A 134,430-nucleotide genomic window follows, 5' to 3' on the forward strand; every position below is an offset into this window, starting at 1 on the left:
AATCCGGGCCCTTCCGGCGGCCCACGCGCACCCTGAGCTGCGTCAGAATACCTGTCCGGCGAGGCTCTTCCCGGGGTTAGGAACGGCAGGTGGGAACAACAAATTGGCAGGGGGCAACAACCTCGATCCCCCTCGCGAAGTTCCTATCGCCCGGATCGGAATTTGCATTGCACGCGGGTGGTTGGAATTGCCACTTGATTGCTGTCTGTCAGCTCTGTGACCCATTCCACATGTAACAAGTAACATGTGTTTATTTTTTTTATTCTCCGGCAAGAGCAGCCAAGATCGTGTCCTGAGTTCAGTCAAGATTGGATGAGCTTATGCTTTCCGCCGTCTGTTTCTGCAAAATGCGCTTTAGGATATCTGCTGTGGACTTTGGGCATGGGATGATCCTTTCGCTTAAAGTATGCTGCAATCGAACTTTTATCAGGGGCAAATCAGGGGCAGCTTTTATGCAAACTTACTTTTGTTAGTGAGTTGAAGATTCTGTGTATGTTCTCTCTGTAGAAGTGTAGATCATCCTTCTACTTATTCAGAAGTTCTGAACTCTGTTCTTTCAAAAAAAAAAAAGAGAAGAAGTTCTGAACTCTGTTGTTTTAGCTGCAGCACTGGGCAACTCTATAGTCTCTAGTAGTGGCCAGTGGACGCAGTTGCAGAGTCAAATGAAAGAGATGAGCTGGCCCACCTGCCATTGAGTGCACAGCACGAAACGGTTTCGCTTTCGCTTACGCGGACGCGCGGCGAATCACGGCGCTCACCTCCCTCCTTCCCCCGACTTGACTCCGCCGCGGATTCCCCGCCAGATCTCGTTCCTCCCCCAACCCTAACCACCTCATGGCCACCGAGCCCTTGTCCCCGGGGAAGTCCCCCGCCGCCGATGACCTCGAAACCCTACCCCTGGACTCCTCCTCCAGTGTCGCGGCCACGACCGACCCCTTGCTCCGCCCGCCTCCTTCCCCCTCGTCCCCCACCTCCTCTCCCACCGCCGGCGCGAACCACGGCCCGTTCGTGGACGACGATGAGGAGGAGGACGATGTGGATGGCGTCACTCCAGCGCCCGCTCCCCGCACCGCGGCGGCCGCGACGTCCCGCGAGGCGTCCCCGGTGTTCGCTGAGATCACGGTCTCCGAGCCTAGGAAGCACGCGGAGCCCGCCACCGGAGCCGTGGGCGTCATTCCCGGCTCGGCCAGCTACGTGTCCTACCTCGTCGCCACCCGGGCGTCCGACGGCGGCGAGTTCCGCGTGCGGCGGCGCTTCCGCGACGTCGTGGCGCTCGCCGATCGCCTCGCGGAGGCCCACCGCGGCCTCTTCGTCCCCGCGCGGCCCGACAAGAGCATAGTAGAGGGGCAGGTTATGCAGCGGCACGACTTCGTGAACCAGCGGTGCGTCACGATCCAGCGCTACCTCCGCCGCCTCGCCGCGCACCCCGTCGTCGGCCGCAGCGCCGACCTCCACGCCTTTCTCACCGAGCCTAGCGGCATCCCCACTTCAGATGGCGAGTCGCCTAGGTGGAGCCCCGCGATGAGTGCTGCCACGTCCATGGCTGCTGCTGCTCCAGCAACGCCTACGAAGAGTGGAAGGGATTTCTTTGGGGTGTTAAAGGATCTGAAGCAGACAGTGACGAACGGGTGGGTGGCTGTGAGGCCGCCTCCAGTGGAGGAGGAGACTGACACCAGGTACCTTGCGCACAAAGCCAAGCTTGAGGACTTGGAGCAGCATCTGGTGACAGCATCTCAGCAGGTAACTGAGCATTTCTGCAATATTTAGCTCGCATGCTTTGTCACTCTAGTTGTTCTGCATAGTTGATGTCGTTGTCGTTGCGATTAAATTATGATTGCTTGTTTGGAGAAGCGTACATTTTGTGCATCATAAGTTTTCAGTACTGTGTACTAGTGCAAAGTAAACCAGCTAATCTGCTAACGGTGCATCATTTGTAGGCAGAGGTGCTTGTCAAATCTTATGACGATCTTAGAGCAACAACAGGTCTCTTGGGAATGTCATTAATCAAACTGGCCAAGTTTGAAAAGGAGAAGGCTACGTGTGATTCTCAGAAAAGACGAGCTGCTGATATCAGTAATTTTGCAAATGCTGTTGTTAGAGTTAGCAGGTCGCACACAAAATTAAATGCTGAAATTGTAAACCATCTGGTAAGTGGGGTTACTTAAGTAAAGGAATATTTGTTTGGTCATATGCTGTTAGGATAATTGTTTTTTTCATTTTCATTTTGATATATTCTATGTTTTTGCAGGGCATTATCCACGAATACATGGAGACAATGGCTGCTGTTCATAATGCATTTGCTGATCGTTCCAGCGCTTTGCTTTGTGTGCAAAATTTGTCTGCGGATCTATATTTCCTGCATACCCGGGCGGAGAAACTTGAAACTGTATCATCAAGAGGAATGGATCAGGAGAGATCAAGGTATCAAAAGATAGAAGAGCTGAAAGAAACAATAAGAGCTACGGAAGATACAAAAACACGTGCACTAAAAGAGTTGGAACATATCAAGGTAATTCATCCAAACATATCAAATAAAGGAAGTGTATATTTCGTGTGTTATCCTTACGATAACTAGCTCACGAGTGTTTGGTGTTACTATTCAAAATTGTTCTTTTGTTAGTCGCATAGGAAATTCTTATACGTTCTGGAGACAAATTCAATTGCCATACGGTAATAACTTAAAACAGGCCCACATGCATTATTCTCTATTTTGGAAGGAGCAATAGTCTGGAACTCTGGATACCTAATATGATCATAGTCTATTCGGTTTGCAGTACAATAGAGATATTGTTTAGGTTCTATTGTAACACAGTACCTACACTAGCTTATTTACTATATCTGGACCATCCGTTTAATCAGTATGATTAAAGCTATTTATTATAGTTGTTTGTTCTACGGAAATTCTCAGTGGGCACTTCTTTTGACAAACTCTAGTTAACATTATTCCAAGTTAAGCTCACAAAAATCGGAATGAATTTGGAGCTGCGTTACTGAAGCATGGGGATAGCAGCTGATATTTTGCTAAATAACCAGGAGTTCAGATTGTCTGTTTCTAACTATCATCATGTTTGAGCTGTGGTTGAACATATCGAGAATTTGAGAGTACATGTTTTGTTAGCAAAGTTTCTATGTATGAATTGACCTCAATATATAAAGGCAGCTTACTGCGATAAACTGATTGCAAGGACAAGTGTGACTTAGGTATGCTAGGTTATGTATTGGAACCTGTCAACAAGATTTCTTCAAGATGAACCATGTAGTCAGTACTTCCTTTAAAGTATTAGACAGCGCTAGAGGTTTCTATTCAACCCTGAGAATAAGGTTGCATCCATTTCAGGTGAATACAAAAAATACTGGGATGCATAGCAACATCTACATTTAGATTTCACCTCACAGTCAAGAACACTGTTTTGCCCCTTTGCAGTGTTATTGAATCATAGTTGCAATTCTTGGAAGTGCTTGGGATATGGTTACACTGTTGAATTTGAAATCCCAAATCGTTTGCATTACAATTTGTCACGGAGTATTCGCGGCATTTTTAATTTTATTTTCTGATAATGCAGGAAAACAACATAACTGAAATTAAAAGATTTAACAAGAAAAGACGCCATGATTTGGTGGAGATGCTGAAAGGTTTTGTATCAGATCAGGTATAAACTCTCAACTTCATTACACTGCTTCTTCTTTTTCTTGTGCTGGGGGGTGGGGGGGGGGGTGTTGCAGTGGGCACTAAATTTTTGATTTATTTCTTAAGTAATTCAAAATTCTAAGTTATAGTCCAAGAAGCAGTATGCTGCAATTCTTACTGTAAATTGCACCTCCAAAGTTGATAACAGTAACTACTGTTATTTCACCAAAAGGGAAAGAAAAAAAACATGATGCTAAATGCTAGCTGTATGCATCCACTGTAAGTTGTGTTTTACAAGATGCAGAGGTCCTTCCATTGCTGTTGAAAAAGGGGTAATGTCATGTGAATTGCTTGTGTTTGTGTGGATGGCAGATTTAATGGTTTGCTGTGCTTATTTTATCACATTCTGTGTAATTCTCTACATGTTTCGTGATAATAATATCATGAGGCTTCTGTATGCAAAAGTACATTGGAAGAAATAATCTTTTAATCTTCATTATCATTTGAGGGGAACAGCCAGGCTGCAGAACTTGAAACCTTCCAGTGTAGTCTCTATTGGCAGATATACTGGGAAACCTTCCAGTGAAGACTTGCAAGACCATTTGAATTACCTAGATTTAGTGTCTGTCTGTGCATGGTAGATAACATCTAAGTTCTAATCGATCTCCCATAGACAATCATCACCAAATCAAATTCGTTGCCCATTTGACTCAATACGACGCACATTGTGACCATTTTAGTCCTTTTGACAATGGTATAAAATTTTTCTGTAATATATGTGCACAATTCCCCGTTTGGGGAACCTTTGAATCTCCTCTCCTTTTTTTTCCTGCAAAACACCCACATAAATAGGTGGCATCAAAGATGCATCTGAAATTGACCATGGAAAGCTATTGAAATTTGGATTGCTGATTTCCTTTTTCCTGTTGCTGTGTTCAGGCTGCATATTCAGACCATTTTGCTAGTGTATGGACAAAGGTAGCAGAAGATACAAAAGGATATGCGAACAGAACCAATTGAAGTAGGATGTACATATACAGGTGAAACCGAGCTGTTATTCTGCAGCATGAACAGGGACTACACAAATGAGAATCATGTGATGACTGTTTAGGCTTGTACGCAGACAGGATCACTCTTTCCATTCCCGAAGGGACGCATGTCGGAGGATTTTTCTAGGGATCTGTATCGCCAGTTGTGCACCTGAAAATTTAAAGGAAGCACAGCACAACCATTTTCCCTGGTCTATTTTTCTCAACCTGGGCTTCATGTATTGCTGAGTTTTTTTTCCCTGTATATTTACACGGCACCAGTTGGGTGAATTTGCTGCCTCCCGAGATAACCAGATACATGAGATTTTGTCTTCCTGAGCTGATGCTCGCTTGTACTTACATCATTTTTTTCTTATTTCTTTCTACAATACCCTCATTTGTTGTTTCTTTTTACCATTGAATCAATTTTTTTTTGCTGCGGAACAACTGACTTTTCTTTTGTTGATTTTTTAGTAGATTCAATTATGTTCTGTAAAATCCATGGCTCCGATATCGGCCTGAAAGGTATTGTTGACGTGCAAGGCTAAAACTCGATGCTATTGTGGCCTGGTGCTGGTGGGTCTATGAAGAATCACGATTAGCCAAGGCACAGAAGGCCACGCCTGTGCAAGAAAGGCGAGCCACTCGTCCTGCAACAAGCTGACTGTACATGCTCGTGAGCTGGTGGTTGGGCTGGCACCTTGGTGCCCCTTTTGGGGCCACCGGCTTCGACACCACTGCCTATCCTCTCCACGTTTGTATCTTCTTGTCCCGTGCGTCTCGAGCCTGTAACTTCTGATTTCTTCCTCGCTTCCGAGCTCTTCCCAAGCTCACAAGCTACAAATCCCACCACAAATGGAAACAACGACAGCGACCGAACGATGATGCCGTTCGAGCCCTGCCGTGCAAAGCCAACACGATCTGCGCCACAAGAAATTCCCCAAAAATCTAAGGCGCGGCTGTGCTGACTGCTGGAGGCTGGAGCTCGCTGTTGTGTCGCCTGAGCAAACGCAAACGGATCTAGAGTCCATTTGGGATAGCTTCTTTTAAGTGCAGAAAAAAGAACTTCACACGAAGTTGTGCTAAAGTTGTAGAAGCTAGAAATCGTAGGTTCGTCTAACTTCTTGCATGTCCATATTTTACCAAATAATTTTAAAAATAGTTTCTGCTTCAACAAAAAAGCTACTTCAGAAACGGTTTTAGGGGAAGCTGAAGTTATACCAAATGGAATCTTAGTCGCTGGTGAAAACTCACATTTCTGAGTATCCACCAGTGACAGCTAAATGAAATGCCCGCCGTAGGTTAGGCTCCTTCAGGCTGATGAATTTGGATTTGATAACAAATTTGATAGGAACATGCTTCATCTGCCCTGACTACTGTTGAAGGGCAAAACAACCGGGACTACGAAGAGTCTTCTATTACCAACCACCACAAGCTGCTCCGTCTCTCTGAGGCCCTCCATTTCACCCCCATCACCGGGCACCGGCGCGGGGGCGGCGCGCGCCTCCGGCAGCGGCGGGAGAATGCTGCCGCACGCGCCTTCCCGAGCCCCGGGGGCCTTCAGGTTCAAACCCCACCTCCCCGCCAGGCCGCCGCTCCTCGCCTCCACCTCCACCCCCGCCTCCGCCTCGGCCTCCTCGCGCGGCAGCCTCTGCGTCGCCGCCGCCACCACGCGCCGCAACCTCCTCGTCCTCGTCCCCTCGCTGGTCGCGGCGTCCACCATCCTCCAGTCCCTCCCGCTCGCGGCCTCCGCCGAGGCAGGCGATGAAAAGCCGGCGCCGGCGCCGGCGCCCGCTGCTCCGGCCCCGCCCCCGCCCCCGCCTCCCGCGGACGAGCCGGCGCTGTCGAGGGTCTACGACGCCACGGTCATCGGGGAGCCGCAGGCCGTGGGGAAGGACGCGCGGCGGAGGGTGTGGGAGAAGCTGATGGCGGCCCGGGTGGTGTACCTCGGCGAGGCCGAGCTCGTGCCCGACCGCGACGACAGGGTGCTCGAGCTCGAGATCGTCAGGAAGCTGGCAGCCGGCTGTGCTGAGGCCGGGAGGAGTATCTCGCTCGCGTTCGAGGCCTTCCCCTGCGACCTCCAGGAGCAGCTCAACCGGTTTATGGACGGGAGGTTGTTGCAGTACCCCTTTTTTTGCTGTTTATGACAAGTATATACTAGCTGTTAGCTGTGCTATAATTTTATGATAAGTGTATAGCAGCTCAACTTAGAGGATGAATTGCTTGCCGTGATGTGCTATAATTTTGTGTTTAGAGATACCAAGTTTTGACGTGTTAAGTTCAATTGCAAGTTGTGTTATAGATGCTCATTATTTGCCCTTGGTTTTCATAGATGTAGAGAAATAGGATAGGAGAATAGCTTCTGGCAAGAGGTAAAACCGTTTCTTTGCTAGAAGAGCTAAAAATGTCTTGCAAGTTGTATAACTGATACTCTTTATTTTGTCCTCAAGGGTTTACTAGAATTTGCTGTACCGACTAGACTACTGTTTTGACTATGCGGATTTCCAAACATGATAAGCTGAACCAAAATCCTATGTTAATTCTCTTTTGCTTATGTTTGTTTTATCTTTTCAGGCATGGAAAGCGAAATTTATAAGCCTTCGAATACTTATTGTGGATGATCTTGTAACAATTATTTGCCTTATGCAGAATCGATGGCAACACCTTAAGGCTTTATACATCTCACTGGGCACCAGAGCGATGGCAGGAGTATGAACCTCTTTTGAATTACTGCCGTGATAATGGAATAAAGCTTGTTGCCTGTGGAACTCCACTTGAGGTAATTTATAATTGATTTTCACATGGTCCCCAGCAAAATTGTATGTGATTCAGGCATTTGAATCATCATTAATCTTGTCATTTATACTTCTGAATTGTGACTGTTGACATCATAAAAATTGTGATAATTTGAAAATGATTTACATTGTTCTAATGGGCAAGCGTTTTCTCATACCATGTATTCTGATTTGCCTGCTTAAGCACCTCTGTTACATGCTTTATTGAGCCCTTCCCTAGTAAATCTCTTACCTGATGTATATTTAATATGTAAACTTGGCTTCCTCTACTCTCTACATTATTTGGTGAAATTATCTAGTGCTTTTCTTGACTAGGTGATAAGAACTGTCCAAGCGGAAGGAATTAGAGGCCTTTCAAAAGCTCAAAGAAAGCTGTATGCTCCTCCAGCTGGCTCAGGCTTCATTTCTGGCTTTACATCCATCTCAGGCCGATCATTGATAGACAAGATTTCATCATCTCGTGGTTCACCTTTTGGTCCAAGCTCATATTTATCAGCACAGGCAAGAGTAGTTGATGATTATACCATGTCCCAAACAATAATGAAAGAAATTACTAATGGCGATCCTTCAGGGATGCTCATTGTTGTAACTGGTGCCAGTCATGTTGTGTACGGGCCACGAGGAATTGGTGTTCCTGCTAGGATATCTAAAAAGATGCAGAAGAAAAATCAAGTTGTGATACTTCTTGATCCTGAGAGACAAAGTATAAGGAGAGAAGGTGAAATTCCTGTGGCTGATTTCTTATGGTACTCTGCTGCCAAGCCATGCAGCCGAAATTGCTTTGATCGTGCTGAAATTGCTAGAGTTATGAATGCTGCTGGTAGGAGGCGCGAAGCTTTACCCCAGGTAATCACAAGCTCTAGAATATGTTGAGTGGTCTTTGTCCTATATATCTCTTGATTAGTGTAATATGTTGGGAATAGTTATTAATCTAAAGGCAAATACAAACAGTACTGAAATTGTTGTGCATGCACTAAAGAAACAGAAAATGATTGTTAGTATGATAATTCTTTCTAAGGCTGCTTGCTATGATAAGTTGTTATATTTTCTTATGTTGGAGCTGACAGAACTTTCTGTATTTTTATGACAGGATCTTCAGAAAGGAATAGATCTTGGTGTAGTTTCTCCTGAGATATTGCAAAACTTTTTTGACCTTGAAAAATACCCTGTTATGGCTGAATTGATTCACCGATTCCAAGTAAGAAGCTCCTGTACTCTATCTCTCACTCTTTCCCTTTCTAGGAATGGTTAGGGATGCTGGTGTGATAATAGGCATGGTTAAATTGTTGAAACTCAAAACTGGCCATTTTCTGCAGGGTTTCCGTGAAAGGTTGCTGGCAGATCCCAAGTTTCTGCATAGATTAGCTATTGAGGAGGGCATATCAATAACTACAACTCTTCTAGCGCAATATGAAAAACGGAAGGGACGGTTTTTTGAAGAGATCGACTATGTTCTCACTGATACAATTAGAGGTTCTGTTGTTGACTTCTTTACAGTATGGCTTCCTGCCCCTACTATTTCACTCTTATCTTTTGCCGACGATGGTTCTGGTGAGAGCTTGGAGCTTCTGAAAGGACTTTTAGGGACATTGCCAGATAACGCGTTTCAAAAGGGTATTGTAGGGCAGAATTGGAGCATTAACCAGAGATTTGCATCAGTGCTTATGGGTGGTATTAAACTTGCCGGTGTTGGATTCATTTCTAGTATTGGAGCTGGAGTTGCTTCTGATGTCTTATATGGTGCTCGTCAAATTCTAAAACCTTCTGCAAGTATGGAAGTGGGGCGCAAAAGATCTCCAATTTGGAAAGCAGCAACTGTTTATAGTTGCTTCCTTGGAACGTCAGCGAACCTGCGATATCAGGTAGTTTGGCGAGAGCATCTCTCTGTATACATAAATGGTGGTTGGTTATGAAGAGCTATTTTGTCATTTTGGATGCATAGATCAGGGCGCATGCTAGCTATGGTTAAAATGTGTTGCTATTATTTACAAGTAAATGCAGCTTATCATTCTCCATTTTTCAGTGTTAACGTTTTCCAATATAAACATGTTTCAGGTCATAGCTGGTCTGATTGAGCATCGGCTAGGAGAGGATCTGATGGCCCACTATAACCAGCCACTTCTTGCTAATTTATTATCCTTTGTTTCAAGGATAATTAATTCATACTGGGGAACACAGGTTTGCCACTTCTGGACTTTACATTGAGCCGTTAATGTTTTGGTATTTAATTTGCATTCTCAAGATGGCTGGCACAAACAAGTTTTCTAGGGAGACCTCCAGTTCCAATTAATTGATGGTTGACTACTTGACTCCCTACTTAGGCCGTGTTTGTTTTCAGTTGCGGATTGTTGATTGCACCTTGTAGGCTGTTACAATCTCCAAGCTGAAACAAACAGGTCCCAGATTGTAACAATCCACAGGCCAGATTGTCACAACCCAACAATCTCCAATAATCCACAATCTGCAAAGCTAAAACTAACTGGGCCTTAATTGGCGTTCCAATTTGTAGGCATAATTAGTTGTCGAAATACTCCTAACTAAGACTGTTCGATGGGAGGCAACTCAGTCCTCAAACGTTCCTAGCCTGTTCAAACGTATTGCATGAATTTCAGCATTTCTGATCTTAGGCTGATCCTGGTGTACTTGAGGTAAAGTAAGCCATCAGTATTCATTACAGCTGAGTAATTTATTTTCTTGATAAATTCTATTGAATATCTTTAGGGAAGGAAACCAAAACCTTACAATAAAAGGATCTGATTTCTCTAGTCCCGAACTCCATTAGACATATTGCATGGTTGCACTTGCACTACGTTTTGCTTTACTGACACCATGTTTCTTGCAGCAATGGATCGATCTTGCACGGGCTACAGGTGTGCAAAGCACTAAGAAAGAGTTACCTTCTACTGAGGTTTCAAGCTCAACTGAAATGCCACTCCTAGAATGTGGCACAACAGATGTACAGAATGTGGATGACAGCAACAACCAATCAAATGACTTGACGTAGTCATCTCACGATGGCCTAATTTGGTGTGGCCATACAACACACAGAGCAGCTCCTTCTGTAACAAAACGTATACATTGCAGCCGTACAGGCATAGAGATGAGAAGTCTTCTTAGAGCAAGATTGAAGCTTAGCCATTTCATGATCTGAAGCGACAAATCTGAAATTCTGAAGAGCAAAGCTTTGAAGACTGTCACACCATTGTGATCAGAAAGCTGTTTTTACACCCTTATGGGGCGAATACTGTTTGTACATTCGCAGAGGAGACAATCGAGGAATTTTGAAACCTGTACAGCATCTTACACGTGAAATTCAACCCAAGAACAATCATGGGTATTGGCATTTGGCAAGGATCAGAATTGTCGTCTCTGATAACCTTGTATGCACTTGAATTCAGAGTGCATATAAACTTTTCCTGGCTGAACGGATTGTACCACGGTCTGATGTCTCCTGTGGTATTGCTTATGGCGTAATCAGTAACCAGTCCCGATGCACTAACAGTTTTCCACCTTTGCCTTCCCAACGCCTGCGAGCTATGGCTAATAAAGGCTCATCTCACATGACGAATTCAGAGTTGCCTTTTCTTCCTCCTAACCGCATATGTGGAGCAATGCGCTTATCAATTTATCATGCTCCCGCCCGTCTCTTCAAAATAGAAAGAACATGGGAAGAAGAGTGCGCGCTGCGTACGGATACAGATGGCTGATGGTGCGTCGAGAATCAGATCACTGTATGCTCAGAGTCTCAGACAACAAGAACGATGCTCCTACCAAATGGGGGCATCTACCCCCTCGTGCGTAGGTTCTACCTGTTCCTTCAGATACGCCGCCAGGAATCCATCAGACCGCCACGCCCGTGCAACCAAAGAAAGGCACCCGTGCAGTGGCCTGGTGGCGCTGCCGCACGAATCCAGTTCCCAAGTCTCATCAACCATCAAACGCAGCGCTGCTTCCTTCCTTTCTTCTTTATCAAGAACCTAAATATGCTGTCCCACACCCTCACTGACCCCGTCCCTGGACCACTGAAAAAAACATATCCAAAGCCAAAACAGTAGCAGCCAGAGATCCAGGGGCATTGCAAGAGGGCCGGGCCTTATCGCTTGAGAGGAAAAATTGGGAAAGATGAAAGAACTGTGCATCTCCTCTGCCTGTTACTCGTGAACAGATACTGCATCACGGTCGTTTCGCAAGATGCACCACGCACGGTGCAGGGCGGAACAATTTTATAGGCCAAGATACTCCGAATCCGTCACATGACAAGCCCCACGGCCAGCTAGGCCGCCAGAGACGGTGGCCACTGGCCACACGCCGCTGTTACGTACAGTAGAGTACAGTGGAGTGTACAGGCGCACAGCCAATCCACTGACGCCTTCACATCTCGCCAGGTTGGTCGCTGCCACATGTAGCCCATAGCCCGGCCCCGATCGAGCAGTCTTCTCCGCGAGACGCGGGGCAGAACGGATAGATAGAATAGTGCCCGCCTCCCTGGCGCAAATGGTGGATTCCCACGGTCCATGGAGTATTCTGAATTCTGATGACGGCTGGATGCGGAGGCGGAGACGAGTAGACGACGGGTGGATTTGATCTTGAACACCGTGCCTGATATTCTGGCGGGTGACGACGACGAGGACGAGGCGGTCGGTGCCGGTACGGTGGCGGTTGGATGCACCTCCGAGTCCGAGCCCGCACGAAGCTTCGTCGCGGCTTCGTCGTCCCCTCCAGCCCTCCCCCGGCATCTCCAGCGATTTGGAGCTGCCCGCGTGCACGTGCAGGCGCGCCGGCTCGCCGGCGGGTCCACCTGTCACTCACGGCCTCGCCTGCGCCGGCCTGACTGACAGACAGGTAGCGAGGCGGGCGGGTGACGAATCGGTCAGGTCACCGGGTTTAAGGTTTTCCACAGTCCACACGGCGATCGCTGATCTGGGGATTCCCCGGCTGCCAACTGCGCTGCACGTTGCTAGCACTTGGCTGCATCCAGCGGAGTAGCGGGACGGGGAATCCTTGACCGGCGGCGAGCGAGCGAGCGCCTGCGGGAGCCGCTCGTACGGATGCGCGCGGGTGCCGCACGGATGGGCATGGGCCGGACGAGCAAGTGGCAAGGCGGGCGGGGCGAGCGCGTGCGCGTCGCGGCGGTGCTCAAACTTGATGGACGCCACGGGCGTCTGCAGGGCAGGCAACATGGTGGGGCGGGGCTAGTTGTCCAGTGGCGCCGCAGCGGTGCACGGCACTGCACGCGTTCGGCGCTGAGCCGATGAGTATGTGTATTCGAGTCACGAGAAAACCATGCAATTCCGTACAATATATGAACATACACCATCTGTCCTTCAATATACTACCTCCATCTAAAAAAATACAGCTCCCATTTTCTAAGAAATCAAACAATTTTAAATTTGATCAAATTTATATTAAAAATTACTAACATTCTTTTTAGGCCCCCTTGGAAGTCCGTCTCCCCAGCCCGCTCGCGCTCCGGCAAATCCTACAGCACGTGAGCTCCCCACGGGTGGGGAACGGGTGAGAGAGCGCGCGGGCCGGAGGAGATGGACTTTCAAAGGGCCCGGCTTACTGGTTGGCAAGTGGTGTCAGGTTGGATGCCTGCCGGCTTGGAGGGTAATTTGCACGGTTCTATCTGTTGGAGATGTAGAAAATCTGGTTTCTTATACGAGGGATCAAAAATGGACGATCGTGATATTATCATGATACTTTAGAATTGGAAAACGGACTATACCCTAAACGTAAACAGCTAGACTGACTTGTGCCTTCGCGTTCCTTTCCTTGCAAGCATCTTTTCACGAACAAAACAAATCTACGTGAACATTAATTCAGCTATTATTGCACACGAACCTAACTCCATGACTACGCTAAACCAGTCGTCCCGTACCTCGGTTCCAGACACAGCCTGGTACGGTGCCACGGTGGTAGCCGCATCTCATCACCCTTATCTTGAAGCAAAATCAAGCCGATGCATCGGACCACGGCACGTCAGCACTACCCGCGCACGCATGCGCCACTCCACTGGAGCTACCAGCTCTTTCGTACGCGACACGAGTGTGCCGGGCCCCGGACGTGCCGTCCAGCGCGGCTGCGTCCAAACCCGCCGAAACCTCCGGCTCCCCGGAGATCCGGCTGCTCCCCTCCGCACCCGCCCAAAATCTCTCGCCTTCCGGCCACCACCTCCCGAGAGCGAGATCGCACGGGCGGCCGACGCGCGGATCGTTCGCGGAAAAGCCTCTCGATCGGCCTGTCACGCGGCGAGACCTGCCGGCCGGCAGGCGTGCCGCGGCAGGCGAGGCATGCCCCGCCGGCTTGTCGCGCCGGGCTGGGCTGCCGGGGCGCCGGAGCGCAGAGTCCTCGGCTTTCGAGCGGTTGCGGATTTGGGCGGCTTCGCCAATCGCCAGGGCATGTACGTGCGTAGCGTAGCCCGGGGTCGGCTGGGTCGGCGTGCCGGTGCAGCTGCCGCCCGGCAGCTTCCGCTCCGGTTCCAAGCCCCCCGGCCGAGCGTTTTCGACGTGCCTCGAATCTCGGCGCCGCGTAGATCTTCTCAGCCTGGGGGGAATGTCACGGTGATTTCTCCCTTTCTTTTCCACTCGCACCTGACCAAAAGTACACTAATAATGGCTGGAAATCACCATGCTTATCATATGGACATCGTGTTGAACTTAGTAGAGTACTTTGGAGCTCACACTATCCTCTCTCTCACGGCCCTAAAAGTGCCTTCTAATTGCCATTACCGGTCAGGAGGAATGTTCTCCTTGAGAACCGTCGCAGGGATTATTCCTAATCATTGCAACCGGCTCCTTCGCGGCAGCTTCCTCGGCAAGATTAGAGTTCCAGGACCGCGCTAATGACATCCTAGCGAGTCCAAATTATTGGCTGAATAATCTAACACTCTGCCATCTTGGATTTTGGATCGCTAGCGGAAACTAGTTCGGAGATACGCCTACGCCTGGAGGAATCCATCGGAAACCAAACAAACACGTATCCAGTGAGGCAGAGCGCAGAATACTGAAGAAAAAAGGCTCACAGCGAATCAAGCGGGCCCCCGGGAACATGATGCACGGTGCCATTCTTTGTCCTCAAGCACAAATGTAGTTTTCTTTTTTATCAAGTAGATGTATTTGAGAGGAAGATGGGCATATACTCCCATCAATAATGCTACAACCACAGGGTGTGACTGAGCAGAGGAAGATAATTCCTCTTCATGCTACTCATACAAATGGCTAAATATTTTTTTTGGAGAACTTATTATTTTGAACAAAAATTATCTAGAATTGCTAGAAAGCACTGAACCAAAAATCAATCAGTTAACTGTTTTGGTTTCATGTACATGAACGGTATAGGGAAGTCTAAGAATTTAATATTTTACTATTCAGGTTCTGTTTGGAATCTAAAAGTTCCACAAGAATTTACACAAAACGATGCAAGTGTCATGTTTCAAAAATTGGGCCTTGAGCTCTGCACACCACACAAATTTGTAAGTTTTTGTGTAGAGGACTGTGTGTACCTTACCCCAAACAGTACGTACTTATTTGTACCAGCAGCCTCACTATTCAATTCTTTTCTCTTCGTGCATTATTCAATCCCCGGAGCCAGCAAGATAGCTATGACTTTGAGATGGCAGCATGGCACAACCCCCAGCAGGTCCACTTCCACTTGGCGCGCTATATATAGGCGCAGCGAGCCTCCCCCACACCCATCACAAGGAGTTCTTCCGAGTTCCAATCAAGAAGCCCAGCTGTGCCCACGCCCAGCGGTCGAGCACCGCCGCCGCCGCCGCCGACGACGACATCGACATGGGCAACAGCTTGCGGTGCTGCCTGGCCTGCATGGTCCCCTGCGGCGCCCTCGACGTCGTCCGCATCGTGCACCTCAGCGGGCACGTCGACGAGTTCAGCTGCCCGGTGGCCGCGGCCTCCGTGCTCGCCGCGAACCCCAACCACACGCTCACCACGGCGTGGTCCCCCTCCGGCGCGCCCGGGTGCGCATCCAAGAAGCTCGTCATCGTGTCGCCCGACTCGGAGCTCAAGCGCGGCCGCATCTACTTCCTCATCCCCTCCGCCACCCTGCCGACGGACCGGAGGAGCAAGAAGCAGGGCGGCTCCAAGAAGAGCGGCGGCAGCAAGCGGCCGGGACGCCACCACCACGCCAAGAAGAGCGCCGGCGACACGGCGGAGCAGGACAACTACCTGAGCGAGCTGCTGTCCGAGAAGACCGCGTCGAGCGGCGGCCACCGGAGGCGGCGGAGCGGCGCCCGCGTCGGCGTGTGGCGGCCGCAGCTGGAGAGCATCGTGGAGGAGGCCTCTGATTAGAGAGCTCGAAGAGCTCTCTATCTTCTCTTCGGCCTCGCCTATTCTTTTGGTTTTCTTTCTGATCTGCCGATGTGAATACCACGATCGAGCGAGGACGTGTCTCCGTCCGGCCGGTTCTCACCTCTCGATCCCCTGACGACTCTGTATTGCGATGTCCAAAGGGTTGAGCGGTCTTTAGCTCGGGAGATGAGGGGGGAAACTGGGACAAAATAATTGTAAGAGCCCCAAACTGTACAGAGATTTGGTTGAGTTCATCAGAAATTTCAAACAAATTTGACACTTGTCGACTCTTCTCTGTTTTAATTTCTTCCCACGCGCTCCAGTACAAAACTAGTAACATGGTGGAGGCGACTCAACGCTTTTAAGCTAACATCAACAGGACAAATTTTGAAGCAAATTACATTGCTAGCAATCATATTTTTCTATTTTAAAATAAATTAGTTTTGATTTTTTAGATCTAATTTGAATTTTTATTTTTAAAAAAAATATAAACCCACCATAAGGGCTAAAATTATCCGGTTTTAATAGTTGGATGGTCTATTTTATCCGATTTTATAGTTGAGGTTGAAAATTGAACTTTCGCGATAGTTCAAAGGTGTAAACCAGATTTTTTTCCATATGTAAACCCTAATGACTCTTTAAAAATCTACGAGGACCTGATTCTTTTGTTGTGCCACCGAGTGGTGGTACGCCTTGCGTTGCCCTGGCGAAGCCAGCATAACATGGGGCGCCCATCGTGTCCTCACAAGTCACAAGCCATTTCGGTGTGCTCGCCTCAATGGCACATGCACTCGCATCCTACATTTACGTGGAGATTCGATGAGTTCTTCTGACGTTTGGGTGCCAGATTCCAGCAAATGCAGCAGCCAGGAAATACACGGAGCAGGACGAAAGCTTGCAAGCTGTGGGTGGCCTGCTGGGTGGGTGGCGGCACTGGGAAGGTTTTGTGTATTTGGGCCTAGAGGCATCATTGGGCCGAAGACCAAGAAGAAAGAGTTGAAGGCACGGTTTGAGCCCGTAGAAGAGACATTTGGAATTTGTCAGTGCGCCAGTTAACTTAAAAATATTTACAGTCAACCTGACCTGAAAGTTTAGCACTATTTTAGTTCAAGTAAAAAATGCTCTGGCCGTCGGGGATGGTGCTCCGGCACACGCACAGTAAGCTCGTACAGGTACGGCGCTTTTTTGGGGAACCGTACGGATACGGCACAACATGCCGCCTCTGTTGAAGTCATACAGGACGTAGTGTTAAAGAAGCATCGATCGCCGTCCTCCTCGATCAGCTGATATTTCTCCAACGCTGTCCGGCACATGACGTCCTGCATCTGGGCACTCCATCCATTCCAGAGAAAGCTCAGGGACCTGCACCACAGCACCTGCAGCTTGCTCCTCGACGCCTCCATTACCTCCCGGTCGTTTTCAGAGGTAGAAGAGACCCCAGCAGCCTCGCGCAGACGCTGCTATTTACGTCCCAACAACGTCGCGGCCAATCGGATCGGAACACGCGCGTACTCCTGCGCAGCTCGTGTGTTGCGAACCGACAGGGTGTTCTCCGATACGTCCCAGGGGCCAGGGCGCTCGACGTGGCCCCGTCAAACGCGACCGCGACGTGCCGGGCTTCGGCGACCGGGTTGCCTTGCGAGCGCTCACACCCCGCGGCGGCGAGACCCGCCGAGCTGGCTCACGTAATCCCTCGACCGCACGCTCGGCTCTGGCGGCCCGGGCGATCGGAATCCCCTGACTGCATCAACGTCGTCGGAAGGGGACGGGGACGCGAGCCGCGACCGCTGCTCTGTTTGATCCGGTCCTGCATGCCGCGCCTAAGGGCTTCCTCCGCGACGTCGCGGCTGTTGGGCCGCCGCGCGGCGCGAGCGATCCATGCCCCCTGCCCCCGCGCCGGCGCGGCGCGTTCGGTCCTTGTCCCGGGCGCGGTTTGCGGTTGGGAACGCGCGAGCCGGTCGTCGACAGCAAGGTTTCTGGCGCCGCCTCGACCCTCGACCTCGAGTGGCTCAGGGCTCGTAAAAAAGCTAGCACTGGTCTGGCGCCCGAGGAGCAAATGCTACGCGAGGGTACGCCACAGCGACACAGCGCCAGTCAGTGTGTGCAGAACGGAATTTGACCTCGCGCGCCGCGTGAAATCAAGCGCAGCGCCCGTGGCCCAAGTGCGGCTGACCTGCGCGGCCTTGCTCGGAGAGCGCGGGTCTGCCCGTTCGTGTTTCTGACGACTCTAACACAACGGTCAGCTAGAAACTTCCGCTAGTACTCCTAGTTAGGCACGGAGGAACCGCGGTCAGGATCCACGGTCAAATCCTTGTGCACGTTTAAAAAAATTCAGGTACGAGGGACCAGCATGCTGAGTTGCTGACCGGTTCGAAATTTCTAGTTTTCTACTCATTGCATTTGGGTTGCCAGGCCCAGGTTGGGCCATGCGTACGTGCACCTGAAAATGGAGGTGTAGCCGTGTAGAGACGACGAACCATATTGGGGCGGTACTGGCACGTGGAGTTTGGCAGGGAAGAGAACTTGGCTATGTGGCTGTGACCAGAAAGCGTCGAGGTATAGGAACTTTGTTAAACGTGCCTTAGTTAAACGGTTACACTTGCCTGCAATTTCTGTGGAGCAGCGCGCTACGCACGCCCAATGCATCGGGGATCGATCCATCTGTGATGTAAAATTCAGTTCAATTTTGAATGCAACATTTTCATGCTAAAAAATAATCCAAGAACAAAACTGTTGATACCCTTTTCTAGCTTGTCCTGTGTCCTACACTCCTAGTATCCTACATCCTTTCTGCCCCCCTCCACGTGTTAAGGGAGGACCCCATTTTCGGCAAGCATCTGCCAACATGGAGGCCTCCAAACAAATAAAGAAATCTGTTCAACCCTATCCTAGATACAACAACCCTATTATGGACATCACGTCATGTCTTGCCATTTCCCGCAGCGTCGTGTCCGCGCGCGGTCCTCCTCCAGTCGTCAGTTGTACATCATCGACTGCGGGAAGAACATGTCCTCCCGGGGCTCCTCCTTGGCCCTCGACGCGTGCATGGCGTCGTTCTGCCTCTGCTGCTGTTGGTGCTGGCTCATGTACGACCCCATCGGGTTGTCGAAGCCGGAGGGGAACCCGAAGCCGCCGCCCTGCTGCGCCGGCGCGCCGCCGCCGAGGCCGAACGAGCTCGACCCGCCGAACCCGTACTGCTGCCCCGTCTGGTAGGCCATGGGCGCCGGCGGCCTCACACCGGCGGCCGCGGCGAGGTAGGTGTCCGCTGGCGGCGGCGCGGGGCGGTACAGCGCGGCGCTGCCCCGCGCGGCGGGCACGTCGTGGTTGTGCTTGCCCTCGTACGTGGTGATCACGGCGCGCAGGTCGTGCGACGCGCGCTCCACGTGCTTCCGCACCGGGCACCCGGGCGTCGTGCACTTGTAGTAGCTCCTGTAGTCACAACAAAAGAGAATTCGTAAGCACAAGTTCACACTTGAAACGCAACAAGCACTTCGTTCCATGAAAGAGTAAAAAACTGAGTGTTTTTTTTGGGGGGTGGGGTTCTTACCTGGGGTTGGGGTTTCCCTTCACCACTTTCTGCCCGTACTTCCTCCAGCGGTAGCCGTCATCAAGGATGTCGATGTCGCTCATGGTCTGGACAACGACCCTCGGCTCGCGCACCGTGCGGTTGCCGGCCATGGAGATCCCCTCGCCGTCGCCGTCTTTCCTCCTGAGAAAAGCAACATGGATTCAATTCCACTTGTTCCAATTAAGAGCGCAACAGAGAGACAGCTTGGCGCGAAGACTTTTGCAACCGAGCACTCACCATCTCTTGGAATCCGGCTCGTCCTCGTCGAACTCATCGCCGCCGGGGTTCCCTGCCCGCGGCGAGCCCACGCCGGCGTCGTCGTCCCCGAAGGACGCCGAGGAGTTCTCGGGCGTCGCGACGGGCGTGCCGCCGAACGAGTGCTCGGACGCGTCGCCGCCGCTGGCCTGAAGCAGCTGCGCCGCCGCGCTGGAGTTCCTGCGCGTGTTCTGCGGCTTGGCGTGGTTGTGTGTGCCCTTGTACACGATCTCGGTGATCTGGCCGTCCAGCGACCGCTCCACCTTCTTCTTGGTGGGGCAGCCCGGGAAGGTGCACTTGTAGTAGCTGCGCGGGTTCTCGCTCCCCTTCACCTGCTTCTGCCCGTACTTGCGCCAGTTGTACCCGTCGTCCGACGACCGCCTCTGCGACTGCGCCTGGTTGTACCCGCCGCTCGCCGGCGCGTGCGGTGCCATCGCGGCGGCGTCCGACGAGCCTGCCTGGAACGGCCCGCCGTAGGCCGCCTGGCTGGAGCCCGCGTCCATGCCTGGTTGCTGCTGCTGGTAGCCCCATGGCTGCTGCTGCTGCTGACTTCTGTATGCCTCCTCACCCTGAAGTGTTGCAATGGACATTAGAGATTCCTCTAGTATAAAATTTTGTCTTTGACAATTATAGTACAAACAAAAAGATTACGAGATCATGACATGATGCTAGTGCTACCCCATATGTTGTTTTATATTTGTGTCCTTGATTAACAAAGAGTTTAGGATACTATGCTAGTAGTAGCCTCTTTTCGACAAAGTCAGAAAGGAACCCACGAGAGGGTGACAGCGGAGAGGATGGATGGATGCAGGATGCTGATCTCACCAGTGGGCCCGGTGCAACCGGTGGCTGCTGGAAGGTCGTCGTCGTCCGCACGGCCTCTTCGGTCGTCGGCGCCGTCTGGAACGAGAAGCCCGGGTACGACTGCCTCTGCTCGTCCTTGCCGCCTTGCTCCGCGCCCTGCGGCGCCAGCCAGCTGAACTGCTGCGAGGCGAATGCGTTCGTCGTCGGCGACGGGAAGAACTGAAACGAGCAGAGCGCATTAGCATTCGAGGCAACAACAAACATGTGGTTGCAGATGCACGACAAGTCAAAGCCCCGCGGCTGCGCGATTGCGCCCCGCACAGAAATGGCAAGGGCAATGGCGGCGCGGGCTTGACGGGGTTCGCCCGTGCTTACACTGGAGGTGAGGAGGGCCGGCGAGTCGAGGAAGTCGGCGGGGTTCAGGCCGCCGGGGATGTTGAAGAAGGACGACGGCGACAGCGGCGGCGGCGACAGCGGCAGGGACGGCGGGGTCATGGCCTTGTACCTCGACGCCCCGGTGGCCGCGGCCGCGGAGCTCCCCAGCATGTCCGTGAAGCTCGTGCTCGCGAACGAGAACGATCCGGGCCTCGTGTTCGCCGGCGCCTCGATGCTCCCGGACGACGAGGTGGTCATCGGGGAAGACCGAACGAAGGGAACTGAAGGAAGTCACAGCTCGCGATCGATCAAACCTGCGGCGCTGCGCTGCGAAGACCGGTCGTGTGTGTTTGTGTGGAGGGGTCGCGTCGCGTCCGGCGTGTACGTCCGGGCTGGCCGGCACGGTGGAGGAAGGCGGTGAGGTGGGAGAGGCGGAGGTGGAGGTGGAGGGAACAAGAGGTGCGTTGGATTTGTTTGGACGGAGTTGCCCGGGGTCTATATAGGCTTGGAAAGTTTGACTGTTGACCGGTCAAAGCTCGTGGTGTTTGACTGGCGGCGGGCGCTGCCCAGGCCAGCTTCGCGACGGGATGACGGGAGAATACCCACCAGTAGCAGCGAACATCGTGGCTGCACGGTGGCGACGTGGCTTCTGCCGTGTGAGGCGGGTGCGCAGGCGGGTAGGGTTTTGGGTGAACGGAGGGGTTTGGTGGTCACGAATTGTTTCTTTGACCTGCTCAAACGTCCAATGGTATTATGGGGATCAGATGGACGATTTTGATTAAACAAATCTGCTTTAAAATTTGAAGTGAAGGATCTAAGCTAGTACGTGCGAATACTTGATCATTTATTTAGCCAATTTATCTTAAATTACTTTGGGGATTGGAGCTACAAGGAATACCGGATGTTCATGTGCATGATCAATGACCATGAGTTTGTATGGTTCTTTCTTTAGTTGCTTTCGAGAGCTGAGCATTTACAATTACTCAATAAGTCTTAGAGAGAGTTCATTTTTATGGTGATGGGGTTTTGCTAAATTCGTAGCCGTTGGATTGAACCATGTAGTTTAGGTGATTGGTGATAAGATTTGTTTTCTTTTCAGGTGATTGAAAATTAGCAAACGTTTCTTTTTCCTTTTTTCCGGATGAATCACGTTTTTTCATTCGATCTATGCTGGCCTGCTTGTTCATTAAAAAGACGATTTGATCTGTGTATTCTTTGTTACAGCTTACTATTAAAAATCAAGCGTAAGTGAATTGTTTGACCCTTTCCTTCCCTGTTTGTTTCCACTACTCGGTAAACTGCTTAGCACCATGAGCAAAGTATACGCATGTTAGGTAAAGCTTTTCTGAACCTAGTAAGATTTCAATGCTGTATCATGTTGACATACGACGAGATTCAGCAGCCGTGGACGAAGTGACGAAGCAAGGATACAGCAAGGATCGGAGCAACGTAACACAACCACGTTCGGTCCAGTTCAGATGTCGTTCAGAATGCGTTCGAGACGAGCTGGGCGCCAAATAGGGGCTATTACCGCGTTGAACTTAGGCACAGGATCAGGTGCCTCCTGGGACGGGCCACATCGCTAATCTCCTTGAAGATGATTACGCATTCGTTCAACAGGCATGTGATTCCTGAGAACGGACGCTACTACTGTATTACTACATGCGAGGCATGTGATCTGAAGGCGTGTATGTAGGCAGTTGGCGTGTTCAATTTGCCGCAAAACCTTCTCCGACAGCATGGCTTTTGATTGGGAGGCATGTGTCTCCTGCCTTCCTGGGATCCGTATGGGCTCGAAATTCAGGGCTCCGGCCGTCGTGATATGATGAACTACCAGACTGGTAGAAAATCTACCCATCTGATGATGAACTTGTCATGCTTGAACCCTACTCATGAGAGAGTAATGCTAACTTTTCGCCATCTTATCTCACTATTACTGGTTGGAGGTTGTTTTAAAGCCTCTGCATGGTAGGAAAAAAGGGAGATAAAGACATGAGAAATTCTTAAAAAAAAGCAAAGCATCCTATCCTAGATTTCTTTTTGTTGACAATGACAAGAACAGTTATTGCATTGGATGTAATTTGCATCTAAATTAAATCACGCCCACCTCTGCCATTACACAAAATAAACTTAACTAGCCCTAAATGTGCATATAAGTTATTCATCTTTACCATTATGAAAAATAACCTAAAATAAATCCATCAAAGAGTCTCTAGTCTAGTGTTTAGAGCACCTGAGTAGCATCAAATAGGACTGGGTTCGACTCCCCATGAGAGCGAATTAAATAGTTTTAGAATAAAAAATAGAAAAAATAGGCAGGAAATTTCCTAATAGTATAATTAAGCCTAGATCTGCATCTAAATTATCCATCTTTGCCATGAATAATAGACAAATAAAGTGCCGCTTCATATGCAGATAAATTACCCACTTCACCATTACTAATATACAAAAAAGTCAACTCAAATTATAATTACATAATTCTTTTACCATGCAAACATATACATGCATGTTGTGAGCAATGGGCAATCATTTTTCATGTCATGAAAGATATTTCCTTAATTAATGAGCCACAAACCAGTGACAAAAACAATTCATGTTAAGTTATTATAATCCATGACAAGTTTTATCATAAGTTACTGCTTTATAGTACTTTAACATATTTTATCTGGAATATTATAACTGATATTTATAATTTATTTGTACTGAAGCCAAATTTTCTTAGAAAAAAGATATATGATTGCACTCATAATTCTTTGATCGAGAAAATTAGGCATCTTGGCACTAAATGCAGTGTTAAATGTCTGCTGATGATATTGCCGTAAATAACAATACCATCTGGGACCTAGAATCTAGATTCTGAATAAAATCCAAAGAGGTTGTTTGGAATGAAAGGTACAACAAGTTCTAGAGTTTCAACATAACATGTGGAGAAAAATATTTCTTACAAATTAAAGCATTTAACATCAAAATTGGAAAGCCACTTTTGAATTTATAAAGTCAGGATAGATGGGTTGCAACAAAAATGGGGTGGTGACGTGGAGACACACATCGATCTCATATGGATTTGTGATTTCATAAGGAGAAATTATACAAGGTTAAAAACTTGTAGACTAATTGGTGAACAACGTCTACCACAACAAGACGAAGCCTACAGAGTATCTATATGAGTGTATACGGGTATTCTGTTAGAAAACGAACAAATGGGACAGAGAAATGATGAGCTTCTTTATTTACTATGGCTCAAAATTTGTCCACAAACTTCGAATATTTTCAAAATTGCTAGAGCACGAGTTAATGGGCCCGTGTTTTTTTCCCTTCATGCTGAAAAAAAACGGTTCCCGTGATCGTTACTGCTGGCGAGCGGTTCTTAGCAGAAGACCATTCTCCAGCACGACCAAGTCGCCAGGACAAACAAAACGCTGGTCTTCGCGCAACTTTGCAGCCACACCCCCGTCGAACCAATTAACGACACCAGGTAGGCATCTCACTCGACTTCCACTCACGAATTGTTTAACGATACCGACTCGCACCTCCACCATGTGACTTGCACGCGATTATCCGCAAGTTATCGGCGTCAGATGCTAAAGACGCAGCGATCCTTTCGTCCTGCCCTTTTCCCTTTTATTTCTTTTGAAAAAATATTCGCTGCATTTTGTGGGCGTAGACGGATGGGTCCACGGGCTGACGTTTCTATCCGGTGTTTGGTGAGGAGAGGAGCAGCTGTTTCTGCGCGCGGTGCTGCTCGGAGAGCTCCCTCCGCGACCCCAGCCATCCCCTGGTGTCCTCTGGACAGACTCCTCCGTCGTCTCTTTCCTTGGAGAAGGCAGAATTGTTGGAGCTTCTCCGTGTTTCTTGGAAGAAGGTGTCTCTTACCCTTACCACTTGGGGTGGGTTTCCAGAGGAGATGCTCCAGTTTCGTTAAGGGATCGGAACTAGTCCATGTTTCTGAATTGTCTAGTCGCTCGCTTTTCCGCTCGTCTGGATTCAGTAGCCTGTCTCTTGAGAGGTGAGGTAGAATAAGTTCAGAAACCTGAATGCAGAGGCACAATGGTAACTGGCTGAGTAGTAATCCGTGCCAGTATTCAGTCAAGCAGGTGTTGCTTTCGGTCCACTGTGCACGCCGATGCAAGCGCATGCGTCGCAGCACAGGGCAGCTTGCGTCTTATTGCTTCCGCTTCTGCACCGTCGCATGCAACAACAGCACCTGAACGCGTTCTTCTTCTTTTTTCTTTATGCAACGTGTTTGCGAGGGAAAGGCGCAACTGATGACATGCAGGGAGCGGCAGGGAGCCTGAGGCCTGCGCTTTCAGAGTACGCGACGTTAACACAATTTATGTTAAATAAACTCTGATAGAAACACCTATATGTGCAAATACTATGTTCATTGGCGCTAGGAATGCAAGCGGTGACGCAAATGTTTGCGTAATTCTAGGCCAACTCGTTAGTTTATTTCAAATCTTATTCTATCTGTTTCCAAATTCAAACTAGTTCGATTGAATGGGGTTTAGGTCGACCCGATGGCTACGTACTCCCTAGTTCGAGCTGGAAGAAGGCTGGCGGGTCTCCAAGCGTTGAGGACGGCGACATTCCAAACTCGATCCTTCCATGTAAACAAGGGGCTGAAATGTGTTGAACTGCCAGTACCTTGGGATTGAAGCAAATGCGCCAAATATATCAAGTGCAGGGTTGATTTTTCCTCGCGACGGTGCGGAGAAAAGTTTCCCGGAAGATGCCTCCCGACCGGGGACATCATCGGAGCACCGCGCCGTACCGGCATCGCCAGCCCCGGACAAGCTGTGCCTCTACCTCCCGAGGACGAGCAGCGGCCGGCATGTTGTCAATTCGGCCGGACGCGGACAGCGGACTCTACAGGCTTCTCGGTGCTCGCCGTTCATACAAGCAGCTCGTCAATGCACCGACTGACGCCGATGCCTGGCCAGTGTCTCCTCGTTTCTTCTCGCGCAAGCAGGCACGCCGATCGCTGTTGCTGTCTCCGTTCTCCTCTGCTCAGCTTGCCCGCTACTGCTGTGCTGTGAACACACACGTGCTTCTCTTCAGTTTCCGTCTGTAAACACCGCGACACGGCACTCCTCGTTATTGATGATTGATGGACAGGTGAACAGTTTGGAAGTTCAGAGAGAGTTTTTGCATGGACAGCGTTCACGCGGCATCTGACGAGTTTGGCATGGCACCGGCACCCCAGCGGAACTGTTCAAACGGATGACCCCGTACGCGCCAGCGATCTCACTTCTGAATCGGAGCAACGGCCGTGCCCCGCGGGGATGAAAGAAGCAGGGCCGGGCGGCGAGCCCGTAACTGTCAGGCTGTCAGCGAACAGCAGGGGAACTGGATCGGAGAGGGCAGCGGTCTACCTACACCGGATGTCAGGGGAACCGAGGCAGGGCAGCCGATCGCGGGGCCGGATCAACGTCTGAGGAGCGGAAACGGTCAAGGACAAGAGTGCTGCTGCCTGCTGGCGCGGTCATTACCATCAGGGTTAGCAACCTGGTTGACACGTTCTCAAATCGGCAGGTGTATCATGCACGTATGACTTGCGAGAACGTAGAACAAGCTGGTAGGATTTGCATGCAAATCGGTCAGCATGGGCCACTGGGCTGGTAGTTAAACACAAGACCGCGACTGGCATCAACCAACTAACTGCGCATAGCAGCAACCCGTTTTTATTTCAGAGCATGTGTCCCTGTTTATTTCTATAATAGCTGCAGTGTACAAAGATCCTGCTGCACAAGCTAGGAAAGCATATTAACTAATACTGGCTAGTAATTAGCTAGACTATTAGCTCAAGTTACCAGTAGTAAGTAGCATCTCCAGGTAGAAACTAGATAGCTAAAAGACTGTCAGAGTGAAAACCATCAGCTCTCAACCCTCCGTCCAGCAGGTTGCCGTCTTCCCAATCTTGTGGAGAGCCTTCACGACTTCCTCCGGGGTAACGTTCCCTGTCACCGTGACCTTGTTCGTCTCCGTCTCAAGCTGATAGCTCTCCATATCTGCACGCCCATTTGTGCACAATTAGATGCGTAGTTAAAGATACAAGTGCTCGTTAAAAAGGAAAAAAAAAGATGTTAATGCTAAAACCTGAAACTGAATGATGGTATGGTAATAGGGAGAAGGGCTGAGTTGACAACTGGCTTACCGTCGATCGTTTTTATAGCCTTCTTAATCGCCTTGATGCACCTTTCGCAGTGCATTCCAACCTTCAGCTCCACAACCTGTGCCCAAAGATGACTTTCAGACTCAAGTTTGCTGTGCATATCAGCATATATACAAGCATGAATGCATGATGTACATCTAGATTCAAGTAGTTCAGGTAACAAAAAACAAAAGAGCCGATTGCAACTTACAGCCATGGCTCCCGGAGAGCAGAGCAGGAGACTAATGTGCACAAACTCCTCAAACAGCTTTCCAACAGAAGATGTCCATCTCTCCGCATCCCGGAGCATATATATACCTCCAGCCGTACCTTTCTCTTTCATGCAAGCAACTGCAACTTTTGTTCTCCACCGTGAAACATAAAGCATGCACTTTACAATAGTTCATGGGGTCAGGCATTTCACACTAAAAAAGGAGCACTTCATACAACCAAAGGCTAGAATATAGGATAGGGTAGACAAGAATCTCCTTTTTGTCTTTTGAACTGTCGCCAACCAATTCCTTAAGTTACTGATTGCATTAGCCGACTTACATAGTTGCTCTATAAAAGGCTTAAACCTGCTATTGAAATCACGATCAAACATTATAAACTGGAGTTTTTTTTCCTTTGTTAATATTATAAACATGAAATATTGACATCTACAAAACATTTTTACATCTATTTGCCACTGTACTTCCTGAGACCATTGCCTATTCATTACATTTACCTTTTTACATAAATGAGCTAAATGACAAATTAAACAGGGATTGACAACAGAAGAGCATAGTGCTGAAAAAGGTGGTGTCGATCAAAGAAGAAGAAGAAGAATGACTTGGCTACTTCTGAACACCATAACTCAAATCATCCTAGCAGTGGGTTAGCTTTTGAGCTGGATGCTGCCATTCGCCACAACTTCTGAATCAGTTCCTTCCCTCTCCCCAAATTCTATTACTGGTTGGGTGGGTGGAATCATTTCACCATCTGCCACGAGTTTGACATTGATACCATTCCCCTCTTCTACTCCCATAGAGACTGGTGATTCCGTCACAACTATCAATCCTGATCCACTCTCCACATCAGCACCGTCAATCAGTTTCTCATAGAAGTTCCCATCCTTTGCATCATACAGGTTCCCCGTGCGCACCTCCTGCGCAAGAGAGCATGGCCAGCAGAACAGCCATTGAACATAGTCTGTCAATGATGCTGATCCACAGAACCACCTGCTTCTGGGCAGCCCAAATGTCTTCCTCATCTGCATCCTCCAGAAACCCCCATATAGCAGGCCAAAGAAACACAGCACAATCCCCGCAGCACCGATGAAATCACCAAGGATGTAGCTGTGGATGTTCATCGCTGTGATATTGAACAACCAGAATGGCGTGACACACAGCAGCAGGAACGTGAATGTGTGCACATACATGTTGCCAAACCCAAGTCGCTCCATGTTCCAACCGAACACACAGAATGTGAACAAGAACGACAGGTAGCAAGCTGTGGGGTCCTCGCCACAATCAAACAGCCCACCTGCCCATGCGGGATTGCTCACTACTGTTCTTGTTTCTGATGACTCGATTAGAACTGCGTCCAGTTGTTTGGTTTCTTCATCAGACACCGCATCATAGTCTCTGCCAAGAGGGCTGTATACTGCGTACACTCCAGCAATGACTGGTGCAGCGATGCCTAGGACGAAGAAGAAGTTGTCAGCAAACTCAGAGCGTGATTGGCTGGGGTAGGCCCAGTAGAGGCTACAGTCGGCATACTGGGAGATACAAGTGATATGGAGGAGAAAAACCACAAAGAATATGTGTGCTCGCTCATTGGGACGGCATGCCACATTCTTGCAATAATATTTCCTGAGCTCGGCTGCGTCCTCTGGCTGCCACCGGTAGATGAGAACAGTATGGTGGATTAATTTTGGGTGCTCGTATATGCTCAAGAGGGTGAAGAGGGCGTTAAGGATTTGATTGTCAATCTCTATCCACTGGTTTCTTAAGGACTTGGAAGGGAATGCATCATTCAGGAGTCCTAACAGAAGCAAGATTAACATGGCACCAGCAGCACCAACACAGAGCAGCCATATTAGGAGAGCAATGTTCATTGGATGCTTGAGCCATTTCTTGCATATAGTGAAAACTGTACCCCAGTTGATTGTTCTGATGAAGTGAACATGAAGGTTGTCATGGACGCTAGAGGATGGAAGCCGAAATTTTATCAATGGCGAATAAAGATTGATCTTCTTTATCCATTGCACCGAGGGAGTGGCCTTCAGGAAATCAAGAAGCCGTCGTTCATGACGGACTGTCCCTTGCACTTGCCCATCATCAAGAATAGGAACCGATACACGATATCCAGTCAAAATTGGTGAATTTGCATCTGAATATGGCACATTTTCTATGTCATCTTCGGAGGTGTTCTGAGCCATTTACGATGTGACCGAGTCTTGTAGCTATGCAAGTTGCGAGGGCATTGGATGATCAACTCGAAGAAGTTTGTTAAAGAGTTACGGCATCTGTTGCGTATGTGAAAAAGGAAGCGTGTTAGAACACCGAATATGACTTCAGGTAGGCTGAATATGCACAAAAACATAGCTGCAAGACAACATCACAGTCTCACAGACAGTGCATATATCAGTACAACTAGAACAGGCGTAGGATGTTACCAACATAATATGGGTCTAGCAAACTACTGCATTCAGCAATTTCAGCAAGTCTCTAGTCAAGTTTATGCCATTCGACCTATCCTGGTTTTCTACACAAGTGAGAAGATCAGCAAAAAGTGGGACAATCTGCTGAGTTACACAACAAAAGCAGGCACAAAAAAGGAAGAGTACCGAATCTAATAATCTCACACAAAATGATTATAGCAGCATACCCATGGCGCGGATGAACATACCTCTATATCGGATGCAGGAGGTAAACCAGAGCAGGAAGTCCTCTCGAAAGAATCAGAGGGAAAGCTGCCAGACTGATAGGAACCCGCAGCGCAGCAGACCCCGAGGATCCTGCAAGCAACTCGCGATGAACTGGTGTTGTGGAGCGACCCTGAGCTAGGGGAAAGTGGCAGGCAGGGCAGCCAATTGAGCATTTGAGCCTCAAATTCCTCTTCTTCTTCTTTTTGATCACTTGAGCCTCAAATTCTTGTAGAATGTCACCGAATTCAAGTCAAGCAGACGGAAGAAAGGCTATCTGCCTATCTCTTAGGACGGAAGCTGGCGACTTTAATTTCCTGGACGGCACAGCCCCGGCAACCGTCACATCCCCACGAAAGTCCTGCACGAACAAAGCGGTTGTGCAGCTTCACACACCTGACGTCACTCGAAAACCGAAGAAGTGGCTCCTGCCCGCCGGCCGCGCGCGCGCGTCCAAGGTAAAAGCAGGTCAATTTTGGGCGGCGTGGTGTGCTCTACTCTGTAGTGCCGAGTGTGCTCACGAAGCAATGCTCCCCGGTCAGACGAAACCGGCGGGCATTGAAGACGGGGGGAGGTACCTGAGGAGGCCCGCCGCCGTCTTCGCGCCGCCGTGCCTGGGCGAGGCCACCGAGGCCGCACCGCAAGATTGACCGTCACCGTCAGGGAGGAAGGCACACGCGTCACCAAGATCCGCTGCCTCTCCACACCTACTTGCTACTCCGCTACTGTGACGAGGCATGGAAACAAGTGAGGTTTTCGGAGGTTGCGGACAGGATCTAGGAGAGAACGGGAGGATTAGGGCACATGCGCCATGCGCGCACCTCGAAGTCTCCTATTCTCAAAGACTCCGCGGCGAATCTTGTCGGTCTCCATCCTCAACGACCAGGGTCGCGGTCTCGCGGATTCCCCAATGCAGCGCAGCAGCAGGCAGTCGCGCTGTGGGAGAGAGGAGCGGAGAAAATGGAGAATTGGTCTATGGGCTGGGCTAGACTGTTCAAGACCCAATTGTATAGTACTAGTCAGTCGGGCTGTATAGCTGCGTGCTTTAATTTTGAACGGCCCAAGTATGAGCCCAGCATGCGTAGCCTCGTCGACTCGTCGTCCACAGGCCGGTAAGCCCAAACCTGTATTCGGGCCTAAAAGGCCAAAATTATTAGTTGGGCTTGGCCGAGGTTATGAAAGAAGACGGGAGACGAAGCAGGCCAAACAAATTTCAGTACAAAAAAAAGTCAGTACTCCACATTTTCAGACAAAGATGCTCTGCAGAACAATAATACAAACATTTAATTATATTTCATTCCTGAAAGCCAAAAAACGACTACGTCAAACCACTGGATTCACTCCAAGGAAACTGGCGCCGTGGGCGTGCCGTCCCAGCAGACAGCAGCAACAGGAGGAGCCATTCGATGGACCCTCTCGGAAACAGAAAATCCGTGACTAGTGGTAGCCAAAGTGTCATTTGCTGCTGCAGGCATAAGCCAAAACGGAACCATTCGATGGACCCTCTCGGACGGGCTGGCCGATCAGGCTCCTGCCGCCGCCGCCGCTGCTCGCGCTAAACGAGTCCCGTTTCACCGTACCGTCCGCGAAACACGAACCCGGGCCGCGTTCCCGTCCAGGTGCGCCGCGGCATGTCGCAGCGTGGGCGAGCACAGAGAAAGCCTCTTCACCTCCAACTCAGAAACACACTCTTCTCCCTCCAATCATACCACCACGCCTGTCGTTGTCCTACATCTCCCGCACGGAATTACCGTACTGCCCCACCGGCAGCTAACGAGCGATGCCGCGGCCTTCCTCACCGCGGAAGGGTACAAGGGTAATTTTCCGAGGATACGGGTCGGCGCGTGCTATTTTTAAAGTTCTGGGGTCCCGGCCGTCGACGAACGCCACCCACACGCCCCGCAAGAGCCCCCGCGAAAATGACGCCGCCGGCGAGCGGGGGCAAGCGCGCCGGCGGGACGGACGAGCCGCTGCTGCCGGAGTTCTCCGGCGGCGGCCATGGCGGCGGCGGCGGGGCGTCGGTCTCCGGGGCGGTGTTCAACGTGTCGACGAGCATCGTGGGCGCCGGCATCATGTCGATCCCGGCGGCAATGCGGGTGCTCGGGGTGGCCCCCGCGCTGCTCCTCATCGCCGCCGTGGCCGTGCTCGCCAACGCCTCGGTGGAGTTCATGCTGCGGTACACGGGGTGGGCCGGCGGCAAACGGGCCACGTACGCGGGGCTCATGGGCGACGCCTTCGGCCGCGGGGGCGCCGCCGTGCTCAACGTCTTCATCGCCTTCACCACCACGGGCACGCTCGTCGTCTACCTCATCATCATCGGTGAGCTGTTGCCTGCAGCGGAGCAGTAGCGGGCGCTGCAATCCTCCATCGAGGATTCAGGTCGAACCGATTCTGACAGCGCGGCGCACGCGTGGTCCGCAGGGGACGTGATGTCCGGGAGCGTCGGCGGAGGAGACGACCACGCCGGGGTGCTGCGGGAGCTGTTCGGCGCGCGGTGGTGGACGGGGAGGCAGTTCGTGCTGCTCGTCACCGCCGTCTTCGTCCTCCTGCCGCTCGTGCTCCGCCGCCGTGTCGGTGAGTTCAGTTCGCATCCCAGCTGCGCCGTACATTATGGTTTGATTTTTAATTTCAGAAGTCACAAACAACAGTTTGGTTGGGATTAGTTGCCAAAAAAAAAAGTTCGGTTGAGATCGCGTGACAGCCTGCATACTGATGAACAACCTGATTCTGAACCATTCTTATTTGACATTACAAAATTGATCTTGAACTGATGGTATGATAAAGCAGTAGTATAACTCAATGTGGATTTGGATCTGATCACAACATTTAAATAGAGAGCCAGGTAGCTGGATGATGATGATGATCGTTAAACCTCTGGTGCTGCGAGGTCTGACCTACAGGCTGTGGCCTTTCTTCTTTCTTTTTGCGAGGATACTATACCATATTAATTTGACGTCAATAAAATCTGCAGCATGTTCTTGGACATCATTGTTCGTTATACCACATCCACAAAAAAATTTACAAAACACGGGCCACAAGACATGACCAGCCAGCCAGCCACAACCTGGGACCTAATTGTCAGCTAGCAGTGGAGCAGGGGGAAGAAGAGCGCGACGGCACACCCAAGTCTTCTTCGTTCCCACCTCTCATCTGTCATGTGTGTATGTGACTCAGCTCCTATCTCAGCGCGGCTCTCCCGTCGTTTTCTCGCCACATTTACACGCTCCCGAGCTGCCGAATCCCAAACATACACGCACGCACCGAACACCTCCCGGTCTCCCAGAGCTTCACTCCTCTTCTCTGCTCCCTCTCTCCCACTAAAGACTAAACCATGGCGGCGTCCAAGAAGCCGCCGCTCTCGGCCGCGCCGAGCGCCGGCAGGGAGAGCGTTGCAGCCGAGGATGCTCCGCTTCTGCCGGAGCACGCCGGGTCCGCCGCCCCGGCCGCCGGCGGCTCGGCGTCGGTGCTGGGCGCGGTGTTCAACGTGTCGACGAGCGTGGTGGGCGCCGGGATAATGCCGATCCCGGCGGCCGTGCGCGTGCTGGGCGTGGCGCCGGCGGCGGAGCTGATCGCGGGCGCCGCGGTCCTGGCGGACGCCGCCGCAGGGTTCATCTCCGGCACACCCGCGGCGCGCCGTCGTACGCGGCGCTGATGGGGGACGCGTTCGGCCGCGCGGGGGCCGCGCTGCTCAACGTGTTCGTCGCCGCCAACGCCGTCGGGACCCTCACCGTGTACCTCATCGTCGTCGGGGACGTGATGTCCAGCGCGGCGGGCGGCGGGGACGCCCACGCAGGGGTGCTGCGGGAGTGGTTCGGCCGCCGCTGGTGGACCGGACGGGAGGTGGTGCTGGTGGCGGCCGCGGCGATCCTCCTCCCTCTCGTGCTCCACGAGCGTGTCGGTACGTGAGCCTATGCACACTAGTGTTGCACTGCGCCGCTCGTGCTCCGGAGAAAAGCTGCAGCGTCTGGAGTAGAATCTCGCACCGTAGCTTTGGTGATGGAAAGGTTTGGAGCTAAAAATCAGCAGAGAGCCAGTGCGTGCTTGTATGATTGTGTCGTCGTTTTCAGCTGGCCAATGGTCATGTGCTGTGCTAAACATGTAGAACATGTGGGGTAACAGTGCTTGGACATGGTCCTGATGTGGGGTTGGGAAATTTGGCTGATTCCGCTGTCGTGAGCCGTGACCTGCCGACTGCCGTGCTACATTTGAAAAGAAATTCGTACCAAAAGTTTGCGAGCTGAATCGTCCAACCAATAATGTGTCTCATCTCATCGGCCATGGATGTTCACAGACTTTGCTCCAACATGCAGATTCGCTGAGGTTCACATCGGCCATCTCCATCCTGCTAGCGGTGGTGTTCATGCTCATCAGCCTGGGGATCGCAGTGTACGCGCTCTTCAAGGGCACCGCGACCATGCCGCGGATGCTCCCGGACTTCTCCAGGCTCTCCTCCCCGTTCGAGCTCTTCACCGCCGTCCCCGTCATCGTCGTCGCCTTCACCTTCCACTTCAACGGTAATTGGCAACGCAGCGTGTCCCGTGTGCCGCGCGGTGCACGGCGTACGAATCACTCTTTTCTCTGACACGCGCGACTGACGCAGTGCACCCGATCCGCGCGGAGCTGAGAAAGACGTCGGACATGAAGGCGGCGGTGCGCATCTCCCTCGTGCTCTGCGCCGCCATCTACGCCGCCGTGGGCTTCTTCGGCTTCCTCCTCTTCGGGGACGCCACCATGGCCGACGTGCTCGCCAACTTCGACCGCAGCTCGGGCGCTGGCGTCCCGCAGGCGCTCAACGACGCGGCGCGCCTCAGCTACGCGCTGCACCTCGTGCTCGTCTTCCCGCTCCTCTTCTTCTCGCTCCGGGTCAACGTCGACGAGCTCCTCTTCCCCGGCAGGCGGCCGCTCGCCACAGACACGCGCCGGTTCGTGTCCCTCACGGCCGTGCTTATGGCGGTGCTCTACGCGCTCGCCATCGCCATCCCCAGCATCTGGACGCTCTTCGAGTACTCCGGGTCCACGTTCGCGGTCACCATCTCGTTGATATTCCCTGGCGCCATTGTTCTCAGGTACGCCATGCCATTGCTTCATTATGGTTTTCTTTCTACGACAAAGTTTCAGAATCAGAAATCCTACATGGCTTCTCCATCTAACACACGATTTTGCTTGCTCTAGGGATGTTCATGGAATAGCAAAGCGGAAGGACAAGGTTTTGGCGGCGACGATGATCATTCTGGCGGTGGTCACGAGCAGCATCGCCATTGCCTCAAACATCATGAGTTCCATCAGCGACAAAGTCAGAGGAGGCCACGAAGCTAGCAGATGATAGTTCAGATGAATCGATGTTAAGGTTTTGTGCTTAGAGAGAATGAGATACCGCTACGGTTCATGAGATGCATGTTGTAGATGTGTGCAAGGAAATACCTGCCGGCCATTGTTGTATACTTGTACTGATGAGTGGCGATACATGTACTGTGTATAATAGTATGGGTAATATATTTTTACATGCATTTAGAACGATTTCCCGATCATTGTTCTCCTTTGTACCTTACAGTATATGCCACGTCGGGTAAACGACGATGAGATTCCATACAAGTGATTTCACTAAAATCAGTGAAACACATCAGAATTTATCCATGATAACAACTAGCTTCTTAGTCATAGAGCGAGCAAACAAAGAACGAACAGATGTGAAGATACAGATTGCTAAACCAAAGCATAAACACAATGCAGGCCACAAGGTTGTTGCTGTTTCTCAAACTCAAGTTGCGAATAAAGGGTTAATGGCATATCAATATATACTTCATTTCAACTTATAATTGACACGGGATGAACAGAAGTCAGACGTATGCTAAAAATGAACAGAATCGACAGGTTTCAAACTTTCACGCACATGCCCAGGAGCAGAATATCTGAACATTCAGAAACACAATCTTATTACAGCAACAAAGACTGGATCATCCGGAGTTACTTCAAGTGCACAGTTGTTTGAACTTGTTGTTATTGCCATGGTAGCTACAGAGAAAAAATGGAAAAAGTCGAACCCGTTCTGATCTACAGGTTTCCTTGGCCCATTGATGATTCCATGGTTCTGATCTACAGACTTCCCTTCAGGCCCTTAGCTCAACATAGGAACCTGAGATCCCTGAGGTGCCAATCAGGGAGATCTGCAAGTACCAACAATTAAGACATGAATAAGGAGTCCTGAATATATGCAAATTCACTAGCTTAAGTCCTGGCAAAACAAGCAGGTTCGATGCACATCGAAATGTGAACATGATTCCATACATGATTGAGGTTGAGCAGGACACAATTCATTTTTTGTCAGAAAATAATTCACTGGAAACCCAAACACTATACGCATGCGATTCTTACAAAACCGCTTGCCTGCTGGTAGTGTCACGAGTGAAGCAAGACCAGATAGCATCGGCCAGGTATAAGTCAGAATGCATGCTTGTTTTGCTGGTTTATGGTGAAACTTGGAGAAAAGGGAAACATATACCAATTTCTTCAGATCTCACACCTGAAGTGCTCGGTTGGATGCATTTTCCAGTACCTGGAGTTCTATGGCATACAGGACAAACCAATTTAACAAGCCTTGCCACATGTTGCTATCGCACTCGGTGCATGAACACTCACAGCCAGCTATGGTTGGTTGTTAGTGTACTTTCCTTGAACTTGCAAAATCAAATGGTCAAAAGAATTATGATGACCATAGAAGATTGAATGGCAAAAGATTGTTTGACATGCTGAAATAAGTAGCCACTCCACCCCTATCTCTTTTTGTACCAAGTGAAATATAGTCGATACCAGGAACCAGGAACCCAGTGGTAACTGACCAATTTAATCCCTTTTTTTTTGGAAATCATGGGCTTTCATTTGGTATGGAAAAGAATGCATGGTTGTGGGAAATACAGATTAGATTCTCTTGAGATAGGCAAAATACCAAGCATGAAAAATTCAGCTATAAATCAGTCAAGCAATGACCAAGTTGTTGCTAGGAATACAGCAACACTGCATATGGAACACCGAACATAATCTTAAAGTGAACTAATCCACACAGAGTTATATGCAGAGAAACTTCTGCAAGCATCAAGAATCACAAAAGGTACTAGAAAAACCATTCTACAGCATAAGACGAAAATGAAGCAAACTGTACAACAGGGACAAGTAACATTCAAGAGAAACATACCTTTCCCCACTCAGAACCTATGCCACTGCATCTCATTTTGAGGTGTATCATTTTTGTCCCCAACTCAGTCTCCACCTTCTTTCTTAGATAATTTTCCTCAGGACCAAAGGACTCCAGATATGTCATGTAGCGATTATATGCAGCTTTAACAGCATCTTCAATATAACCAGGCAAGGGACCCACATTCTGCAAAAGGCTAGGCTTGATCAGACTGATATAAGCACAAATGAAAAAAAAAGCATAGGGCACAGAAAATTAGAGATAATGAATACTGACCTCACCAGTCAGGCCACAAAGATCATCAAGAGCCATTCTTAGGGTAACTAAGGTTCCGCTAAATTCTTCACATGCCTCTGCAGCACTAAATACATTTTTCAAAACCTCTTGACCAGCCTTATCATCAGTAGCTTTAGATACTGCTTTCTTTGCTTCCCCTACAAGAGAATCTGGAAGTTCATTCCAACTGGCGGCCAACAAATCCTTAAATGCAGACTCTATCTCTGGGTCAGATATTGCAGGCAAATGCTTTTCGTTCGAACTGAAGAAGCGCCTCAGATTCCATGAGATAGGATTGTTACCACCTAAGTTAATAACATGAGCAAGCTAATCAGCACTGAGAAGTTTGAAGTAAAATGCTAAATTAACATAACACCAAATGAAAACAAATAAGGAATTGCTGACTCTTCCAAAGATTTCCTAACAACTAGAATATTTAAAAAAAATCCAAAGAGTTGCACAATTTTACTAAGGCAATTAACCACTTTGAATAGCATCTCAATTCGTTGGAAAGGGCGAAAGGCTCTGGTAAAGAGCTCTGAACAGTCAATGAACAAAGGTGTCTGTGCTGCATGAAGCTACATCGTTTTCTTGATCCTGCCTCTTATTTATAATTGTGATTAAAACTGACAAGCATCTGATGGCCGCAGAACTGGCCTTAGTCGCACCTGAAACTGAGGCACATCTACTGTCGAATTAAACTGGATAACAACCAAAAGACTTGGACTTTTATAACTAATTATACTGTCTCAACTGAAAGCAAACCAATACAGACAGAGACCCAACACTATTGATGGGCACAACTAGGATTGCATCAACATCAATCAGATTTTCTCATTCCATAATCTCTGGTACGCTGTGATTTCTGCAATCTAACCATTTCAGTTACAAAATCCAGCACATATTTAAGTGAAAGAGGAGTATTAAGCAGCTTAACATTTTCCTCAAAGATTGCATGGCGCAAAATGTTATATCCTCATTTTATTCAATAACATTCTCATGAGCAAAATCCCTTACTCCAATCAGTTCCTTACTAAACCACAAGATATCTGAAGACGCGAAGTAAAACAAATCATGTACCAGTACCTAAAAATTAAAAACTGTCTCCTTCAACTTTTCTATTAACAGAGCTAAGCTAGGACTGATGCTAAGTGTGGGCGCAACTGTTACACCTTCTCTCAAATCAACCCTACGTAACAGCCATCAGCATAGCACGAACTAACCCTAAATCTCAAATCACCCCTGACGCCATGCATGAAAAACATAAACAACAATTCATTGTTGCTAGTTTGCCAAGGCCTGTATACTCAACAAAAGCTAGAGAACCTTTTGTCAAGTTGCTTCAGATGCAAGAGCCTGCTATCGAGAAACCAATGTTCTAGCTTTCAAGAAACATCACTCAAAATGCATGCGTCCTATATAATAAATAAGAAAATGCGCCCATTCAATAGTTTGAGTAGACATCAGCACAGAAAGAAACACAACAGGATCACACATTTCACATCTGAGCTGGTGGTGAGGCAACTCCGAATCTTCATGCTAATACTCCGAGCTAGAGTATGTCAACTCCTGTTAACCACAGACTCCCGTACAACAATATTCTTACCTACGAGTAAGTTATAGTTTCTGATCTTGCAATAAAATCTTCCCACTAGCATCAATCCAGAGTTTTAATCCCTCTAGTAATTAGGGCAACCATATCTAGCAACATCCTAACAAGGAAGCAACCCGGACGACACCGAAAAAAGAGATCAGCCTGATCCGGTCATCAACATGCTCAATCAGTCGAAGAGATGCGGGGACGATGAGCACCTGAGAGCGCGGCGATCGGGCGCGATAGCGGCGCCACACCGGCGGCGGGGCGGAAGGCAGCGGAGAGCGCCGAGGATGCGGCCGGGGCGAGGCGCAGGAGCCGGCGCGCGGCGGAGGAGGAGCGGAGGGCGGCGGCGGCCATCGCCGTGGTCGGGGAGATCGCCGCGAGTCGTAGGTTGAGGGGCCTTCTCTTGCGAAGTTTGGTGGGTTCGGTCGATGGCGATGGACGGGACGGGGTGAGTGTGTTTAGTGCTGTCATTCTCGGGCTGGACAGGCTGGGCCCATAACTTCGCGAGCAAGGTTTTGTAACGGGCTGGTTCGGTGGATTGGCGGGTTCGGTGGGCTGGGTAGGCTGCCATCCAGTATTTTACAACTGGACTTCCTCGGTTCCCAAAAAGATCCTCTAATTATTTTCAAAAAAGATCCTCTAATTATTTTCAAAAAATAGCCTCTAATATTTTAAAAATCATCTAAAAATGTTCCTTAAAATAATTGCTAATAGGTAAAGAAAAATAAAACTGTAGTTTGTCATTGGAATTGGAACATCAAAATCTGCCAAGTTGCCACAGATAGATTAACAAATGCGTGAAGATTAGGATTAGAATATTTAGATTGGGATGCTTGTGTTATATGCTTAAGATATTTGGATTAGAATTTGCGGATTGTGTATTTGTTTATTCGTTTATTAATTTTGATCCTTTTATGATTAGTGTTTTATATACTCAGGAGCTGATTAATTTTATATGTATTGCAGGATCATTTTAGGTTGGCGAAACCGACCGCATAGCCGGTGTGTTATGTGGTTGTGAAATTCTACTTGGTACTCATCGTATTTATCGCAAGTCTATATTTAATAAGCAGTCTTCTATCTCTGGTTATCTACGGTCATGACTATGTGGCATAAAAATCTGTAGTCTCCGCAGGCAGTTCCACCTGAAGAGAGCACTTCTCTACGGCAATAACGTTCTCTCAAACTACCAAACACAGATTTAAACGAGAACTACCGAAGACGTCTTTCCTATAGGATCCTTGGTACAGAGACTTACAACGCACAACACGACCAGCAGATACAGATAAATGGAAACTACTTTATTAAAACAAACATACTTATATATGGTTTTAAAACAAAGAAGAAAAAATATTACATTACATTAGGTATATTACAACGGACTCGGTGACTATCTTATGACGATGGTTCTAGGTATTTTATTGGTTTTAGGAACTCTCGCATGAATTTTAGGGATTTTATTAATTTTAGGAACTCACGTAGGAACTTCGCTCTTGGAGGCTCAAGCTACTCTTTCCGATATCTTCGTTTTGTGAAGTATGTCCTTATATACTGCTGCGGAAAGTGCTGAGATCTTCGATGCTCTTATCCTCTTTGTCGAGCTTATCATTCTAAGATATGACGCTAACTTCTGCATGGCGGTAACTTCATCTGTATAGCCTGATGTTGCTTCACTTCCATTCTTTCTTAGCACATGTACCTAGGCTCTTCAGGACACCATGACATGCTGACTGGATGCATGTAAAATTTGTTAATTCTTCTGCCGTTTTATATGACAATCTGATGTTAGACTCTTCAGGACACCCTAACGTGCTAACTGGGTGTATGTAAAATTCGTTAATTCTTCTGCGGTCTTATATAACAATGTGATGTTTTTTTTAATTTGTAGGATATGTCTTCCACGCCCCCTCCCTCTCTCTACGTTTTTTCCGTGTCTTTGGAAGCATCAGATAGTCAAATCATTCCCCCTGCCCTCCTGCGACCCAATTTCGCGTCGCATTTAGTGGTGGTACCAATCGCACAATCACAACGCCACATGAATATATTTAGTTCATTAGCTGGAAGCTTTCGTCGCTACCGGTTCCAAGGAGTGGTTAGCTGTTCCATCCTCGCATTAGAGGGCTACGAACACGCCGCAACAATGATTTAGTTTGCTGATGATCCCGTCATCTCCATGGACCTCATCACCCAAACGGATAACAATACATAACAGCACGAGAATGCCTCCAAAATGAACCGTCCAATTGAGTCGCTCCAAACATGAGCCGCCGCACCGGCTTAAGGTTCTTGGATGGCAAAACTGGGAGCTGTAAAATTTTGAATCACCCTAGAAAATTAAAGAAGTCTACTGCATCACGGTATTTCTGAAGCCTGGACAATTTGGTAAAAAAACGTTGAACACTTTATGCTGACGAAGCCTCTATGTTTTCGCCATTTGGAACATAGTAAATGGTAGTTAGTTACCATGAAATTCACCTTAAGACGCACATAAATTATTAGGAAATGTACTTAGTTTGACCAACTAAAGCTGCTGGTTCTCGGGCTGAGGGCCCACCCGTCGTGAGTCAGCCAGGTCACGAGAGCTCGACAGATAAGCACCCTTTCTCCGCGCTTCTCCTCCTCGGTGGCTCAGTTCTTAACGGAAGAGGGCTGCTTCCGCGGCGCTGCCAAACCGCCCGTCCGCCCCTGATTTTTTTTCCGCAAACCCTCCTCGCTAATAACGGCGCCGGTGGGCGGAGCCGGTAATTACCGCTCGCCTTCCTCCTCGAGGCTGCCGGAACCCTAGCCCTCGCCGCCCGGGGTCTCCGGTGGCGGAGGGATGTACCCGTCGGGGGCCGTCGTGGGGGCGGCACCCGCGGCGGCGCCGAGCGCGGCGTCGCGTGTGGAGAAGGCCACGAGCCACCTGCTCATGGGGCCCGACTGGGCCGTCAACCTCGAAATCTGCGACATCCTCAACGCCGACGTCTGGTGAGCACGCGCTGCCTCCCACTGCTCGTCGTGCCTGCCTGGCTTGCCTGTGTGGGGAATTTTGGTGCGGTGCGGAAAAGTCGTGGCCTCCGATAATAGGCTTTATTAGGTGTGGCAAGCGCAGTCGCCGTTGCGTGTTGGCCAAATTGGCTACTACTACTTAATGATATCTCAAGCGCAGCAAATATGATCTTTCGGCCCTCTAGAATCGGGTGTTTTTTTTGGGGTGAATTTGCTGCTTTTGTCCCCTCACATCCTCTTCCTGATAGGCGATGGCCCTTTTCGATTGTGAACTTTACCTTCATAGCTGCATGGGACGATGGGATGATTTGTGGCTGTCGTGGGGAGAAGTCAATCAAAGTGAGAAAATTCATAAAGAGACGTAGCTTCTAGGATAATAACATTTCGATACTTTTTCTGAATTACTTTCAGCAAGTGTTGCCCATGTTGGAGATAAGGAGTGAAACATTCTGTTTAATGCATCAGAATTCCATGGGAGGCTGAGCAGAACAAATCATGCTGACACTGTCTAACTTTGTATTGTAATGATTATTCATGATAAGGACAAACTATGGCCCCATGCTGTTGACATGCAGACACAACCAGCTTGACATTGCAGGTTTGTTTGTAACTGTATGCTGTTCATAGGTTTGGTCTTGTATTTGGAACCCATTCAGCCTTTCCCTCTTGGTACTTGGTAGAATCTCAGTTATATTTTTAAAAATTTTTTGTTTGTTTGTATTACTTGACTGACATGTAGATGGTGTTGTTCCGCTTACTCTATCAGGATTGGATAAACTAAGACTTGTTGGACCAGGTAACTATCAGCTTATCATACTTATTTTTGAACATCTGAATCTGAATCAGGCAAACGAAGGATGTGGTGAAGGCAGTGAAAAAGAGATTGCAGAACAAGGACCCAAAGGTTCAGTTCTTTGCTTTGACGGTATGTACTTTCACTATGGCATGACTAAACATGTGGGCTTTTTTATACTTCACTGCACAATAAGCGTCCATGCTTTATTTTCCTTTGTTTTATTCATATCAGTTACAAACTGGTGCAGCTTTTGGAGACAATGATGAAGAACTGTGGTGAATATGTCCGGTTTGAAGTTGCTGAGCAGCATGTTCTGCAAGAAATGGTCAAAATTATTCAGAAGAAGGTATAATGTAACACTCTTCTTTTCTTTTGTCTTTCCTATAATTTTCTCATAGAGTACAAATTTGAACCAGATTCTTTGTAGCCTTGAGTATTTTCAGTGGTCATGTATGCATTGAAGTAGTTGAGTGCATTATTGGAGAGCACACTAATCCCCATTAATATTTTGGTCTGAAGACTTTAGAATCTCATGGGTGACACCATCGATAAACTGGTCTTATAATGTGAACAGATGCTTGTTTGTATCACTGTTGAACTGTTGAGTCAGATCCTCTTCTCTCCCAAATAATGTCCATCATCTCGCTGCTGGTGGTGGTGTCGTATGTGTGCACATTGCTCCTTGTAAATACTGCACCAATGAGTCATTATTAGTATCAGTGCATCAAAGTGGTGTGCAGGGGTTTTTCATGTTCAGATGCTCATAATTCCATATTCTGCAGTTACCAGAAGACACCTTTTACTTTTGTTTTCAAAGTCCTTTGCAACGATAAGTCATAAATCTGTGCCCCAACTTCACTTTTGAAAGTATTGTTTTAGTTGAGTCATAATTGTTAGAGCAGCTTCTCTTTAACCTCACGACATCAATGGCTTAACCTAAGTTCCGTTGGATCATTTGACACACCATAGTTTTTGGTTCTGGAAAGATCCACTTTAGTTTATTTGTGATCCGTTCCTATGTTCCTTTTCCACTACCTCTTAAGAACTTGACATATTTCTGCTAGGATGATAAGCAATTTCTCTTTTGGAATGTGCTTTCAGAATGATATGCAAGTAAGGGATAAAATATTATTACTTTTAGACTCCTGGCAAGAGGCATTTGGTGGACCTGGAAGTAAATACCCGCAATATCATTGGGCATATCTTGAAGTAAAGGTATGCAATTAATCCCTGTTTGTTCCCCCGGATTTGAAGTATCTTTTTATTTTATATGTTGTCAAACAATATACTGTTTCCACCATGAATTAACAACGTGGTTTCAGAACCATGTCCTGCATTCAACATGCATCAATAGTGTGATTATGCCACAGCACCCCTTACTTTTCTGGCAAAATTGAGTTTCGGCTACTCCAAAGCATGGAATTTGAAAAGAAATGTCACTCAAGCTTCTTATTGCTTTGAAATATGTCATCCCCCCCCCCCAACACCCACACTTTTCTCTCGTTCCCTATCCTTTTCTATCATTTCTAGGAGAGAAAGATGGGAAATGAAAAAAAAAAGGAGAGGAAATGGGATATTTCAAAGCTTCAGAAAACTTGAGTGGCATCTTTCCATGTACAGAATATTGAGTGGCATTTCTTTTTCCAAGTTCTATTTTCTGAAGCGGCAAAGATCCATTTCTGCCTCTCTGGCTTTTCTCAAAATAATCCTTTTAGTTGCAACTATCTTTGGTAACTTTCAAATTTTGTTACAGACGACAGGTGTGGTGTTCCCAAAACGTCCTATAGATGCCCCACCAATATTTACACCTCCTGCTACACATAATTCTAGTTCGCCCAGATATGCTGCAGGAAGTCTGAGTGACAGAATGTCCTCAGATGTTGAGACTCTGAGGTTATGCCCCTTTCCTTGCCGTATTGACTCATTTCGCATTTTCTCTCCCAGTTAATCTGTCTCGTGATTTTAACAGTGTCTTTTTTTTTGTTACAGTTTAGGGGACTTGAATAATATTCGAAATGTGACAGACCTATTGAACGATATGGTGCATGCTTTAAACCCATCTGATCGTACGGTATGAAAGAACTATATCATCCAAAAGTTGTGTCTTTTGACCATGTGTTATTACTGGCAGCATGTTTTGCTCTGATTGATGTCAGTGACAGACCTGTTAAATTTATTTTGGACCCAGGCTGTTAATGACGAAATTATCACAGATCTTGTGACCCAGTGTCGCTCAAATCAACAAAAGCTTTTGCAATTTGTCAGTTCAACAGGGTAAACATTTTGTTCTGTAATTGCTGCTGCTCCTTTCTCTTTGATCTGCAATATAGTTCCCTTTGTTCTTTCATATCCATTGTAGCTTATTGTGGTCATGCATTGTTGTATCTGCTGTATAGCATGCATGTGACTTTTGAGGTCTTTAATGTTTTCTAGGAATGAGCAGTTACTGAAGCAAGGACTGGAGATAAATGATCTCTTACAAAGTGTACTTTCAAAGTATGATGCTGTGGTTTCTGGTGCTCCTTTGGCGGTTGAAGCACCACTGAGAGAGACAATTGAGGCTCCTAGGGAGGCTCCTGCAGTAAAACCATCTGCACCCCCTGAAAATAATGGCATTGCTGATGAAGAGGAAGATGAGTTTGCCCAGCTAGCTCAAAGGTACTTCTGAATAACCTGTAGAATACCAACTTTACTTTCATTCACAGTATGTTAGCACTTCATGCTTTACGCATCCGCAGGAAAAACAAATCCGTAGTAAATAGCGATGATGCGTTATCAAGCACTGGGGACCTCGCCCTTGTACCCATTGATCCAGTGGGTTCAGAGTCGCCATCTTCTGTTGCAAGCAATGCATTGGTTCCTCTTGACCCAGCTCCCAGCAGCAGCACTGAATCAAAAGAGCTGGATATGATCAACCTCCTAAGCCTCACCTTGTGCAGCCCCACTCCTGAAACCTCAACAGATTCTCCAACACAGAGTCAAAATGGGCCTACCATTACACATAATCAAAATGGGCCTCAACAACCTACAGTTACAAATGGGCAACAATATCCTTCTGGGGTGCCACAATACCCTTCGAACTACCAACCTCACACAACAAACCAGGCATATGCTCAACAGAACAGCAATTACGTTGCACCTTGGGCCCAAACCGGAGCATATCCACCACAGCCTCCGGTGTATGCATCTGGGTATGGCTATCCCACACCACCCTGGGCTGCGCCTACACCTCCAGCTGTTGATTCTAATCCTTTCCTTTCGGCGAATTACCAAGATCCGCGCCCTGTTACTTCTCCTGTTGCTCAGGCAGCCACCTATGCACCTCCCCCAGCTTCATATCCCCCTTCTTCAATCTCAAACGCACCATTTGCAACCCCCCAGTCAATCCAGCATAATAGTTCTGTGGGTTCTCCACCAAGCAACGGACTGACTGCCACTCTATCCCAAATGAACTTGAATCAACAACCAAAAGATTCCTCGCCATCCTCTAGCAGACCATACTACATACCTGACAATCTATTCAGCGATTTGATTGACGTGAAGAGTTTCAATGGTGGAAATAAGATTGGCAGGCCCACTACAATGGGTAGCTCAAATGGTGGTCAGCCTATGATTGGTGGAAAGAAATAGCCAAATAGGGATGTTTGTCTATACGGCTGGTGGTGATTGGTAGCTGCTGCTTATTATTTATTGTTACTTGGTTCGATGTACATTTGCTGTATATCACCCTTGCCTCGTTTGGTTGCATTGGTTGATTCGTGGGTGCTGCTATTAAGTTAAACTGAGATGTAGACGACACTTGATGTACATAAATGATTAATAGCATTTCTCCATTGGTGGACGGTCGTGACGAAATCTGTTGGTATCTGAATCCTTCCCATCTCCTGTGTTGATGTTGCATGTACAAGCAGGTCGATCCTGCTTATGATCTTATTTCCTCTATCTCGGGCTGACTTGTGACTGGTGATAGTGATGAAGTGAACGCGAAGGAACGCAGCTCACATTCTGCAGTCTGGATGCTGGCCGTGGCTGCTCCATGGGCTCAAAAGGGGGCCGTTCTTCGAGATTCTTTGCTCGACCTAGACCACGAGCAAAGAGGAAACAGAATCAGCCTTTGCCAAATAATCGCACTGTTAATTGTTTCGAGAGGAAAAGGTTAGTTTTTCAATTAGGTGCAATATGCAGAATCATCTAGTAACTACACTTTGCTGAATGCAACTCCCACCCATGGGATACGGGAAATCGTGTCTTCCATTCCATGGTTGTCACGACGCCATGAGCAGAGTTCATAATTGTCTGTGTATACATTTTCGATATGGTCCTCCATCATTTCCTTTTTTGTTTCTGCATAGCCCTGCTGCCGCGCACGCAAAGAGCACAAACAACAGTTGGCACGGTCGTGTTCTTCCGTTTCTTTCAACCCTCACGTTTGCATGCTGTTTTAAACAGACGCCGACAGTTACAGTGTCAGCACGTAAACGATACATTGCTGATTTATGTCATTATGTGCAAATTATTAGAGATATAGATAGATCAGCTTAGAGATATTGTTTCTCTCTTGTATTCAAACAACATGATCGATAGTTGTAGATTCTCTTGGGTTGTTGTAAACTAGAAGCCGGTCATGATTGTGTAACAAACATCAGTTGTAATCTCCACGGCTGAGGATATTTCAGCCTATATAACACGAAGGCATGCACGAGCCAAAGTGCGCTGCTTCTCTTATACTTCCGCACCTCTGATTTCTCACATGGTAATCAGAGCCATCTAGGATAGATCCAATCAACAAACATGTCCGGCGGCTCTTCCTCCTCCTCCGGCTTTGCCATGAACCCGATGATCACCAATCCTGTTTCTCAGAAGCTAGCCAAGATCAATCATGCAACCTGGAAGGCTCAGGTCCTTGCTGCGATTCGTGGCGCGAGACTTGAAGGCTTCATCACCGGCAAAACCAAGGCGCCGGTTGCCGAGGTTGATGAGAAGGCCAGCGATGGCAAGATCGTCAAGGTCTCCAACCCGGCCTATGAAGAATGGCTGGCATCGGATCAATAGGTCCTCAGCTTTCTTCTCTCTTCCTTATCAAAGGAAGTGCTCTTCTAGATTGCGGCGAAGACGACCGCAGCTGAAGCATGGAGCGCGATTGAGACCATGTTCTCATCGCAAGTCAGGGCGCGCACAGTCAATATGCGCCTCGCGCTTGCCACCACCCAAAAGGGCAACCTGACGGTGGCTGAATACGTCAGCAAGATGCGGGCACTTGCTGACGAGATGGCGGCAGCTGGACGTCCACTTGATGATGATGAGATCGTCGAGTACATACTCACGGGTCTGGAATCTTATTTCAATCCAGTTGTTTCTGCTGTGCTGGTCAGGACTGAAGGGATCACGGTAGGCGAGCTATACTTACAGCTGCTCGCCTTCGAGACTCGCATGGAGCTTATGGGCTACAACCTGTCCTTTGGGTCCCCTGCCAATATGGCAAATTGCGGAGGTTCTAGCCGTGGCAATCAAGGTCAAGGAGGACGCGGCAAAAATGGTGGTCGCGGCAATGGTGCTCCTGGTCGTGGACGTGGAGCCAACAACAGCAGAAACAACACTCAGCGCCAAGGCAACAACAACCAGCAACAGACACGCGGCAACAACAACAATCGTCCACTTTGCCAAGTCTGCCTCAAAGTTGGACGTACTGCAGATCGCTGCTGGCATAGGTATGATGAATCTTATGTTCCAGAACCAAGACATGTTGCTGCAGCGGCTACACACTTCTACTCCGTGGACATCAATTGGTACACGGACTCTGGCGCATCTGATCACATGACGGGCGACCTTGAGAAGCTCTCCTTCCGTGACAAGTACCATGGTGGTGAGCAGATCCACACGGCGAGTGGAACATATATGAAGATTAGTCATATTGGTAAATCAATCATTCACACCTCTAGTCATGATCTTGAACTAAACAATATCTTTCATGTTCCACAAGCCAAAAAAAATTCCATCTCTGTCCATCGTGTTGCTACCGATAACAATGTCGTTCTAGAATATCACCCTAATTTTTCTTGATAAAGGATCGGGACATGAGGAGCATTCTTCTTAGCAGGAGATGTCACCAAGGTCTATATCCTCTACCTTCTGCGCCTCTTTGAAGTTAAACCTGAATATACCTCCTTGCGAGTGTTCGGTTGTGCGTGTTGGCCCAATCTTCGTCCTTATAATACCAAGAAGCTTCAATTTTGATCAAAAAAGTATGTTTTTCTTGGCTATAGTAACATGCACAAAGGCTTTAAGTGCCTTGATGTGAGCACGGGACACATCTATATATCTAGAGATGTGGTTTTTGATGAGACTCTTTTTCCCTTCTCCAAATTACATGACAACGCTGGTGCAAGGTTACGATCTGAAAATCTTTTGCTACCCTCTTCCTTGTTTCCTACCTACACGACTAGACCAGGGGGTAATGGTTCAGATGCACCAATGATTAATTCTCCAGAAGCTAATAATTTTTCTGCAGCAAATGATAATGTACAGCATGCAGAACTTGGCGTAGAAGGAGCCGGCGTGTCTCCTGAGGATGATACGCCGGCTAGCGGCATCAGACTGCCATCGGGATCGGGGCCGGATCGCACTGAGTCAGGCGTTCTCGCCCATCCCACCTCCAGCGACTCCGCGCCGGACACGCGGCGCGCTGGCCCACCCGCTTCTTCACCGCACTGCTCGTCGCCCGACACGTCAGCGACGCCCCCCACTACCCCCCCCCAACCCCCCCCCCCCCCCGGCGCACGTGGCCGACGAATCGGTGCTGACTGATCTGACCCCGGATTTGATCATATCGGGGCATACTGCTACCGGCGTCGGTGGATCTGCTGCACCAGGGGACTCTACAGCATCGCCTGCAGCGGCTCCGATTGCTACAGCAGAACCACCACCTCCACAGCGCCCACACACTCGACTTCGCGCCGGGATCCGCCAGCCTAAGGTATATACTGATGGTACTGTGCGTTATGGTCTGTTTACATCTACTGGTGAACCTCAAGCTCTAGAAGAAGCATTAGGAGACAAAAATTGGAAACATGCCATGGATGCCGAGTATGATGCATTGATGAAAAATAAAACCTGGCATCTTGTTCCACCACAAAAGGTGAGAAATATTATTGATTGCAAGTGGATGTATAAAATTAGAAGAAAGCAAGATAGGAGTCTGGACAGATATAAAGCTAGACTTGTTGCAAAAGAATTTAAACAACGTTTTGGCATTGACTATGAAGATACTTTTAGGGTTATTCTACCCATTGCAGTCTCTAGAGGATGGTGTCTCCGTCAATTAGATATCCACAATGCTTTTCTTCATGGATATTTAGAAGAAGTGTACATGCGTCAGCTGCTTGGATATGAGGACAAGTCCATGCCCAACTATGTGTGTAAGTTAGATAAGGCATTATATGGTCTCAAACAGGCTCCACGTGCATGGTACTCTCGGTTAAGTGTAAAGTTGTTGAGTCTGGGTTTTAAAGCTTCAAAGCCCGATACTTCTTTGTTCTATTTCAACAAAGGGTGATGCTTCTATATTTATTCTTGTTTATGTTGATAATATAATAGTTGCCAGTTCAACCCAAGGTGCTGCAACAGCTCTGTTGAAAGGACTCAATCAAGAATTTGCACTCAAGGATCTAGGAGAGTTACACTACTTTCTTGGTCTGGAAGTAAACAAAGTGCGTGATGGAATAATCTTGACGCAGGACAAATATGTTTCCGATTTGCTGAAAAAGGTGGGCACGTCGGACTGCAAACCTGTGAGTACACACCTATCCGTCAGTGAGAAACTTTTAGCTTTTGAAGGTACACCTCTTGGTGCAAATGATGCAACACAGTATCGTAGTATTGTTGGTGCTCTTCAATATTTGACTCTCACCAGACCGGATATCTCTTTTCCTGTTAATAAGATTTGTTAATTCTTGCATGCCGCTACCTTGGAATATTGGACGACTGTAAAAAGGATCTTAAGGTATTTGAAGTCATGCACTAAAATTGGACTGAAGATTAGTAAGTCAAACTCTCTTCTTGTCGGCACCTTCTCTGATGCAGATTGGACGGGATGTCTTGATGATAGGCGGTCCACAGGAGGTTTCGCTGTGTTTCTAAGATCTAATTTGGTTTCCTGGAGAGCACTCAAGCAGCCGGCTGTGTCAAAGTCTAGAACCAAAGCAGAATAAAAAGCTATTGCTAATGCCACTGCAGAAGTTATGTGAATTCAAACTCTATTGTATGAAATAGGTATGCAAGCTCCTACTCAGGCTAAGTTATGGTGTGACAACTTGGGTGCAAAGTATCTATCTTCTAATCCAGTGTTTCACGTTCGTACTAAACATATTGAAGTGGATTATCACTTTGTTCGAGAACGTGTTTCTAGAAAACTTCTGCAGATTGACTTTGTAACAACCGGAGATCAAGTGGCTGATGAATTTACAAAAGCGTTGTCAGTTCGACAGCTGGAGAATTTTAAACACAGCCTCAATCTGGTACGGTTGTGATTGAGGGGGAGTATTAGAGATATAGATAGATCAGCTTAGAGATATTGTTTCTCTCTTGTATTCAAACAACATGACCCATAGTTGTAGATTCTCTCAGGTTGTTGTAAATTAGAAGCCGGTCATGATTGTGTAACAAAATTTACAATCTCCACGGTTGAGAATATTTCAGCCTATATAACACGAAGGCACGCACGAGCCAAAGTGCGCTGCTTCCCTCGTACTTCCGCACCTCTGATTTCTCACACAAATATCTCTAAGCATCAATGCCGAAGAAAAGGGCGCAGATACGCTCAAGATAATCGTCGGGTATTTCGTTTTGACAGCTAAGCTTCATTCGAATTTTCAAGAGAGTCCGAGGCTTACAGAAAATTGTGTCCGTTCTCTCAGCGGTAACAATGCCATTCTAGATACTCTGATACTGACGAGTGATGGTGCTACCGTCAATTCCCCTGCCAAATTGTCATTCCTGAACGCCAATCCTGCCACGGGATTAACTCCTGCCAACCTTAGCCGTCTGGCAACTCCGGGCAGTTCAAAATCCTCGGGAATTCAAATCACAATGTAAGCACAAACGCACGCGAGAAGGATAAATCTAAATCCAGTCGAAATCGAAACCATCGATCGATTTCATTTTTCCGGCTCCCATATCGGACGAGCCTGCAAAAAAAGGATTTCTCTAAAGTCGTCTGAACGCCGCCGTGATGGCCATGGCCGTCAGCGCCCGCGCCTGCGCGTTGCTTCTGCTGCTCCCCGCCGTGGCCGTGCTCCTCCACGGGGAAGCCGCCCGCTCGTCGGCTGGCTTCCCTCTCAGCGGCCGGGCCACCGTGCGGCTGCCTACGGGGCCGCGTCAGCCGCGCTTCGCCGCGAGGGCAGTGGTGCTCGACGATGCCCGGGGCGAGCGGCAGCCTGGCTTCGTCGCGGCCGTGAGCGCGGAGGCCGCCGGCCGCGCGGGCGCGTGCACATGTTCGTTGGTCCTCCTCCTCGGCGGCGTCAAGGTCTGGGCCTCCGACCATCTCGAGGAGTTCGTGGCGCGCGCCCTGTGCCGGCCCGAGCTCACGGAGGACGGCCAGCTGCGGCTAACGGACGGCGGCGGGAAGGTCGGATGGCTGTCCGGCACGGCGGGACAAGGCGTGAAGGTGATGCGCACCGTCTCTTCTTCTCCATTGTTTGCTTAATGCTTCGTTCTTGCATGATCTCGCCATGGTTCAGCGTTCTGCGACGAGGAATGATTAGGATTTTTTTTCTCGTGGATCTTGATCGGGGTAGGCAATGGAACAATGCTAGGATCATCGGCGGCTCCCTCTGGGTTTAGGCTTCTTTACATCCACGGTTTTTGGTTGAGACTTGCCATTTAGGCTGCGGTGCTGCTGAACCGCCGGTCACTGGCAATCAGCGCGATCCTTCTGAAATGCGATTTGGGATTGCCCAAAAGCAACATGAACACCCAACGGACCTAATAAAAAATTCCTAGACTTTTGAGAAGGGAACAAAAGGAAAAAAATCCAAAGCATGTTGTTCCACTGTGCGGAATTGGCATATATATGGTCTAAAAGGTTTATGCATGTGTTTCATAAAAGCGCGGGAAGGACGTAAATTATCTTTTTTCTAAAGAACCGTTACAATAGAGGAATAAAGTTTGGTTCTACGCTTATGAAGTGAAATTTGCGTAGGCGTAAACTTAGAAGGTTTATGACATCTGTTTCATAGAAACGCGGGGAGTGCGTAAATCAATTTTGTTTAATATAAAAGGAGTTGAACTGGAACTAAAATTTCTCCAAATTGTCCACTTAGAAATAAATTCATCACAGTAGTAATTATATTTTTAATAATGGGACAAACAAGTAGCGGCTAATAATTGGATGCTCGGATTGTTTCCCTTTGTGTTTCTATTATTTTGCTATGTAAACAAGGCCACTCCTCTAGTCCTGCCAAAGCTATTAGGGTTGAACTTTATTTTAACATTTTCTAAGATTAAAAAACTGCATGTCCCGTATTCATTCCTTGTAGCATTGAGCCTATTTTATCAGAATAACTAAATTTTTTTGAGCATATTGAGTAATTCAGATGAGGAAATTGCATATAGGATGAGGAATTAGCACGTGCACTCAGCCGAAGAAACAACTTTGCGCGCCATTCAATATCATAATAGACGAGTACTTCCATTTTTCCACGCGCTAGTATTAAAACGAGATAAACTCCTTTCCTCTAGAAAAATAATGCTTTGGCAAAAAAAAGGAAAGGAAACATTAGTGTTAAAATGAGATCAATATTCTTTTATGCTTAAAAAATCTCCCTAATTCGATTCCTCATTCTCTTAACAGAAGATGACAATTGCGATCGATATCCACACTCAGAGTTCAGTGAGTTTTTTTTATTTTTGCGAATACTTTACCGTATGTATCCAAATCAGTGGTGGCAGGAGGATCCAGATATGGGGTCTCTCTTTAACTAAGTACTGTTGGAATCCTGGATGCACACAGACCAAACCACACGCCTCACCACACACACGCAAGACACGACGGGATTAAAGTGGGATATACATATTCTGGTGTGTGCAGCAGAAAAATGGTAGTGTTCATGATAGTGGGATAAACATTAAGCAGATGTATTACGGATGAAACATGCAAAACTGAAAGTTAAGATATTGTTCTTGTTTTCTTCTGAAACCTCTGACAAGTGACAATGACACGTCTGCACGCAGGCTCTCCACTTGGATGGCAGGACCGGCAATCTCGTCCTCGTCGACGCCCAGAACCGCACGAGGCGTGGCAAAGCTCTGACGATCCGACGGACAAATTCATACGGGGCCAGCATCGCACACTGCCGGCGTACTTCGTCGCGTCCATGACTAGCGTGACCTCCTCGCCATTCTACTCCTTGGAGCTTGACGGCGACAAGATCGCCGCCTACATCCACGTCGGGTACACGAGCTACTCCTACTGGGAGCTCGCCCCAACAGCAAACCGGACGATGGCATCGGCAAGGCTGGACGGGTCGGGGCTCAAGATGCTTGACGCGCAGGGAATCATGGTGGCGCAGGTCTCGCCGCCGGTCAAGAAGCCACCTCTTAGCTTCTTGGCGCTCGGCGGCGACGGCAACCTGGAGATGTTCTACTACGACGCCCGTCACCGGAGGTTCAGGATCTCGTACAAGGCGCTCGGGCTCTGCGAGCTCCCGCTCTCCTGCGGCGTCCGCGAGGTGTGCTCAGCCGCCGGGAAATGCAAGGACTTCGTCGCGTACGCCGACAGGCCGCCGGCGCGCGCCGGCAACGCCTTCTGCTACGGGACCGGCGGCGAGGCGTGTATGGTCCACTTGAGGGCCGTCACCACGGTGCTCCGGACCACGTCGCCGCCGCCGGCGCTGGCCAACGTGACGCTGCGGCAGTGCGTGGCGCGGTGCGCGAGCAACGCCTCGTGCAACGGCGCGCTCTACGTAAAGGGCAACGCCGGTGTCGCCGCGGCGGCCGACCACGGCGTGTGTGAGCACTAAACGCTGACGGCGGGCGCCAGGGAGGTGACTGACGGGAGCCGGCGCCGGTACAGCTACTGGGTGAAGCTCCCTGCAGCAGAAGCAGCAGCAGGAGGAGGAGATGACGAGGACGTGCAGGACGACAGCATGCTCAGCAAGGTCCTGATGATCTGCGGGGCGATCGACGTGGCGTGCGCCGTGGTGTTTGCGGTGCTCATAGCCTTGTATTTTCGGCGGCTTCGTAGGCTCGCGGCCGCGGTGGACAGGGTCGTCGAGCTCCAACAAGGCGAGGCCGAGAGCTCCGGGGAGCAAAATAGTTTTGACAGTAACGGGGCTGAACACAACTGATTGCTTCATTGCTTCAGCTGTCAATAAAATGGTGCATGCAATTTCATTATTATACATGTATCTAGTGGAGTAACAGTATAAGTACTAGCTTGCATTTTTTGGGATAGACAAATATCCTTTCACATCTATCTAAAAAGGAAAAAAAGATGTATTCTTATGTATTTTGTTAATGTATAATGTGGCTAAGATGTGACATCAAAAAACACCCCACACACACACGTCTTGATATTTTTTTATGGCATAAAAATTTGTGGACACTACACGTTGGTGAGTACATGTACACGTGGGTGAAACATATAACATAAAAGGAACAGTGCTCGGTTTCTCGGAATTGTACGAGCATCAACAGATCCCCATCTCCTATTATATCATGCGTAGTAGTGTGCCATATTGTTCGATTTGCTTAAGAAGATCAATATTGATAGCTTGATTACAACAACCTCAAGGAGGTTGGATTATTGTTGTTCTTGCAGCGCTAAGAACAACATTGAACCTGTTAGCAATAGAGAACAAGTAAGAACACGTAAAATAACACAAAAGGTGAACGCGATACATTAAGGTGGGCAGGCTTCTTAGTCCAGTAAATCAAGTGCTCTACACACACGTTTACAAGTTAGAAGCAAAAGCTATCTTAGATTAAAACAAAAGCTATGCTAAAGAACGTGGTTGTTTCCAAGGAGTAGAATGTCGGTTTAAACAAAAGCTATGCCTAAAAATAGCGGCGTTGGGTCGGGGTGGTCTCGAAGAGCGAGGGTTTGCCGGGCTCCGAACGCGTGAGCCCAGAGGAGCGGACGGCCTAGTGGTGCAGTGGGCAAGTTACATGTGAAACGGCCGGAACCTCGCGTCGCGCCGGGGGCCGGACGGCGGAGCGCCGAACGCCGTCGGGCGCCCTGGACGTGTGGCTACGACACCTTCTTAGACGCTTGCGGCGCCTTCTCTCACTCACCTCTGCCGGTCTGCGGAACTGGAGGAGGGGCTGACGGGCGGGGCCAGCGTATCCCCGGTCCATGGGGAGGCAACTAGACGAAACATTGTTTATTCAACTGTAGCTCGTGTCAACAAAAGATATTAAGATGGCTGGTTGGTTCATATTTTATTCTTTATTCATTTTCTCTCCCTCCATCGCCACTCGGTGGAACAGACGAGAGACTGACGTCTGGGGCCCACTATGCCAGAACCTGCTGCATCGACATGCATTTGACGTCTATTGTACTTTATCTACAGAGATAAAGATGCATCTTTAAGATGTTCTCCATGCAATGGCTTTCATTTGGACGTTCTTGGAGAGCACTAGCTGGTAGGGTGTATTGGACGCAAGGCCAAGGCACATCACTAAAGGAAACATTGATCAGCTTCGGTGGAATTTGATGGAATTAGAACAGCTTCAATTACTCGTAGTTCAAACTATCTGAAAACATAAAGGACCACGAGACGAATAATAGAATCAGAGTCAATATCATTTTTCTCCTCCCACATCTGTAGGTGACGAGAGAAGTTCAGGTGCTCCCGGTCCGTCTGGTGCACCGGTGCACCAGGCCGATTGCATCCGTTGGATGCACAATGAAAGGTGTAGGTGCAGTATTGATGCACATTTTGCATTTTAGCCCCTATCTTTTCATTGAACTGAGCTTAGTCCAACGGTAGCTCCATCTAAACCGTCCAAGATGCATCGGACGGATGCAACTGCCCCAGTGCACGGGAGCACCGTAAGAGCCTGGAGCACTGGAACCTTCCTCTATAAGTGACCATCTGCTACTAGAAAGTAAAATATTTTTCTTTTGCAACAAAGAAAAAAAACACATAAAAACAAACAGAAATTGTGGGCATTACACAATAGTGCACTGTGCACATGTCCATGTGGGTGAAACATAAACATACATCATAAGAGAAATTATGTTCCATTTCTCCAACTTTTCTAAGCTGCAGTGAATCCCCATTTTCTTGCCTAACTTGGTGTAAGAAATCTTGAACCCTCTAGCCTCTCTAGATGTTTTTGTTTGAAGTTCGAAGTTCAGACCAAGATGTAAACAAAAAAAAATCTGTAAAAAATAAATGGAACTGAAATCGATATCATTTTCCTTCTCCCAAATTGGACCGACCATTTTATAGAAAAAATTGAACCAGAATGGAAAAGGAACATGTTGACGAAAAATGTGGACATTATACAATAGTGCACATATATACACATGTTGAAATTTGAGTAAAACATATAATGTTTTAGGGAAATTAAGTTCTCTTCTAAAACTGGCCGTATTTCTATAAAGTTCGTTGTGGGAATCTTACCATGGAATCAATTTTTGCCCATTGAAACCCTATTGCCTCTTAGGACATTTTGATTGTTCAATGTTCAAACCAAGATGTAACCACAAAAACTCACAAGAAGAACTAATGGAACTGAAACTGAAATCAAATCATTTCCCTTCCTCCACATCGAACCAACCATCTGCTAGCAAAATATATGAACACCATGTTGGTGAACCGGCCATCTGGTCTCGGTTTCAACTTTCAACGTGAAAATATTATTCTTAGAACAAAATTGCATTCACACCCTCTCTGTGCTAGTGTTTCCAAACTCAAACTACTCATGACTCGTGACAGTTTGTACGGTTGTACCAGAAGGAAAAGAGAAAATTACACGAAAGATGGTCTTGTCATTTGTGGGGTGAGTCATTGAAAAGTAAAGGCCCATCTCAATGACTATATTTGGACAGTGCAGAATAGAGGAGAAAGAGTAGAAACACGGCCTTATTTCATGGGCCCAGACCAATTAACGGCTGCTCACTCTCTTGGGCCCAGGCCATATTTCTGACATTACGGCCCCACTGCCCTAGCAACCCAAAAAAGCAGTTCGGAGGCTCGCCAGGGCGATGCGGTCGCGATTCCCTTTGGCCGCCGGCCGCCGGGCTTCTCCTCCTTGCCTGCAGCGGCGCCGCGGCGGTGAGTGGCGTTCGCCTTGTCCCCATGCGCCGTCCAGTTTTTCTTTCCTCGAAACAATCGCTCGGTCGAGGGCGCCGCCTTTTGACGTCACTGCACTGGTACGCAAATTTTTTTTTGGCCCCAGTGAATCCCTCATGCATCTGCAATGTTCATCGCTTGCCTACTGCTGAGAATATCTGTTACAAGGCGAAAGGGACGAGATGGCCAGATGGGTCTTGGAGTTGTCCTCTGTCTGTAGAAATCGCATCACAGTACCAAGCCACTGGTCCATTGCGGCGTGCCATCCTGTCCTTGGAAAACTGAAATTTCAGCATTCAGAAGGTCCTCGGGACGCGTAAGCAAGCTTGTAGTGTCAAGGAGATCTTGCCGGGATCTTAGTTTTTCTTCCGAGCACGCAAAAGCTTTGTGCCTACTCATTAGATTGGAACACTGAATGATGCTCACCAGGACGGCAGCAAGTCGCCAAGTCGGAGTACTTTGCCTAACCGCAGCTAGTCCGGGTCCGGCAGCGCGAGAAATTCAGAAGAAGAAATTACAGCTTCAAGTGCTACTGCAACTAACAACTGAGACTAGAGGGTTGTTAGACCAAAGATGCAGGATGGCTGCATAGTAGCCTCCATCGATCAGAGATTTGAGAGGTTGCAGTTTGTCCAAACAACTTGAATTCACATCTTCTCCATCGCCTGACACTCCGGTTTCAGTGAGTTCTTTGCTTCAGAGATCTGATTTCCCAGGGCAGTACTTTTAGGTATGTGTACTGAGATTTTTCTGGGATAATTTGATTCTGATAAATCCAATTGGCACCACCAAGCAGCACTTTCTTCTCCATGCTGAACACAGTCCTGTTCGAGCCAGCGGCACACTTCAGGCTTTCAGAGCATCTCAGCATTTCAGAACACAGTCCGGTTGCAGTTTGTCCAAACAACTTGAATTCACATCTTCTCCATTACTTGGCAGTTTGGTTTCAATTGGTTCTTTGCTTTAGATATCTATTTCCCAGAGCAGTACTTCAGATATCCTCGGTTTCAGATATCTATTTCCCAGAGCTACGTATACTGAGATTTCCTGTGGTAGTTTGATTTTGATAAATACAGTTGGCACTTGGCACCACCAAGCAACACTTGCTTCTCCATGCTGATTGCTGAACACTCCTGTTCGAGCCAGCGGCATACTTCAGGCTTTCAGAGCATCTCAGCATTTCACACTCGCTCGTCTGGCCGAAACTCCGAGTTCTGAACGTGGTGTGTGACCATGTGACCAAAAGGCTACGTCACTATATCCTTTAAGGATTGCACATGGATCCATCCGGAGATTCAACTGAAACTGATAGGACCGCCAACCGGTTCTTCAAAAGCCACTGAGCACAAAACGCTGCTGCTTTTCAGGTGTTACCATGTGCATGTGTTTCACAAATCGTGACATCGCTCTAACTCGTCTGCCTTTTGACCTTTGCATTAGCTCTTTCACTGAATGAAGAAAAGGACACTATGCATACCAGCAGGCAGCAGCGCAGTAATCCTAAGCTTTCACAACATGAGCTCAGCATTAGCTCAGAGTGATCTGGGTTGATCCTAGAGCCTGACGGCGATCGATCTGGACGCCAGTCCTCGGTTTCAGGAATCTCGAAAAGCTTGGTTGGTCATGAGTATACGTTTCCATTTGCCGGTCTAAGATCCAACACGGCGCCACCACTCACGGAACGAGTGAACGGCAATGGCGATTCAGTTTCGGCTCCAAAGGTGGCGGTTTGAATGAAGAAATTCAGAGAATTAGGTCCCAGGTATGGTCAGGCTGCACTCCGTACAGCAGTCCAAGATACCAGCCGTGGTTTGATGTCACCGTGACCTAACGGCAAAGGTAATTCGGCGTTCCAGCTTCGCGTTGAAGCCGGTCCGGGAGTCTGAATGCGAGTGCCGGGAGCCTGGGCTTCTGTCGCAGACATGGCTGGAAACGAGTACACGAATCCGTGCTTCCCTGCGCGCACCGTTTGCTGTCGATCATGGTGATCTGGTCTCCTGTTTTTAATGGCTCCAAGGCGAGCTGATGGTTACCGCAGCGGTGAGGGCGGCCAGACATGGGCGATTGTCCCGGGCAGGGCGAGTTCACCACCATGCCTTTCTTACGCGGCGCCTGATGTCACGGCTCATAACTGCCCGAAGCCACCGGTGGCGACCTCCGGAGAAGAAAAGGGTCCTGGCTCCTGAAGGTGACCGCCAGAGCGTAACGAGCCATGGGATTCAGATCCGGAGAACAAGTCAGTGCAGGTACTGCAGCTGGTTCATTGTATTTTAAACACTGCACGCTGAGGCCAGCTGAATGGCGGGGAGCCGCTTCACGTCGACAGATCGAGCTGAAACGCCGGGAAATGATCTTGCTTCGCGGTGCCAGGCGAAACCGGCTGCTGAAAAGACTGCTGCCAGGCTCCAGAAACTTCTGCATCTTCCTATGCCAGTAACATGGATCGAATGCCTCTCGTGTAACCTGCTGAAGATCGAATCCGATCAGGGTTTCGGAGTGCCGGTTCCGATTAGGACTCAGTAACCATCAGTTCTTGCTCCCGGTTTCGTTCTCCATTCCAACTCGGATCAGATCACGGAGTTAGGCCAAGAGCCCCTGCTATGTACGTGTGCTCGACGTGGCACTGTTTGGCGTCGCCGCTTGGAAAACTTCTAGTTCCGGCGCCGGACGCCTGCCTAACCATTCGGCACCTCTCCCTCTGCTCGCCGGCCGTCGTCCATCTCCGGCACACAATGCAGCCTCTGACGACGAGCAGATCCCGGTGACGTGCGCGGCCATGTCGAGTCATCAACTCTGCCCGCGGTCTGGCCCGTCGTGGCCGCAGCGCAACCATGAGCAGCGGCCTTTGATTGAGTGTTCCCCGGCCGGGAAATAGATCCCGCAACTGGTCGTAGTCTTTTATTTGTAAGCAAGCGGCAACAGATGTCAGGCTACGGCAGAGCCTGAAAGGCTCCCGGGCAACCAACAGTCTCACGTCTGAACTGAGGCACCCCGTTGTGATCACACCGGCCGAAAGTTACATCTTGGCCGGCCTTGGCCTGGGCGCCTGTAGGCAGGCTCTGTTGGGCTGATAGCACTTAGGCTGCTGGCCTGCCTACTCGGCTCTCTTCTGGATTTAGATGAAGTCTTAGGCCTTGTCTAACCTGTGAAAAATCCCAGCAAAGCAAACCACAAATCTGGCTTGCAGACACGGACATCGCAGTCGGGGCATTGAATTGCCGGGTCTGGCTTAACCGCCGGCGCTGCATAAATACCTGGCAGGCACAGGCATTACAGCTCTCAAGTGGGCAGCACCACCGGGACACGACTCCCTCCGCCATGTCTTCTTCCCCTTCCTCGGCCCACTGGCTGAGCCTCGTCGGGAGCATCTGGCTGCAGACCATCAACGGGCCCAACGCCGACTTCCCCGTCTACTCGTCGCAGCTCAAGGACCTCAAGCACATCTCGCAGGTGCAGCTCAACTTCCTGGCCTTCGCGTCCGACGCCGGCAAGCTCTTCGGCTGGTTCTCCGGGGTGGCCGCGCTCTACCTGCCGCTCTGGCTCGTCGCCTTCGTCGGCGCCGCGTTCGGCCTCGTCGGCTACGGCGTCCAGTACCTGTTCCTCGACAGCGCCGGCCTCCGGTACTGGCACCTGTTCCTGCTCACCTCCCTGGCCGGGAATGGCATCTGCTGGATCAACACCGTCTGCTACCTCCTCTGCATCCGCAACTTCGGCTCCAGCAGCCGCGTCGCGGTGAGCCTCGCCACCAGCTACCTCGGCCTCAGCGCCAAGGTCTACACCAGCCTCGCGGACTCCATACCCGGCCTGGCCAACTCCAAGGCCAAGGCCTACCTCCTCCTCAATGCCGTCGTGCCCATGCTCGTCACCGTCGTGGTGGCGCCGTCGCTCCGGGTGGTCGACCTCACGAGCGCCGCGAGCACGGACGCGGCATTCCTCGTCATGTTCGCCATCACGCTCGCCACGGGCGCCTGCGCCGTCGTCGGCAGCATCGGCTCCACGTCCAACGGGCTGTCGTCGAGGGAGCACATGGTCAGCCTCAGCGTGCTGCTCGCCACCCCCATCCTCATCCCGCTCGCGCTCAGGATCCGCGAGAGCCTCAACAAGATACGGGAGACCAAGCGGGAGAACAGGATCCACGACCTCGGCGCCGACGACGACGCCGACGCCATCGAGAGGGTCGTCGCCATCGATATCGCCGACGCTGGGAGCAAGGAGGGGGACTCCGCCGCGGAGAAGCCGCGAGAGGAGATCGGCGGCCTCGGGCTGCTGAGGAAGCTGGACTTCTGGCTCTACTTCTTCAGCTACATGTTCAGCGGCACCCTGGGTCTGGTGTTCCTGAACAACCTGGGACAGATCGCCGAGTCGCGACGGCTCGCGCAGACTTCCACTCTGGTCTCGCTGTCGTCGTCGTTTGGATTCTTCGGCCGCCTGCTCCCTTCCTTCCTGGACTACTACTCCGCGAAGTAAGCAGCAAGCATTCTGTTCACACCACTTGGAAATTTAATACGGAATTTAGAAGTAGTTTTACTACATGTCTATTTTTGTTTGAATCTGCATCCTGAGTTCTTGGAGTCAGTCCATCCAAAAGGACTCGGTCGTCTCAGTTTCAACTTTCTAGATCCATCGATCCGGTCTTTTAAAATTGACGTGCTAACGAACTTGTTGCTACAAAAAGAGTTCATGTTCATCTTTGTCCGCCTGTTTTATTTGGTGCTAAGTGTGTGTTCCGTTCATTTGCATGTACTGCAGGAGTGGCTACTCCATCTCAAGGACGGGATCCATGGCGTCACTGATGGCGCCCATGGCGGGCGCCTTCTTCCTGCTGCTCTACCCGAGCGACTTGTTCCTGTACCTGAGCACGGCGGTGATCGGCACGTGCACGGGCGCCATCACGTCGGTGGCCGTGTCGGCGACGGGCGAACTGTTCGGCACCAAGAACTTCGGCGTGAACCACAACGTGGTGGTGACCAACATCCCCGTCGGCTCGCTTTGCTTCGGCTACTTCGCGGCGTACCTCTACCAGCGCGGGGCGCGGGGCAGCCACCGCTGCATCGGCGCCGGCTGCTACCAGGAGACGTTCGTGGTGTGGGGCGCGACGTGCGCCGTGGGCACGCTGCTCTGCGCCGTGCTCTACGCGCGGTCGCGGAGCTTCGCCGGGAGGCTACCGGCGGCGGCGGCCGGAGGAGCAGTAAGGACATCATGCCTCGCCCGCTTAGCTAACCTCGTCTCGTAGGTGGTAGCACGCAGGCGCTCCAGAAGTTAATGATCTCTGAGGGCCTGATTAATCATACAACCATGGATCAAAAAGCATCTGCCTGTAGGCGGTGTAATTTTTGATCTTTTCTTTTTTGGGGGTGTTTTCTTGACTGATCCCGGTCGAAGGGGATGCAGAAAAGCCTGGGGGGAGGCTGAGTAGATATTGTGCAGCAGGTTGGACAGCTTTTTACTTGGTGCATATAGTATATATGCATGTATATGATGAGTGGTAAACTTAAACTTGAAAGGAATTCAGGTTTATTTAATTTCGTGCTTTTTTTTCTTTTTCTGTTTCTAATTTAAGTTGGTGTTTAGAACTGAAGGAGTAGTAGTGGAGTACTAATGAACTCGTTAGTGCCGCTGATGAGAGGTTGATGTATCGCACGCGGATCTGGAATTAGCATTGAGAGCGTGAGAGTAACCATGAATGATCTGCTTGGACTAGTTGGTATTTATGAGAAGGCAACCACTAACATATGATTTGGTGGTGGTGGTGGTGGTGGTCCAGTGCAGGCAATGCTACGCTGCTGTTCCCACGTTATTCAGTCCCAGGACAGGCATATAGCAGCAACAGTATTTATTTTACAAGTAGCTGTATTTATATAGACATAAAGATATTTTAATTATTTAATGATGCTGAAACTTGTTCCAGACACCTGGCAGGCAGAGGTTTTATTTTTTTTCCTAAAAGAAATACTACGCAATAACATCAAGTTAGTTTCATCAAATAAATTTGCCATAAAATGTCCTGTACCGTATTCATTTGGTATTATGAATTTTAACACATTCTCTATACTCTCAGTCATAAGTTTGATTTAGGTCACAAGACTAGTGCATCTTTCGTTTGAAAACGAAGGTTGTAGTAGCACGTATAAGCTAGTAGTACTCTTCAGTAGGCTGGGAGCAGCTAGCTAGCTATACGTGTCCAGAGCCGGAACCTAACCGTCACTTCGTACGTGAGGTGAATAAGTCAAGGCCGATGCTGAGCACCGCTAACCGTCCGTCAACCTCGTCCTTCCTGGAGCGCTGGAGCGTCGCCATTCCTAAAAGCGCGCGGCGCCGCAGAAAATCTCCCGTAGACATCTCTGGTTGTGCCGTAGCCATCTCCATATTCTGTAATCCGTAGACACACCACCACACACGGGTGTGTCCTGTACACTCCCGTTCGGTCAGCTAGCTAGGTTTTACGCCGGTGAAAATTACCACCCGTACTAGACATCGGACGGTGAAAGTTACGCGCGCGGCGGTGGCCCGTGAAAGCTCCGGCGGCCAGAGAAACCGTTCAAGGTTGGGGCAAGATTGTGTCCACCTCCGATGACCATCCTGGATGTGCCCAAATGCACTGTTACCACCTGTCGCGTCTCCCGTGACCCGGTTCGATCAGGCAGCTCATTTACCCCGGGCAGTCACTCACTCACTCACTCGAGGGTGACCCATCAGGCCATCAGGCCATCACTCCTTTCCCGACAGAAACAGCTCTGAAAATCTACAGAGCCATAATAAGCGGTAGGTACTCTTAACAGTATCAGAAAACACAAAACATGAACAACAGGTGGATAAATTCCCTATTTTTCGCGAGCATGCAGGGCGTGCTGCTGCAGGAGGATCTGAAAACATGCATGTGATGGACGCAGCCATTAAAGGATCGATCGGAGTGGTAGGTCGATCCATCCATCCACCATCGGGCGTCGCCGCACCAGTGTCCCGTGGTCCTCTCACATGCTGCGCGATGGCGCACAGTTGAGTTCCATCCTTCCGGCGCAGGCAGCAGGGCGCGTACTTGGGTGATGGATGCGCAACCGCAGTGGCTCTATTTATTCGCCGAAAGCGCGCGGAGCCATCAACCTTAGCCCGGCCGGGGCATGGGCATGGGCTCGCAGGGTCTCACTGGGGCTTGAAGCTGTCACAAGCTCCGATCCCCGTCAGTTGCATGCCACAGTGACTGATCAACATTGTTGTCATCAGCAGTTTTTAAGGCATATATCTATATATAGTTCAACAGTGCATCATCATGGCCCTGTTTTCCTGACATGTTACGGTCGATGGGGGTACATCCGTACGGGCTCCAAAATAAGCAAGCTTTCAGTTCTGCCTGATTCCTCCTGCTGCCCTCCAGCCGTGCCCTTGGCCGGCTGCTGCTGCTCCACACGGCTGCTGGGTGCAGGCGGGGGCAGGCAGGGGAGTTAGTGTGGTGGATGGGGGTGCCGGTGTTGGTGGAGGCCGTAATGGTGGCGGTGGTTGTTGAGAGAGAGAGAGAGAGCGAGCGAGCGGGGGGCAAATGCGCGCGCGCCAAAAGCCAGCCATCTCCGACGACGTGTGTCCCTGCGCGCGCGCGCATGCCGAGCCCCCGCGCGACGAGCTGAGGATGCCGGCGGGGCGCGCCGGGCGGAAGTGGCCGGGGGACGGATCGGAGCGAGTGAAAGTGCGCGCCCTTCCCTGTCCATTCGTAGACGCAGATTTGCGGCCGATCGCGTGCGGTTATTTAGGTGGGCGGGCGCGTCGTCGTGGCTCGTGGACGCCATGATTGCTCGCCGCTCGCTGTTGCTCGCTGAGTCGACGATGCTGCTGCTGCTGCTGCTGCTGCTGGAAGCATGGCGTCAGCTAGCAGGGGAAATGTCTATCTCCAGGTCCTCCGCGATTGCATGTAGTGGATGGGGTTTCTCCGGGACGCGTCAGGTGAGTGAGAAGCTGATGTATGTAAAGGGCATGCGAATTCGCGATCCACGTCGTCGAATCATGCGAGAGAGGGATGCTCATCCGCCGCCCAATCATAAGGTGCGAGCATTACTTGCGTTGGGTCCCTACCGGAGCAAAGGAGCATCCGTATCTGTCTATTGAATGTTGAAGATTGTTCGATGCATAGTTCATATGGTTCCCCTCCTGGTTATATTCGGTTTTTCGTCCACGATGCCCATTGCCCGCAGATGAAAGTAAGGTAAACAATTATGGTTACTAGCTAGCTATGGGTCCTATTTTTTTATGAACTTCTAATACCTATGATATACGTATATATGATGTCTCAATATCGACGTAGCCTACAAAGTAACATTTCAGCTAGCTATTTTTATGAAAATTATGACGTTAATTTCACATAAATACGGTAAAATATTATATAATTTTTTTTCATGATTAATTTACAGTAAAACAAATTGACGTTGCATTGTCAATTCACATCATTCTTGATACATTGACGGTTAAAGTTTAAAAAAGTTTAACCGGCAGTGATCCTAAAGCAGCATATGTTTGTAGATATTTGATAGTATTTTTTTCAGATGGAATACCAATACACACACTATATTGTATGAATAGTAAGATTATGAAAGTTAATTGTACAATGTGAATTGAATGTAGCTCAGTTGTCACACCAGGGTTCGGGTGTTGGGTGCTTGTATTTTATAGATTTTTTTTTTGGGAAATTAGTGGCTATATTCTTTGAGTGGCACGTGACATGCCACGGTAGTAATTCCGTCGGCATCCAGATTACCAGCTCAGAAAAAAAAAACTAATCGCACCACATTTGCTGGTCTCAGTTTTAACCACGCAATCATCATCAGATTCGGAATGACGCAATGGATGTTGAAATGTGCACACACGAGCCATCACGGCAGCAAATAAGTGTCTCCACAAAATTCCGAATCGTGACGGGATCACCTTGCCGTGTCGATTACCGCCTCAGAATAGAACAAGACAAGTGGAGATGCGCACCGATCTGACCTCGCCATTCCCCCCTGATCGAGCAGGGCGCGCTGGTCTCTCCCGGGGCCTCACACGATCACATCGCCCTGATGTGTAAGCCTCATTTTCACTCGAGGGCCGTCGCGACGCTCCCTTTCGCCGCCTTAATTTCTCCGCCGGATAAACCCTAGACGTCACCTGGAGAAACCCGATTCTGTTTTGGCTACCAGTGCAAGGCGGCGTCATCGAAACGAGCAGAGTTTGGTTGCCAGCGGCTATCGATGTTCTTTTTCCTTTTCTGTATCTAGCAGCAGCAGTGCCGGTCGTGGCTCGACTCGGCTCGGTCGTGGCAGGAAACGGAGCCCCAAAATGTGCTCGGTGCCACACCATGCTGTTAGCTGAGCGGCCGATGATCTTTCAGCAGCATTTCAGGCAGCTGAACCAACCAACACGAGCCCCCCGCTGCTTAAATCGGTCCATGTCGAACTCGACACGGCGGCGACGGCGGGCCGTGCCACGCTGTCCCCCTGTACGGCACCGGCCGCCCGCTCGGCTGCGTGTCCGCGTCGTGCGGAGCAGAGAGAGCACGGTGATGGTCGAGTTGGTGACCGAGAGAAATTAACCTGCGCGTGGGCAGGAGAGACCCGGCCAACCGGGGGCGCGCCGAGCGGCAACAGCGCCGCGTCGGCTGGGGATCGGCACGCCGCGGTGTCCGTGGCTCCGCGTCTGCCATCAGTCGCCGCACATGCATGGGGCCAAACCCCGGGATCGCGTCGCGTCCGTGTCTGTCCCCGTCGCCTGGCGGTGAGAAGCCACGCCCAGGACACGCGCGGCCGGGGGGCCCGGCCGACGACGGCGTGACGCAGGTCGTGACGACCACTCGAGGCTGTAACCGCGGGGCTTCTGATATACACCTTGCTCACTCTCACTCCGGAGCTCCGGCCGGCCGCGCGGGAGGAGGGTTCGTAGGACCGGTCGCATCGCGCGCGGCTGCGGCCGGCCGGAACGGTGGTCCAGCTCCACTGTTTGGCCTACGGAAGAAACGCCAAGCCGAGCACGCGCGCGCGACAAGGCAGGCGCGGCATCGCCCGTCGCACGGCACGACGCCGGAAAGGGACGGCACGGCACGGATAGGATGGCTCATATAACGATCAAGGAAGATGGCGGCTACGTACGTCCCGGCACGCTTTCATTAGCGGATCTGCGGATGCGTGGACGCCACAGCTTTTTACAGCGGCGGCGAGTGCCGACCGTTCAGTTCATCCGGGAGCAGCAGCACTCGATGACCACCGGTTTGTCGCTTTGCTTGCATCTCCGCTCCATCTTCCCCGCGCGCACGAACGCATGTAGCCGCAGCCCTAGCCTAGCACTTTTACCTTTTCTTTTAACATGCATGTAAAGGCGACGAACTAGGGAAGATCGTATGGACGGGACGGGAGAACCGGCGGTGCGTGCTGCGCTTTTACGCTCCTGGACGGCGAAGAGTCCGGCCGGCCGGGCCAGAAAGATTAGGAGAACAAAGCTCGTTATAGATAGCACGGGTTAGTGGTCGACGGAGAAATGCCACACCCTTTTCTCCTATGGCGTGCGTGCGTGCGCGCGCGTGAGGAAAAGGGACGTGCATGAGTACAAGCAAAGGAAAGGCGGTCTGAACTCAGGTCACTCCACCGTCCGGGCCGCGTGTGTAAAGCGAAAAGCCATGGAGAGGAGGGGACGGGAATTAGCAAGAGGGGGCGCGCACTAGATCTCGGGGAGGTAGGGGGGCGACAGGCCGTAATGCGCGAGCTGGGGGAAGGAAAGCAACGGCGGCGGCGTCAGGGCACCGTCCGGCCGGCCCGACACGGGCAGAGCCGCGGCGTTAGTGTGGTGTTCCTTCTGCTGCCGGTCGATCAGATCGAGTCGGCTGATCGGCTGGCTCGCCGACCCTGCCGGCATGCAGCCGGTGCTCGTCCGAGAGGGCACGGCTTTCCGCCGCCCGTGCCGTCCATTGCAATGCGCTGCCGGTGGTGCCGGCACCGTACCGGATGCACTTGCGTCGGGTCACGGCGCACCACGATGCCCGTGCTCGAAATGAAAATCCGTCTAGGAATCGAGCTCGAGCGTGCGCCGGCCACGGCTTTGGGCGTGCGGAAACGTCGGGTTCGTACGGGCGCGCCAGTCACGGCGGGCGCCCGTGCCGTGGTGGGTTGGTGGTGTCCGGACGACCTGGTGCGGTCCGCCTGGGAGACCGAACGGCGGTTGGTCACGCTGCTGCTGCTGCTGCTGCTCTGTTGGCAAAGACATGAGGAGGAGAGCGAAGAAGCCGGCTGACTCTCTTCCTGCCCGAAGTCAATCGCGGGCAAAGGGATGGGCGTGCGGACGATCATGACCGTCGTTCCAGTTCGCGGATGCGGCGGGGCCGTGACGGCGACGGCCGGTCAGTCACGCACGCACGCCCATCCACAGTGCGCGCGTAGGACAAGGCCTGTGTACTCCCTCCCCTGCTGGCGCCGGGTCAAGCATTTAGGCCGGTGGAGTTAGCGCGGGCGCGGCAATGAATCCGGGAGGGAGGCGACGCCGACGCGCCCCGACAGCGGTCGTGCCGTGGGGGCGCGCGCGCCGCGGGGCGGGTGACGCCACCGTGACGCCGCGGCCGCGTCAGAGGCCACCGCAAGGGGAAAATGAAAAGGTAGCTGAGGAATCAGGAGCCAGAGGATGGATGGTGGTGGTGCTCGCTCGGCAAGCGAGCAGGCGACCAGGGAGGAAGGATTAAGGGCGCCAGCACACCGCTGGCTGTGTGTCACGTGTGCGTGTCGCGCCCACTTAGGCCTCGATCGACTCCGCCCGGCACTGCCAGTGGCAGCTAGCTAGCTCGCTCTAGCCAGCGGGCGGCGGTTGGCTCAGTTCAGGGCACATCGATCGACGAACTGAGCTATCCAACAGGTTCCACCGGTCGATCGCCCCGGACGCGGCCTTCATTGCCACAATTCTGGAGCTGTATGCACGCGCGTTCTTGTTGCAACCGTGAGCCAATACGGATCGATACCTTCGGATTCGCTAGCTATACAATCCTACAGCAACACGGATCTGACTATAACGGCCGAGCATGCATGGCCTGCTTTGGTCTTTATCGATGTGTGTGTGAACTGAATCACGCTGATGCAGGCTCGTCTGTATGGGTACATCGATCCCTGGGTTGTGTTACTACCTAGCTGGGATGGGATTGCACAGGAGCTAGCTAGAAAAGGTAGCTAGATCGATCAAAGTGGCCTTATTTTTTTGGAGATGCGAGTGCGGGTGCGAGTGCGAGTGCTGCCTCCACAAGATTTTTGGTATATCGATCGGCAGGGGGATTCATGCCTTTTGACCGTCCCTTTCTTTGCGCCCTAGACGTAGACAGTAACTACTAGGCCTAGCTCGCTCTTTGCTGCACCGCCTTTGCGATCGAGAGGATCGGTGGGCTCCGCCACCATCTCCTGCTATTAGTGGCGGACGAGGCAGGAGAGCAGCTAATGATAAGGATACTCTTCTAGAAGACGCAAATGGCAGATCTTCAATCCATCCCCTTCATCGGTTATTATACTAGTATGCTTAGAATATTGTTGTGTCCACAGCCTACGTCATCAAGTCGTGCGCATCCGTAGAGTCGCAATGTACGGTGTGACGTGAGGGACTGGAGCAGCGAAACACCTGTAACGCATGCAGGTCGTCAGCCGGAGCTTCTGATCTTGAGGACCTTCTGATAGGTTGTGCCATTGTACGTGACTCCAGATCAGACAAGCTAGCTAGGGGAGCTTCTTTAAGCACCAGTAGCTGCAGACGCTAGCTAGCAAGGGCTCATCCGTTTCCAGCCGCAGCCGAACTGCACTGTATATATACGGCCAATGCTGAAGCTTGCTAGGCAAAGCGATCTTATCCCAGGCGACTGAAGAAACGGACAGAGCTCAACGTTTGCGTCTCGATTTTCTAGAGAAGTTTCTTAGGGTGGAGAAGTGGAGTGTACATCTGACGCAGCAACGAGGTATTTGTACTGATAGTGATCATTAGATGGTCTAGATATTTGCAGAAAAAGTCAGTTGTGGCAGCAAAAAGAGAGAGCAGCATGCACTACATGGACCTTATCCGCTGCATCCAGTGTACCACCGAAATCCAGTTTCGATTCAAGAATCTAACACGTCTCCAATGGCTAGAGACTGCCTCATGGTCAGAGCCTCCGATCCGAGCAGAGCTGAATTCATTCCACTGCTCCTCCACTTTCTGAAAAGATAGCTTAGTTCTCCAGTAACATTAGTTACGCTGTGTAATTATTGTAATTATGGGATGACCCTAGGACGATGTGACACGAGATATTTTTTTTTCGTTTCGGACGAAGAGCATGGCTGTCTCTGAATTGGATCATTACCAAATTGGACGACGTTTGGAGCCATTATGTGTTTGTGATGAAGTGGCGAGAGGGAGGGAGATGAGCAGCCTAACTGGCTGGGCTGAAAAAGGGCCCAACAAGACCTGTATAGTAGTAGATGAGAGCCCATCAGCACGGTTTGGACCTAGGACCTTCTTGGTTTCCCCCAAACAAAATTTGTCTTTTTTTATTCTTTTCAAGGGATACATTTTCTTCTTAGTGTTTGCAAGATAAATGGAATATATTGGCTGGACGCCTGGACGTCTCACTGAAGTAAAACAATATAGTTGGGTAAAGGCATAGGAAAAATCAGATCCGTGTAGTATCTTTCTTTTTAGATGATGGAGCGTTATAGTAGGGCCCATCGTCCATATCGTGGCGTCGTTGGTCCTTGGTCGGACCTGACAGTAAATATGTCAGCATCATTCACATCTAACAATAAATAGCAAGGTTTGGAAAAGTCAGCATCGAATGTTGAGATGGCCGAGTTGGTCTAAGGCGCCAGATTAAGGTTCTGGTCCGAAAGGGCGTGGGTTCAAATCCCACTCTCAACATTGTTGGTTCCATGTTTTTTTCCTTTTAAGTAAAGGCTAATATAAACACGTTGGTTCCATGTTTTTCAGGCCCAGTTCACGATTGTTAGAAACTAGGCCTTGCACATTGTATTTTTTTTTTTGCTTTTCAGTAAATGCTAAGATAGGCCATCTAGTTTTCCAGGCCCACTTCATTATATCACTTGCCATATGACAGGTTCCAGTCATTTAGGCTCGACCTTTCTGAAAAGAACGTGTTTGTGACTCGACAAACAGACTCTGATTTGTCATTTGTCAGCGGTGCTGGAACAGCAAGGTGCGCGCGGTGATGACAAGTGTACTCGGCCGCGCTACCGGGGTCGCGTGCAGCTGCCACCACCACGTGCAGCGTCTCAAGATTCGCGAAGTCGGCACCTCCCGGTCAATGAGTGAAACCGGTAGATTACTATCATCGCCACAAACGATTTAACTAAGCCACAGCCCAGATCGATCGGCAGTGTACTTCCGTACTCGCTGCCGACCGGTCAAAGCCACAGTCCAGATCGATCAGGAGCTAGTTCAACATGCATGCCGTTGCCGGGCGGCCCATCGCTGCTCGACCACAGCGAGCTCCGGCCACCGGGCACAGATCGTCACACATCGTCGGTCCAAGCTGGCCGCCGGAACCATATCCATGGCATCTCAGGTAGGCCTACACGCGTTGCCATTGCGTGAGCAGCGAGCACATCGATCAGTGACACTGTACAGGTGTGCAATTCCGTGCTGGGTTCCGTGGCTAGCTAGCTAGTGAAGACTTTGAAGCATCGGCATCGGGGTTGAGTGCAGACAAGCGGGGATCGGTGCGGTGCCCGGCGTCTGAAGCAACAGGCAGCAAGCACGACGGTGGACCAGATCCCAGCAAATAAACAAACGGGCAGGGCCGCCCTGGGCTGAAGCTTCTCTCGCCCGTCTGGGGAAGAGATCGTAGTCTCTCTCGCACACACTGACACACATGGACGGGGGCCCCGGAGCCAGCTGAAGGAGCCCGTATACGAGCTGGTGATGCTGAACAACATTTTTAATGCGCAGCAATTCGAGGCCGAGTTGTCTGTACCTGACTTTACCAACTTCGAACTCAACTGGTAGTACGAGCTATCGGCAAACTCTGCACGCCAAGGAAAGGCCCCTCTCCATCGTCCTACTACAGCCTTCAGGAATGCAATTAGCTAGGATAGCTGTCATGGCCTAGTCATTGACATTTGACGTCCAATCCATGCATGTATGCAGCATGGCAGAATATATGCAGAGACCCAACGCCTGCTACTAGAAGTCGATCAACATTGCTTTCTATTGGGGGACAAGATCACATGAAACAGCTAGGTGAAGGACTTGCCTGCAAAGGTGATATATACCGCCTGCAGTGAAAGTTATACGATGCGCGCACATAAAGTATTTAAACTTTTAGCTGACCCTAATATATTTATCATAATTTAGATCACCCATGTGAAGCAAGAGTTTAATTTGTCAGAGCAGCATAATCAATCTAATCAAAAGGTAAACGAAAAAAACATAACTCAGTGATGAAAGGTAGTGTTTGGAGACTGTATGCCACTGTGTATAACTCTATAAATAATGAAAAAAAGGTTATTTAAGCAACATGGTACAGCTACTTTGTTGTGCAATAATATGGCACACAAAAACTGTATGTAGAAACAAAGAAAAGCAAGTGATCTTTCCTACAGATGAAGCTGTTGCTTTTCTGCACCACTGACTTCAGAACAGGAATATGTTATAGAAAACAATACAAAAAACTAGATCAGCACGTGGGAAAAAAAAAGAGACGAATGTGTAGCCAATACATCAAGGCAAGGTGATGATATCAAGTACTATAAGAGATAAAAGATCTCTGAAACCAAATGATAATGCTGGCGAACTGAAGTGTACAGAAGGTGAGAAAATCGCAAAAGCTAGGTTAGCATAATAGCTGAAAGAAAATGATCAGCATAACAGACAAGAAAAAAGTGAAGCTGCTGGGAAATTCGTTGATCAATTCAGTGATAGAAGATAGCAAACTTTTCACGGTCGATAGAATTAGATCATCCATCATATTATATACGCGGTCTGTGTGCTAGCTATAGATAGACCCATTATATATTGGAGTATGAGGAATGCACACAAATACTGTGCTATATAGTAGCTTCGTTGTGTTGCTTCATTCATAAGTTCTGTAGACTTTGAGTTCTCCTATCCGCGTACAGTTCTAGTAGAGCAAAATTGAAAAACTGACTGAAATTCCAGGAACAGAGAGATGGACAACGACATGAGTAATCATCCAGTAGATACGTATGCACCGGTTGCAAAGAAAGAAAAGAAAATAAAAGGAAAACCTAATAAAAACCTGAAATAAAGGGTCCATGGAAAAACAAATAGATAAGTACCTGAAAACGTAGTGCTCAAAAGTCAAAAGATCCAATTCATTATCAGCCTATAGCTAGATGGAAATTTATATCGATATCAATAGATTCATAAAATCTAAGTGGAACGAAGGGGGAAAACAATAATTGTTCAATGCAAAGCAAATAAGTGTAGCAATGCCCACGCTTGCATCAATCCAATGAAACATCGTGGTTGAGCTACACACGTTTAGTGTTAGCCACTTTGGAATTCACTTAAATCTTTTAGAGCTGAACCCCCACACAGTACATAGTACTACCTCCATTTCAAAATTTAGTTTGTTTTAACTTTTCTAGATTTATAAATTTTTACGTATCTAGTGTTTACTGTAAGGGTGTGTTCGTTTCCTACCCTCTAAACTTTAGACCCGTCACATCAAAGAGAATCTTGTCATTTAGAAGTATTAAATAAAGTCTAATTACAAAACTTTTTGCACAGATGGGTGCTAATTCGCGAGACAAATTTAATGAGCCTAATTAATCCATAATTTGCCACAGTGATGCTACAGTAATCATCCGCTAATCATGGTCTAATATATCCCATTAGATTCGTCTCGCGAATTAGCCCTGGGTTCTGCAATTAGTTTTGTAATTAGACTTTATTTAATACTTCTAAATGATAAGATTCTCTTTGATGTGACAGGTCTAAACTTTAGACCCTAGGAAAAGAACGCACCCTAAGTCTATAAAAGCTAAAACGATCTGCATTTTGAAATGGAGGGAGCATCATATAGTAGGATCAAGGTGCATTGTTTAATTGAACTAATAATCAACCAACAATCGCTATGGGCAATTACAAGAAAATAATGGCACACATATTCCACTGGACGACCTTTTTCGTCGCCCAATGTGACCACATCTATAGATCTACTTCTAGAAAACCTGTATATATAAAATTAAACTTTCACATAGTTTATTCTCCCGGCAGTTTAGTTGTGATCTCACCACAATGTTAAATAAATTCATGCATGTCAGCCAAAGTATGCAGCATGCTCACTGGGGTTAAGAGAGCTATAGTGATCAGTAGTACTTGAGGGCTGCTGCTCGGCTTCGGCAACGTACACGGCGGACGACGCCGACATCCCCGGCGCGCCGGCAGCGCCGCCGCATGCAACCTCTTGGCCTGCCTCCACCACCGACACCACGTCCCCCGCGTGCACCGGAGCCGGCGCAGGGGCCGCGAAGCTGGCCGTGGCGCGCGCGTCGTCAACGAGGCCAGCCCCGGCGCCGGCCTGCCGGTACCTGTGCTTGAGGATCTCGGCCCTGACGGCCTCCAGCTCGGCCTCCAGCGCGTTCACCTGCTGCTGCAGCACGGAGATGGCGCCCATGCAGCCGTACACGGGGTCCCGCAGCCGGAGGTTGGCCTCATACACCAGGCTGCTCGCCGCGTCCGCCCTCACCCCCTCCGCCACATCCTGTGCGAATCGACGCGTCGGCACGGAATCCATCCACGCATGTTACGAGATGCAATTTTTTATAATTAATTAAAATAAAAAGGAGGGATTTTTCTTCTTGTGCTTAGGCTTACCAAGAGCATCTTGGAGACGTTGCTGGCGCCGAAGACCTTGTGGACGGCGGCGAACTTGTGGGGCTCGTGCGGCGAGAAGTAGGGGGCGAAGGGGCACTCCTGCGCGCAGCGGCGGCGGAGGAGCTTGCACGCGGCGCAGGGGGTCACGGTGTTGAGGGCGCCGCCGAGGCCGAGACCGAGGCGGCGGGGTGCGCGGTTGTCGGCCGGCGCGGTGGAGGCGGAGGCGGCGGCGAGGGCGAGGGCGGCTGTATCCGGCTCTCGCTTGATCTTCTTGCCGATCTCATCGAGTCTCTCCCTGCAGGCGGAAGTCCAAGAGGCGGAGCTGTCACCACCTAGGGTTTGGTGCATGGGGTTGATCCAAGAGGGGAAACAATCTCGAGACTTTTGATGGCAAGCAGCACAATGGTAGAAGATAAAGCACTAGAACAAGAGAAGTACTAGCTTATCATCTCCTAATTAACGAACCTTTCAAGCAAAACGAACAGAACAAAGAAGAGCAATCAGCAGATTCCTTCGAAGAAATAAAGTTTTCGTTGGAGAAGTGTCAGAGAATTAAAAGAGACACACACATAACAACAGAAAAAGGAGGAAGAGAACTGCACGAAGCTATCTATGGCGGGTCTCTTACCTCTCCGTGGACATCCAGGCATGCTCTCCTCTCCTGGCTCCGGAGTCGGGAGAGGGAGATGCAGATGACAGGGAAGGGGGATCGGTAGACGACGACGGGCAGGGAGAGGTGAGGTATAGGTGTGTAAAGTTGGGAAGGAAAGAGTGCTTAAAAGGCAAGGCATTAGTGAGGGGGATGGGCCTGAAAGACCGACAAATTGGTGGTAAGTAAATACAGTATGCATGGCGAGCCGCGAGGGGACGAAGAAATGTTTAGCAGGTTGACTGGATTGGTTGGCCTGGCACCCTCGCATCATCCCTACCTTTGATCCCACCCGCTGTTTCTGCTCACGTCAAGGGATATTGATATCTTGGCCCCTGGGGAAATCCAACGGTGGCGGAGCCGGAGATAGATCCCTCTGTAATGTCGGTCCCTTTCCAATTCGTCCTGATTGAATTCATACATACGAATATGGAGGAGATTTGGAAAAACATGCATCGTCAGTAGAGTTATAAGTTATGAGTACCATTCTAAGTTCTTTTTTTTTTCTCTGAGATCAGTTTGGAGTGACCCACTGAACAATTAAAAATCAAAACTTAGGTCGTTTCCGTCACACTGGAAGGCAATATGCAACATTCTGGACGAGCAGCGATTGGGCTGTAGTATTTGCAACTGTCAGGAGGCGCATTGGGCTGTATTCTATCAATGCTGTCGAAGGCCTGTGGTTTAAATTTGGCCCAATGTCTAGTTGTTGGGCTCACCGGGCTTTCTGGCCGGGCTATGAACTAATAATGTCCAATAGGTTTGCTCTCGATGTAAGAAAATGCATACATGTTCCGCTTCAATAAAGTTCCATTTCCATTAAACTTTTACAAACTACAGTTTATTTAGTTTTATCCTCAGTAAACTTATGTGACTTTGATCTTTTTTTTATAGGAAAAAGCACCAACAATTCGTCCAACAAGTTTCACTAAATCTGCGATGAAATATGGCTTAGTACTCAATTTGTTTGGTACTGTACATATTAACATTTAAGCTTGGGCTCTCCTCTTCTTTTCAATACAATCGTCAACATCTATTTTACCTGGTTCGTAAAAAAATAACATTAACCCTATGCATTCGCCAGGAAAAAAATCTAAATGAAATTACGGAGATTGACTAACAAACCTTTTCCATCCACGAAGAATTATTTGGTTCCCCTAGTCAGGTTCATCAAGAAAGCGTCCATGGGCACATGCCGGCCGGGCTACAAAACAGCTTCCAACAAACTTCCTGTTTAAACCTGCAGAGCAGCGCGATTTGGTGTGGGGTTATGGCTCCCTTTGGACGGAGTGCCTTTCATGTCACAAAACCCAGTCATTACCAGGAAACTAAGTACCCATAATACTGACAAAACCGATCGATGAACGCAGTAGGCGATGACTACTTGACGCAGCCTGATCGTGCTCGCTAACGGCGACCTTGATTAATTGCGATCCTGTTTCCGTCTGGCCGAAACCATGCATGAGTGCCGATCGATCTGCAGCTCTGCTCGACAACATGATGCTCCTTAGCTCCTTAAAGGTGTAGAGTACTGTTCACTGTGGTCTCTTCGCCACGGTCTCAAGGAACGTGCAAACGAAGCTCAGCAACCAAATGTGACAAAACGGAGGCCATGCTTACCTAGTCAGTACTCAGTAGTCACCTTATACTAGACTACTACTGCGACAGACAGGTCAGCTGACTGCTGACCTATCATGCGTAAACTTGCCAGGACCTGTAATATACAGGTAGCTGCTAGAGAGTACGTGTGCAGTACATCCATACCACGTCAGCTTGTAGAGTCTTGGACACACGCACGTCAGCTTGTAGCAAGATATGTAGTATTTGAAGCAGAGCCTCCAAGCATATCGATCATGCGGTGACCAGTGATGCAGTGATGCAGGAAAAGAAAAAAAAAGGTTTGATGGTACGATCAGTTAATTACTAGTTGAACGAACTTGAAGCTAGCTAACTGAAACCTATATATATGAGAAGAAAAAAAATGCTGATATCGTCCTGCTACTGCGTTCCATCTCCAGCTAACTGAATCGCTTCGTTTTTAGGAGAGGTGTGGACTTTTTGACAAGGAAAACTGCTGCGTGATCGAGAAATCGCTAGCTATCAGTGAGCTAGCTGCATGCATGATTGGTCCCTTGAATTTCATAACCGTCGGCAGGACGACGTACTGCACTGTTACCCGTCGATATGATCCCGTCCGAAGCCGGCCATCTTCCTAACTTCAACGCCTGCCGAGGGCTAGCTAGACAAGCTGCGACGACCCATTTATTTCCACAGTCCACACACGACCTGTTGCTTCACTATCAAGGACTTTCCTCTGTTCATGAATTGCACATCTAATCAAGCTGGTCACGCGGGAGGCAGGCCTAGCGGCTATTGGATCGGACTGATCGAGTTAGCTTGGGGAGCAAACTGGACAGCCACAGGGATCGAATGCCGGCGACCAGATCATAGGGAGATCCTGTTTGTTAACCATCTGCAGCATCGCCCGGGTTTGTTGCGAGGAGACTGTCAGGATCGGTTGCGTTGGTTGGCCGACGTACGGCATGGGCTGCACCAGCACAGCCACAGGAGGACACTGATGATGCTCTTGATCCATGTGTACGTCGTCGATGATGAACTCCTACTAGTAGCCGAGAGACTTTGCCGATCCCATACGCGTAGTACTCCTATCTCCTGCTGCCGTATCTCATTTATGGACACACGCACTGCTTCTTGTATTCAATGAAGAGATCGAGATGTCGAGCTACCCAGCCGGACGGATGAGACTCCTCTACAGTGCCAGCACGTACCTGACGATGGGATTTGTTCGTTTGTGGCAGGAGCCAAACGCCTACGCAAGACTGCCTTACTTTCAGGGTTAGTTAGCGACAGCGCTCGTCTCTGCACCTTCAAAGACCCTGATGAAGAATGCACCACTGCGTATTTGTTTCCTGAGTATTTGGTAACATCCCTATCTTCGAGTTACAACATGCATCTATCTGCTATATTAATAAAAAAGTGTTAAAAAAAACTACCATATTCGCCGAGAGTATCTAGAAATTCCCACATTAATCTAAATTAATCTAAAAAGAGAAGGATTTGCACCGTTGGATTTTATGAAGATCTAACAGTCTAAACTAACTCAAGAGTCTATATTGTATTAATAAGGGAGCGTTAAAAAAGCCACCACATTTGAGAGAGTCTAGAAATACCCACGTTAATCTAAAAAAAGAAGGATTTGCATCGTCCGATTTTATAAAGATCTAACGGTCTAAACTAACTCAAGAGTTCATATCACATACAACTAGTAAATAGTTAATTTCGGAATTAAAAATTATAAAAATAAGAACATGACCAAAGAGTCCATACCGAATACAATTAGAGAGGATCCAGAGATTCCCACGTTAATCTTAAAAAGAGAAGCATTTGCACCGTTGGATTTTATGAAGATCTAACGGTCTAAACTAACTCAAGAGTCCATATTATATTAATAAGAGAGTGTTAAAAGAAGCCACCACGTTTGAGAGGGTCTAGAAATTCCCACATTAATCTTAAAAAAAGAAGAATTTGCACCGTTGGATTTTATGAAGATCTAACGGTCTAAACTAACTCAAGAGTCCATATCAAATATAATTAGTAAATAGTTAATTTCAAAATTAAAAATTATAAAAAGAAGGATATGACCAAGAGTCCATGCCGAATACGATTAGTAAATAGGTAAATTTGGAATAAAAAATAGGACTTAATCAAAGAGTCCATATTGAATATGATTAGTAAATAGCTAAAATCGAAATAAAAAAGTATGACGCCATGACGACGGTTTGGTCCTCCATCAGTGTACATTTATGCTGCATCCTTAGCTCGCGTGGATAAAATTTAGTTGCTCACTGTGTAAAACTGCTGCTGCCTGGCAAGACCATTACCCGGATAAGATCATGCATATTGCGATAGGTGAAAGGAGGGAAATCAAAGCTCAAGGGGAGGGTGGCTGTTGATTGCCATCACTAACTACTACAAAATTAAATTGGCTGCTATAAATCTTTGATCCTCCTATATCGATTCCAAAAAGTTGAGCACGCGAGTTCTGTAAGGAAGTTGCACATATATGCATCTGTCCTGAGCGAAGCACGGAGCAATAAAGAGAAGGATTTGCATCATTAGATTTGATGAAGATCTAACGATCCAAGCTAGCTCAAGAGTATGATTAATAAATAGCTGAAATTAAAAATTATAAATATTAGAATATGACTAAAGATTCCAGGCCAAATACGATAATAAATATCTAAATTCAAAATTTTAAAATAGAACTTAATCAAAGAGTACATGTCAAATAAGATTAGTACATAGCTAAATTTAGAATTTAAAAATAAGAAAATTAGCTCTTGATAGGAGAGTACATGTTAAATAATACTCGTACATAGCTTAATTCTAAATTAAAAATTTAAAGAAATTAGCAATTAAAAAAATGTTCATATTGGATACGACTAATAAAAAGATAAATTAAAATTTTAACAATAAATAAGCAAATTAGGAAGGAAAGTAGCTAAATAAATAGAAAGTATGTGTCAAATATAATTAATAAAGAACTAAATTTAAAAATAAATAATGAAACTAGATAGGTTGAAATCTATTGAGTTGGCAAGAAAATTACATATATAAGTAGCCTATGTAAAATAAAATTATTCAAGCTATTCATAAAAGTGTGGCTTGAATCCCCACTCTAATAGAAAAATATATACAGAATTGATTTTGACAATAATCTAATGGTTTAGTTTAATTCAAAGAGGTCGATAAATATAATCAATATATATTATAATTTGAAATTATAATAATACAAAATTTGTATTATTTTGTGTGAATTTGGAAGGAAATAAAAATAAAAAGTCCATAAATTAGCATGCGTACGAATACTAAATTACAAGAGAAGTAATCAAAATAGTTTTTAAGTTTCCATCGATACTTGGAAGCAAATTACTTAAATAAAAAATAGAGGTATCTAAATTTTTCATATTAATGCCACTATTGGTATAGGTATGACTTCTTTTGTTGCTTTTATAACAAGTTAGATTGCGTATGTGTACGGCTTGCTAGAGCAGTTGCCCGGCAATTCAGAGGACACCAACTATATCACGTCAATTGCTACCTTCTAGCTTTTCAAATTTATTACAATTTTAATTTGAAAATTACTAGAAAGATACATTGTTGTCCTTCCGGATATGCTACGACAAACAAACAATATTATATATCAATCCTCATGGATCCATAACTAAGTAGTGATTTGACTATAACATTCATCTAGTCTTGACATGCCCTGCATCATATTGTTAGAAATAGAGGAGGAGGAGCCAAAAAGTGGTTTCACTTGCTTCTCCTCCCTCCTCGGAATCTGAAATATTCTTAGAATTGCCAAAATTATCATTAAGAAGGTGCTTTAACAATTTTTTTAAAAAATAGCTTCAGTAAAAAAGAATGGTTTCACCAATGAAGTCAATGGTAAAATATTTTTAGAAGGAGCCGAAACCTTACCAAATAGATCAGGCAGCATGACAATAACCATGAAAAATAATTAGAATGACCATAGAGAAGCATAACTTAATAGCAGTAGCTCACAGGGAACAACTATGATCAAAAGAAAGGTGAGAAAAAAGTTAACACGAGTCAAATTATGAGGGTGATGATGACTATAGAGGGTGGTAAGTATATAGGAGAAGAATGTACTTTATGAGCTGCAATAGTGAATTTGTAAACTACGTATGCGGTACGTGATGGAAAAAAGATGCAACAGCCGTAAGAAAATATAGGTGTATATATGCATGGAGTTTTAGGAATTAGATATTGGAGAATAAAGAAAAGAAAGAAGATTATTTACTTCTGCTCGTATACATTGAATAATTATCGAGACCTTCGTCTAAAAATCTAAAGATCATTTTTCATGCACAGTGACAAGTAAAAAGGTCCATCACAAGTAAAAAACTAAAATAATATTTATGGCAAAATTATTTTAATATAATATAAACTTGAGACATCATGAAATATAAAAATATATATTTATGAAGAAGATATTCCATTTTTTCTGAATGTATATTCCAAAGTTACTCCACAAGATATGATTGATGTAGAAAATATAGATGATCTCTCGGTTTAGATTATTTGAAAAAACTACAATAACACCATTTGAAAAAAAAATAAAGATTGAAAAAAAAACTAGCTACCCGCACTATTTGCGTGGGTCACCTCGCTAGTTTATTGAGATTAATGAACCAGTCAATATAATTCGTCCAAAGACTGTCGTACCTGGAGCACAAGAAACTCATAAAAACATGCGTCAACAATTTGTCTCTGCCGCGTCAAAATCAGCTGTGCGGTGCAAGCAACAGTACTGTTAACTGGTAAATAGTGCTTGCATTGACCAAGGGAATTCATGTTCTTGTTCCGAGAGATGATCTAGCTAGTGATCGGTTGGCTCTCCGTCACTGTTGGCATCATGGGCTTTACTCGCTCATCGTTATTTCGTCAGTCACTTCCACATCATTAGCTGAAGCCAGCGAGTCATTTGAGCACCCGGCCTGTCAATTGCATGCAACTACTCTACATGATGATGGTAATGATAGGATCACATATTAAGACAAGTAGCAGAACCAAGCAACAAAGGATTCCATCTGAATAGTTCATGCACAAGCACAGCAGTAGTGGAGGTATATATATACTATCTGAACATGAGACGCGTGCTAGACGACGCCGACGAGACATTCCAAGCTCGTGAACTTCAACATTTGTAAGCACGATGAACACAAAAGGAATAAAAATTTCACGCAGAACTCGCTAGGCAACACCAAACATTTGGCTTTTCTGGAGAAGGGGAGATACAACTAAACAAAGTCTCCGCACGAACACAACCGTCAACGTCTTTCGTAACCATAACAAACCACTTTCTGACTTGCGATTGATTCCCTTCCGGGCGGCAGTGCGGCACCACCCTTGAGGGCGACCGTTCTACGCCCAGCCGTGGGTGCCGCCCCGGCTGCCGGAGCTGCTGCGGAAGCGCAGCAGCCACGGGGCCGGGAAGCTGCACGGCGCGGGCTTGTGCTGCTGCTGCTTCGTCGTCGCGTGCGCGGCGACGGCGGCGATCTCGTCGTGCTGGTGGGGGAGGGTGTGCTCGCCTGTCTCCGTGGCCACCGAGGAGAAGAGCCAGCGGCTGGAGGAGGAGGAAACCTTGACCGGCGCCGCCGACCGCCGCCACGGCTTCCCGAGGCTGAGCCTCCGGAAGAAGCCCGCGATGAAGCCGATCCTAATCCGCCTGAGCCTGCAGCGCCGCTTGTGCCTTTTGCCGCTCTTCTGGTCGTGGCGCGCCGCCTGCCTGCCGCCGCCGCAATTGCCGTGGCGGAGCAGGTAGGACGGCGGCGGCGTGATGGCCGGGAGCGCGCCGGCGGCCATCCGCGCGACGTCCTTGGGCGTGCCCGGCTGCGACTCCCACACGAACGGCACCGCCCCGGGCTCCGCCCAGTAGTAGCGGAACGACAGGTTGGCCGCGGAGCTCTCCTTGGTGAGCAGCCGCTCGTAGAACTTGCCGTCCTGCCTGATGCGCAGCGGGCTCTGCGGCATGATGACGGCGCCGTTGCCCCGGTGAGGGCTCCGCGGCGGCGCCGCCTGGTCTGCCACCACGCCGGGACCGGAAGGCATCTCGCTCTCTCTCTCCCTGATGAAACTGATGTCACCGTGTGGAGCCGGTCCAAGCGCCCGTGTGCTCCGGGATCGGAGTGTACTTGCGCTGTGGGTGGCAAGGACGCGGCGGCGTCTTATAGAACGGATCTTGCTCGGTGGTTGGACGTCACTTTTCGTACGCACGCACGCTTGCAGACGACGGAGCGCCACCGCGCAGGCTGCACCACCGGATGGCACGATGAGATGGATGGATGGATGGATGGATATGCATGGCATGGTCCAGCTCCAACCGATGAGCAGACTGCCATACTCTTCAGCAGTTGGCCGGTACAGTACTTTTCTTGGAGGGTACAGTACTTTTCTTTCTATACATGCCGAATGCAATGTGCAGAAGACCAGTTTAATAAAGTTCTCCTCCGTAATGGTGCTCCTTCTTAGGGAAAAAAATGATGCTCCTTTTAACCTTTTTTTCTCATGTCTGAACAATCCAATAGTATCAGAAGAACATGTCTGAACCGTAGCTTGTCATTCGTGCTACGCTGCTACCTCACCTGTATAAAATGGGGGCATCATTCATGTACAGAAAAGAGGAGCGATGACCGAGGAAACGTCTCGCGGCACGGCAGCCTATGCTAGAGACAGAAATAGCAGTTTACTGTTAGGCCATAGCCATTAGCCAAGAAATAGATGGATGCAACTGACGACACCTCATCCGGCCGTGAACTGCAATGATGCCCGCTAAAAAGAAAACCCACATTTACTTCGTAAAGCGATGGGCAAGCAATTACAGTTTTTTTAATAAAAAAGATCAGTTTGTTGATTTTTGACGAGGCCGTCTAAGTAATCATATTGACGAACACTCTGTCGGTGAGTCAGTCCGGTTCATAGGATGGCTCTTGGATGCTGGGATGAATGGATGATCTCAGTGTCGCCTGCAGGTGTGGCAGATCGTATCGGTCAGACAGTTGGCTAATGGAGCTGGACGCGTAGAGCTCTGCCCCCTTGCCTTGCGTGTGTATATTTGGGAATCTGCTGCTTCAGAAAGGAGGAGGACCGTGCGATCTGGAACAGCAATGCCTCACCTTCCCGCTCGTGTAGTAGTGATTGTTCATCATCATTACTGGGCGAGTCGACGACATGGATGGCAGCTGAGGTGTGCCAAGGTAGCTAGGCGAGAAGTTGGCACATCAGTTGGTCCGTTTCAGCTTTCATGATCTTGATGGGTTCGAGTCGAGGATCATCCTCGTTTCGTCAACGTTTGGAATTCGATCAAAAGCTGTTTCTGTCAGTTACTTATAATAAACCGACTTTACTTTGGCTACTGCCCTACTACTCCTAGATCACAAATATAAATACATCTAGGTTTATTATAAATTCAATATTTTTAGAATTTAATGCCAATTTTTAAAATATCATATAGATTTGAGATTCATGATAAAATAATACTTTCATACGTGTAACTCTTTTATTTAACATAATATACTTCAGTATCATACTCGCTCCGTTCCAAAATGTAGGTTATTTTGGCTTTCCTATATTTAATAGTGTTTGCTATACATTTAGATATAACGTAAGTCTAGATGCATAATTCATTTTGGAACAGCGAGTATTATATACGGTCTTAGTTTTTAGTGTGAGGATATCGTTAGGCATGATTAGTAATATAGGAAGCTGCATTTCCAATTCTCATTTCCTGCTTCGTCCACCAATTTCAAGGCACTAGGCAAACCTCCCGGCGCCGGTGACGAAGCCATGTTCCGTGGGTTGGCGTGGCCGACGGCGGTGTCTAGCAAATTAGCAGAGCAGAATGTGCCTGCCCGGCGCGCATTCCGTGGGCGCTGGTCGTCAAGGCCCAGCTTCACACGGTCACCTCTACCGCGTCCTCCGCGGTGCGCGCCGCCGCCGGCTCGTCGCCGTTCTGTGCATTGATGTTCCAGAAAATTAGTTTTTTTGAAAGAAAATTTATTTCAGAAAATGACATGCTCTGTCTGTATCTGTGTTCACGCTCGCTCTTTCAGCATCCCAGCTGCTTATCTGATTTTTAGACTGGCAAGTGAAGTACTAAACTGAACGAAGAGAAGCAGGTTTTAACTTTTAGATACACGAATCGTTCATCGAGTAGAACAGGTGATCAAGAAGATGGAACACTGTTGCCTCTACAAGATGAGCCATTTGACATTGCAGTGCATTCATACTCATACATTAACCCGGCATCAGCTGCATAATAAATTACCTGTTTCCTGACGATGACGGCTTTGTCATGACCATGCTGTAATATCATGTCTATATTTTTTGCTCACTGCCATGTTCATGGATCAGGACAACCTATAAAATCTCCACTAGATAACAATAAATTAGCTTCGTAAAACAAGTGGCACAACATCATTTTATCGATCATGACTCACAATTGTTGGATTAACCTCACTCATAAATCTATCTGATCTTACATAGAGATGTAGAGGTACTATATATTAATCTTAGTTTATTTAGTTTGTTGATGAGGATCGACACGTTCAAGAACGCCTTTTGCAGGATAGATACAGAGGATATGACACAAGTGACTGTACGGTTCTGTGGTAAAGTAAACAAAATTGGCCCAATTAGCGTAGTGAGACAGCACAATGTATTCGGTATTGGACTTGTACATTGTTTAGCAGAAGATGTGATGAAATTGAGCAGAGATGAGGGCAAAAACATCATGTTATGTCGAATAAGGTACTGAAGAAGAAAAAAGCTGTGTGCAGGAATAAATTGAAAGTTAGTTCTGTACTTCTATCCTATCATTTTTTTTTCTTTCAAAGCCTGTAGTTCCATGCCCAGCTCAAGCTGCACTGCTGCAGTAATAAAACTCTGTTTAAGTGACAACAAAAAGTTTTGACGCCTGCTGTACATCTTTCCCGAATGTCATGAGCAACAGATAGACAGGGCCTTCCAAATATTCAACAGTCTCAGAACCACCTAGTCAAGTACCAAAGACTGTCAACAAATGCTATTGACACCTGGAGACATTTATTAAAAAGAAATCATTCATCAGAGCCACGAGATGAATGTTGAAGGGGGTAAACGTTAAAAAAATGAGGCAGCACACAATCATGGGTGGATCTAGGGGGTGGGCCGTGCCCCACCCTAAGATCCGGCCCAAAGAACTTAAAACCCTGAAATATTAGGTTGACTTAGATAATTTAATACTCGCTGAGAATAGCAAGGACTTTGGCTGTTCAGAGTAGGGGAAAGAAAAGTCGTCTGTATGCAGAACAAAAAATTCTCTTAAGGCATGCTTTAATCCATGAAAACATACCTGAATATTCGCAGTTGTTAGTTAACACAAAAGGAGAGCCAAAAATTTATTCAAAGCTTAAATTAGAGTTCTAAGCTCACCAGGTGCTAGCGGCCTTGGTCGAGCTCTCAATAATGTGCTGTAAGTAATGGCACCGATAACCAAAAACCCACCGTGCATACATGATAAACTCCTGGCTGAAAAAAGGGAGTATGTTCATGAAGTTATTTGCAACATAATGTAAACCATATGCCAGTTATAATTTCTTTACGATGTCCTGAGATCCATCCAGGCTTCCATCATCCACAATAATGATTCAAAGTTGGGATCCCTAAGGTAGAAAGCTCCAAGTAAAGGTTTAACAGAATAATAGAATTTAGCAAAATAACACAATTCCGCTGGCCAAGATATAGCAATGTTTCAGGCTTTCAGCAAACTTGAGGGTGTATTCCGACAAAATGCAAGGATCGTAAAGCAATAACCAAAGCATATTTTCTTTTGAAGTAAAATGCAGGAGCACTGCTATGTCATTTAAGAGGAGAAAGCAAGCGAGTTCTTACAAAGAGCGATTACATAAAAAACAAGTGGAACTCAAACTCAACCAAAGCGAAAGATACATAGTAACTAACTAAGCTTGGGGCTCCCACAGACCTGCTGCCTAAGCCCAACTTCAAATTTAATTTCTCGAAGGACATCCACCGCTGTCATTGTTCTTGACTCAAAGATTCTTCGATTTCATTCCTTCCAAATGTTCCAAGCCACATACATCAGAACTGCCGCCTTGACCCTTTGTTCTTGCTTCGACAGATTCTGCAAATTTGCTCTCCACCAATCTTCCAACTGGAGGTCAAAACCTTGGAAGGACATGACCCCATTCAGCCAAACTGTCACCCTGCTCCATACTTGTTGTGCAAAAGGACAACTCAAGATCAAATGCTCTGCAGTTTCTTCATGAAGACTGCAGAAAGAACAATTACTGTTCCCCTGCCACCCCCTCGCAGCTAGCCTGTCCTTGGTTAGAATCCTACTTTGAAGTAGAAGCCAAGCGAAGAACTTGTGCTTTCCCTCTGCCTGGGCTCTCCAGATTGCCATGCCCGGCACATCCCTGCTAGCTCCAACAAATTGCATTTCATAGGCAGATTTGGCTGTGTACTCCCCATGGCTTGTCCACCTCCAGGTTAATGTATCTTGCTCGCTTGTGAGGTTAACCTGCTGCACCAGGTCCCAAAGTTGCACAAAGCTTGCCATTTGCTCAACTGAGTTCATTCTCCAAAGCCCTCTAGACCAGTTTTGGTTCTAACTAAGGATGCAAGTGGGTATTTTTTGGGTCAGCTAATTAATTACGATGGCATGCTACTCTAGTTCATTTCCCCTCACAAATTATTTACGCAGAATGTCATTCTAGTTTATTTTATTAACTTTTTGGGTCAACCCAATGACCCAAAATATATATAACTTGCATCACTAATTCTAACCAAAGCATATTTCATGTGTGACATTCTAAGTTAAATCATTCTAAGACAGACGATACTTGTGAGATCTTCAGGAGATTAGTGCATCCAATCCACAAGCAGTGAATTTGGAACATGTGTAACTAAGCAGATCAGCCACACTAGCACTTGGATGAAATCAGCTCTGTACCAAGACAGGAATACAGGATCACCTGTGTTTTATCATCACATAGCTGTGCACGACATCAACAAACAACATAAAGTGATTGCCAGCTTGAATGCAGTAAGCTTAGAGCTAGTAGGTTATCTTCTTTTCAGAAAAGCAAGAGGCTAAAGATATTCATTTCAACTGAACGCGCACACCTCATGCAATTTGTTCCGACCTCGAGCACACGGAACCCAATCGATCCTAACGAATACGAATCCGGCGATGCCCTCTACCAAAGACGACATCGAGGCAACCTTAACAGCCCAGGCTCGGCACAGATCAACAGCAGGCGGGGGAGAGCGGGGGAGGACTGGTGCTTACGGGAGTTTTCTTGAGCAGGAGGTAGATGATGAGGGCCACGCCGAGACGCTCGTTGCAGGTGGGGACAACGATGCTGTACGCGTGCTTGCTGCCCGCCGCCGCCTCCATTTCGTCTCTTACCTTCTTCTCGTTTCAGTGACAGGGGCTTTGGGGTTGGCGGAACGCGCAGGTTCTCTGGGCGCCCGGTATCTCCGAGACCTCCTGAACCCCACTTCCCATCCGCTTCCGATCTGACAGCAGCAGGCTGCCCTTTCTAAAACACCCCCGATGCAAATATTACATAAACCCCCTAAAATGGATCGTAATTATTAATCGCGGTCCAAATATTTGCACAAAACCCCTAATTTGGATCGTGATTACTAATCGCGATCCGAATATTTATAAAAAAACCCCCTACCTGGATGTGATATTTTTCAAAATAGCCCCTATCACTGCCCCTGTCTTCCTCGGCGCTCTCCCCCGCGGTTCATGGTTCCCCTTCCCGTCCGGCGACGGCCGCCTCGTCGTCGCCCGCTCCCCTTCCGGATCCGCCACCCCCTCCCGGTCCGTACACGTCCGTATGAAGCCTCGCCGTCATCCGTTTCAACAGGCACGTACCTCCCGGTGCCGGCTGCGAGGTGATGTTCGGGGCTTGGGTTGGTGTGGCGATGCTCGGCGGCGGACGGCTGAGCAAGGGATGGCCGGCGCACGTTCCAAATCCCGAAATCCGTTTATCAAGCCTTCATTCTCACAGACGAATCCTGGCTCAGCGCCGCGGGTGGCCTGGCCGTCATTCTGCTCAGCTGAAATTGCACTGGAAAGCTATTGCCATTTGGTCTGATGATAAATTGCACTGCAGGGTTTGTTTTGAAAGAGGAATAGAGGTTAGGAAATCAAGCAGACACCAGAGAGCAAAACGATCATGTTCTTATAACAACAACAAAAAAAAAGGTGCTGCCGAACTTGGTGTATTGTTGCCTTGTTGGTAGCATTTCAGGACTGTCTGATAAGGATACCATTTACCAATAGTCCATCCAATTTTTTTCTCTCTTCTTTGCAGATGATCAAAGATGCTGATGAGATAATGTACATGATGGAGTGATCATATAAGATCAAAGCTTCTTGGAAGCTGACAGGTTGTGCTTATCTTGGCCCACCTTGTGAATATCATCCAGTTATCTGAATCCCTCTGGCCTCTATTCCCCCATTTAGCAAAAATTTGTACTAGAACAAGTTGCAGTGTTGTAGTATACTCGTACAGAAGTTTTCTGATTACTTTCCTGTGATGTTTGCTACTTACCCTACTCTGGCAAAATATTTCTTTCTGCAATAATTCCGAGTTGTCTGCAGTTGTTTGCTAAATGTTAATTGTAATAATGTTTAGTTCAGCTGACAGAGAAATATAGTTCATGAAATCAAGGCTTAGTATAGCTCTGTTACAACTATAAATCAGCAGTACCTCGTAAACTAAACACAGTGCAGATATTAGTTCCAGGACATCTTGTGTGTGAAAAATAAATCCATGAAAGCATACCTGAATATTTGCAGTTGATAGTTAACACAAAAGGAGAGCAAAAAATCCATTCAGAGATTAAATAAGAGTTCTAAGCTCACCAAGCGCTAGCTGCCTTGGTCTAGCTCACAGTAATTTTCAGTAAGTCATGGCACTGATAACAAAAAAAAAACCCTGCATACATAAGAGACTCCTGTCTGAAAAAAGGGAGCATGTTCATAAGGTATTTGAAACATAATGCTCACCAAATGCCAGCTACAATTGTTTTACAATGTCCTGAGATAGTGAGATCCATCCGTGCTTCCATCCTCCACAATAATGATTCAAAGTTGACATCCCTAAGGTAGAAAGCTACAAGTTAAATTCAACAATGATTCAAAGTTGACAGCATAATAGAATTTAGCAAAATAACACAATTATGCTGGTCAAAATATAGCAATGTTCCAGCAAACTTGAGGATATATTCAGACAAAATGCTAGGAGCATAAAACAACAACCAAAGCATGCTGGACGCGTGGCATTCTAAGTTAACCATTCGAAGACAAACGATATTTTCCATATCTTCAGGAGATTGGTGCATCCAATCCACAACGGTGAATTTGGAACATGTTCTGCAACTTACTGTTTGCGTAGCTGAGCAAACCAGACACACCAGCACTTCGATCAAACCGGCTCTGCACGAAGATAAGAATACAGGATCATCTATGTTTTGACATCACCATAACCGTACACGACATGGATCAACAACATGAAGTGGATGCCAGCTTGAATGCAGGAAGCATAGCCCTAGCAGCTTATCTTCATTTCAGAAAAGTAACAGGCTAAAGAGATTCATTTTAACTGAACGAGCACACCTCATGCAACTTGTTCCGACCTCAAGCAGGGAGAAGCCAATCCATCCTAACTAATTCGAATCCGGCGATGCCCTCTACCAAAGCCGATATCGAGACGACCTCAACAGCCCAGGCTCGGCAAAGAGGCACAGATCAACAACAGGCTGAAGGCGGGCGAGATCGAGGGAGGGGTAGTGCTTACGGGAGGTTCATGAACTGAACAGGAAGTAGACGATGAGGACGACGTTTAGGCGCTCGTTGTAGGTGGGGACCAATGATGCTGTATGCGCGCTTGCTGCCCGCCGCCGCCTCCATTTCGTCTCCTACCTTCTTCTCGTTTCAGTAACGGGAGGTTTGGGGATGCTGGAACGCGGAGGTTCTCTGGACGCGGGGCATGGAGGCGGTATGGTCTTAGCTCCGAGGTGGTTCGTAGTGTCCGGAGCCTCCATGGTCGTGGCCGTGGTGAGGTCGCGGCGGCGGCCGGCGGTGGTGGAGGTCCTGAACCCCTCCCATCCGAGCCGCACACTTCCGATCCGACAGCAGCAGGCTACCTTTCCAGAAAACCCCCTAAAATGGGAATGCAAATATTACATGAAGCCCCCAAAACGGATCGCGATTAATAATCGCGATCCGAATATTTACGTATAACCCCCTTATTTGGATCGCGATTAATAATCGCGATCCTAATATTTCCACAAAACCCCTTATCTGGGTGGCATATTTTCAAAATAGTTCCTGCTCCTGCCTTTTCCTGCCTCAGCGCTCCCCCCCGCGGCTCATGGCTCCCCTTCCCGTCCGGCGAGGCGGCGACGGCCACCACGTCGTCGCCCGCTTCCCACAGGCCCCTTACAGGTGCGTACTCTTCTTTATCAAGCCTCGCCGTAGCGTGATTTCCAAGGCGCGTAACTCCCGGTGCCGGCGGCAAACCGGTGCTCGGGGCTTGGGTTGGCGTGGCGATGCTCCGCGGCCGCCGGACGACTGGAGCAGGGGATGGCCGGCGGTCACAGATCCGTGTGCCAAGCCTTCATGGTCACAGACGAGCTTTGGATTTGCACAGCGGGCGGCCTGGCCGTCATTCTGCTCAGTGCCGGCTGGTCGATTCAGACATGGGCAGAAAAGCTTTTGCCGTTTGGTCTGATGATAAATTGCGCTGCAGGGTCTTACTTGAAAGTGGAATAGAGATTGGGAAATTCAGCAGAGAGCAAAAGGATTATGTTTTGACAACAAAAAAAGGTGCTGACGAACCTTGTTTATGTTGGTAACATCTCAGGACTGGACCCCTAAAACAAAACATCTCAGGACTGTCTGATAAGCATGCCAATAGGCCATCCAATTTTTTCTCTCCTTTTCTTTGCGGGTGATCAAAGATTGTGATGAGATAATAAGGTACATGATAGAGTGATTAGTAGTATCATGTAAGATTCCTGGAAGCTGATAAGCTGTGCTAATCTTGGTCCAGTTTGTGGATATCGTCCAGTTGTCTGAATCCCTCTGCCTATATTCCCCATTTAGCAAAAACTTGTAGAACTGGTTGCAGTGTTGTAGTTTAGTCGTACAGAAGCCTCCCATTTTACTCTCCTATATATGTTTACTGCTCCGTCCGCTATAAATTGTAGGTCATTTTGGTAAATCTAAATATATAAATGACTTACAATTTGGAACGGAGAGAGTACCTCTTAGCTTACTTTGGCAAAGCATTCTTTATGCAAGAATTCTGAGATGTCTGTGGCTGTTTGCTAAATGTTGCTAGTAACATTGTTTAGTTCAGCTGACAAAGAAAAACAGTACTGAAATCAAGGCTTACTAGACCTGTTACAGCTATAATCAGCAGTGCTGCATAAATTAAACACACATAGATACTAGATGGTTCCAGGTCATTTCTTGTGTTTGAAAAACAATTATGCTACAATATTACAAAAGTTGAGTCCACTGCTCTGAACAAGAAGAAATCTCCAGTACCAAGCCTGACAACAACAACAATTTACGTGTGCAATGTGCATCATAGTACAGGATTAGGACGCGGGGAGCACGTTGATGACGACCTTCGCGGCGAGTGGGACGGCCACCAGCATCTCCACGATGGGGAGGATGTTGCTCAGGAATACCACGCACGCCGCCGCGTTCTTGTCGCGCCGGGGGCTGCAGAGCGGCCCCGCCACGCGCCCCAGGCTGGACATGACGGCGGAGACCAAGGTGAACACCAGCGCCTTGGTGTACATGTCGTACTCCGGCGTGCCGACCAGCGACGCGTACGTCGCGCCCAGCATGCCGAAGCCGAACGTCGCCACGACGGCGGTCGGCAGGATCTCCATCTTGTGCTCCGCGGCGTCACGCTGGTGGCCCTGCTCCGCGGTCTCGTCACTGAACAGGTTCACGGCATAGTACATGGCAGCCACGGTGATCTCCGGGAAGAGCGCGAGCACGGTGTCGCCGCCGAGAAACTCCTTGCCAATAGTCACCGCGGTCACCGCGAGCAAGGCGATGACGGCGTCCTTGAGGTACCTCACGAGGGACAGCACCTTGTCCCTCGAGGCCTCGGTCTTGTACCCGAGCGGCATGCAGGTGGCCACGACCAGCAACACGCTGAGCGCCGACGCCAGGAAGGACACCGAGAGGTCGAACCGGTGGCCCAGCGCCCGGAAGCTGGAGTTGCTGAGGTAGCCGAAGAGCAGCGTGGTCTGCACGGCGAATGCCGTCGCCGTGGCGAACAGGGCGACCTTGCGGCCGCTCTTGATCCCCGCGTCGAACGCCTCGTCGCGCATGCTGTCCTCCGTCGGCATCGCGTGGTACGCGAGAACGCCGATGAGGCCCTGTATGGGCAGCAGATTTAGAGACAACAAGACGTTTCCTTCACTTATGAGGACCAGCAGCAGGGAGTTCGTCGCGATCAGAGCCGCGCCGCTGATCACGCAGAGGAACTGGATGAACCGGATGTGCCCCTTGTGCAGCTGCCTGTATCCTGTCAAGAACAGTTTCAAGTAGACCAGCAGGAGAGCAGATAGGTATGCAATGACCAGGAAGAAACCGCCGGTCACCAGGACGTGCCGGTGCAAGAGAACATCTTTGCGCACGGAGAATCCTGCGGTGACGAAGCCGGTTGCAGTGGCAATGGTGCCTTGAGCGAACGATGTGGTACGCTTCAGTATCTTATTTGTTGCCTGAGTTGGCTGCTCCTCTGGGTCTTCGCGAGGAGCATCCATCTCTGGGTCATCCATTGTACCCTTTACCTTGAAAAGAAAAGTTTATCGGTGATTAACAAATTATCTCTCAGAAGATAGAGCTGGTTTCAGAATCAATGTCTATTGGAAGCCTGAGCACTTAGTGCCATGATCTCAGCACACCATAATACACTTCAGAGATGTAGAAGATAGGAATCAATTCATAGCACAATGAACACTGCTGATAAATGAGCTTAAGTAAGTAATAGAATATGAATGGTCCGGGTCAGGAATACCTAACATAAACACCACAGGTTGCAAACGGCTAATGTCACTTTCCTTTCTGCACAATCGTGTACTGACGCTAAGCAGTGGTATACGCTAACCAGGAAGTACATACTACCCTTTCAAATAAATTATAGAAATCAGGTCAGCGCACGTGAAAATTTTATTGGGAGATTAAAGAGTTATCTCCTAGAAGCTAAAGCTGATTTCAGAAGCAACGTCTATAGCAGCCCCAATGCTTTGCAGGAAAGTTAACTGCTAAATTTGGACAATGCTTTCAACACAAAAGAATACACATGTCAGAGAGGTAAACAACTAAAATCAGTTCCTACTTAATTGCTCAAGACACCACTATAAGAAGAGGAATCAGAATTATAAAGGTCAGGGCAAGAATACATCACACAAATACATACGGAGTATTCATATTCGACAAGAATAATGCTCTTATTGGGCTAATTTCGTTTCCCTCTTGCAAAATCGTGTGCTCACGGTAAGCATTGGCATTTCTAACTAAGGTGATGCTGATCAAGATGTTGCATACTACCCTTCAAAATATTTCTATGTGTGGCATAAATATACAAGTAGCCATAATACATAGGACTAGGCATAGCAGTAAGCTCAGTTCCCATCAAGAATCAACTACTGTGAAACAAAGGAAATTCTTTATTTGCCTAGATAAAAGTAGGTATAGCTGTAGGTTGGCAATAAACTTTAGGCCATGCTTTCAACACACTAAAACTCTTTTTTTTTCGAGAATACGCAGGAGAGCTGCGTATCACTGCATTAAGAAGAAAATAGAATAGAGTTTTTTACAACGCGGGACGAAAGGGCGCATGCTCACCTCAAGTAGAAAGCAGAGTTTCTTACACTCTAAAACTCATGACAGAGATCTGATCAACTAGAAATCAGGTCATACTACAAGACATACTGTTAACATACAGGCTGAAATAACAACTGTCAAATACTGCATCGAGTCATACTTCGTTCAGTACTACTTGAAAACATGTAGTGTCCAGGTATGTCTAAGATATTTTGTATTTTTGTTCAGTGCAGGTGTGTCTAAGACAAATATTGCATCAACAATTTATTGGTTCTAAAATTGTGCCTCTCAATAAAATCAGAACCTACTTCAAAAGATCTGTAGAATGATCGTCATACGTATTTCTTGTGGATTGATGTGTAAACATGCTACGTAGCTAACAGATAAGCTGACATGGGAATTGCTAAATATAGTACTAGACAGGACAGCAAGTTCAGTTTGCGTCAGGACTCAAGAAACAATTACTTATGTTGAAAACACGGAGACACTTGTTATGAAATATCATGGATTTTGCAACAGATCTAATAATGGATGCAACATAAATCATGCTTAACATGGAGTTCACTATAGATCTATCATGGAAAGGTCCAGAAAAAGGGGAACAGAAAACTACGAAAACGCGCATGAAACGAAGATAGCCATGGAAAAGGTGCAAAAATTGAACCAAGTGGAGGATTTGCCTGTGTAGTACCTGTGAAGGAGACGAGTCTGCTGTCATGGCGTTCACCCCCGGGTGACCTCAGAAGCAGAGGAGGTCCTTGACAGATGGAAAAGAAAGAGGGGAGGGGAGGTAGCAGGCCGGAAAGACTTCTGCTCATAGTCAGTCAACGTACCACTTGCTGGGAAATTCCTGACCACCGAAAGTAATTGATTTCTCCGAAAGTTGTAGTATAATGCAGCAGTCGCTGTTATCTTCTGTATATCTCATCCTAGATTGATGCAATAAACTTTTAGAACACTTTAACCATAAATACACTCGGAAAACTGGTAGCAGCAGACTATTAGTAACATGGTTCCAACTGAGACCCCGCTAAATCCCTTAAAATCTGTGCTTTTCATTTTTCTGGACATGATCTGACCACTGCTCAGTAAGTAGATTGCTCGGTAAAAAAGCTAAAAACTGCACTGCCACTACTAGTAACTGAGCGGTGGCAGCCTGCAAGCCGTATTATAAAGTATAAACCTGTTACTATTTAGACCTGTTTGGTTTTGGAGGGTTAAATTTTACTTTAGCCCGTCACGTTTTAAAAGGAATCGTATTATTTAGAAATATTATTAAATAAAATTTGTTTATAAAACTTTTTGGCATATAGGTGCTAATTCGCGAGACGAATTTAATTAACCTAATTAATCCATAATTTGCAACAGTGATGCTACAGAAACCATCCGCTAATCATAGATTAATATACCTCATTTGATTCGTCTCGCGAATTAGCCCAGGGATTCTACAATTAGTTTTATAATTAAATTTTATTTAATACTTCTAAATATTAAAATTCCTTTTAACGTGACGTGCTAAAGTTTAGCCCTACGGAACCAAACACCCCTGCTATTTAGTTACTCTTAGTTACTTTAAACAGTTAATTTTCCTTGGCGTACTCTCGTTAGTTGCCCACCATAATGATAGTGCCGACACCGCGGCCAAATACTCGTCGGTTCCTCGGCAGCTCGCCTGATTGAACAGTGATTGGAGCGGCAAAGCATCTCCACACCAAATGGGGGCATGCCGCGTACGACCGAGACAAAAGGGAGCCGGCTTGACTTCGATAATAACAATACGTCCTCGTCGGTGCGCGTCTGTACTCTGTATGGACGATTTGTATGGTGATGGCATTTCCAGGTTCCTTCGGTTGCCGAACACGAGCTTACAGCCTTACAGGATCGGAGCCTCTTAGCGTCGACGTGCTGGGCAACTTCGCAGCAAAAATGGTCTCCATGGTCAAGCAACTGTCGAGCATCACTGCATCAGCCGAGAGGGTTAAGGCGGCTGTTGCTTCCCGTACTGCGAACTGGTAAGCAAAGGAAAGAATCTACCGTCGACGCCCTCGCTTGCCCATTTCTGGAGCAGAATGCCTCGCCAAATCCATGCCACAGCCTGCATGCACCCTGCAACTTTATGCCAATAACAGCTCTAGAAAACCTATCCTAGAAAATCGTATCAACAGCACGAAAAAGCAAAGGAATCCAACTCACGTACCACATAAGGAAAAATTGTCCGCCTGTGAAATACGCTCGAAAAATGACGCTCTATGGTACGATGTTGTTACAGTAATACTGGTGCTACTGAAAGCTGCACTGGACTGCATACCAAACCAAGTGATAAAAAACGCTCACTAGTGCACAGCATGTCCCTCTGCTACAGTAAAAACTGCTATCTCCCCAAACACTGTCAAAAATTAGCGATTGAGGTAGAGGTCGAGGAAGACCTTGAGCACCAATGGAATGGCAGCCACAAGCGCTGCCGCCGGGAAGGCGACCACGATACCCGCGATGCCCATCTCGACTGCTCCTGCTCCTCCCACCTCAGGAAGGTCAAGCGGGATGGCCAAGCGGCTCAAGCTTGACAGAACTGCCAGTAGGAGGATGAACATGGCGGCCTTGAGGTACACGCTGTAGTGGTCGGTCCCAAGGAAAGCCCCGTACAGGCCGGTCATGAGCGAGAATCCCACGGCGGCAACAATCCGGAAGACGAAGTCCAGCCATGGCAAGCTCCCGCCTCGGGACTCACGTGAGAAGAACTCCACCGCGTAATACAGGACCAGGGCGACAGCCTCCGGGCAGACGGAGAGCACGACGAAGCCCTCCAAGAACTCCACGGAGACTACCAGCGCCATCACAGCCAGCGCAGCAAGCACGACGTGCCTGAGCCTCTCGACGACCCTGATGAGATCCTCCAGCATGTTGACCGGGAGAAGCACTAGAGGCATGGCGCAGATCATCATCATGATCAGGGAAAACGTGGAGGTGGCGTAGCACACAGCAAGGTCCAGAGGCGGGTCGCCTTTGCCCTGATTGTTGTCAGGGGTTTTCAGGTAGCCAAAGGCGACGGTTCCCTGCAGAGCGAAGGAAGCCATAGTGCCGATGGTGGCCATGTCAAAGGTGCCCTTCATCACCATGTCGTACCTGCTGCCAAGCGTTGCGCTGCGCTCTTCCTCCATCCATGCTCCGGCACGCACAGCCACACCGACAAGCACCAGCACCGGCGCGAGAATAACCGAGAGCGCCGTGTTGTTTCTGTTGGTGACGATGACGAGGACCGTGTTGGCCGCAATTAGCATCGAGCCGGTGACCGCGACAAGGATGGTGACAACCCTGTACCAGGAACGGCCTTGCCGGCCATATTGATACACGAAGAACTCGAACATCATTAGGGCAACCGCACACAAGAAGGTCATGATTAATAAGAGGCCCTCAGCGACAAGAAGGTTACTGAGGTGTACTTTCTTGTGGTTCGTGGTTGAGTAGAGCTCCTTGATGTCCTTGTAACCTGACAGTGCCGCTACGATGAACACCACAAGCACCGAGAGGATTGTCTGGTAGAAGGTTTTTATCCGTTCGGACTCAGATTTTGCCAGTTCCTCTGCTGATCCAGTTCCATGGAGCAGCGGCCCACCTTCGATGTTTAATCCCTGCTGCAAAGAGAATTGAAGAACAGACACAGGTAAGCACCACCATAGAAGACAGATATCCATGGAAACAATTTAGATAAATCATCTACTCAACTACAGAGTCATGTGGCGCAACAAACTCTGGATCCAAACAGCGAAAAACAACCCAAGACCCCAAATTCCACGGCAAATTTTACTAAAGCACAAGTGCACAGTGGTGATGAAAATCAAGAGATAAAACAGATCTGGAAATATAACAAATAGAAATCCGGACATCTATCACAGATTAAGGTAAGTTACCTGCAGTTGTTCATTCATTTCTCAGGTATCAGCCAATGCAGCTCACTGTCTGTGCCAGCAGGGTGAGGTCAGAGCGAGCACCGTATGTAGGAACGAACTGAAACATGGATGGATTCTGACTTTTCTTGTTTTGCAGGTGCACATGGGTAGACGAAGACTTGCTCTTTGCAGAGGAAGCTATCAGGAAGCTGCAATCATTGTCGTCTTCTACCACCAGATCACCAAGTATTAAAATCAATTATCATTGTACTTTTCATTGACCTTCTCTTACGGGAGGGAAGTTAGACGGCATTATTAATTTGCTAATTTGGCCAACATAGACGGCATTATTAATTTGCTAATTTGGCCAACACTTGTATGTCACCATTGGGAGCAAGACAAGTTCATCTGCTGTGCTATAACCCATCCGTGAGATTTTTAGATACATAAATGACTACAAAGCAGGTGCAATCTCAATCATTTCATCTCCAAACAAAGAAATTTCAATAATTTATGTAATCATAAATTCACAATTTGCACAGGGTTGGCTCTACCAACAAAAGATAAACTTGAAAGTTGCAAGATAAAAATCCAAACTATGCAATGACTTAACTTGTTCCTAATTCCCTAATTCCACTGTTGGGACAGTATTCGCAAACCTGTATAGACTTTAATATTTCTTCAGCGTCAACAAAGGGGAAAATTGAAATGTAAAGAACAATGAGGTCAGCATAGTTAGCATGGCATTCTACCTTAGTGCCTTGTCTACCACATGGCAATCAGCTAGGTTGCTATATCTGTAAAAATACAGATAGCACTAATACCAGGCCCACAGCCCACAGAACTAGATCTACTCCCAACAGTGAGACAGTAAAGGAAGTCAATAAAAAAATATTTATCAATCATCAGAACTCATAAAACTCAAAATTATGGTCAATGGCTGTTATTCAGTTATTCTTTCCAAAACTTTGGTTCAACATCAAGATCGATTCTCCAGTGGATTCCAAATTGAAAAATATGGCACTTCTGTATTACAAACAGGCATACAGCTTTACAATTGCAGAAGAATTAGAAGCAGACAGAAAAAAAGGAGGGTAAAAGCAGCACAGCTACTCTATGGTTGAGGACATATGAGTTACCAGTTGGCTATTAGAACTAGTTCTTTGGCTACTCCGGAGCAACTGGCAATGGCGACTGGTCCAACTGCTCTTGTGGTGGCAACTGCTCTGGTTGCTCCAGGGCAATAGGCGATTGCTGCTGATCCAGTGGCTCTTGTGGTGCCAATGGTGCATTGGGTATGTCCTGCTGCTCCTGCCGTGGTAAGGATGCTTGCAACTGATCATGTGGGTGCTGTGGTGAGAATAGTGGTCGTGGCTGCTGTTCTTGCAGAGTTGGCTGTGAGTGCTGGTGCTGATCACCTTGCCAAACCCAAACAATATCCTTGAGTGCTGGTCGTATCTCCTCTTTCACTAGCTTTTGATACTCCATAGTATCACCATTAGTCTTTTTCAACTCAACTAAGAGTAAAGATGGGGCAACCTCAAAAATCTCTGCATCAAGCTCAAGCACCCCCTTCTTTCCTTCCTTTGGAGCTGCCAATTTCAAGATCCCGTTTTCTTTCTTCTTAACCTTTAGCTTTAAGCGTCTGGAAAGCTCCTTCAGCTTTGCAAATACTGTAGTCACAGACTGCCTAGTTGTGAATCTTTCTTCCCTGTTGAGACCATACTTATCCTCAAAAAATCCAGAGAGATTAAAACCTGTTGAGAGAGAGATTATGTCAAATGCATTCAAATTTGGGAGGCTTAATGAACCTTGATTCCCCTCAGATGTGCTGCATTCTGTCGAACCAGAGGTTGTAGCTTCACCTGTACAGGCATTTTCAGGTGTTTCAGTCTCATTTTTCTTTGCGGTGACTTCAACCGGTTTTCTGTACCAAGCACTCCGCTTTATCCTTGAGAAAGAAATTCTAGTGCTTGGATCTGGATCAAGAATTCTATGTAGCAGATCCTTCAGCTCAGCAGAGAAACCCCGAGGGCATCTAAACTCTGCTCTGGAAATCTTTCTGTACATCTCTATCAAATTTGTGTCATGGAAAGGAAGGTAACCAGCCACAAGAACAAATAGAATCACTCCACATGACCATATATCTGCCTTTGCACCATCATAGCCTTTCCTGCTCAGCACTTCAGGAGCAACATAAGCTGGAGTTCCACATGTGGTGTGGAGGAGACCATCTTGCCTTTTGGACTCAGCTAGAGCACTCAGACCAAAATCTGAGACTTTAAGGTTTTCATTCTCATCCAGTAGAAGGTTTTCGGGCTTCAAGTCACGGTGATAGACACCTCGACTATGGCAATAATCGACAGCACTGATCAATTGGTGGAAATATTTCCTCGCAGCATCCTCACTGAGCTTTCCCCCTTTAGCTATTTTGTTGAAAAGCTCGCCACCTTTAGCATACTCCAAGACAAAATAAATCTTGCTCTTGCTAGCCATAACCTCAAAAAGCTGAAGAACATTTGGATGCTTAACTAACCTCATTATTGAAATCTCCCTCTTTATCTGTTCCATGAGCCCAACCTTCATGACCTTATCCTTGTTAATCATCTTTATGGCAACAGCTTGGCTGGTAGTAAGATTCCGAGCATAAAAGACTTTTGCAAAGGTTCCTTGTCCCAACTGTTTCCCGATTTCATAACGTCCCATCAAAATTGTCCTTCTTCCGTCCATCGTATCAAGCTGTGCAACGATAGTATAAAGAGCAAACACTGCACCACTTATATAAGAGAATTTTTAACCGTCGTCTCCAAGATGATGGCCTACAAATATAGAGGCCTTCAATCTACTGTGCTTTAAATTACGGAAAAGAAGAATGGTATCAGCATGAAGCACATTCTCATGAGAGCCCAACAATATCAGCTTGAACAAAACCCGGGTCTCGTTTGCACGGAATATTTGCTTCTTGTTGAGCAAGCACATCTTTCTGCATTCCCAAGTCTTCTGTGTTAGGTTATAAAATGCCAGGTGGAAGAACAAACCAAATTAGAATAGATATAGATAGAGGTGTATTGAAAATTGCGGCTCAGTTGCTAAACAAAAATTCAGCAGCTCTAGGGAATAATAGGTGAAGGTCATGGGAATAATTATGGCTCCAGCACAGTCCTTGCATTATCAAACAGAGACCATGGATGATCTGATTAAGTATGGATATGGCATACAAGTACAATAAACATATCACCAATCAGAACAGCTATGATCCATAATGGTTCTGAAGATAAAAATGCTCTAATTTCAGTCCCTAAGAATATCAGCAAGCCTCTGAAATTCTAGGTTGTTCTAACACAAAGCTAAGGTGCTGTTTGGTTGGGCCACTTTGCCCCGTAAACAATTCAGAATGCCATCTGATAGCGTTAAATCACGTTTGGTTGGGCTGCGATGTAACCGCTTCACAGCACGATTCGATACAGTGCTATGTGAAGTCGTTAGCACCCATGACCCAGCATTATGCAATCCCTACAGCGCGACTCCCATCTGCACGTGAGTTCGCACGACACACCCAACGAGCATCCCTGTGATGGTGGCATAAAAGCGGTGTCCGAGCTAGGCCGCGATCAGGTGCTATTCAATCCCTTTACGTGATGAACCAAACAAATCAACAACATCCATTATTGTTGTGACCTCATCCCATTTATGTTTGGGTTATGGAACCATGCACAACAGCCGCTAAGTTCTATTCTACAGATCAACAACATCCAAACAAATCCAGCAAGAGGCATGTAGAGTTCACTAAAAACTCCATCCGGACGCGGGGGGCGTACACAGTGCGGGGGCATTGGGGTTCAGTCGATGTTTGGAAATTTCAAATGGGCCCGGACCTTGTGTCAAAGTCCTGTGGCGTCAACTGAGAGTCTGAGATTGATAATGGGCGCGCTAAAGAAGAAGAAGAGCGAAATCCAATAGAGCGAAAACCACGGATGGAACAGATTGGCACTCCACGCCACCACGCAGCAACCAAATCCACCCTAACGGACCGAAAGGAATAACTATTACCTTTTATCTAAAAAAAATTGGAATAACTATTGGATTGGATCCGATTGCTCGTTGCTCGCAGCGTGCATCGAAAATAAGATCTCCTACAGCTAAATTCACTCCTCGAACAATTCCATCCAAGCAAAGCTAGGGTTGCTTACCAGCAAAGCGGAACAACTCAATGCCGAATCGGGATGGATCTCGACCCCATCGCTACGCCAACCCAGCACCAGCGCGGCCGCCTGTCTGGCCTGCTCCGGGGCGGAGCTCGGTCTCGCGAATAAAAAAGGCGAGACGGGTGCCTCGGCCTCCGATTTGGTGCTGCTCGCGGCTCGCCTGGCCTCCCGAGCCAGTTGAGCACTCGAGCTCTCCTCCCTGGCAGCCACAGCAGCTTGTTTCCGGGATTCCTGTTCCGTCCGTCTGGGCTCGCTCGAGTCTAGAGTTCGCTGCTGCGCTGCGCCCCCAGATTTCTTCCGCGCGGGCGCAGCAGAGGCCGTTTGGTGCGTCGGATCCCCTGGGGACCTTCTGATTCCGCCCGTAGCTCCCGGCCTCGCGTTTATTTTGGCGGCGCGCTCGGCGCTCCCACGACGGCGGCGCAAGTTGAAGCTGTCCACCGTCGCGGGTCGTGCGGAGTGGTGTTGGCGGGAGTGGACGATTTTGCCCCTGGACGCGAGGGATCTACCGGTCAGAGACAGGCGAGAACCGGTGGCTGCAGGTGCGGAGACAGCTATTGGCGTGGGCCAGTCCCGGTAGGCCAGGTGGCACACCTGTGGTTCCTCTGGACGCGTAGGGGCAAATACGGAAGAGGAGACATGACGGCCGGTTGGTCGGCGCAAGAGATAGTGTGGCCGTTGACGGAGACGGAAAAACGGAAAAGCGAGAGCGCGAAGGGAAGCACGACGGGCGAGCAAAGCGGGGAGGCGCTGAGCTGTCGTGGCAGCGGTCGTGCCCCCCCCCACGCCACGTCGCCACACTGGACGGACGAGGCCCTGCGCTGCGCCGCCGCGCACTTTCCCGTGACCCCCGCGGCCGCGAGCCGGCGCGCTGGCGCCAGCCGCGGCCCGACGCGTGCGGCGGCCGGCGGCGAATTCACGGGCGCCACGTCCGTCCGGGCGTACGTGTGCGGTAAGATGGCTCGCCCACTTTTCGATGGTCAAGTTCAGGATCAGCTCCGCGGACCGTAGTGACAGCAAAGGCAAAAGCAAAAGCAGCAAAGATCTCCGTAGGCCGTCAGTCTTTTGGCCGGGCCGGTGCGAACTTTCCGTGGCGTGTTTCTCCAACAAGCGCGACCATCATATCTGGGGCATGGCAAAAAATGTTTGCACGCACACTTCTTTAGAAGTCTGATGATCAACTAACATCAGTTCGTGCCACGGCCTCGTGGCCCAACAAACAAACAAGGTCAAGTGTTTCGGCTCAATGAGTAGCAAATTTTGGGCCTATACTCCTTACAGACATGGTGGCAGTTGCTCGGAATGATCGAAAACAGGCTCAAGTCGCTACCTCATGGTCTGAAAATTTTATGGGCCAACTGGGTTACATGGGCCAGTTAAACCGATATGGATAATGGACTCGAGTCCCAGGCATTTGTGGTCCAGTTTATGGTACTATGCGCCAACATGGCTGATGGGCACCGTTTCAGAGATTTACCAGGCCCAGACTGTCCGATTCCACTGGCCACTCCAGAGAGTTTTACAGCGCGGCACTGCGGCAGCACATGATGTGTTGGGCTGGACCAGGATCCAGGAATAATGCAAAGACTGCACCCGGTCGTACCCAGAGACAGTAATTCCATTCTACATTGCACCTAGTTCGAATTGTTCCATCCTACCACGACTCATTTAGTTACAGCTACAAAGTGGACCACAAAATTTTGTAACAAGCCCAGATCCGAAAACAGCACAAGAAGAAATTGAAAACATGGAGCATATCAACGCTTCAACAGCGAGATCACCCGGACACGTGCAGGAGTGGGCCGCCGGCCCGGCCGCAGCATCGCAGCTCGCCTCCCTCCTCGGCTCGATCCAACACGCGCTGACGCCGCCGTACGCCCGCCATGCCTGCACGCCTCGTGGTAGGGCCGGGCGGCGAATTCCAGCGCGCGCCTCCCGAATCCCCGCCCCACGGAAAAAGGACACGCACAGTCGGGCCGGCCTGTGGTAGGTCGCCACCACGCGCGCTGCAGATCCCGCCCATGCGCGGCGAGCCACACCGGCCCGGAGCAATAATGCGGCGCCCGACCGGCGCTGCGCACGAGCGCAGAGCGGCAGGCCGCGCTCGAGTCGAGACGGCCTCCTCACCCGGCCCGGCCATCTTCCTCCTTCGCTCCGGCTGCGCCGGGGTCGGCCGTTCACGGCATGTAGAGCCGGTTGCCGCACTTGCACCGCCACGCCTCCGGGTAGTACTCCGTGGTCACCGGCACGCCCGGCGGCACGGCCACGTGCACCGGGTAGCACGGGCTGCAGGCGCCGCACTTGGACGCGCACCGCGGCGGGTAGGACCCCGGCCCCTCCGCCAGCAGCCGCCGCCGCCGCTGAAGCCATTGCCCGCCGCCACCAGAGCACCCCTGCGAGCGAGCAGCAGGAAGAATGATGAGACCGTCAGCGCCGAGGGGTCAGTCGCTCAATCATCAAACGTGCGCCGGCATCTGTCGGTAGTAAGGTCGCTGTCGCGCGCGGCTTTCCGTCGCGTCGAACCGATCGATCGATCGATCGATCGGCAGCGAAGCCTGGTCAAAAGGCCATGGGACCCCGCGGCGTTGAAGGGCTGTCGGACGGGAGCCGTGAGCTGGCGCGGCCGTGCCTGTCGTCCCTGTGCGCGCTAGTGGGAGCAGCAGTGTGCACCGGCCATGGCGGAGCCGGTGTGCTCTGGCACACTGCGTGCTTCGATTTCATGAATGCGGGGGAGCAGAGTATGTGCAAGGAGAACAGCTAATCTAATCACCGGTTGATCTCTGCGCTGTCTCACCGGTATGCGGTAGAGGAGAAGATTAGCTAGAGGAGGGAGACGCGCACGCACCTGATCACCGCAAGAAGCTGCAGCTCGTCTCCAAAAATCTGAAAGAGCAAAGAAAGAGAACAACGAAGTTAGAGCATTTAGCTAGCGATCCTTAGTCCTAGCTAAAATGCAGCAATCCAGTGTTGCAACAAAGATTAATCTATTTTGCTTTCTCGTCAGGGTTTAGGGCAGAGATAAGTAGATGCGAGGAACAAGAATAGCACGCACGCTTGCATATTGCAACGAAGAATGAACCACGGCAAGAACGAAACGGATGAGAAAGGTGCAACACCAACAACCCAAACCAAGTTGCCGGAATTCAGCGAACATCTGCGTGAAAACAGAACAGCTCGCTTGATTCCTTACCTGAACGGAGCAGCACAGTACGCGCGCTGCAGCCGCTGCCACCGTCGCAAGCCAGGGACCGAACGCCGCACAGGCAGACGGCCGCGGCGAGGCACAGCCCCGCCAGTTTTAGCATGGATCCGGCACTCCACCTCCATCTCCGCTTCCCCCGGGAGGACTCCATTGGCTGGGCTGGGCACCTCCCGGAAACGGCTCCTTTTCGCAACAAGCCCCTGAGTGAAGCCGGAGCGAAACTGTAGAGCAGAGGCGGAGCTCGGCAGTGCAGGCGGCCAAATTTAGGAAGCGGAGAGGCACGGGGGAGGCCGTGCTCTGCTCTGCTCCCCTCACCGCCCTGTAAAAAGACACCCCTCCCCTCTCACAGGACCGGACGCCACTGTAGCCGCGTCAGATCTCGGCGCGGCTCCCTCGGACAAGACTACCAGATCGTCAAGTTTGATACATCAACGAGAGGAAGGAAAAGCACTGTGCACTGACTCCGGTAGTGTGTAGCTAGCTCTGCATCCTGCTCTCGCCTCTCTCGTCACTTCTGGTCTTCTAGACTTCTACTGTGTGCGACTGCCCAAGTGCCGGCCGGCTAGAGGTCGACGTCAGTCAATCGGCCGCACCAAATACTACCGGATGGCGAATAGCCGAATACTTCTTCACAGCTTCAGTCATGACTCATGTCATGAGGCATGGCTCATCTCTCTACCCGAGCACGGTGGGGAGAGGAGACGCAGGACGGTGGTGGGAGCCATGGGGGCGCTGCTGCATGGCATGTGCGCCCGAAAAGCCTGCAGTACTTGGCAGAAGTTAACGCTACAGACATAGGGGCCAAGCCCGGCCAGTCAGTGGTCCAGCAGAGAGATGCAGATCGTGAGGGGTCTGGTAATCTGGTCGTACTTTGCGCTCGGTCAAGTGTGAGATGCGCAGCCGTGGATTCGGTTTAGATTTGTAGGAGGCGTCGTGCCGGGCGGATGATGTTTAGGGTTTAAGGTTGTTCGTGTGCACGAGTGGACCGTGGATCCGTCTGTAGCCGGCCACAAGTTGCCTGCAAAGCTCACCGTTCAGTATGAGCATTGCTGATCCTGGCTGGAAATGGACATCGCTGCAGTTTTCCTTTTGGCAAGTTCTTGGGGTTTCGGTTCACCGATGCTTGTAGCAATCAGTCAGTGCGGAGTGGAATGCTACCAAGCAAGCAGCTCCACGGGGCAGGCCATGGACATGGGCGAACGACCGGCGCCAAACTCCATCGAGGAGCCGGAGCAGGCGAGCTTTGTGGGCTCTGCGGCCATGTTCAGGCATCCCAAGATAGCTTGTCTCCTAAAACTGTGTGTACGAGTCGTCCTCCTTTTTCTTACTGTGCTCGCAGCGGCTTTTGATCCGCAGGCTTTGCTGATTACGGTTTACACAGCACAGGTCCCCCATTTTACAGTGTGCGCACACGCAGCGAGGAACGAGGAATGCAGCAGTTGCGTGCCTGGTCCATCCATACCCGCCCCCAGGGGGGGTTCAATTTGTGTCGGGTGAAAATTGAAATCAACTAACGCACAGCACAGATTCAAAGGTCGCACTTTGCAGAAGCTCCAGGACTTTGAGTAAAAAATTCTCAGGTTTACAAAACCCGGCACTTCAGTTTCAAACGTTCAGATTTGGGGAAAATCTATATATTTTTTTCGCAAACGTGACTGAACAAGTATTTCCTTAAGAGGAAGGCAATACAATCATTACAAACCAAGCAAGTGGAGAACAACCTCAACAACAAACAAGAATAGCAAGAACAACATGAAGGAGACTCACTCAAACCCACAAACCTAGCCACAACCATACAAAAATTTAGTAAGGGTGTAAATTGGTTATCCTTAGATGCATCTCCAATGCTTTTTAGTTCAAATATTTATACCATTTCTTCAAAATGAGATCATATTTTGAAAAATTAGCATAAATATTTAAACCAAGGAGTTGGAGGTGCACGTAAGGGTCACCAAATTTGCACCTCTATATTTTAGTAACGTGCCAACAACCCTAGGAGCACGACACATAGCTTAAACTTGATCAGTGGGATGGGTCCAAGTTACCATAGGCAATTTAAATGTCATAACGGGACAAATTTAGTCCTTTATATGGTTTTTGAATGTGTTTCCCCTTTCTTGAAAATTTAAAAAATTGTTTGGTCTAAAAATTTAAAACTAATTATTTTAAATTAAAAATATAAAGTCGTACTTATTTTTTTAAAAATATAGCATAGTATTCATGCTCTATATTAAATTATTTGGAACTTATTTATTTAAAAGTAATAGGTGCAAGTTCGAGGAAAAAATACTAGAGACGAACAAATTAGATCCAAATAAGTGACAAGTAAAGTACCAAGATACGTGTTATTTTTAGAAAACAATTGATACTACTTTCATATTTCTCATATTTAAATGTATTGTCTATAAAATTTTTGCTTTAAACTATATTTTTTTCAAAACTCCAGAAAATGGAAAATTTATTTTTGAAACCAGCCAATGGGCTAAATTTGCCATTTTAACGGTTGGAAGACCGTCATGTCCGATTTTATAGTTATGTGTTCAAAATTAGATTTTCATAATAGTTGGAAAGTGTAGTTTTAACTTTTTCACTTGATTCTAACACGTCGCTCTAGCCATGTACCAGTATCCGGTACCCGCACTCTCATTCGCGCTCAATGCCCATCGTCCCGCTATAACCCAATTACATGTTTCTCCCACCAGGACAGAGGACACCACAACACGGACTCTCGATCATCCAATGCCCACAGCCCACGATGTCCTCTGCTCGGCCCCGTGTGTGCCACCACCACCACCACCACCGGGTCACTCTTTCCAGTTTGCGGGGTCCTCGCAAATTGATTCCTGCTCCAGAGTTTACGAACACACGCGCGCACTTACAGAAACAACTGCAATGGCGACGGCTCCCCCAGCTCCCCAGTGAAGATTAGGCGGTGGCCTTGTCCTGGCACGGCGTCGTTATCCCCCCTGCTTCACGATCCTATGATTCGATCCCTGTAGGCATCCCCTGTTCGCTCAACCGCCCGTCCGTCGTCGGTCGCCGTCCCGTCACGCTCCGCCGCGGCGCGCGAGGACGCAGACCGGTCGCGTCGAGGAACAGGGAAGGCCGGCAGCGGCGACGCCTGGTCGGCCCGATCGATCGAGCAGGCGTCGTCGCCACTCGCCAGCGAGATCTGGAATCGGCCGCCGGCGACAGGTCCGTGTGCTCGCGCCCGTCGCTGACCCGTCCACTCACGCCGGGTACGCTGTGCCGAGAATAGACGAAACCCAACCTCCACAGGTTGCGTCCCATCGGAGTTGTTGCCGCCACGCCCCTCCGGTCATTTCCGGCAGTGTGAAGGCAGCATCGACTCTCGACTCCCTTCGCCTCGTTTCGACTGCCTACTGGCCTGGTGCCAATCTGGCATGGGCCAGGAGGAGCCATGTGGCGCAACAGCGGCGTCCGGAGTCCGGACGTACGTCCGGCGCGGCTGCTCCGTTCTCATGCCTCGCTCACAGCAGGCAAGGTCAACACTGGCTGCGCTGGGGAAAATAAAATGAACACGTGACGTCACGCAACAACTTCGTAAACCAGTTGTAAAAAACCGAAGCAGTCTGTTTCTACGGGGAAGACCATTTTTGTTCCGCACGTGTAACGAGGTAGAGATGTTCGGAGTGTTCCTATCCTGCTAGGCACCTAGTAGTGTCCTACGGATTTGTCCAGGGCCAGTACGGGATCGGGAGTCAGGACACCGTGCCCAAGATTTTATTTACTCTACCTCAGAATTAGCTTACAGTAAAGACGCGCGACAGCACTCGCCGCACGGAGAATTGGAGAAACGAACGCAAAAGCCCGACGGCCTGGCCTGGTGGAGATTACCACCGTAGAGAAGGGCCCAAGAACACTTGTGGCCGTGCAAGAAGGAAGAATTTTCCAAGCACTAGACGGGCCCAAGTTACCGGGCATGCATTTCCCGGCCTGTTCTTATTTCCAGTCGCAGGCCCAACTGCAGGCCCTTCAGTGCATTTGCAATTTTGCGTGACCGGCGGGGGTCGTCCATGTGGTTCCACGGACTTTCAGCCGCCCAGGCGGCTCGCCGCAACTTGTCGCCGCACGACGACGGCAGCGCCTAGGAACACCGAACGGGCAGACAGAGGCGCAGAGCGCACCCCGTTCGTTGAAGCGCGCGGTTGCAGCTTGCAGGCGCCATCCTGCTCTGGGCGGTCGTCAACGTCACCGGGGTGTCCCCTAGCCGCAGGCGAAATCCATTCAGCGCGCCTGCCGACTGCCGTAGCTAGTAAGTAGCTCTAGCTGGATTCGGTCATCGGCAGGTCGCCACCTCGCGCGCGCGCGCTCCGACCTACCTGTGGGGCTGTTCCTGGCCGGCAATTGCAGCTACGGCTACGGCCGGCTCTCACTCAGTTACGCGAGGATTTCACCGCATGCAATCGTGCCTTGAGGGGACTGGGGACACGCACCTGAGCGAGATTCAATCACGCCGTGGACCGTCGTTTCGCAGCGTTTACTCCCGAGTCACCTGGATGGCTGGATGCCGTCCCTGCGGCCTGGCACCAGAAAAACGCGCGACGCAATCAACCATGTGTCGCTCGCTGCGTCCCGGCGCTTTAGGGGGACGCGGACCTCTAACGTGGTGCATGCGATGCGGTTGCGAGGTTGGTGGCACGTCGCCGGCCGGCCGGCGGGAACGCTCCGAGGTGCCTCGGCTCCGGACCCAGCCCTAGTTGGCTGGTTTGGTGGGGGGTGGGGTGCGGCAGCCACGAAAGCAAGCGGAGGACATGTCGCTGGGCTTTCGCGATCGGCCATTTCGGACCGGACCCGGGCGGCCCCTTTCTCAAGCCTTAACTCGAGCGCCATTTTCATACAGACCTACTAGGGACAGCGGACCTAACCCCCCTCTCTCTGCCTCCTGCTCCTCGAAGCTGTTCTCGTCTCTCCTTGTTGCGTCCCTGTCCCGCGCTGAACCACATGCCGCCGTTCGGAAAGGACGTGCGTGCGTGCATGCCGTCTAGATGGCCGCCGAGCGAGAGATGGGCGATGTGATCGAGCCGAGTCTTGCTGAGGGTACGTGCTAGCTAGCTGCAACTGCAACGCTGATCCGGCCACACGTACGGGCGATTTTGATTTGGAAGGGTATCGGCCGCTGCTCCCCCTCCGGCCTACGGCTCGTCGTACGGGGCTGATGCACATGGCTTGGGATTTGGGTGCTGAAACGTTGAAACTAAACCTTCGCAGGATCAGGGGCGCATCAAAATCCGGCGCGAGGGGAGCCGAAGCCGATGCGCGCGGCGTGGGCCGCCTTGGCTTCGCCCGGTCCCAATTCTCCCATTCCATCCGGGGGGGGGGGGGGGGGGGGGGGCGGGGGGGGGGAGGGGGGGGCGGGGGGGTCGCGCGGTCGCAAACTCGCAAGCAGCCGGACCAAGCGAAACCAGCGGCGGAGCTTATCGCTCCAGCTCGGACTGGCAGGGCCCGAATTCGACACCACCCCGGCCGGTGTCAGGGACACGGGGCCCCAGCGCACGCGGAGCGCCAATTTGCTCGCCCCGGATAGGTCGGTCAGGTCTCTGTCTCATCCCTGCCGCCGCGGCCGGGCACCTGCAGAACTTAACGGCTCCACTGCGGCGCTGCGCCTCCGATCCGCCCGGTCCCATTTACTGGGTGCCGCGGCGGCGGCGGCGAACTCTCTCGTCGTGCCGTCTCGCTCGCTGGCGCGCCGGTGCTCCGCAGGTGGCACACCTCCACCGCCGGAATGTCTGCCTCCAGCACTGCACTTGTGCTGTTGGCTGTTGCGTGTGGCAACAGCAACTACTTGCAGATAACGAGAAGATTTCTGTTTTAGCAGGGTACAGCACAGGTGCACGCACGCATGTCCAGCCATCTCCCCTCCAATCTCTTCTACGGTTCTACCTAAAAGGCGTATCCATGACACCCTGGCGACTGATACGGCCGAGGCTACAATAAGCGGCGTCGTGCGAGCTTTCATGCACCGACGACCGACGAGCCCCCAGTTATGCTCCCGGCCATACATCTGTCCTCTCACTCTCGCGCAGGCATCAGAAGCTGTTTTTTGGTAGGAGCAGCTGTTTTTTTTCCTAAAAAAAAGAGCAGCTGGTTCAGTGCAAGCTTTCTTTCACGCCTGAATTCCGTACGGCAAAACGGAAGAGGACGAGCCATAGGCAAAGATTCAATTGGCAGGTGGACTATATTTTTTAGTTAGATATTTTTTGTGGGTTTGAGCAACGGTTCTGTGGGTTAGGAATCTCAATGGATGGCCATTACGTGCTCAAGGGTTAAAAGGTCGAGAGATTGTTCCCTTTATCTTTTATGTGGGTGCCACAAACCAAACCTTTATCCGGTGCTGTCTAATTGATGACAGAGTGCAATGTAACTACTGATAAAAAAAAGGGGCAGTGGTACAGAAACAAGTGCTTATGGCATCTTAAAGATGAAGGAATGCATGCATGCGCACACTCATGATTAGGTGGGTAATTGACTCTACTTATAAAACCTCGATGATAGATTAGGTGCGGCATCATATCATTGATCATGCTATCGTTTTTTCTTCCCGTGTCTTTGCCTTTTCTTTCAGTGTGTCCCCCCCCCCCCAACCCCACCCCAACACACACACACACACACACACACACACTGATGACGTCTTTCAATATTATACCGCGAAGATAGCACAATCATTCGAATGACGAATAAAAACGTACTCCTACATCGTTAAATAGAAATGGGAATAAATGTGAGATTGGACTATAGTAAGTCAATACCTGCCCTACTTTAAGTATGAGGCACAGCAAAACTGATAGAGGAGAAAATGATAGGGGCAGAAAGAGGAGAATCTAATTGATAGATAAACATCAATATATGTCTAAACAAACCTGCCGGCGATTCATCTATGTCCGTGAAGGAACTTTTAGAAAACAGTATTTGTTAATGCCTCATCTCCACCGAAGCCACGGAAAAAACTTTTCTTCAGCTTCAAACCACGTTCCTGATCATGATTCATGATACCGTAACAACTCCCCACTGACCATCCAATCCATGTCGCTGAATATGACCGTGGGTCCACATCTAGTCAGCCCAAATACCCACTGTTTTCGAATTAGGTGTCGCCTTGCAAAGTTGGTCGGAATTCAGTTACCGGTGCCTGCGGCTATCAGTTCGTGCGCAGCCTGTTTAAATTGACCGCGTATATCCAGGACCGCCAAGTCAAACAAAGGGCCCGCACGGTTCAGGTTGATGCCATGTATCGAGCCGTGCCCGTCTTGCCGCGGCGCGGCTGCGTGCGCCGGCCGTCTGGCCACCAGCCCACCACCACCACCCCGCACCAACCAAAGACGCCGTCGCGTGTGCCGGACACGCCGGCGGAAAGCCGCGCCACCACTAGGAGATGAACTACGAGGAAGGTTAGCAGGCGAAGGAAGAACGCGCACGTGAAGCCGGCTGCGGAAACCGGCCACGTTCCCCGCACCCGCGCGCGATCACCGCGTCGGCGGCGAGGCCGGACCACGTTGCGGGTTTCGGCTTAGTTGGAGAGGGCCGAACCGCGGCCGCAGGGGTTAAAAGAGTAACGGGTCAACAGGGTAGCCAGGCCTTGGTTAGGCCGGCCGGCGGCGCGGGCTGTGGCCTGTGGCCTCTTCCAAATGGCGTCGTGCGGCTTGGAATTCGATCGGGTCAGATGATGATTGCTTGTTCCACATGGCACCGCCGCTCGTAATTAGGAGCCCGGCTCGTTGCAGCTGCTTGATCTTCTTATTCTTTCTTTTTTTTGCATTGGTCTCGCCGTCCGACCTGTTTGGATCCTTCGAAGGCTGCTGCTCTGTATCCCTCTCTGTCTGGACTCTGCAGGGAGGGAGAAACAAAAAAGAAAAGAAAAGAAATATTGCTCTGCAGACTGCAGCATTCTGACCGCGTCAGCTGGACAATATGCGAGAGGAATGTAGAGCCGGAAAGAGAATTCAGCTGCAGAGTTTTCAGAGCCCTGATTGTGATTGGATTGGATTGGGTACTAGCGACCCAACTCCGGTAAAATACCCACGGAGAAAAAGAGGAGCTCCGGTGTTGTTGGAAGGATCCAAGCGGCGCACTGTTCAATGTGGAAGCACGCTGTGTCAGAATTGGCGACGAGGGCACATCACATCGATCGCCCAGTCGCCTGCTTTGACCGGCAGAAATTCACAGCTGAGGCCTGCGAAAATTCACCAGCCTATCCTTGGCTCTACCCTCGCTCTAAAATCCCGTCGAGCGTCGAGTCTGCTCGCCTGATGCTAAAACGCTAGCAGAAACAACTTTTATTACACTAGTTTCTCTCTCTCTCTCTCTCTCTCTCTCTCTCTCTCTCTCTCTCTCCCACGTGAAGCTGCCATGAACCAGAACATTAGAAAGTTACAGCAACCCAAGGAATCCGCGGAGCAGCAGATGGTTTCGAAGAAATCGCACGATTGTTTCTTAAAAAGTTTCAGTAAGAGTGACACAGATTAGTTTAAGAACCGAACCATCCTTGGATTCTCGCGAGCCCATGCTGGCCGTGGTCCTCCACTCCTCTGAAAAAAGACACAAACAAGGGAGCCGGATCTCATTCTCGTGCGCTCTCACACCTTGCTGTCGGCCGTCAACGCACTGTTTGTATGCCAGTCTTCTCCCCCTCGCGCCGCCGCCGAGCGAGCGATCCGATCGAGCCGGAGCTGAGTCACCAATTCACCATTGACCCATCCCGCCACATTCCTCACCCCATCCCCCCTCCGTCCCTTCTCCATCCAACGGCCGCCGGCTCACCCGCCTCTTCCAAACATCTTCCCTCCCAGGGCCACTCCATATTAAACCCGAACCGAGAGTCACCATTAAACTAAGCACATGAAGCACAACCATCACAGAAGATAAGCAAGAAAAACCCCCATTCGCGATTCCCTCCAGCTCTCAACCAACTGCGCACGCCTACTGCCTCGTCATTTATAAGCCTCCCTCTCTTCTCCGCTCCGTCATCGTACACCATTCCCACTAAACCAGCCGTTCCTCTAGGTGTTAGTTACCAGGCAGTTCCAATTCCCAATCACCATGGCTAATCCAAGAACGGTGCTGACCTCCGCGCCGTCGCCGCCCGGATGCTGCCCCTCCTCCTCCTCCTCCTCGTCGTCGGTGGCGTTCGTGCCGCCGTCGCCATCCGACGGGGAGCTGCTCCGGTCGCTGCACCGCCTCGCGCGGGACCTGTCCGCCGCCGCCGCCGCCGAGACGCCGGCCCCGTTCCTGCGCGCCGCGCTCGCGTCCATCACGAGGCGGTCCAAGCTCCTGGCGGCCGCGCTCGACGACCTGGTCGCGTGCGCCGCGGCGGGCGACCTGCCGCGGTCCGCGTCGCTGTGCCTCCGCGAGGTGCTCCTCGTGCTGCAGCGCTTCAAGGCCCTCGCCGCCGACTGCGCCGCGCGGAGCCGGATGCGGCTGCTGCTGCAGTCGGACGAGATCGAGGAGGAGGTGCGGGAGCTGCACCAGGACCTGGCCACGCTGCTCGACCTCCTCCCCGTCGCCGAGCTGGGCCTCGCCGAGGACGTCGTGGACCTGCTGGCGCTCGCGTCGCGCCAGTGCCGGCGGTTCGCGCCGGCGGCCGGGGCGGAGCAGGCGCTCAAGGCCAGGGTGCTGTCGCTCATACAGGGAATCGAGCGGGAGATCGTGCCGGAGCGGGAGCGGCTGGAGGAGATCCTGGAGGAGGTGGGCATCAGTGACGCGGCGAGCTGCGGCGACGAGATCGAGAGCCTCGAGCGGGAGATCGGCGACCGCGCCTCGGAGAGGTGGACGGACGCCATGATCGCGCTCGTCGGCCTGCTCCGGTACGCCAAGTGCGTCCTGTTCAGCGCCACGCCCCGGCCTTCAGATTCCAAGCCGAACCCCGAGGTCGAAGAGGAGGCGGAGCCACCGGCGCCGCCGCCGGACTTCCGCTGCCCCATCACCCTCGACATCATGCGCGAACCCGTTGTCGTCGCCAGCGGCCAGACATACGACCGCGAGTCCATCGCCCGGTGGTTCGATTCCGGCAAGTCAACGTGCCCCAAGACAGGGCAGGTCCTCACCAATCTGGAGCTCGTGCCCAACAAGGCTCTCAGGAATCTCATCGCCAAGTGGTGCCGGGGGAACGGCGTCGCCGTGGAGAGCAGTGAGGCCAGCAAGAGCGAGCCGGCGCAGGCGGTGTCCGCGAACAAGGCCGCGCTGGAGGCGGCGCGCATGACGGCAACGTTCCTGGTGAAGAAGCTCTCCATCTCATTCTCCCCTGACGCGGCCAACCGCGTCGTGCACGAGATCCGGTTGCTGTCCAAGTCCGGCAACGACTGCCGCGCGTTCGTCGGAGAGGCCGGGGCCGTGCCGATGCTGGTGCCCCTGCTCTACTCCGAGGACGCGGGGCTCCAGCTGAACGCCGTCACGGCGCTGCTGAACCTCTCCATCCTCGAGGCCAACAAGAAGCGCATCATGCACGCCGAGGGCGCCGTGGAGGCGGTCACCCACATCATGAGCTCCGGCGCGACGTGGCGCGCCAAGGAGAACGCGGCGGCTGCCGTGCTTAGCCTGGCGTCCGTCCACACCTACCGGCGCCGCCTCGGCCGGAACCTGTCCATCGTGGAGAAGTTAGTGCACCTGGTGCGCACCGGCCCGACGAGCACCAAGAAGGACGCATTGGCCGCGCTGCTGTCGCTGGCCGGCGAGCGGGAGAACGTCGGGAAGCTCGTGGACGCCGGCGTGGCGCAGGTGGCCCTGTCGGCGGTCAGCGAGGAGGAGACCGCGGCCGCGGTGCTGGCCGCATTGGCGAAGCGCGGCGGCGCGGAGGCGATCGTGGGCATGGAGGGCGCCGTGGCGCGGCTGGTGGCCGAGATGCGTCGCGGCACGGAGTGGGGCCGGGAGAACGCGACGGCAGCGCTGGTGCTCCTGTGCCGGCGTCTGGGGGCGCGCGCGGTGACGCAGGTGATGGCCGTGCCCGGCGTGGAGTGGGCCATCTGGGAGCTGATGGGCACCGGCACGGAGCGCGCCCGTCGCAAGGCCGCGTCGCTCGGCAGGATATGCCGGCGGTGGGCCGCCGCCTCGGCCGCCGACGGCGAGCGCGGCAACGGGTGCCCCGCCGGCGCCAGCGTCGTGCCGCCGGCCATGATGGCGTCATGATCGAGTCGCGATGCCGGATAGGATAAGCTCAGAAAAGAAAGGATTCTTTCCTCCTCTTCTCTTTCATCATGTACAAAAAGTTTGCTTAGGCTGTCACGATTCTTTGATCAGAGAGAGATAATGGCGAGTGGCTGATCAACTGTGCATACGGAGACCTCTGTACCAAATGCAAAATTTCCTCCATTTCTACCAGAATTTTAGTCTACGGCAGTTGGCGGTTCTAAACAGCAATGAAAAAAATGGGATTAGTTTGAGACTCCATTTGCTGATCTGTGGCCTGTCATCAAACGAGGATAACAAAAAGAAGAAGAGGTTTGCTCCTGAACCGTCCGGACGTCTGAGCTACTGTTTGGTACAGGAGGGAAAGCAACGGGATTTGTTCCGATTAGCCAGGTGATGGGGCCGTCCCGTCTGCTCTCTGCTCCATCATCCAGCCGTAAACAGAAGCAGGCGAAGCGACCGCGGTGCATTGGCGCCTTTAGTTTTTGGCTATAGGAGTATCATTGATGGGGTGGTTGATGGGTCCCCTGCGGCCTGCGCGAGCGGAGGAGTGATTGCCTGATGATCGGGACCAGGAACCGGCCACCCTTTCACCCTCTGAGGAGGAGATGGTGTCCACGGCACGGTACGGGAATACGGGATGCCCTGGTGCCCAACCGCCTCGCTACGCCACGAGCAGGTGCCGGATGGTTCGCCGGTTCCAGGCTTCCAGCGAAGCGCCGCGCAGCCGAGGCGAGGGCGGCGGGCTGACCGCGGCCGCGCGCCGCCGGCTGCCGACCAGCCGTGGTTTTCTTCTCGGTTTCGATGCTGATGCGGCAGGGCCGGAGAAGAGTGCAGCTTCTTCTCGGATCGCGCGGCGTGTTTCTTGTGCGCGTGCGCGGGCGCTGGGCGGCTCGTCCTCGTCCTCTTGCGGCTTGCCGAGTTTGACCCGGCCATCTCGATCCAGCTGGGTGCTTTCGTGGCGTTCAAAAGATGGTTTAAACCTTGGGTTTAGGCATATCTTTTCAGGCAAGGAAGCACGACATCTTGCTTCCCAGTGGAAAGCTGAGAGATGCTGTTCCCTGTCATGCTGCACGAAGCATTGCCTTTTCGTTTTCTCCTATTCTAATCGGTGTGGCGCTGTTCTGTCCGTTCTTTGCATCTCTTCACCCAGCCGACTGCAAAGATGACGCGTCGGCAGAGTTGCAGCTGCTTGTTTATCATGAAATCAGATCCGGCGTGTATTGAGTTATTGACAGACACATCCCGTGAAGTCCACTGTTGGAACCATTCCGAAAAACAAGCCAGTTCACGCCGTAATTCCATGTTGACAAGTGCATGGAAGCGATCGTCATCGCGGATGACCTCACCAGAGAAATGCAAGGGTTGACCTAGCTAAAACATACTCCTCTGCAGCTAATTTCTTTAAGAAAGCATCTGTAACCGGCGTCTAGAACAGAGTACTAGTTGGCTTTTCATTTTTAAACGGGCGGCAGGACAGCGTCCTTTTCCATTGAAAGGGTGCAAAACAAGCAGAAGATGCAGAAACTTGGTTGATACAGTCAAGCACTCAAATGGTGTTTATTGCCAAATGGTGAGCACTCGGCCTCTATCTAGAACAGATGCTGAACAGCAGCAGGTGACGGGGAGACCAGTAGGATCACAACCGGAACCATCATCCCTATCCTGTAACCGCATCTATCTCGCCGAGTCAAGAAGGAGAAAGAACGATGTGAAAGTACATGTCATCAGACTGTAAATATCTGGATTTTTTTCCCGTTCTCCCAAACGGCAATTTGGTCAGTATCACCATCACTCTTTGGTCGATTCACATCGTTGATTAGCCTTAGTAGCATCTTCTTTGCCCTTTTGGACCCGTCGCAGATTGCAACCTCCGCTGCTCGCGAGGAACCCGGTCGGTCTTGCAGCCACAAAGCGGGAGGCGGCGTGGCCGGACGCCGGCGCGGGCGGCGGCCACTCAAACCCGGGCGCGTCCCAAGAAACGGCAACCCCCCGAGTTAAGGCCCGTTGAAATCCGGCGCGGCGCGTTCGTTGCCTGCACATTTCAGTCGTTTCGTGTTCCCCCCGATGGCGATCGATCCCGGCGGCGCCGTTCGTGGGGACGATCGAGCCGCTGATCCGCGGCCACGCCATCCTCCGGCAGGTTGCTGGGCGTGCAAGGCATGGAACTCGCCAAACGCGGCCGGGCGGGCGTCCAGCGGCCGGACCGGTCTGCTGGCTGCTGCTGTTCGCCTGTTCCTTGTTGCTGACAGAATTGCAACGTGGAGCACGGGGAGTTCATGGAATTTTGCTTCGTGGAGGCGCCCAAGATCACAAGAGGCAGCTTGCTGGTTACTCAATGCGATTGAGCTTGCCACGCTGAGGACGAGGCGTGGCACACTGGCAGAACACAGGGACGAGTCCCAGTTCCAGTTCTTGCAGTCTTCCAGATGAACTAGCTCGTCCTCCTGACAGGCGGTCAGTTACGTGCCTGAAACTGTTCTGCTGTTGGAGATAATCTTAGATAACCCGAACTATAGGTGTCCAAGCTTGAGTGAATGACAAGATCTTCAGGATATCGCATCGGAGGAAATGGCTCACATCAGAGAAGCTGGAAGAACAAGCCTGACCTGTGAAGACATATCAAACTGAAGTGGCGGAAAACCTCGGGTGCGGTTTCGGCGTGCCAAGCCAGATCGGCAGCCGTCTTGCATATTCTCTTTCACCAGCGCAAGCCTTATCGATTTATCAACTTGTTTGGATTTTCTTGGTGATTATCCTGACAGTATGCCAAGTAGCTTTCAGTCCCCGGAGTGGTCTACATGTCGATTGTTAATTGCCAAAAAATCTCGGATTTGTCAATCTGCATCCCTTTCACCCAGTGAACGTCGCCGTCTTATCCCCCAAGCGATCAATACGAGCTTCTGGCTCCATTCAGAGAAGTGCGCCTGCTCCTGCACTTGTATTGTGCAGTTGCAGGTAAATGAGGGTGTGCAGTTTGCGGAATGCTTCCGCACGTATATTCTAAGATGCTGAACAGTAAAACTGGGTTTGACTTCAAGTACATTCGGCATGTTATTCAGGTTAGCACATCACCAGGTCCAGGGGGTGGTTGATCTTTTTGGTTTTACAAGTGGTGACACCGATGACTAGTGGTGAATCAGGTAGCTTGTTCATTTTTATTTATCTTACCTTGATGGAAATTAGAATTAGTTTGTTTAAATAAGTGTTTTGGTCGATTCAATGATCTACCAAAGCGGAACTTGCATCCCTGCTTCTGCATGCCATCTGGCTGACCTTTGATTTTTCAAAAGAAAAAAAAAGGAATAGTCATTTTGTGGTTTCTGAGTTGCTTATGTCACGCAGGTTTGAAGTCCAACAGACAACCAACAATTGTATTGCACCGTTTGCAGATGACTGATGATGTGCAGTCTGTGGAATGCTACTGCACATGTATTCTTAGATGCTAACAGTGAAATTGAGTTTGACTTCAAGGACACTCAGCATGTTATGCCATGGAGGTTGATTTTTGCGGGCTTGTCCATGCCATCTGGTTTTCTGGCCTTTAGTTTCTGAAGAAATAGTCATTTGCTGCGTTTCTGAGTTGCTTATACCATGGAGGTTTGCCGTCCAATATTCAGCCAACAGTTGTACTATTAAAATTAAACGTCTCCCTCAAGGAAAAAAAAAACCCTGACATGTCAACCATCCACATGCATCACTTGGTCGACAGCAAATCGAGGAGACTTGAGATAAAATAGACGGCAAAAGAACTGTAGGTCAATAATGGCCAGTGGAGCAGCGGATTGGGTAATACCAAATCATTGTAGATTATGTAAGCAGGGACAGTATTATAATGGAGTACTGATGTTTTAAGGACTATATCTCGAAGCAGACATCTGGTGTTCTACCGTCTGCTAGTTAATGATATGTTATTACGCATGGCTGACAAAATCGATGCGATTTGCTCAGGATAGTTCGTCTAACTAATTGTACTCTGTATGACCGTATCAGGGACAATACCCCAATACAAAAAAAAGCCTGTCAAAAAAAATAAAACTACAAGATCTTTTCCATCACAACCGTCAGAACCATGAGGTCGATAGAAGAGAAAAAAAATAGAGCAAGGAAGATCTGGAAGAACTTTGATCGCACAATAAGACTACAACAGCGCTCATCCGAAGGACGCATGCCTAAAAATGCTTGAGAAACATTGGACAGGGCAAGGGTCTGTGCGCCTGTGCCCTGAGCCCCATTGAAATATGCCCTACAGCACTATTCTTTTTTTAAAAAAACGATACAGCACTATTCTTCTTCTAGGTTGTTCCCCCTCGTTTAAAATTCAGATGAGGAAGAAACAGAACATGCGATAAGGCTTTAGGCAGAAAGGGCCGTGTGATTGTATCGGGGGCCCAGTGACCTGGAAAGGCGTAGGCTCGGCCCGTTCGGTCGGTCAGGCGACCGAAAAAGAAAATACTATACCTCATACTGGGTATGCAGCACTATGAAGCCCAGCAGATAATTTGTTTGCATCAGGGCCCAAAATTGATTATATTTTTGGCCCATGAGGCTTTCCGCATGCAAGCATTGTGTTACGCGCAACATAAGATCCCTTCGTCCTCTCAAAAAAAAAAACATAAGATCCCTTCGTGAACTGAACTGAAACAAGGAAAAAAAAACAACAATAGTGCTATATAGTATGTTATTACTGACACATGCTAGCACAGCTTTGCAAGAGACATAAAGAACGTGGCTGTACACGTGACTATTTCCTCTATTTCTATTTACATATCGTATTAGATTTATTCTAAATTAAATTTATCTAACTTTAACCAAATTTATAGAAATAATAATAATTTACAATATCAAATTTATTTTATTAAATCCACCATGAAATATACATTGATAATGCATATGCTGGATAGCATAATTGTTGCTATATTTTTTATAGATTTGATCAAAATTAACTAATTTTAACTTAGAACCCGGAAGTATATACAAACCTACGATCAGTTAGCCTGTGTCGCGTATCCGTTGAATTTCTGTCACCATCACAAAAGAGCCCACCACACGCACGAGCATGTTAAAACAGCCCGCGTACACCGCGCTGCAGGCGCGCACCGCACCGTCCGTGTCGCCGGGCGGGTCACACTGACTCACACCATGGCGTCCACGATCTCGGTCGGCGACACGAGGACGTCGGCGCGGCACACGGGGCAGGTCCACTTGCGCTGGAGCCACAGGCCGATGCAGTCCGCGTGGTAGACGTGCCCGCACGGCCGCAGCCGCCGGCGACCGCCCCACCCCGCCTCCGCCAGCCGCGCCTTGCAGATGGCGCAGACCTCCACGTCGCCGTCGTCCCCCGGGTCCGGGCCCCGCTGCTGGCTGGCCCCTCCCCCCGGCTGGGGGCCCCCGAGGCCGGCGGCGACGTCGCCCTTGCTCTTGTTCAGCAGCCCTTCGTGCTTCCCCGTCGGGGACGCGCCGACGACGACGCCGCGCCCCTCCTTCGCGGCGGCGCAGCAGCGGCGCACGCCCCAGATGACGGCGCCGATCGCCCCGATGCCCGCGAAGACGCCGAGAGGTATGAACGGGCCGGCGATGCTCAGTACCCCGTCAGACATTGATGGTCCGAAGCTAGCGCCGCTGCACGTCGTGGCATGTACTAGTAGGTTGCTACGCTGCGCCGCACGCGTTTGCTGCTGGTGCCTGCAGGCGGGGGTGCGCGCTAATAGGTGCGGCAAGTTGGGAAGCAGGCCGCGGCTCGACTTGGTTTTGTTGCACGGTCTCTAATCCTAAACACGCTCGAATCTGGACATGCAATTCTTTCAGTCAGAAAAGAAATTAGATTCGGACAAATACTTGGATTCGACACCAAGTCAAGGGCTCATCGGCAAATTCGTCCCAAAACGAGCACAAACTAAATTACAAATGTTTGTGTTGCTGGAACAGGCACCGACGAAAGGTCCCATCCCAAAGCGGAACTTGTGATCCCGTAGCTTTTGCCTACCGAGGCGAGGGCTGATCGCTCGGTATTCAATACGGAGCGCCACGACAGGCGAAGCATGGGCCTAATGGCTAGTGCCAGCCTAATTAATGCGCCGTGTTAACCACGAGAACCCGTTAACAAGAATAGATCACGAGCTTTGCAAGATTTACAGGTGGACGTTGCGTGGATGCCATTGCTTGGCACCTCTCAAATGATGTGGCGATTTGCAAAACACAGCACGGGCTTTTGCGCTTTAAAGCTCGAAATCCTTTTTGCTTTGAGTTTTAAATTTGGAAAGAAAAGGAGCAGCTTTCATATGGGTTAAGGCAGGTTTGGGCTGTCCATTGTGAAATGCGCATTAGTGTCTCTCCCAGTTTAGATGGCGAGCTTGCTTATTCATTCCCTTACTACCACGACCAACGTTGTTTGGGTGGGCAGAGCAAATTCTGTCGTTCATGGTTCACGATGGCTCCCCGGAATAGTTTTCTAGAGGGTGCCAGGTTATAATATTAAGTGCACTCTAAATGACACTGAATACCTACCATTATTTTTGGGGAGGGCACTGAAGACTGAACTTATCCGAGCGGCAGAGCCGGCTCAAGATCAGTTTTCACCGGTCATAAACCCTTTTCTTAACTGCAACGTGACCACGTCCTCTGAACTTTGAAGGCCTGAATATTCCCCTTCCATCCCATGCTAAAGATCTGGAATAGAAGCTGAGAAGTCAGATCTGCAGTTACAGAGCCTAAAATAAAGAGATCAGCCGGTTACTGCCTTTCACTGGAGGCTGCAGAGAGCCGGTCAGAGGCGACGAACACGGCTCGCCAGTGCCCCAGCTGCCGCTAGGGTTTCCGAACCCCGCTTCCTTCGGTCGGCAGCATCCCTTGGCCTCTTGGGATTACAAAAGAAACGCACCGCACCTGGCTCCCACTTCCCTTTCTTTGTTCGAATCCATTGGAGCCCACGAGGTCGTTGCCTCCCTCCCTCCCCCAACCAAAACCCTCCAGGCCTCTACCTCTGCTACTAATAAGTGAGTCCCATCACCTCCAGCCTTGGATCCTGGAAGATTCTGCGCGATCTCATCATCTCACTCTCGCTGGGGCCTATTCTTGGCAGGCTTTTCGCTTCCTGGATCGGCGCTGATGTGCAGGAATGGCAGTTCTAGGAGTTTCAGGACCCGCCAGATAAAAGGTACCACTCATTACAGGAATCAGGTCTGTTCTGTTCTATTCTTGGATCGTCAGCTGTATTTGTTTCTTCTTCTGGATGGCAAACGGGTAGACGCAAATCCTTTATCCGCATATCGTGTTCTTGGCATTGATTTGATCGCAATAAACATCTTCGAAAGCCGCGATCTTTCTTCTTGGAATCTATGCGCGTTTGACTTGTTGTCTCACGCAGACTGAAGAGCACGAACACTCGGAGTTGGACGCTGCTCGGTCTCGTCCTGGACGGAGGAATCATGGAGATGGAGCCGGCAAAGGGGAAGATGAGGAGGACGTCTTCCAACCTGCTTCTGCGCATCACGGACATCTGCAAGGTGCATTCCGTCGGCGTCGCAGAGAGCGTCGGCGGGAAGCCCAAGGCCGAAAGCACCGGGGGGAGCAGTGAAGACGGTGCACACCTGAAAGTACACCCGCATCAAGTATCTGACCATGAGAGTTGCTCCGGAAGCTCCACTGCCCGCTATGAGGAAGCGGTTGTCGAGAAGCTTCTTGAGGCAATCTCTTGTCTGAAGCTGGCTTATGTCAAGGTTCAGCAAGCACATGTGCCATATGATCCTGAAAAGATTGCGGTCGCTGGTGAGCATTTCGCGTCAGAGATTGAAGGGACCTCTGGACTTAAGGATCTGTATGCCAGTGCCAACAAGTGGAGCAATCCAATGTACCAGTCTCATGTGAGCTCAAGAATCCATGAGCATCAGAAGCTCGCTGTGGATTTGCAGGCTGACATCTGCAAGAAAGATTCTGAACTTGCTCTGTTGCGAGCAGAGCTGGAAGAGCTGGAAAGGAGTAATATGGAACTGAAGCAGGAGGTTGATCGGAGAGCAATGCACAGAGAGAACAAAATTGGCATTGGCAAGGGGGAATCAGTGGATATGTTCATCGAATTGTTTGAGAGTTCGTCGAAGCATATACACGATTTTACAAAACTCATCATCAGTTGGATGAAAGTTTCAGGATGGGACCTCGGCATCTCTAAATTTCCAGTTGACAAATCTGTCGTATATGAGAAAAGGTCTCATAGGAAGTATGGTGTTGAGGCGTACTTTGCTGGTGCAATGCTTATGGGGACCAAAGAAGAGTACTTCTCCATGGATTCGTATGATCATGTTATGAGTTTTAAGGATCCATTTGATGCTCTTATGGAGGCTCCAAATTCTGCTTTTGGAAGATTTTGCCGAGAAAAGTATCTGGTGGCTGTACCCAGGAGTATGGAGGATTCCTTCTTGGGAAATTTGGATCACAGAGCATTTGTCGAGAGGGGCGGTCATCCAAGGACACAATTTTACCAGACATTTGCAAGAATGGCTCGATATGTTTGGGCATTGCTCACAGTTGCTCGCTACTTGAAACCAAGAGCTGAAATGTTCTTTGTAAAGGCCGGTGTTCAGTTTCAAAAGAAGCACATGGAAAGTGTACCAGCCAAATTGACCATGGAGGAAGCAAAGTTCAGTGTTGGCTTTACAGTAATGCCTGGCTTTAAGATTGGGTGCACTGTCATCAGGTGCAAGGTCTATATGTCCACGCTGGATGCACGGCACTTCCAAACACATCATATAACTAAAGCATTATGTAAGCAGAATGCAATAGCTTTATAGTAGTTCTATCAAATAAGCTTACGGTTGGAAGCTGCTCCTGTATTACGACGAGGAACATTAGCCAATATATATAACTGAAGAGCACTAACTTGTTGTGAAGTCTTATGCTACTATATGAAATATTTTCAGTGTTCTGATCTTTTCCGATTCATGCCTTTGTTCATATGGAAAATTGAACCTATAGCAGAATCCAGGCCCTTTGAGGCCATAACAAAATCTATATATCTAACCATGAGTGAAACAATGCTTCTGATGGAACAATCGAAGTTCATCTGGCAAAAAGTTTGGTGAAGAAGTTTGCCGGTTTTGGGTTCTCCAAGCATGCCACATGCGCATATCTCCCTAGTTTGTCAACCTGCCTTGGCTCCCCCCTTGTGTCCTTCTTGCAGATCTTGCAGGTCTTATCGACCCACCCGTCCTCCACGTATTCCCCGTCGACTGTATTTGTAACCAATTTGGTTGGTCAGTATTCACTATTCAGTAACTTGATATTCATTCTCTTGTTCAGAAAAGAAAAGCTAGCAATTCAGGCCTGTAGTTTTGACATATATATCGCACTAGACAGCTTATCCAGTGCTGCAGTGTTTATGTGAATATAAGTACTCATGATACTGAGATACGGTACCATCGACATACGACTTGAAGAAATCATTGTAGGTGCCGCCAATCTTCCTCCTAAGTGCTCCGTACTTGATTGCAAACCCAAGCAGAAGTTAATCAGCATACAGGAAAGTTCAGATAACAGATTGTAACATCGTTGATCCGCAGTTGGTTTGGATCAGTGATTCCATACCTGTTCCCTAGTCATCCTCCCTCCACCTTTGGTCTTCTCCCGGGCCTCGTACAGCAGCTCGGCGTCCTTCTCCGACCTGACCTGCGAGAAGTCCAGCGCCTCGGTGATGCTCCCAAACAGGGACTGCTTGTTGCCCTCCTCCTCATTTCCCTTTGCATAAGCTCTAACTGATCTGGGGCTACCACCGCTCGGCCTGAAGGACGGCATGGTCTGGTGAGCTCCAAACGTGGAGCTCTTGGAAGGGGTCACCGGAAGAGCCCTCATGGCCATGGCTTCAGGAGTTCTGTTGCAACTGGTCTCTGCACAAGTACAGGCTCGCCAAGAGATCGGCCATTATATATGCAGGAGGATTTGGGGCGCGGACAGGCCGCAGGCGGCGGCAGCCGGCAGCATGGCAGTTTTGTGTGGAGGGCGCAGGGCTACGTGGTGAAAGGAAAGCCTGCTGAAACGAGAGGGGGATTCTGGCCCAGAACGACGTGGGTGCGTTCAGGCTTCAGACAACAGGAAGGTGTTGAACGCTGCTGCCTGCAGCGCTGTGCGTGGCCTGGGAAGGAGATGGCTCGCAGCAGCTGGGGGACTCTGGTTGCGTGGCTGGTTTAGCTGATGTGTACATGAAGGGATATTTGTGGAGCAGAAACACTTTGCATGTTTGCACAGAAATGAAAAAAAAAACTGTTGTGGAAATGGCAGCCGTAAAACTAACAAATCTCAGGACCGCGCATTAGCTTGAAATAAAGTAACCACGTGCACCGTGCACGGTATCATCAGCCATCAGGACATCATCAATCCTAGACGTGATTGTTTATCTTCTTCGCTTGACTTGGTTCCTGATAAGTACAAGGTACAGCACCGGCATAGAGCCCCGAGCAGACCTGACTTTAGCTCGGACTTGGATGAGTTCATTCATTTGTAGAAAGCAAGGTCTATCAAGATTTTGATGTTATTCTAATCCTAGGATCTCCAAATACTCGTGCATAATGCCTGGATGCTGGGCTATGCTGGGCACTAGTGCGTGCTATGCTTGACCGCGGCGCTTAAGAAAAAAAGAGGAAACATTTCTGCGCCCTCGAGAGAGTTTCAGATTAGGCAATTTGACGCCTGAACGTTAGCAGAAAGCAGGGACCACTTGGAAGAGAAGATTGGGCCGGCCACGGACGCCTGACTGCATGACCTCCTACCGCATGCAAATCAAAAAACGCTGAGCTGAACGAAGCACCCAGCTGGGTGGACTCGGTCGAGCAAGGCAAGAGGCATGTGGGCCTCAGGTGCCGCCGTCTCCATGATTCCCCAGGGTGTAAGCACGTTGAATATTGAGGTGGAGAAGAGAGGAGAAACGGACCGTAAGATTACAACTAGTTTTAACATGAGAATAAAAAAATTTGTGAGAGAGATAAGTGGATCATGTGTTAATAGTAAAAAGGCTAACCATTATACAAGTAGGACGAGAGATAGGCTCTTACAGCCAGCAGCCGGCTGTATTATTAACCTTGCTATCACACCGAAGCACCAGCAGCGGCCGAAACAAAATCATGGCGCCGTGCCGTGTCACGCCCCTTTCGCGTGGCGCCGGCCGATCGGTCGAATCAAAGCCACGCAGCGCGAACAGTCCGTTGCCGATCCCTTTCCATCATCATGATCGCGAGAAAAGGGCTGGCCGTCTGCTTCAGTACTCACGCAGGTGACACCGTGAAAAAAACAGATACTACCCTGCTTGCACTGGTGATTTGGGAGCGTACGATCGAGCAATGGAATGTCAGCGAGCCAACGACCATGGGGGAATTTGTGTGCTACAGAAGGGACCACCGGCATGCGCCGTGAGCTGGCCTCCAAGAGAAGAAGAGGAGGAAATTAGCGGAAGATTTATTGGGGGATTCGCTGCTGAGGCGTCCTTGTCATTGAATAGCCTGGGCCGGGGACTGCGCCGCGCGTTCCTCTCGCCCGTCGCGTTGCCGTCTCTTCCATCTACGGCGTCGGCGCGTCGGCGCCAGCTTGGCCCCGGCCTCCCGCGCGCTTTTCTGGGCCTCGCACGTGCGTTGTCACGTCAGGTCAAAGGCCTGCGTGCTCCACTCCGCTCCAACAGGACTTAACCCTGACCTACGCTACACTACGTACTAGAGTACGTGCCCGGTAGCAAATCACTACTGTACTAGTCTACTATACTGCGGTATACTGGCAGTACGTTTTGGCACAGCCTATCGTAATGGTGGTACCACCAGGTGTTGGTTCATTCACGTCGACAAGGACTCGTGTTTTTTCCCCCTCATCTAGCACTGGCTTTTAACAAAACGTTCCGATCAGTTCCCGGTACCACCGAGACGGCGCAGCACGTTCAGCTTCCTAGACCCTGTATGATATACGTGGATGGATGGATAGAACCTGCACTGTTCGTCCCGGCACGTCACGTACGGACCCGATCCCGAGGCTGATCGATCTCTTTCGGACAGTGTTTCAGTACACCCACACCACACGGCCACACCACCGGGGAAAAAATGACGGGACCAGTACGACCTCGTCTGAGGAGAGACCACCGGTACGAGTACGCCCCTTCCCTTCCTGTCGCGCCGAGGCATCCGTATCCCGACGCGTATGTCTCGCAGTAGCAGCGGCGCGGGTATCCGGTCATGTCGCCGGCCGGGACCAAGGGCACGGCTCCGGCGGCCGGACGCATGGAAAACTAGTCCAACGCCCCCACCCACCTGCCCTCCGCGTACTTACTTTTAACTGGTCGCTGACGAATCGAGCGAGCAGGGCACACGCTAATCCCGTGACGGGACAGACAGGCAGGGGCCTTAATCTCAGCGACGACGCCGCCGGCTCGTCTCAGCCGCAGCCATAAGCTGGTCACGACTCACGCCTCGACGCCGACCGGTGCGTGGCCGCCCTGCCCCCGTTGTCAACGGCGGCCGCCGGGAATGCCGAATCTTGAGAGCGCGCGCGCGGGGCGCCGTGTCGCGGGCTCGCGATTAGAGGAGAGCCCCCCCGGGAAAGATGGCGCGGGCGAGCTTAAACTAATGGCGCTCCCTCGTCGCGTAATGCGGCGGAGGCAAGGGTGCGGAGCCAGGATGACACAGGATCTCCGCCTGCCGGTGCCGGGGCGCTGCTCCGTTAACAAATGGATCGGCCGGGGGGATGGGCGGGATCAGCCCCCGGTGGTAGTGGTAGCCTAGTCAGTAGTAGGTGCGCGATGCTGCCGCGGGGCGATCACCGCAACGCCCGACAGGCCGGGTAAAATAATCGGCGCGGGCCGCCGGGACGCGTACGTGCTGCTCCCTCCGGCGGCGACGCGCCCGTGCGCTGGCGCGCGCCACGACGGGGAGGGCGGGGACGAGGCGTCGGCGCCGCTGCCCACGCGATCGCCCCCGCCCAGTGACGCATTTTTTCAGAGGAATATATTCGATTGCGGAACTGCAGATACCTTGGTTGAGGGATTTGGATAACATGATGATTGCAAACTCATCGTGATGGACCGTACAGCTCCTCTCTCATTAAGAAAACAAATCCTTTTGTTTCTCGGACATACCATCGAGCTAAGCAGCCCCATTGCTTCTCACAGCGTCACTGACGCTGGACGTCCTATTTACAAGATGTCTGAACTCTGAACACCGAAGATAAGCCTGTCAAAACAGATGAAGTTGCGGCGACAGCGGTGGCTCGTCCTGACGAGGGAGGCCTCCGCCACTCTTGCGCGGTAAGGCACACACGCTCGGTTCACTTTTGGTTACAGCACGGACCTCTGTCCTGAACTCCTGTCGACAGCCCAGCATCCAAACAAGTCCTCAGGCTCCAAGTGAGTTTCTTAGGTGACAAGCCAAGGAACAGAGATTGCATTGTACAGCAAGCTTTGACCGCGCTCGACAGGCTTAGATTTCGATCACCAACGCGAACTATCATTCATCTCCAGGCACCTCTCATCGGACCAGACCTCAGCGCCTGCACTACACTATTCTTGAACATGTGATCACCCGTTTCCCCCGGCCTGGATCAACATGCCCTTTTTAACGCGAGTCCCTCTCCACCGACCGATCGACCGCTGCACCCACCGCACGAGTGCCGGGCGACTACTGCTGCGGTGCCGGTCGCATACTTGCAGGCGCGCGATGGAAATGAAACGATTAAACTAGGGCAACGACTCACGGACAAGGACGCTGTTGGCTGGCGGATGTGGCGAGGCCCTGCGCGTTGTGTTTTACGATGGCGACTGTGAGGCAACTGCACGTGGTTCGGATCCGGTGGTTTTACCCTGTCGGATGGTGCATGGTGTTGCAATGGCACTACGGCGGTGGGTCCTGCATGATGGTGGCTTTCTTTGGTGCGGTGCAATATGTTTCTCTCGTTTTGCTATCAGCGCAGGACCGTACTTGACGGCAGCTATATGGGTGGAGAAGGTTGTTAGCCGCGGCGGCTAGGCTTCGGTATGCCTTTATTGCCCAGCGGAGTGGTCTTATCCGTATCGATGTTCCAATCTGACCGGATAGTGTTGTCTCGTGGAGACAAGTTGTGTGGGTTGCGTCGACGTTTCAATCCGATCAGCCTGAGTTGTTTGAGTGGAGTTAAGTTCGGCGTATGTTGATGCTTCAATTTAACTCGTCGGTGTTGTTATCGTGCCTTATTTCTTTTTTCCTGGTTAGGATCTTTCAGGGCTATATCCTTATATTTTTTCTACTATTATATTTTTCCTACTTTATCGATAGAAACACCCTCTTCAAGTGTGTTCGTTAAAAAAAAAGACGCTGTTAGCGCGCATTTTTTTTATACTGACGCGCATGATTGAAGGGGAGCGAAGAGGAAGAAGGCAGCCATTCCTATCTATCTTTTTTTTCTTGAGAGGATCCTATCTATCTACTAGTAGGATCTATCCTACTTCCTACTACGTGCAGCAGGCCCATCTCCCTCCGACCAACACTCTCTGCGCGCCCCATCCCCCTATCCCTGAAAATTTTTAAAGGCCAGGCTTTCACATCTCGCCACAGGAGAGGAACACAGTGCACACGCTCTTTTTTCTTCGGATTTAAAACGAGAAACGAGCCAAGCAACGCGATCCGGAACAGTGGCACAGTACAATGTGATTGATCCCCGTGGCTCGAGCGACGCCAACGAACGGGATGATTCCTTGCTGCGTGCGTGGCGTGGCCGTGGCCGTGGCTGCCTTCCTGCCTGCGTCGCCGTCCGTCTCGGCCGGGCTTGACCTGAGCGCGAGCCGGAGCCCCCTTCGGCCCTTCTGAAGCCTGCCTGAGCCTGAGACCCCTGCGGTGGCTTTCCCGCGTCGGCCGTATCCGGTGTGGGGGCCCACGCCGCGGAGAAGGATTCCGTGGGGAGGGAGGCCGGAGGCGACGCGCGAGCGCGAGGACAAAAGGCGCCTCGCGTCTCCGCGACTCCTCCCGCTTCCCCCCAGTCTACTGCGCGCCATTTCCTGCGCCCCTCTACTCTGCTCGGCCTCATCTTCCCTGCGCTGCGCAGCGCCTCTGCCCCCTCGTGCAGAGCAAGCTACGCAGAACAGCAAGCCACCAAAGAGACATAGCATCGCAAGCGTAGCACAGTGCACGCCGAGGCAGCCTCTCTTTGCTGTCGTCCTGCATTCTTCTCATCCTCTGTAAGCAGAGGCCATGGGGCGGCACAAGTTCCGGCTGTCCGACATGATCCCGAACGCGTGGTTCTTCAAGCTCCGCGACATGCGCGCGCGGGGCGGCGGCGCGGCGGCGGCCAGCCCGCGCGTGGCGGCCGCGCACGCCGCGTCGCGGCCGCTCCCGAGCACGCCGAGGCACGGCGGCGGCGCGTGGCTCCCGCACAGGGCGTCCCACTACTACACGCCGCGGGCGGGGGACATCGTCCTGGGATCATCGCCGCTCCACCCCAGGGCCTCCGACACGCGCTTCCCGCCGCTGCAGCTATCGCCGCCGCGCCGGTCTTCCAGGCGGCGCCACCACCGGAGGCGCTGCGTCAAACTGGCGGCACCCTCCTCGGTCAGCAGCAGCAGCGGCGTCGCGTCCTCGCCGGCCTCGGCCGCAGGGTGCCGCTGCTGGCGCCGGCCCGAGCTCGTGGCGGTCGAGGCGCCCGACACCCCACCGTGCCGCCGGGACATGTTCGTCGGTTACAGCAGCGACGAGGACCTGAAGAAACCGACGCTTGCCGTCCGTGCCGACGACAAGCTCGACGGCAAGGTGTTCACTTCCGCTACGGAGATCATCATCGACCTGCGGACCAAGAGGAGGCCGGAAAGGACGCTCCCGCCGATCACGACCAAGCCGGCGAGGAAGGAGCCCGACGGCTGCGAGCTGGAGGACAAGCACATCGACGTCCTGAAACACGCGACCCAGCGAACACCTCCTGCTCCCGAGCAGAGCAAGCTCAAGCCGAGACGATCCGTGTCGTCGGCGCGCCGCCTCAAGACGCGCGCCAACACCCCGCGCATCGCGTCGCCCAAGAAGTGCAAGCCACCCGCGACGACCCCGCGCTCGCCGACGCCGGCGCGGACCAAGCCGCCGCCCCTGGCCGAGAGCTTCGCGGTGGTGAAGTCG

General features: G+C 49.8%; 20 protein-coding genes, 1 long non-coding RNA gene and 2 other non-coding genes across 34 annotated transcripts in view; 11 read left to right on the forward strand and 12 right to left on the reverse strand.

The window, feature by feature from the left end:
• The first annotated feature begins 769 nt into the window (after nt 1-769).
• LOC112891800 (protein RETICULATA-RELATED 5, chloroplastic-like) lies at nt 770-10,888 on the forward strand. The gene is made up of 12 exons (XM_025958759.1): nt 770-1,740; nt 1,938-2,147; nt 2,249-2,509; nt 3,564-3,650; nt 4,568-4,630; nt 6,030-6,769; nt 7,306-7,435; nt 7,767-8,297; nt 8,542-8,649; nt 8,768-9,313; nt 9,507-9,629; nt 10,294-10,888. Exons 1-12 carry the CDS (start codon nt 835-837, stop codon nt 10,453-10,455), a joined length of 3,867 nt encoding a protein of 1,288 aa, XP_025814544.1. The 5' UTR covers nt 770-834; the 3' UTR covers nt 10,456-10,888.
• Nucleotides 10,889-14,975: 4,087 nt separating this feature from the next.
• LOC112894255 lies at nt 14,976-16,039 on the forward strand. The gene has a single exon (XM_025961898.1). The coding sequence runs from the start codon at nt 15,074-15,076 to the stop codon at nt 15,758-15,760; it is 687 nt and encodes a 228-aa protein (XP_025817683.1). The 5' UTR covers nt 14,976-15,073; the 3' UTR covers nt 15,761-16,039.
• Nucleotides 16,040-18,420: 2,381 nt separating this feature from the next.
• On the reverse strand, nt 18,421-21,218 carry LOC112895564 (WRKY transcription factor WRKY24-like). Its single transcript, XM_025963526.1, has 5 exons — nt 20,763-21,218; nt 20,409-20,606; nt 19,566-20,152; nt 19,308-19,469; nt 18,421-19,189 (listed from the first exon to the last, which is right to left on the reverse strand). Exons 1-5 carry the CDS (start codon nt 21,018-21,020, stop codon nt 18,736-18,738), a joined length of 1,659 nt encoding a protein of 552 aa, XP_025819311.1. The 5' UTR covers nt 21,021-21,218; the 3' UTR covers nt 18,421-18,735.
• A 5,190-nt stretch (nt 21,219-26,408) lies between these two features.
• LOC112895153 (copper transport protein CCH) lies at nt 26,409-27,222 on the reverse strand. Its single transcript, XM_025963032.1, has 3 exons — nt 27,125-27,222; nt 26,917-26,992; nt 26,409-26,770 (listed from the first exon to the last, which is right to left on the reverse strand). The coding sequence occupies exons 1-3, from the start codon at nt 27,128-27,130 to the stop codon at nt 26,643-26,645; spliced, it is 210 nt and encodes a 69-aa protein (XP_025818817.1). The 5' UTR covers nt 27,131-27,222; the 3' UTR covers nt 26,409-26,642.
• A 351-nt stretch (nt 27,223-27,573) lies between these two features.
• On the reverse strand, nt 27,574-30,765 carry LOC112891999. 2 transcript variants are annotated; one of them, XM_025959033.1, is made up of 3 exons: nt 30,643-30,765; nt 29,806-30,546; nt 27,574-29,422 (listed from the first exon to the last, which is right to left on the reverse strand). In XM_025959033.1, the coding sequence occupies exon 3, from the start codon at nt 29,333-29,335 to the stop codon at nt 27,791-27,793; it is 1,545 nt and encodes a 514-aa protein (XP_025814818.1). In that variant the 5' UTR covers nt 29,336-29,422; nt 29,806-30,546; nt 30,643-30,765; the 3' UTR covers nt 27,574-27,790. The 2 variants fall into 2 exon arrangements, with proteins under 2 accessions (XP_025814818.1, XP_025814819.1); XM_025959034.1 differs by having other exon boundaries at nt 29,806-30,182; nt 30,400-30,709.
• A 950-nt stretch (nt 30,766-31,715) lies between these two features.
• Nucleotides 31,716-35,349, forward strand: LOC112895691 (amino acid transporter AVT6C-like). Its single transcript, XM_025963676.1, has 5 exons — nt 31,716-32,140; nt 32,243-32,395; nt 34,132-34,335; nt 34,422-34,887; nt 34,994-35,349. The coding sequence occupies exons 1-5, from the start codon at nt 31,741-31,743 to the stop codon at nt 35,142-35,144; spliced, it is 1,374 nt and encodes a 457-aa protein (XP_025819461.1). The 5' UTR covers nt 31,716-31,740; the 3' UTR covers nt 35,145-35,349.
• Nucleotides 35,350-35,602: 253 nt separating this feature from the next.
• LOC112895988 (succinate dehydrogenase subunit 5, mitochondrial) lies at nt 35,603-39,329 on the reverse strand. Its single transcript, XM_025964022.1, has 4 exons — nt 39,099-39,329; nt 37,287-37,591; nt 37,011-37,196; nt 35,603-35,985 (listed from the first exon to the last, which is right to left on the reverse strand). Exons 1-4 carry the CDS (start codon nt 39,238-39,240, stop codon nt 35,929-35,931), a joined length of 690 nt encoding a protein of 229 aa, XP_025819807.1. The 5' UTR covers nt 39,241-39,329; the 3' UTR covers nt 35,603-35,928.
• Nucleotides 39,330-41,519: 2,190 nt separating this feature from the next.
• LOC112893540 (TOM1-like protein 6) lies at nt 41,520-47,321 on the forward strand. Of its 4 annotated transcripts, XM_025960931.1 has the most exons (10): nt 41,520-41,853; nt 42,721-42,799; nt 42,918-43,016; nt 43,772-43,885; nt 44,424-44,563; nt 44,660-44,741; nt 44,859-44,944; nt 45,104-45,328; nt 46,641-46,825; nt 47,023-47,321. In XM_025960931.1, the coding sequence occupies exons 1-10, from the start codon at nt 41,705-41,707 to the stop codon at nt 47,196-47,198; spliced, it is 1,335 nt and encodes a 444-aa protein (XP_025816716.1). In that variant the 5' UTR covers nt 41,520-41,704; the 3' UTR covers nt 47,199-47,321. The 4 variants fall into 4 exon arrangements, with proteins under 4 accessions (XP_025816716.1, XP_025816717.1, XP_025816718.1 ...); XM_025960932.1 differs by having other exon boundaries at nt 46,641-47,133; XM_025960933.1 differs by lacking the exon at nt 47,023-47,321 and having other exon boundaries at nt 46,582-46,713.
• Nucleotides 47,322-47,956: 635 nt separating this feature from the next.
• LOC112896068 lies at nt 47,957-48,095 on the forward strand. Its single transcript, XR_003229357.1, has one exon. It is a non-coding gene; the product is annotated as a small nucleolar RNA Z247 (small nucleolar RNA).
• Nucleotides 48,096-52,250: 4,155 nt separating this feature from the next.
• LOC112895563 (putative receptor protein kinase ZmPK1) lies at nt 52,251-54,991 on the forward strand. The gene is made up of 2 exons (XM_025963525.1): nt 52,251-52,331; nt 53,897-54,991. Exons 1-2 carry the CDS (start codon nt 52,298-52,300, stop codon nt 54,682-54,684), a joined length of 822 nt encoding a protein of 273 aa, XP_025819310.1. The 5' UTR covers nt 52,251-52,297; the 3' UTR covers nt 54,685-54,991.
• Nucleotides 54,992-61,237: 6,246 nt separating this feature from the next.
• LOC112895267 (protein NUCLEAR FUSION DEFECTIVE 4-like) lies at nt 61,238-63,497 on the forward strand. Its single transcript, XM_025963211.1, has 2 exons — nt 61,238-62,429; nt 62,716-63,497. The coding sequence occupies exons 1-2, from the start codon at nt 61,285-61,287 to the stop codon at nt 63,197-63,199; spliced, it is 1,629 nt and encodes a 542-aa protein (XP_025818996.1). The 5' UTR covers nt 61,238-61,284; the 3' UTR covers nt 63,200-63,497.
• An 8,254-nt stretch (nt 63,498-71,751) lies between these two features.
• On the forward strand, nt 71,752-71,832 carry TRNAL-AAG. The gene has a single exon. It is a non-coding gene; the product is annotated as a tRNA-Leu (tRNA).
• A 3,053-nt stretch (nt 71,833-74,885) lies between these two features.
• LOC112894594 (LOB domain-containing protein 15-like) lies at nt 74,886-76,573 on the reverse strand. Its single transcript, XM_025962357.1, has 3 exons — nt 76,400-76,573; nt 75,772-76,066; nt 74,886-75,658 (listed from the first exon to the last, which is right to left on the reverse strand). The coding sequence occupies exons 1-3, from the start codon at nt 76,411-76,413 to the stop codon at nt 75,215-75,217; spliced, it is 753 nt and encodes a 250-aa protein (XP_025818142.1). The 5' UTR covers nt 76,414-76,573; the 3' UTR covers nt 74,886-75,214.
• Nucleotides 76,574-83,064: 6,491 nt separating this feature from the next.
• On the reverse strand, nt 83,065-84,150 carry LOC112894595. The gene has a single exon (XM_025962359.1). It carries the CDS (start codon nt 84,077-84,079, stop codon nt 83,393-83,395), a length of 687 nt encoding a protein of 228 aa, XP_025818144.1. The 5' UTR covers nt 84,080-84,150; the 3' UTR covers nt 83,065-83,392.
• A 3,705-nt stretch (nt 84,151-87,855) lies between these two features.
• Nucleotides 87,856-92,168, reverse strand: LOC112894597. Of its 4 annotated transcripts, XR_003229005.1 has the most exons (6): nt 91,846-92,168; nt 91,056-91,148; nt 90,912-90,964; nt 90,757-90,831; nt 89,716-90,641; nt 87,856-89,607 (listed from the first exon to the last, which is right to left on the reverse strand). It is a non-coding gene; the product is annotated as an uncharacterized LOC112894597 (long non-coding RNA). The 4 variants fall into 4 exon arrangements; XR_003229004.1 differs by lacking the exon at nt 91,846-92,168 and having other exon boundaries at nt 90,912-91,270; XR_003229002.1 differs by having other exon boundaries at nt 89,716-91,148.
• Nucleotides 92,169-93,431: 1,263 nt separating this feature from the next.
• Nucleotides 93,432-96,752, reverse strand: LOC112894593. The gene is made up of 2 exons (XM_025962356.1): nt 96,598-96,752; nt 93,432-94,870 (listed from the first exon to the last, which is right to left on the reverse strand). The coding sequence occupies exons 1-2, from the start codon at nt 96,622-96,624 to the stop codon at nt 93,656-93,658; spliced, it is 1,242 nt and encodes a 413-aa protein (XP_025818141.1). The 5' UTR covers nt 96,625-96,752; the 3' UTR covers nt 93,432-93,655.
• Nucleotides 96,753-98,082: 1,330 nt separating this feature from the next.
• On the reverse strand, nt 98,083-104,121 carry LOC112894592 (CBL-interacting protein kinase 11-like). 4 transcript variants are annotated; one of them, XM_025962355.1, is made up of 3 exons: nt 103,984-104,094; nt 99,815-100,021; nt 98,083-99,538 (listed from the first exon to the last, which is right to left on the reverse strand). In XM_025962355.1, exons 2-3 carry the CDS (start codon nt 99,830-99,832, stop codon nt 98,303-98,305), a joined length of 1,254 nt encoding a protein of 417 aa, XP_025818140.1. In that variant the 5' UTR covers nt 99,833-100,021; nt 103,984-104,094; the 3' UTR covers nt 98,083-98,302. The 4 variants fall into 4 exon arrangements, with proteins under 4 accessions (XP_025818140.1, XP_025818138.1, XP_025818137.1 ...); XM_025962353.1 differs by lacking the exons at nt 98,083-99,538; nt 99,815-100,021 and adding an exon at nt 100,715-102,776 and having other exon boundaries at nt 103,984-104,121; XM_025962352.1 differs by lacking the exons at nt 98,083-99,538; nt 99,815-100,021 and adding an exon at nt 100,715-102,793 and having other exon boundaries at nt 103,984-104,121.
• A 1,492-nt stretch (nt 104,122-105,613) lies between these two features.
• LOC112894596 lies at nt 105,614-107,650 on the reverse strand. The gene is made up of 3 exons (XM_025962360.1): nt 107,186-107,650; nt 106,841-106,878; nt 105,614-106,388 (listed from the first exon to the last, which is right to left on the reverse strand). Exons 1-3 carry the CDS (start codon nt 107,346-107,348, stop codon nt 106,173-106,175), a joined length of 417 nt encoding a protein of 138 aa, XP_025818145.1. The 5' UTR covers nt 107,349-107,650; the 3' UTR covers nt 105,614-106,172.
• An 8,156-nt stretch (nt 107,651-115,806) lies between these two features.
• On the forward strand, nt 115,807-120,056 carry LOC112893962 (U-box domain-containing protein 16-like). Its single transcript, XM_025961502.1, has one exon. The coding sequence runs from the start codon at nt 116,255-116,257 to the stop codon at nt 118,334-118,336; it is 2,082 nt and encodes a 693-aa protein (XP_025817287.1). The 5' UTR covers nt 115,807-116,254; the 3' UTR covers nt 118,337-120,056.
• A 3,415-nt stretch (nt 120,057-123,471) lies between these two features.
• LOC112891815 (probable E3 ubiquitin-protein ligase ATL44) lies at nt 123,472-123,936 on the reverse strand. The gene has a single exon (XM_025958782.1). It carries the CDS (start codon nt 123,934-123,936, stop codon nt 123,472-123,474), a length of 465 nt encoding a protein of 154 aa, XP_025814567.1.
• A 1,116-nt stretch (nt 123,937-125,052) lies between these two features.
• Nucleotides 125,053-127,146, forward strand: LOC112891505 (protein GRAVITROPIC IN THE LIGHT 1-like). Of its 2 annotated transcripts, none has more exons than XM_025958386.1 (2): nt 125,053-125,492; nt 125,703-127,146. In XM_025958386.1, exon 2 carries the CDS (start codon nt 125,764-125,766, stop codon nt 127,120-127,122), a length of 1,359 nt encoding a protein of 452 aa, XP_025814171.1. In that variant the 5' UTR covers nt 125,053-125,492; nt 125,703-125,763; the 3' UTR covers nt 127,123-127,146. The 2 variants fall into 2 exon arrangements, with proteins under 2 accessions (XP_025814171.1, XP_025814172.1); XM_025958387.1 differs by having other exon boundaries at nt 125,053-125,331; nt 125,418-127,146.
• Nucleotides 127,147-127,211: 65 nt separating this feature from the next.
• On the reverse strand, nt 127,212-128,235 carry LOC112891506. The gene is made up of 3 exons (XM_025958389.1): nt 127,916-128,235; nt 127,748-127,811; nt 127,212-127,560 (listed from the first exon to the last, which is right to left on the reverse strand). The coding sequence occupies exons 1-3, from the start codon at nt 128,183-128,185 to the stop codon at nt 127,391-127,393; spliced, it is 504 nt and encodes a 167-aa protein (XP_025814174.1). The 5' UTR covers nt 128,186-128,235; the 3' UTR covers nt 127,212-127,390.
• Nucleotides 128,236-133,053: 4,818 nt separating this feature from the next.
• Nucleotides 133,054-134,430, forward strand: part of LOC112891874 (transcription repressor OFP2-like) — a 1,945-nt gene continuing 568 nt past the window's right edge. The window contains exon 1 of the mRNA XM_025958870.1: nt 133,054-134,430. This exon is cut by the window's right edge and continues 568 nt beyond it. Within this exon, the coding sequence (XP_025814655.1) occupies nt 133,519-134,430 (912 nt within the window). The 5' untranslated portion in view covers nt 133,054-133,518.

The sequence above is a fragment of the Panicum hallii genome, chromosome 5 (genome assembly GCF_002211085.1).
Source record: "Panicum hallii strain FIL2 chromosome 5, PHallii_v3.1, whole genome shotgun sequence".
NCBI lineage: Eukaryota > Viridiplantae > Streptophyta > Magnoliopsida > Poales > Poaceae > Panicum > Panicum hallii.

What these genes read in the sequence shown, in the direction of transcription:
- LOC112893540 (XM_025960930.1), top strand. Translation starts at nt 41,705, where the DNA reads ATGTACCCGTCGGGGGCCGTCGTGGGGGCGGCACCCGCGGCGGCGCCG. An exon ending in TCAGATGTTGAGACTCTGAG is followed by an intron (nt 44,564 to 44,659) that starts GTTATGCCCCTT and finishes TTTTTGTTACAG; the next exon opens with TTTAGGGGACTTGAATAATA. An exon ending in CAATTTGTCAGTTCAACAGG is followed by an intron (nt 44,945 to 45,103) that starts GTAAACATTTTG and finishes AATGTTTTCTAG; the next exon opens with GAATGAGCAGTTACTGAAGC.
- LOC112891815 (XM_025958782.1), bottom strand. Translation starts at nt 123,936, where the DNA reads ATGTCTGACGGGGTACTGAGCATCGCCGGCCCGTTCATACCTCTCGGC.
- LOC112891999 (XM_025959033.1), bottom strand. Translation starts at nt 29,335, where the DNA reads ATGGCTCAGAACACCTCCGAAGATGACATAGAAAATGTGCCATATTCA.
- LOC112894594 (XM_025962357.1), bottom strand. An exon ending in ACGTCTCCAAGATGCTCTTG is followed by an intron (nt 75,659 to 75,771) that starts GTAAGCCTAAGC and finishes CGATTCGCACAG; the next exon opens with GATGTGGCGGAGGGGGTGAG.
- LOC112894596 (XM_025962360.1), bottom strand. Translation starts at nt 107,348, where the DNA reads ATGGAGTCCTCCCGGGGGAAGCGGAGATGGAGGTGGAGTGCCGGATCC. An exon ending in TACTGTGCTGCTCCGTTCAG is followed by an intron (nt 106,879 to 107,185) that starts GTAAGGAATCAA and finishes TTGCTCTTTCAG; the next exon opens with ATTTTTGGAGACGAGCTGCA. An exon ending in CAGCTTCTTGCGGTGATCAG is followed by an intron (nt 106,389 to 106,840) that starts GTGCGTGCGCGT and finishes GCTCGCTCGCAG; the next exon opens with GGGTGCTCTGGTGGCGGCGG.
- LOC112895691 (XM_025963676.1), top strand. Translation starts at nt 31,741, where the DNA reads ATGACGCCGCCGGCGAGCGGGGGCAAGCGCGCCGGCGGGACGGACGAG. An exon ending in CGTCTACCTCATCATCATCG is followed by an intron (nt 32,141 to 32,242) that starts GTGAGCTGTTGC and finishes CGTGGTCCGCAG; the next exon opens with GGGACGTGATGTCCGGGAGC. An exon ending in CGTGCTCCGCCGCCGTGTCG is followed by an intron (nt 32,396 to 34,131) that starts GTGAGTTCAGTT and finishes TCCAACATGCAG; the next exon opens with ATTCGCTGAGGTTCACATCG.
- LOC112895564 (XM_025963526.1), bottom strand. Translation starts at nt 21,020, where the DNA reads ATGACCACCTCGTCGTCCGGGAGCATCGAGGCGCCGGCGAACACGAGG. An exon ending in CGGCCCTCCTCACCTCCAGT is followed by an intron (nt 20,607 to 20,762) that starts GTAAGCACGGGC and finishes TGCTCGTTTCAG; the next exon opens with TTCTTCCCGTCGCCGACGAC. An exon ending in CGGTTGCACCGGGCCCACTG is followed by an intron (nt 20,153 to 20,408) that starts GTGAGATCAGCA and finishes GCAACACTTCAG; the next exon opens with GGTGAGGAGGCATACAGAAG.
- LOC112895267 (XM_025963211.1), top strand. Translation starts at nt 61,285, where the DNA reads ATGTCTTCTTCCCCTTCCTCGGCCCACTGGCTGAGCCTCGTCGGGAGC. An exon ending in CTGGACTACTACTCCGCGAA is followed by an intron (nt 62,430 to 62,715) that starts GTAAGCAGCAAG and finishes CATGTACTGCAG; the next exon opens with GAGTGGCTACTCCATCTCAA.
- LOC112891800 (XM_025958759.1), top strand. Translation starts at nt 835, where the DNA reads ATGGCCACCGAGCCCTTGTCCCCGGGGAAGTCCCCCGCCGCCGATGAC. An exon ending in TGGTGACAGCATCTCAGCAG is followed by an intron (nt 1,741 to 1,937) that starts GTAACTGAGCAT and finishes CATCATTTGTAG; the next exon opens with GCAGAGGTGCTTGTCAAATC. An exon ending in CTGAAATTGTAAACCATCTG is followed by an intron (nt 2,148 to 2,248) that starts GTAAGTGGGGTT and finishes ATGTTTTTGCAG; the next exon opens with GGCATTATCCACGAATACAT.
- LOC112895153 (XM_025963032.1), bottom strand. An exon ending in GGCTATAAAAACGATCGACG is followed by an intron (nt 26,771 to 26,916) that starts GTAAGCCAGTTG and finishes ATGGGCGTGCAG; the next exon opens with ATATGGAGAGCTATCAGCTT.
- LOC112894593 (XM_025962356.1), bottom strand. Translation starts at nt 96,624, where the DNA reads ATGACAGCAGACTCGTCTCCTTCACAG. An exon ending in CAGACTCGTCTCCTTCACAG is followed by an intron (nt 94,871 to 96,597) that starts GTACTACACAGG and finishes TTTCTTTTCAAG; the next exon opens with GTAAAGGGTACAATGGATGA.
- LOC112894255 (XM_025961898.1), top strand. Translation starts at nt 15,074, where the DNA reads ATGGCACAACCCCCAGCAGGTCCACTTCCACTTGGCGCGCTATATATA.
- LOC112895563 (XM_025963525.1), top strand. Translation starts at nt 52,298, where the DNA reads ATGGCTGTCCGGCACGGCGGGACAAGGCGTGAAG. An exon ending in CGGCGGGACAAGGCGTGAAG is followed by an intron (nt 52,332 to 53,896) that starts GTGATGCGCACC and finishes GTCTGCACGCAG; the next exon opens with GCTCTCCACTTGGATGGCAG.
- LOC112891505 (XM_025958386.1), top strand. Translation starts at nt 125,764, where the DNA reads ATGGAGATGGAGCCGGCAAAGGGGAAGATGAGGAGGACGTCTTCCAAC.
- LOC112894595 (XM_025962359.1), bottom strand. Translation starts at nt 84,079, where the DNA reads ATGCCTTCCGGTCCCGGCGTGGTGGCAGACCAGGCGGCGCCGCCGCGG.
- LOC112893962 (XM_025961502.1), top strand. Translation starts at nt 116,255, where the DNA reads ATGGCTAATCCAAGAACGGTGCTGACCTCCGCGCCGTCGCCGCCCGGA.
- LOC112894592 (XM_025962353.1), bottom strand. Translation starts at nt 102,523, where the DNA reads ATGGACGGAAGAAGGACAATTTTGATGGGACGTTATGAAATCGGGAAA.
- LOC112895988 (XM_025964022.1), bottom strand. Translation starts at nt 39,240, where the DNA reads ATGGCCGCCGCCGCCCTCCGCTCCTCCTCCGCCGCGCGCCGGCTCCTG. An exon ending in CCCGATCGCCGCGCTCTCAG is followed by an intron (nt 37,592 to 39,098) that starts GTGCTCATCGTC and finishes TTATTAACTTAG; the next exon opens with GTGGTAACAATCCTATCTCA. An exon ending in TTTGTGGCCTGACTGGTGAG is followed by an intron (nt 37,197 to 37,286) that starts GTCAGTATTCAT and finishes AGCCTTTTGCAG; the next exon opens with AATGTGGGTCCCTTGCCTGG.
- LOC112891506 (XM_025958389.1), bottom strand. Translation starts at nt 128,185, where the DNA reads ATGGCCATGAGGGCTCTTCCGGTGACCCCTTCCAAGAGCTCCACGTTT. An exon ending in GGAGGATGACTAGGGAACAG is followed by an intron (nt 127,812 to 127,915) that starts GTATGGAATCAC and finishes TTTGCAATCAAG; the next exon opens with TACGGAGCACTTAGGAGGAA. An exon ending in CTTCAAGTCGTATGTCGATG is followed by an intron (nt 127,561 to 127,747) that starts GTACCGTATCTC and finishes TTACAAATACAG; the next exon opens with TCGACGGGGAATACGTGGAG.